At 48.9% G+C, this 144,179-nt stretch overlaps 1 protein-coding gene across 1 annotated transcript; it reads left to right on the forward strand.

The window, feature by feature from the left end:
- The first annotated feature begins 28,640 nt into the window (after positions 1–28,640).
- On the forward strand, positions 28,641–109,845 carry LOC116952066 (uncharacterized). The gene is made up of 7 exons (XM_032971093.2): positions 28,641–29,312; positions 35,831–35,890; positions 73,693–73,758; positions 75,463–75,603; positions 79,885–80,175; positions 83,748–83,889; positions 97,695–109,845. Exons 2-7 carry the CDS (start codon positions 35,863–35,865, stop codon positions 98,530–98,532), a joined length of 1,506 nt encoding a protein of 501 aa, XP_032826984.2. The 5' UTR covers positions 28,641–29,312; positions 35,831–35,862; the 3' UTR covers positions 98,533–109,845.
- The last annotated feature ends 34,334 nt before the right edge of the window (positions 109,846–144,179 follow it).

Below are 144,179 nucleotides of genomic sequence, written 5' to 3' on the forward strand. Positions count from 1 at the left end.
GGTGAGAGGTTGTGGTGATGGTGAGGATGAAGGCGGTAGTGGTGAGGATGAAGGCGGTGGTGAGAGTGGTTGGTTCAAGGGTGAGGGTGGTGTTACAACTTTGGCCAGGCTTAGGTTGAGTGAATTGCGGCTGAAGAACATTGAAGCCACCTTCTTACTGGACGTCGAGAAAAGGGACCACATCGATACAAAACACAATTACAAAGTCATGGGAAACTGATTTTGCCGTAATTGTCTTCTTGTGAAATTCATCATCGTATGGTGAGAATTATATATATATCGCGGCTACCCATCACAGATGCGTAACACTCATTAATATATCGTGCAACCGATCCCTCTCAAACTGGATTTTTTAATCAAGCCGCGAAAAAATTCTGCGTAAGATTTGTTATATTTTCTCATCTAAAATAAATCCGATTGTCTTGCTATATTTATATATTTTCCCGAGCATACAAATCGTAACTCTAAACCGCCGAGACACGGCTTATACCGGTTGCCAGAATGGGAAAGATTTACAGCGGCGTTTTATTGATGGGTTTATTTGACTATAATAAGAAACAATCAGATCGCAAATTGAGTTTATGGATTTTTAGCACAGAGCGGTGGGGGAGACGAATGGCAAAAATGGTATCAGTTTCAGAATGGTATCACTTTGAAAATGGTATCACTTTGAAAATGATTTCACTTTGAAAATCATATCACTTTAAAAATGGAATCGCTTTAAGAATTGTATCACTTTCAAAATGGTATCACTTTCAAAATGAGATCACTTCAAAACGATATCACTTTCAAAATGGTATCACTTTCAAAATTGTATCACTTAAAAAATTGGATCGCTTTAAAAATGGTATCGCTTAAAAAATGATATCGCTTTGAAAATTATATCACTTTGAAAATGGTATGACTTTAAAAACGGTATCACTTTGAAAATGGTATCACTTTCAAAATGGTAATACTTTCAAAATTATATCACATTAAAAATGATATCACTTTCAAAATGGCATCACTATGAAAATGGTATCACTTTCAAAATGATATCACTTTCAAACGCAGACGTGAAGGTCCGGATCGTACCCACGACCTCCTCCATACCTCCAAGGTGATAATCCTACCAACACGCACTGACCAGCGTGGTGAAGTATGGTCAAATATCCCCCCCCCCTCCCCATGACCGGCAGTGGATTAACAAAGGGATGGAAATTAGTCATTCATAACAATGTGGATTCCAAGCAGGTTGTTAAGCAATGTGGGCCTTTGTACTTACGGCATCCAAAATGTTTTTTTTACAAAGTTTCATCAATAAATTCCGCGCTAAGGCATGTCTTATGCCAGCATTTGAAAAAAAACACCAGATATTATTTACGTAAGAACGTCCCGAAATAAATATATGAAAACCTATTTTACACGGTAGATTTAGTTCATAATTTTACTTGGATTTGACCTTTCAAGTTGTGCCAAGGACATGAATGTGAACAGTTCTGCTGTGAAATTAGTTTTTTTAAACAGATATCAGTGACACCGCGCACCTGGTGCCAAATGTTTTTTTGTCCGTGTCTGTGTGGTCCGTCGGCGTGTTCGTCCGTATCCGTGTGTCCGTCTGTGTGTCCGTCTGTGTGTTCGTCTGTGTGTTCGTCTGTGTGTCCGTCTCTCCGTGTGTCCATTCGTGTGTGTCCGACCGTCTGAGGACACTTCAGCTGTTTCTACGAAAACTACAAACCCACAGAAACAATAATGTATGCACACGTACCACACAGCTCGCCAATACCAATGGGCATATGTGTCCATATTGTTTCGCCAAGATTGGATTCTTATTGAAACGCAGCGTTAAGGGAGGTGGCCGGGTGGCTCAGGGGGAAGAGCGGCGAGGTTTGGGTTTGAATTCAAGGAAGCCGCCCGAGATTAAACTGGGTTCTCGAGTGTAGGAAGGTGATGGACTCAATTGCTGCGTGAAAAGCCACCACATTCAATGTGGCTCTGCACTTAATTCTGATACAATTCCAGCTCTGAGAAAAACAACAAAGGTACGGGGTAGACTGTCTTGAGATGAACATGATGTACGTACGTTGAACTTGTGTCGCACCGTACGTAGCCGACCACACTCATCGGAGGTACGGGGGAAGGACAACAAACTAAACACAAAACGCAGCACAGTATTATTTTAATATGCGGAGCGGGGATGTCAGGGGTAGCTCTGTGATATCCACTTCTGCGGGGTGATCTTGTAATGGTTGCACTGCTATTCGAGAGGTCCGAACGGTCACTTGATGTCGTGACATTCCTCCTCCTCCATGGTGGTGTAGCCATGAACAACATCAGGGCATCAACAGGCCCGTGCTCACATCTCCGTCGTGAATGGAACAAACACGAAAGACACGAGCAATGGTAGTGCTACTTGGCCACGCGACCCAAACTATGGACCGCTTCGTAAACCGCTGGAGTCCAGAGCTCCTACAACGGAGGAGGAACAGCAAAACTCTCTCCCCTGAAGCCATCACCTGCTTAGCAGACCTCAACATTGCTCCTGAACATATTGCTGCTGACATACACAATTGTGGAATAGAGTAGAATCTCGGGACTTGACAGCCACGATGATAATTATTCGTGGGCCCATGCGATTAAGAGGAGAGTTAGATAAACATTTTTTTTTACATCAAATCCAGGTAGGCAGCATTATGGATAAAAAAAGAGAAACCTTTAGCTGTGAGTCCATTATCGGCTGTAAGTCCATAATCCCCGTCGTTGTCATTGTGAATCTTTACTTAAGTTCAATTAACTTTTGGGATTAAAATAATTGCCAAGAGGGTTCTAGGAACCGATCAGTGATTTATCAGTTCCACATTTAGTAGTAGTAGTATTAATAACAATGATGATTTCTTTTTTTGGCAGAGTGCCTGTTATGACTGTGAATCTCTAGAGCGCTTTACTCACAACATCGATGATTCCCAATTAGGTCCTCCGAGGTAAATTAAATAAACAACACTTTGTGGGAAGTGAACAGTTGGCTGGCTTGCGGAATCACTAGTACTCAACATAGGAATGTGTAATTTCCGCAAACGTCTCAAGGTCACTGGATGAGGGCAACCCCATGCCTTGCGGTTAATGGAAATCAATTGCCCATAGTACACCACGTTACGAGCACAGTGCAGCCATGGCAGCATAGAAGTACAGAACAACAATGGATATTGCTGCACCGCCCTCTACCGTCCACCAAACAGACATGCAGCTGCTTGGGTCAACCCGTGACGCGCAGTGATCGCCCATTCACTCACGATTCAGGACCAACGCGTGCGTAGCTTCCGAGATCTGATGAGAGCGGGCGGCGCATTACAGCCGATGTGGCCGTGGCCCAGCGCCAGGGGGTTCATTTCAGCAGGAGCTGTTTGGGGCTGAATTCCAGAATGTGTTTGTTTTTAGCCCTTGGCGCTATTTTTTTTTATTAATGCTGAAATTTTGTTAACTGTGGATGAGTCTGTTTTTTGTTGTTGTTGCAGAGGGAGGCTGGGTTGTCACATAAACGTCGCAAAATATTTGCCGGCAGGAAATAAAAAACTAATCCACGAGACGGTTTGACATCGAGCGGCATTACCGGGATGCGCCCCAAACGCTGCATCACACCCCATTCGATGCGATCGCGCGCGTCACGAACGCACTTTAAAAACGACAATTCAGAAGGTATCGATTTATGTCCCCCCCCCCTGCCACCCCTCCCTAGATATATCGTTTTTGCCAACCTAAATCGAACTACGCACGGCCAATATACTTCTACCAGAACCAGGAGAAAGCTTTCCCTGTGCCGTTAAAAAGGATGCCGGTGCCTTGGCACGTGAGCATTGTCCAGCCGCACGCACTGACAGTGACGGAATGACGACAGCACGTGCCGCTTTGTGACGTCACAGCGTGACGAGCCATCAACACTCGACGCGAAACGGGATTTGTAAAGCGTCTACATGTGGTGATCGCAGAACCAGGATAGAAGTTGCCCCGACGACGCCTGCAGAGCTACGGAGGTGCTGAAGGAGAACAGAGAGTGTGGTTTGGTGTTTTATATATATTAAAAAAACGTAACTACGGAACTTCCCTTACACCCAATACACTGCCAGTCAATTGTTTCGTCTCATCGTGTGAAGGCATCGTGTGAAGGGCATCGTGTGAAGGGCATCGTGTGAAGGGCATCGTGTGAAGGGCATCGTGTAAAGCCATCGTGTGAAGCCATCGTGTGAAGGCATCGTGTGAAGGCATCGTGTGAAGGGCATCGTGTGAAGGGCATCGTGTGAAGGCATTGTGTGAAGCCATTGTGTGAAGGCATCGTGTGAAGGCATCGTGTGAAGGGCATCGTGTGAAGGGCATCGTGTGAAGGCATTGTGTGAAGCCATTGTGTGAAGGCATCGTGTGAAGGGCATCGTGTGAAGGCATCGTGTGAAGCCATTGTGTGAAGGCATTGTGTGAAGGGCATCGTGTGAAGGGCATCGTGTGAAGGCATCGTGTGAAGGGCATCGTGTGAAGGCATCGTGTGAAGCCATTGTGTGAAGGCATTGTGTGAAGGGCATTGTGTGAAGGCATCATGTGAAGGCATTGTGTGAAGGCATCGTGTGAAGGGCATCGTGTGAAGGCATTGTGTGAAGGCATCGTGTGAAGGCATCGTGTGAAGGGCATCGTGTGAAGGCATTGTGTGAAGGCATTGTGTGAAGGGCATCGTGTGAAGGCATCGTGTGAAGGCATCGTGTGAAGGCATCGTGTGAAGGCATTGTGTGAAGGGCATCGTGTGAAGGCATTGTGTGAAGGCATCGTGTGAAGGACATCGTTTGAAGGCATCGTGTGAAGGGCATCGTGTGAAGGCATCGTGTGAAGGCATTGTGTGAAGCCATTGTGTGAAGGCATCGTGTGAAGGCATCGTGTGAAGGCATCGTGTGAAGGGCATCGTGTGAAGGACATCGTGTGAAGGCATCGTGTGAAGGGCATCGTGTGAAGGCATCGTGTGAAGGGCATCGTGTGAAGGGCATTGTGTGAAGCCATTGTGTGAAGGGCATCGTGTGAAGGGCATTGTGTGAAGCCATTGTGTGAAGGGCATCGTGTGAAGGGCATTGTGTGAAGCCATTGTGTGAAGGCATTGTGTGAAGGGCATCGTGTGAAGGGCATCGTGTGAAGCCATTGTGTGAAGGGCATCGTGTGAAGGCATTGTGTGAAGCCATTGTGTGAAGGCATTGTGTGAAGGCATCGTGTGAAGGGCATCGTGTGAAGGGCATCGTGTGAAGGGCATCGTGTGAAGGCATCGTGTGAAGGGCATCGTGTGAAGGGCATCGTGTGAAGGGCATCGTGTGAAGGGCATCGTGTGAAGGCATTGTGTGAAGCCATTGTGTGAAGGCATCGTGTGAAGGCATCGTGTGAAGGCATCGTGTGAAGGGCATCGTGTGAAGGGCATCGTGTGAAGGCATCGTGTGAAGGGCATCGTGTGCCGATCTGAGTCTGGAGTAGGAGTGAGATGAACGGCGCCGTCTTCTATGCCGTCCGTTGTGCCTCGACCTGAAGCGGCACCTTCCTGATTAAGAGTCTCGAGTCTCGGTATGAACACTCGATAACACCTGAATATACAGAGGACCACAGAGCTTGGAGGAGAGGTGGGGGGGGGGGATTGTCACCCCCGTTCACCACGTGACTGCTGCCGTCTTTCCCGCTCGTCTGTGCTTCCTCCTCCTCACAACTTAAAGTTGTTCAGTCTCAAGTTAAACTGCTTTGTTATTGCATTATTAACATGATTATTATTTCATAGCGCACGTGGCATATTAAGACAAGATCATCTTTTGATGTCTTCAAGAGTTATCATGCTCTACAATCTACAATCTTGCAGACAGCCTGGCTCCAACGGTAGAGCGGGCGGCCTGAAATCGGAAGGTCAAGTCCTGAGAGGGGATTGACTCAGCGCATCATCCCTCAAGGGTCAGTAAAATGGGTATCGGTTTGTGGGGGAAGTCAATGCCGGTTGTCACGTGGATAGACTCGCCGCCGCTTTCGGAACGGGGAATTTCCGCTGCTGGATGAGTTGGGCCTGTGTAGAGGCGACAACTACTGCCCGTTTGAGCAAGAATTCGCTTTGACTCTTGCTCGATCTATGACTGGACGTGGGCCTACTCGCGCCATACCGGACATAGTGATTGTTTCGCCATAGCTCACCACGCCGCTCAGTGACAAATCAACACCCTGCTTATATCGTACGAACAAAAAACACATTCTCCTGCGGAGGGAGCTGGTAGGAACGTCGGGTTGCTCGGTCAATGGGCCAGGGTCAACAACGGCGGCACCACCACGTGGTGTGTTCCGCACAATATTGCCCGACTGTGAGGGCGGGCACAAGCCGGCGTGAAGGGTGGGGACCGAGTGGGGACCTGGGATGGTGGAGAGAGAAAAAAATCTGTTCCTCAAAAAAAATAATACAATACCCACGAATTGTCGGCTTACAATGTAGAGATTGAGAACAGCCGCCATACTCCAAACGCATGTTGTTGATTCTCCACGTGGAGGGGGAAATGTCGTGAAGATGGCCGGCCGTGGTCGGTGGCCACCCAGCCCCTCGTGTGTGCCGTGACAGCCTTCACCACCCAGCCCCACCCTCCCCACCCAGCCCCTCCCCACCCTCCCCTCCCCACCCAGCCCCTCCCCACCCAGCCCCTCCCTCCCCACCCTCCCCACCCAGCCCCTCCATACCCAGCCCCTCCCCTCCCTCCCCACCCTCCCCACCCTCCCCTCCCCACCCAGCCTCTCCCCACCCTCCCCACCCTCCCCTCTCCACCCAGCCCCTCCCTCCCCACCCTCCCCTCTCCACCCAGCCCCTCCCCACCCTCCCCAACCTCCCCTCTCCACCCAGCCCCTCCCCACCCAGCCCCTCCCCACCCTCCCCACCCTCCCCTCCCCACCCAGCCCCTCCCCACCCTCCCCTCTCCACCCAGCCCCACCCCTCCCATTTTTGGATGCACGACGGACGGACGGACACAATAATCCCCTGTGGGCTGGTGGAACCAGGAGGTTCCTACCAGTACAATATCGTAGCATCTGTATATTGTGGCGAGCCCTGGTTTGAACGTGCGACGCCACTGCCGCAAGACTCGATGCAAACCTGTAGCTCTACAGTAAGGGAAAAAAGTATTTGATTCCCTGCTGATTTTGTACGTTTGCCCACTGACAAAGAAATGATCAGTCTCTAACTTTAATGGTAGGTTTATTTGAAAAGTGAGAGACAGAATAACAACAAAAAAAATCCAGAAAAACGCATGTCAAAAATGTTATAAATTGATTTGCATTTTAATGAGGGAAATAAGTATTTGACCCCCTGTCAATCAGAAAGATTTCTGGCTCCCTGGTGTCTTTTGTACAGGTAACGAGCTGAGATTAGGAGCACACTCTTAAAGGGAGTGCTCCTAATCTCAGCTTGTTACCTATATAAAAGACACCTGTCCACAGAAGCAATCAATCAATCAGACTCCACCATGGCCAAGACCAAGAGCTCTCCAAGAATGTCAGGGACAAGATTGTAGACCTACACAAGCCTGGAATGGGCTACAAAACCATTGCCAAGCAGCTTGGTGAGAAGGTGACAACAGTCAGCCCAGAACTACATGAGAGGATATTGTTAATGATCTCAAGGCAGCTGGGATCATAGTCACCAATAAAACAATTGGTAACACACTACGCCGTGAAGGACTGAAATCCTGCAGCGCCCGCAAGGTCCCCATGCTCAAGAAAGCACATTAACTTGCCGTCTGAAGTTTGCCAATGAACATCTGAATGATTCAGAGGACAACTGGGTGAAAGTGTTGCGGTCAGATGAGACCAAAATGGAGCTCTTTGGCATCAACTCAACTCGCCGTGTTTGGAGGAAGAGGAATGCTGCCTATGACCCAAAGAACATCCCCACCGTCAAACATGGAGGTGGAAACATTTTGCTTTGGGGGTGTTTTTCTGCCAAGGGGACAGGACAACTTCACCGCATAAAAGGGACGATGGACGGGGCCATGTACTGTCAAATCTTTGGTGAGAACCTCCTTCCCTCAGCCAGGGCATTGAAAATGGGTTGTGAATGGGTATTCCAGCATGACAATGACCCAAAACACACGGCCAAGGCAACAAAGGAGTGGCTCAAGAAGAAGCACATTAAGGTCCTGGAGTGGCCTAGCCAGTCTCCAGACCTTAATCCCATAGAAAATCTGTGGAGGGAGCTGAAGGTTCGAGTTGCCAAACGTCAGCCTCGAAACCTTAATGAATTGGAGAAGATCTGCAAATAAGAGTGGGACAAAATCCCTCCTGAGATGTGTGCAAACCTGGTGGCCAACTACAAGAAATGTCTGACCTCTGTGATTGCCAACAAGGGTTTTGCCACCAAGTACTAAGTCATGTTTTGCAGAGGGGTCAAATACTTATTTCTCTCATTAAAATGCAAATCAATTCATACAATTTTTGACATGCGTTTTTCTGGATTTTGTTGTTGTTATTCTGTCTCTCACTGTTCAAATAAACCTACCATTAAAATTATAGACTGATCATTTTTTTGTCAGTGGGCAAACGTACATAATCAGCAGGGGATCAAATACTTTTTTCCCTCACTGTATCTCCTGCGCTCCATCTCTGCCAGACGGTAATCCCGTTCGACTTTTCATTCGTAGTGACTGCCGCATGAATCAGCGGTGGCGCGCGCAGGGTTGAAACGGGTTTAAAAGTAATCTGAATCTATCAAAACGAAACCGTTTTTTGTATTGCGGCTCGCATTTATCACGGCAAATTAATAAATGGATGAGTGTTTGATAATCGTATTATATTTCTCTCCTCTTCCACCACCACGCCTCACACGGCAGAAATCACAGTCGCATGGCCTGCAACTTTCTGACATGACCCACGCACGCTCGCTGATTTGTTTATGCGCGAATCGCGGGCAAACGGAGTGCATTGTCAAAGCGTGCGTTCAGGCACCCTTCATCTGATCGGAATCCAAGTTTTTCATCTCTCTCATTCTCGCTCTTCTTTTGTTTTGTTTTGAGGTTTTAAACTCAAAGAGGTGAAGGAACGAGACCAACATCAAGTCCGTGGAAAGAGGTGGGAATATGATTTTGCGGGAGGTCTTGGGGAATACACGGGAGGCGAGGACTCCAGATGGAGGCAGAGAGCAGATGGGGAGAGCAAGAATCAGAGTACGGTATATTTATTTGCCCTGTAGGAGGAATCCGATGAGCTATGAAGCTCAAAAAACCGCCACTTTTTTCAAAACATTTCTTGCTGTGGTTTTCACACCTGATGATGATTGCTTGTGTTGCAATCGAAACGTCGTGAGAATTTTATTGTTTTATATTGTTATTATTTTATTATTTCCCTTCTACGTGACTTTACCGAAAGAACCAAGAATAGTAATACTAAATCATGATAAATAATAAAATAAAAATAAATTATTATATAATAAATAAGATATATAATAACGAAAAATAACATAATATTATAAATAGTAATAATACAATTATAAATAATAATAATGATAAATCTTGATAAATATAAAAGAATATAATAATGACAAATAACATAATATTATAAATAGTAATAATAAAAGTATAAATAGTAATAATAAATCATGATAAATAATAATATAAAATTAATTATAACATAATAAATAAAAAATATAATATCGACAAATAACATAATAACATAATATTATAAATAGTAATAATAAAAGTATAAATAGTAATAATAAATCATGGTAAATAATAATATAAAAATTATTTATCCAGTAGGGGTGGGTCAGCGAGTTACATCAACAAACGAGATATATAAATAAAAAAATGCAAGAAGAAGCTTGAGAAAGAGTAAGAAAGTCTTTACAAAATAAATATCAAGAAAATAAGTACAAATTGCACAAGTACACACGTACTTGCTGAGTTGTCAACACCATATGCAAGCGTGGAGCAAGGCAGCAACACAACAACAACAATAGCCCCAGACGACACCAAGACAACGCAGCCCCAGTGCCGAATTCAGCTGGTGCGGAGCCTATAGCAAATGTTCTAAAGGGGCCCTAAATAACATGGATATTAAAACGCAATACATTTTAAACTTGCATAGAAAATTTATTGTTTTTTTTTCATTTGCTATACAGCCGGATAATACGACAAATCGCTAACCTTAAACACCGAGTGGTTCATTAAATTTGAAGCCAGTATAGTACTATAGTAATAGAGCAAGTGCAGAGTCACTGAAGCGGAATTGATAGCTTGAAAGCGTTTAGCGCGGGGCCCTTGAAAGTGCGGGGCACTACATATGTAGTAGCTACTACATATGTAGTACATTTGTAGTAGCTACTATGTAGTACATATGTAGTAGCTACTATGTAGTAGCTACTATGTAGTACATATGTAGTAGCTACTATGTAGTACATATGTAGTAGCTACTACTACTACATATGTAGTAGCTACTACTACTACTACAGTGAGGGAAAAAAGTATTTGATCCCCTGCTGATTTTGTACGTTTGCCCACTGACAAAGAAATGATCAGTCTATATTATTTTATGGTAGGTTTATATGAACAGTGAGAGACAGAATAACAACAAAAAATCCAGAAAAACGCATGTTAAAAATGTTATATATTGATTTGCATTTTAATGAGGGAAATAAGTATTTGACCCCCTCTCAATCAGAAAGATTTCTGGCTCCCAGGTGTCTTTTATACAGGTAACGAGCTGAGATTAGGAGCACACTCTTAAAGGGAGTGCTCCTACTCTAAGCTTGTTACCTGTATAAAAGACACCTGTCCACAGAAGCAATCAATAAATCAGATTCCAAACTCTCCACCATGGCCAAAACCAAGGAGCTCTCCAACGATGTCAGGGACAAGATTGTAGACCTACACAAGGCTGGAATGGGCTACAAGACCATTGCCAATCAGCTTGGTGAGAAGGTGACCACAGTAGGTGCGATTATTCGCAAATGGAAGAAACACAAAAGAACTGTCAATCTCCCTCGGCCTGGGGCTCCATGCAAGATCTCACCTCGTGGAGTTGCAATGATCATGAGAACGGTGAGGAATCAGCCCATAACTACACGGGAGGATCTTGTCAATGCTCACAAGGCAGCTGGGACCATAGTTACCAAGAAAACAATTGGTAACACACTACGCCGTGAAAGACTGAAATTCTGCAGCACCCGCAAGGTCCCCCTGTTCAAGAAAGCACATCTACATGCCCGTCTGAAGTTTGCCAATGAACATCTGAATGATTCAGAGGACGACTGGGTGAAAGTGTTGTGGTCAGATGAGACCAAAATGGAGCTCTTTGGCATCAACTCAACTCGCCGTGTTTGGAGGAGGAGGAATGCTGCCTATGACCCCAAGAACACCATCCCCACCGTCAAACATGGAGGTGGAAACATTCTGCTTTGGGGGTGTTTTTCTGCTAAGGGGACAGGACAACTTCGCCGCATCAAAGGGACGATGGACGGGGCCATGTACCGTCAAATCTTGGGTGAGAACCTCCTTCCCTCAGCCAGGGCATTGAAAATGGGTCGTGGATGGGTATTCCGGCATGACAATGACCCAAAACACACGGCCAAGGCAACAAAGGAGTGGATCAAGAAGAAGCACATTAAGGTCCTGGAGTAGCCTAGTCAGTCTCCAGACCTTAATCCCATAGAAAATCTGTGGAGGGAGCTGAAGGTTCGAGTTGCCAGACGTCAGCCTCGAAACCTTAATGACTTGGAGAAGATCTGCAAAGGGGAATCAGAATCAGAATCAGAAAGGGTTTTATTCGCCATGTAAGTTCACACTGACACGGAATTTACTTTGGCAGGATGGTGCATACATTCAACATATAGGAATCTAAAATCTTAAATAAGTTTTAAACAAGTCTTACTATAATAAGGGTTTAAAGTCTAACACCAAGGGGCTGAAGTATATAAAATTAAATAAATATCGAATATAAAATAGCTTTAAGATATAATTAAAAAATAAAAAATACAAATAGGGTAACATAGTTAATATCGGCAAGGTGTCGTTATGTAGATCAAATGTTAAAAACAGTGTTAGCCCTTGGCCTTGTTTAACAGGCCAGCAGCAGATGGGAAGAAACTGTTTTTATGGCGTGAGGTTTTGGTCCTGATGGACCGAAGCCTTCTGCCGGAGGGGAGTAGCTGAAACAGAGAGTGTCCACGGTGGGAGAAATCGGCCATAATCTTCCTCGCTCGCCTCATGGACCTTGTCGTGTGCAGGTCCTCGAGGGTTGGTAGATTGCAGGCAATTACCTTCTCAGCAGTGTGGATGATACGCTGCAGTCTGCTCTTGTCCTTGGCAGTGGCAGCAGCGTACCAGACGGTTATGGAGGAGGTGAGGATGGATTCAATGATCGCTGTATAGAATTGCACCATCATTGTCTTTGGCAGGTTGAATTTCTTCAGCTGCCGTAGAAAGTACATCCTCTGTTGAGCTTTCTTGGTGAGGGAGCTGATGTTCAATTCCCACTTGAGGTCCCGGGAGAGAATAGTGCCCAGGAAGCGGAAGGACTCTACAATTTTGACTGGGGAGTCTAACAGGGTGATGGGGGTGAGTGGTGCTGTATTCTTCCTGAAGTCCACAACCATCTCAACTGTCTTTAGAGCATTTAGCTCTAAGTTGTTCTGGCTACACCAGGTCACCAGATTGTCAGCTTCCCACCTATAGTCAGACTCATCCCCACCAGAGATCAGCCCAATGAGGGTGGTGTCATCCGCAAACTTCAAGAGTTTGACGGACAGATGATTGGAGGTGCAGCTGTTGGTATACAGGGAGAAGAGCAGAGGGGAAAGGACGCAGCCCTGAGGAGGTCTGGTGCTGATGGACCTGGAGTCAGAGACTTGTGTTCCCAGCTTAACGCACTGCTTCCTGTCAGACAGGAAGTCTGTGATCCATTTACAGGTGGTGTATGGCACGTTCAGCTGGAAGAGCTTGTCCTGAAGCAGGGCAAGGATGATGGTGTTGAAGGCAGAGCTGAAGTCCACAAACAGGATCCTGGCGTAGGATGCTGGGGCGTCCAGATGCTGTAGGGTGAAGTGGAGGGCCATGTTAACTGCGTTGTCCACAGACCTGTTGGCTCTGTAGGCAAACTGAAGGGGGTCCAGGAGAGGGTCTGTGATGGCTTTGAGGTGTGCCAGGACCAGGCGCTCAAAAGACTTCATTACCACAGATGTAAGGACAAAATCCCTCCTGAGATGCGTGCAAACCTGGTGGCCAACTACAAGAAATCTCTGTGATTGCCAACAAGGGTTTTGCCACCAAGTACTAAGCCATGTTTTGCAGAGGGGTCAAATACTTATTTCCCTCATTAAAATGCCAATCAATTTATAACATTTTTGACATGTGTTTTTCTGGATTTTGTTGTTATTCTTTCTCTAACTGTTCAAATAAACCTACCATTAAAATTATAGACTGATAATTTCTTTGTCAGTGGGCAATTGTACAAAATCAGCAGGGGATCAAATACTTTTTTCCCTCACTGTACATATGTATAGTAGCTACTATATGTGTACTAGCTCCTATACATATGCAGTAGTAGTAGCTACTATACATATGCAGTAGTAGTAGCTACTACATATGTAGTAGCTACTACTACTACATATGTAGTAGCTACTACTACTACTACATATGTAGTAGCTACTTGTGCTACGAGAATAATCCGGCACTGCACAGCCCTTCAATGAAGGCGCACATTGTGATTGAAGCAAGGCGTGGAGTGATGGTGTTCCACAGGGGTGGAAGATGCCTGCGCTGCTTCCTGGACGAATTGATGAATGGGGGTCATTGACTGTCACAATTCGAAATAAACCGATCTGTTGTTTCTTCATGCAGCATACTGTGTATATATAAAACATTGCGGTAGCGCCTCTAGTGATCGCGGGGTTTACACTAACTCGTACAGCGGAGTAAGTTTAAATTTTGATTTAAACCTTTCGTGACTGCAGTAATTCATATTCTTAGCTCTTTCGGTAAAGTCACGTTGAAGGGAAACAATAAAATAATAAAATAATAAAACATATATAAAACAATGAAAATTCTCACGACGTTTCGACCATAACACAAACGGTCGTCATCAGGTGTGTAATGCAAACCGACACACCTGATGACGACCGTTTGTGTTATGGTCGAAACGTCGTGAGAATTTTTATTGTTTTACATATATTTTATTATTTTATTGTTTCCCTTCAACGTGACTTTACCGAAAGAGCTAAGAATATGGAGTAAGTTTAGTTGAACACGTAGACTTTCGCGACCAACATTTATCCACAACTCTGGCCGTCCGCCCGATGGTGCTCGTTGTAATTGCTGGCGAAACGTCGAATTGTCAATGTTCTGGGTTTTACTCTCCAACGCACAATCGGTGGTGCTAAACTAGTAACTAATTGGCACGTATTGTTCGCGTGACAAAGCTTACTAATTGACCGGGTCACCTGGTGGCGGGTTGAACGACACATTTGTGTATTTACGCGATCTAACCCAAACAACTCTGTTATGGACAGTAAGTTTATAGTACGTACACAGCACTAGCCGTACACCTCCTGATGCAGGCCTCTCTCTGCTCTGCTGGTCGTGGGTTTGCTTTGTATCCACACTTCGCCACGCCGGTGAAGCAGACTCGCTGAGCTGTTACTCACCATGGGCGGGAATCACTCTCGGGACGCTGGTGCTGCGCGAGCGACTGTTAATTGTCAATCATCGATTCTTACACACACGATTCACAGCAAGACTCACAAGCTTTAAGAATCAATAGGAATCAATGAATCAATGCATCACTTGACCCCCTGTGTTCTACCATCTTACACACTGCGTGGAGGTTGAAAGCGATGATGATGATGACGATGACGACGTGCTTGAGATGATTGATGATGGTCGCGCCTAGGTTCTGCTTCCTTCACCTAATATGGACTCACCCCCCTGACAGCTATCCGTGCTTTCACTATCTCATCTCTCGTGTGTATTTATATACCACACATGTTAATGAGCAAACGTCATTTTTTTACGCACTCGATTCAATGCAAGACTCACAAGCTTAACATCAATTCTTGCACGCGATTATATGTATTGTTTGTGTATATATTATTTATACGACACCCATATTTTTTTCATCTTGAGATGCATTTGAATGTATGTGCTCTGTGAATCTAATTCGTATTGTCTTGTTATGGTGAGTGGGTGTGTTTTGAATGATGATGATGATGATACCGCTTGAGATGTTCTAGATTGCAAATGAATTTCTTCAGAACTGATTTTTTTGTGTGTTTAGTTTGTTATCCTTTCCCCGCACCTCCGATTAGCACGGTTGGCTATGTACAGTGCGAAAGAAGTCCAACATGCATACACGATGATGATGATGATGTGAAGGTAATGTTTTAAACCGTGATGATGATAACGACAACAGCGACAATTTAACAATGCATTTGGCCAAGGCCACGGCCAGCGTGCACGTGACACTCCCAGAAGAAATCGCAATCCTGGAGCGAGGTCGCATGAAGAGAGAAACAAACAAACCGTGGCAAGAAAAAAAAACCCACGAGCGGCATTTACACCACGCCGAGCAGTGGCGCGGTCAGACGTGAGCAGCATGCAGTGCTCGAAGCAACGGGGCAGTAGGGGGAGGGGTGAGAGGGTCTGGCTCAGGGCAGTGGTTCAGACCAGGCCAGGGGAATATCAACCGCCAGAGGTCCCTTTCTCATCTCAATTATGAAGAGCGGCCAGACCCAATTTACAAAGGACTGGAAACGATCCACGCTGTGGCAGTTGGTGGTGGCACGCTGTGGCAGTTGGTGGTGTCACGCTGTGGCAGTTGGTGGTGTCACGCTGTGAGCAGTTGGTGGTGTCATGCTGTGGCAGTTGGTGGTGTCACGCCGTGAGCAGTTGGTGGTGTCACGCTGTGGCAGTTGGTTGTGTCACGCTATGGCAGTTGGTGGTGTCACGCTGTGGCAGTTGGTGGTGTCACGCTATGGCAGTTGGTGGTGTCACGTTGTGAGCAGTTGGTGGTGGCACGCTATGGCAGTTAGTGGTGTCACGCTGTGAGCAGTTGGTGGTGTCACGCTGTGAGCAGTTGGTGGTGGCACGCTATGGCAGTTGGTGGTGGCATGCTGTGGCAGTTGGTGGTGTCACGCTGTGAGCAGTTGGTGGTTTCATGCTGTGGCAGTTGGTGCTGTCATGGTGGGAAGTTGGTGGTGTCACGCTGTGGTTGTTAATGGGGTCACGGTGGGCAGTTAGTGGTGTCACAGTGGGCAGTTAGTAGCGTCATGGTGGGCAGTTAGTGGCGTAACGGTAGGCAGTTGGTGGTGTTACAGTGGGCAGTTGGTGGCGTCACGATGGGCAGTTAGTGGCGTAACGGTAGGCAGTTGGTAGCGTCATGGTGGGCAGTTGGTGGTGTCACGGTGGGTAGTTGGTGGTGTCACGGTGGGCAGTTGCTGGTGTCACAGTGGGCAGTTAGTAGCGTCATGGTGGGCAGTTAGTGGCGTCACGGTGGGCAGTTGGTGGTGTCAAGGTGGGCAGTTGGTGGCGTCACGGTGGGCAGTTAGTGGCGTCACGGTGGGGTGCCTTAAGCACAGTCAGCTGAGGCAGCCTCACTCGATTTCAACGAGGTAATTACCTAGTGGTGCTCAAGGCAGTTTGAGAGAAACGTCGCCGGAGGTTAGTGTTGAATTCCATCGTGAACATTTTTGAGGAGGAGGAGGAAGGGCTTTGGTGGTATGAATTTGATCGGTATATCAATATGTATAAATCATATTAATAATTTATTTGTAAAGGTGATAATCTCGTCGGGTGGTGGAGGGTTCATGACGAGAATTTTGGTATAAAACCCCTGCCACGTGGCCTAACCCCCAAAACAAACATGGATCAAAACAGAGATAGTCCTGGAATTCGCGCATGAGACCGTGAGACTGAATATGAATGCGGTTTTTGAGTGGGGAATAATGGGTGCAAGAAGCCGGGGATTATAATTAATTCAGTGAAACCACAAACAATTAAGTGTCTCATGCAACGTTCTTGAGTGAATGTGTCTTGTTATGAAAGGGAAGGCCATGATCGCTGACGCATTTGAGAAAGGACTCGACTCACAGAGAGAGAGAGAGCGTGATTGAGGGTCCTTGCATCCACGCTCGGGGCGATGCACTATCCCACAATGCTCTGCTCTGCTCCAGAGGCGTCCATTGCACGCAAGTCAACTCAACATCTGCACCTCATTAATTGTCAGAGTTGCACATTTCAATAAATAAATATACATGTCATCAAAATGTTCATCATCTGAATGGGAAATGTACCTTCCGTACTGCTCATCCAGATCGATGGCGTTCGAGTCTTGCTTTTAATTTGTAAAAAAAAATATTTCCTCTTGGAATTCAGTTGGTGGTCAGGGTGTTTTAAATTAAACAATTACAGCCTGGCTGGGCACTAGGACATGAGGGAGATTGATGAGCTTTTACATTTTTAAATATGTAATTTAAATTATTTTTAATAGTAAATATGTTGTTTGTTCCTTAACTGCGAACGTCAAATAAATTATTGATAGTTGTAATGTATGGTTAAAAACACTTAGTCTGTGCTGCTCTTTCAGTTGTCTGGGTGAAAAGGAGTGGGCTGTGTTATGCCCAATCCTGGCCAGCTGACTCAACAAACTTCATAAACTAAATGAAGATAGAGACTCATAGATATAGTGACTTTTAGATATACATATAGACTCATAGAGATACATAAATACTCATATCGATAGATAGATACTTTATAGAGATAAGTAAAGACTCAGACATATAAGTAGAGACTTATAGAGCCACATCGAGATTCAATGAGATACGTAAAGACTGGGTGAAAAGTGGGCTAAGATTTGCCCAATCCAGGCCAGCTGGTAAAACATTTAAGAAGAAAATATTTGGTGATCGGGCTGCACCTATCAACCCGCTACCCTTCAACCCCAGATTTAAACTCTGGATCTCAGTGGTGCCAGTTGAATAATAATAATGATAATTTACAATTGTAAGGGGCATTTCATCCGTAGATCCCGATACGAGCTAAAAGTCTCTGGTCCCTGAGACCCATCCACCTCGGGTTCACTTTTTACTTAAAATAGCAATTGCCCCGCTGAGTAATTTCCTGCATTTTTCACCTCCTTCCAATTCTGCAGGCTGGGGACAGAGAGAGATTATTTCTATTTAAATGTAATAATTACAATATTCTTCAGCAGACTACAAAACCAAAGTATGAATCTACACACGAACAAGCTATAATTACGCATTCGTTATTTGTAGTGGTTGATGAGGTGTTGTGGCGGTGCAGCGGTTAGCGTGGTGCATCATGAACACGAGTTCAATTCCCGGCCAAGGCTAACGTCAGTGGCTTAAGCGTGATAACCGAACCGCGTCTTGTGTCCCTACCCCCCCCCTCCCCCCCCCTGCGTCACCAACCGGCAAAGCCATTCGTGGTGAAGTATGACCAGACGACACTTGATTTATTTAAGGAAGGGCTGAAAGCGATCCATCACGGAATCATTGCATCGCAGGCCCCCGCATTTTAATTGTACGGCCAAGAGGTCTCACGACGGAGCCACTCGCCCCCCCCCCCCCCTAGCTGTCGTCCGCGAATCCCGTTCGTCTCGACCCTCCGTGACAAATCGGCGCCGTTGATCAATTGGCTGGGAGGGCTCGCGCGTAATTGCGCCGAGCTTAGGGGGCCCCATCCATGAAAGATGCTCCCCTTCCCGCACCTTTTGTTGTTGTTGTTGTTGTTGTAAAGATGCCGGTGTTTTTTTTTTCTGTAACAAAAACAATCCGTCTCGAGCCCCGGCCATCGTCGTTCGAGTCGGGTTTGACACCGCACTTACAAATTGGATGAGCGCCGCGTTTGACGCCTGTGCAGCAGCAGCAGCAGCAGCACTGTCCAAAATTAAGACGGCATTAGATTAGACGCGCGCGCGCGCACGCAACAAAGACAATGATTCCCCGGATAGTCTTTAACAAGAGTGTTGGGGCAAGTGCTGTTAGCGAGCAGCACCTATGATAGGCCGGTGGTGGGCGGCCAGCACTACGCCCGGCCGCCTTTGTCTCCCCAAGGGCGATGTTTACTAGACACCGCACCAGGTACTCATTCGATGCTGAGTCAACCTAGGGGAGGCCCAAGACCGGTTCAGATAATCGTCACCGGTGTTGGCCGTGAGAGGTTATCGAACGTGTACATACAAGTTTCAAGTTTTCAAGTTTCATTTATTAGGTATAGCCCTGTGAGCCATGCGGCTATTACAGAACATCTTAAAGCGACAACGCGTAACAGAAACATCCTGGAACAAACCAGCAAATATTCCACACAAAAAAAAACCGTATTAATACGCTGTGTGCAAAAATCACAATGTGGTGCAAGCCAACAACAACAACAACCATAAGACAATTTAGATTAACCATATGTTTTCGAATAACCAAAATAAAGCTATAAAAACAATGTAATAACAGTAATCATAGGAACTGTGATTTTAAATTTTACATTAAACGATATACATAACACGTACGACAAAAAAACTGCAGCCATAGCTGGCAGCACGACACTCCCAGTGTATGATGTGTGAGTGAGTCAGCAGCAGCGTGAGTGAGTGTATGATGTGCGAGTCAGTGCATGATGTGTGAGTGAGTGGTAGTAGCGTGAGTGAGTCAGTGGTAGTGTGAGTCAGTGTATGATGTGTGAGTGAGTCAGTGTATGATGTGTGAGAAAGTCAGTGTATGATGTGTGAGAAAGTCAGTGTATGATGTGTGAGTGAGTCAGTGCATGGTGTGAGTGAGTCAGTTTATGATGTGTGAGTGAGTAAGTGTATGATGTGTGAGTGAGTCAGTGTATGATGTGTGAGAAAGTCAGTGTATGATGTGTGAGTGAGTCAGTGTATGATGTGTGAGTCAGTGCATGATGTGTGAGTGAGTCAGTGCATGGTGTGTGAGTCAGTGCATGATGTGTGAGAAAGTCAGTGTATGATGTGTGAGTGAGTCAGTGCATGATGTGTGAGTGAGTCAGTGCATGATGTGTGAGTGAGTCAGTGCATGGTGTGAGTCAGTGCATGATGTGTGAGAAAGTCAGTGTATGATGTGTGAGTGAGTTAGTGCATGATGTGTGAGTGAGTCAGTGTATGATGTGTGAGTGAGCAAGTGTATGATGTGTGAGTGAGTCAGTGTATGATGTGTGAGTGAGTCAGTGCATGATGTGTGAGTGAGTCAGTGCATGGTGTGAGTCAGTCAGTTTATGATGTGTGAGTGAGTAAGTGTATGATGTGTGAGTGAGTCAGTGTATGATGTGTGAGAAAGTCAGTGTATGATGTGTGAGTGAGTCAGTGTATGATGTGTGAGTCAGTGCATGATGTGTGAGTGAGTCAGTGCATGGTGTGAGTGAGTCAGTGCATGATGTGTGAGAAAGTCAGTGTATGATGTGTGAGTGAGTCAGTGCATGATGTGTGAGTGAGTCAGTGCATGATGTGTGAGTGAGTCAGTGCATGGTGTGAGTCAGTGCATGATGTGTGAGAAAGTCAGTGTATGATGTGTGAGTGAGTCAGTGCATGATGTGTGAGTGAGTCAGTGTATGATGTGTGAGTGAGCAAGTGTATGATGTGTGAGTGAGTCAGTGTATGATGTGTGAGTGAGTCAGTGCATGATGTGTGAGTGAGTCAGTGTATGATGTGTGAGTGAGCAAGTGTATGATGTGTGAGTGAGTCAGTGTATGATGTGTGAGTGAGTCAGTGCATGATGTGTGAGTGAGTCAGTGTATGATGTGTGAGTGAGCAAGTGTATGATGTGTGAGTGAGTCAGTGTATGATGTGTGAGTGAGTCAGTGTATGATGTGTGAGTGAGTCAGTGTATGATGTGTGAGTGAGCAAGTGTATGATGTGTGAGTGAGTCAGTGTATGATGTGTGAGTGAGTCAGTGTATGATGTGTGAGTGAGTCAGTGTATGATGTGTGAGTGAGTCAGTGTATGATGTGTGAGTGAGCAAGTGTATGATGTGTGAGTGAGTCAGTGCATGATGTGTGAGTGAGTCAGTGTATGATGTGTGAGTGAGTCAGTGTATGATGTGTGAGTGAGCAAGTGTATGATGTGTGAGTGAGTCAGTGTATGATGTGTGAGTGAGTCAGTGTATGATGTGTGAGTGAGTCAGTGTATGATGTGTGAGTGAGTCAGTGTATGATGTGTGAGTGAGCAAGTGTATGATGTGTGAGTGAGTCAGTGTATGATGTGTGAGTCAGTGTATGATGTGTGAGTGAGTCAGTGTATGATGTGTGAGTGAGTCAGTGTATGATGTGTGAGTGAGTCAGTGTATGATGTGTGAGTGAGTCAGTGTATGATGTGTGAGTGAGTCAGTGTATGATGTGTGAGTGAGTCAGTGTATGATGTGTGAGTGAGTCAGTGTATGATGTGTGAGTGAGTCAGTGTATGATGTGTGAGTGAGCAAGTGTATGATGTGTGAGTGAGTCAGTGTATGATGTGTGAGTCAGTGTATGATGTGTGAGTGAGTCAGTGTATGATGTGTGAGTGAGTCAGTGTATGATGTGTGAGTGAGTCAGTGTATGATGTGTGAGTGAGTCAGTGTATGATGTGTGAGTGAGTCAGTGTATGATGTGTGAGTGAGTCAGTGTCGGCTCCCTCTGCTCGCGCCGTCGCCCCCCCCCCCAGCTCCGTCGCCCCCCCCCCGGCTCCGTCGCCCCCCCCCAGCTCCGTCGCCCCCTCCGCCCCAGCTCCGTCGCCCCCTCCCCGGCTCCGTCGCCCCCCCCCCCGCCAAAGATCCCCCATATAGCCTTCAACAGCCATTTGGGGCAAGTGCTGTTAGCGAGCACCTATGTAGGCCGACAAGGTTCACACCACGCCCGGCCGCCTTTGTCTCCCCAGAGCCGATGTTTACATACTTCAACAAGGCACTAATTTAAAGCCGAGTCGACCTAGGGGAGGCCCAGCACCGGTTAAGATATTCATCAACGACGATGGTCGTGAGCGGGATTGGAACTCGAGTGGCCGGGTTTGTAGAGCAGTGTGCCAACCGCTGCGCCTCCACTCCCCAAATTTGATTAGAAGCACACGCACTCTTGTGTGTATGTACACACACACGCCTACCCATCTATGTGCGTGCGTACAGATGCACCAAGATGCACATGTGTACACATAACATATAAATGCACACACTAATGACACACAATGCACACAGCCACACAAGTGTGCACATTTATACGCACACACTAATATACAAATACACATAGACTCACATACACAAATGAACAAAGATGAAGATCCCCCGTATACCCTTAACAAACTGTAGGGGCAAGTGCTGTTAGCGAGCACCTATGAAGGCCGGAACGGTACACGAGGGGGTGGGTGGCCAGCACCACGCCCGACCGCCTTTGTCTTCCTAGTGGCAATGTTTACACACTGCACCAGGTACTCATTTGAGGCTGAGTCGACCTAGGAGAGGCCCGGGACCAGGTTCAGATAATCGTCACTGGGTGTTGGCCGTGAGCTGGAATCGAACCCGTGTCGCCGGGTTCATAGCACAGCGCGCTAACCGCTACACTATCGCTCCCCAAAAATGAACACACACACATATATACAAAAACAAAGATCCCCATATAGCCTTGAAACGTTGGAGCAAGTGTTGCTAGCAAGCACTTATTAAGGCCTTCAGGTCAAATGTCCGCGTGTCTCTTGCTTAATTAGCGTGGTTCTCATATCAGCTCGCATAATTGAGACATTGGTGGAAAATCCACATTGTCATGGATGGGGGCCAGTGAGTCCACAAAACAGCCAGAGTGAACGTCACGGAGAGAAGCACTCAAATGGAAATCGAATCCAACAAAAGGCGAGAGACGCTCTGCGTTTAAAAGGCGGCGAACAGAATTATGAATGTGAAACTCTGGCATGACGTGAACTGTAACGAGCGGCTGACACCCAAGGGATATTCAAGCTAATTCAGCGAGAAAAGAAGCGAAATAATGAAAAGGTCTAAAAAATGTTCGTGAAAAATAAAAAAATAAAATCCGGCCCAACCCATTCTTCCCCTCTCCCTGCCCGTATCCAAAATCAGAATCTTTATTTATCCTGGAGAAATCCGATGAGCTATGAAGTTCTTCATCATCACCATCATCAGCCAAGGTCAATCCACGCTCACCATCTCATTTTGCATCAAAGACAAAGATCCCCTGTATAGCGAACAGCGCTTGCCCCAACCGCCTGGGTTGGGGCAAGTGCTGTTCGCGAGTAGCACCTATGAAGGCCGGCACGGCACACGAGGGCGTGGGTGGCCAGCACCAGCTGTTTTGTGCCACTCCGTTGCCTCGTTCCATTCCCTGGCTGCAACTCCGTAATTAGTCTCGACCGTCCACCATGGTCTCCTCGAAGCGATTTGTTCTTGCAAAATCCACTCGCTTCTCTCAACAATCTGAATGTTATTAACCTGTGTTATGTTCTCGAACAATACGTGTTCCTAAATCTGCCTCTCAATATAATATCCCAGCATGTATCCCTCCATGTATTTTTTGCACAGTTTTTTTTTAAATTCCATATTGTACATATATATAATTGTTTTTGCTAATGACCATATTTCTCTCCAGACGCCAGGAGGGTTTACCAAGTGTCCTGGGTTTCCCCAGCAGTTCTATTTATGCGGTAACCATCTTTGGAAAAATCTGCACATTTCCCCCGGGACATTTTAAATATATATAACAAAACCCCACCCCGGTTATTGTCAGTTGCATGATAATTGTAATAATAACAACAACAACAATAATACGTACGCCACTCAAGACAATGCATTGACACGCAGTCGTCTTAAATTTCGATTTAAAGCTTTCGTGACTGCAATGATTCATCTTCTTTGGTTCTTTCGGTAAAGTCACGTCCTACCAGACAGTCTCGTCCCTTCACCTGATGAAGGCCGCTTGTGTTGTGGCCGAAACGTCGTGAGAATATTATTGTGTTATTTTATTTTATCAATTTATGATTTTATTCTCATTCTACGTGACTTTACCGAAAGAACCAAAGAAGACGCAGTCGTCTCTTCTGCGGGCTTGCTTTGATCAGATCTTCTTCGTCTTCCCAGCAATTGTCCCTGCGGCTCAGAGGTGGAAACCGAAGCCACCGGCGATTCGCGAGCTGCCCGGGCTGTTGATTTCGCGAGGCCCCTTCGCACGCCGATTCGATTTCCCCAGCGAGCCACTCGACTCGGATTGGCCATGGGGGGGAGGGGGGGCGGAGGTCAGTCGGGGCGAAGGACGACAGATCCGTGACTTAGCAATCGCTGTTAAGTCCACTGCCGGACGACGGCCTCATCCAGCTGTGGATTGACGCGAACAATATTTCTCCACAGCTGGCACGTGGCTGTAAACCAATGCGGTACAATTCATGAATTAATTGTTGTACATCGGTGGAATACAGTGCGGCATTGGGCGAAGGCCTTCCGTAGGCAATGTGGGTCACATGGGGGTTGTTTGACCATACCGCACCATGCCGGTCTGCTTGTGAAGGCGGGGCGCAAATGTTTGACAGCATAGTACACAGCCACTGCCTTCGACACACAACTCAGCCCCGCAGCAGCCTATAGCACCTGTTATGCGCACGGTGGGAGCGCCCATCCAAGCACAGTCCGGGCTTAATCCGGCTTAGCTTCCGAGACCGGGCGTGATCGGACGCCACTCACGTGATGTTTTCTCACGGGCAATAAAGACACACACGTGGGATGTCAATTTTTGCTTCTGGGGGGGGGAGGGGAGGGAGGAAATTATCATATTGCGCATGGAATAAGGCAAGGGAAACATTTAAAATCCGGCCTTGCGATGCCACAATCCATTGTGATGCAATGAATTCATAACCATGTTCTGGCAGACGGCTTTTGCACAGCGGCACCGCATTCTCCAGATTTATAAAACACGGCGCCTTTTCCTTTAACGTCAGCCAGGATTCGCGGTGCGTCTAACTTTCCGAAGCATCTTACAGTCCGGAGAATGTGGTCGGCGCGCGTTTAAACATGACACGCACGGCATTCGGTGTCTTACACGGCTTTTCGTGTGTCAGGTTGTTGTCCATCCCCCGCGCAATTCGATTAGCACGGTGGGCTACGTACGATGCGAAACAAGTTCAACGTTGCGTACGTCCCTACTACCTCGCTGCCTTTCTGTGCATAAAGACGTAAAATCGCCGTCACCGCCCAGATGCTAATAAAAAGGCAACGTCAATTGCTCCGAGTACGTCCCAGACCCTTGGTGATTTTATTCACGATCATTTCTCCCTCATTACGTATCCGTCACAATTACAGCCCTAATTGGTTGGCGTAGCTTGGCCCAAACGAACAGCCAATTCATTCACACAACCAATGGTTACGCACTTATTTAATGTGACGGAAATGTTCAGCCAATTTTGTGGAAATTCCCGAATGCTGTTTTGTAACGAGTAATTTCAAATCCGATTACCAATTACTCTTCGGCAGGGGTAATGGCTTACGTAATCTGTTACACCAATTTCCCAGAGTGCTGTTTGCGTTACGATGTTGTTAACGATTTTTACATGTTCATGTTTTTTTACTGTGCATTGTTTAAAATCAAAACTAAGCATGCCATGCTTAAGCGAGTACATTGCATATCATACTTAAAGATGATGATGACTAAACGAGCGACGATTTATGTATTTTCTGTGAGATCGAGAAAGTGACAATTTGGCACAACTTTAATTGAGGCTATGCTTATAATGAGAACAATAAGAAGAGGCAAAATATAAGAATTTGAGCCCCACGAAAATGACATCCCAGAGGCTGATCGGCTTCACTCTGTAGGCAGAATCACCATAAAGTTATTCGGTGCTCTATGCCCCAATATACATCAACTCCGTGACCAGTGAACAAAGTAACTTGCCTCCAGTGGCACGTGAGTCTCTATTAATTATTTCTGTGCTAGCATCTTTACAGTCGCATCATCATTGCCGCAAGTCAATATCGATCCACTGCTGGATGAGAGTCTCCTCGCGCCAACGCACGTTCCGCAAGGCCCTGCGCTGCTGCGAACATTCTTGCTACGGCACGCCGCAGGGTAGCGAGATGATAACTACCTCGTTTCAGAGATGTTAACTAGAGATGATAACTACCTCGTTTCAGAGATGTTAACTACCTCGTTTCAGAGATGTTAACTAGAGATGTTAACTACCTCGTTTCAGAGATGTTAACTACCTCGTTTCAGGGATGTTAACTACCTCGTTTCAGAGATGTTAACTACCTCGTTTCAGAGATGTTAACTACCTCGTTTCAGAGATGTTAACTACCTCGTTTCAGAGATGTTAACTACCTCGTTTCCGAGATGTTAACTACCTCGTTTCCGACCCCTGACGATGCCTGGCATGTTTGGAGTTTGCGTGCCTCGCTCTCCGTGGTGGCGTGGATCTACCCTCCGGGTTCCTCCGGTTTCTTTCTCCTCCACATTCATAACGAACGTCACGCGCTCAGGGTATTTGGCTGCCTATAACTTGCCACACGCGATGAGCCACTTCGTTGCGCTATCGTACGTACGTTGGTCGGGTCGCTTCTGAAAACAAGCAATATACTGGGCCTTACCGGTAAAAACAACAACTTAGTCTAGTTTTAGTTTAGCTTTGCACGTGACCGCGGTGGCGGGCCACTATGGTGCGATCCGTCCTTTGGCTGACATTCCATCGCCAGGCTTGGCCATTCTGCTATCACCCCCTCCCAGAGATGCGTCCTTCTCAACAAGCCAACTCACGTCTCTTAACGCAGTGCGACGAGCCTCTGAGTTGGATGTGCTGCCTGATCCACGTGGTTTTGTCTCTCTCTGCCTCTAAATGCAATTCCAAGCGTGTCACCTCTTCACGCTTCTCTGCGCACTTTGCGGCTTATGTTAAATTTCAACGTCCCCATGTATGATCTGTGCGTCACGGTGGGCAATGCGCTGATTAGAAACCTTCCTTCGTCACACGGGGACGTTACTTTTCATAATAACATTCCATTATATTTTTTTGTGAAAGGCACTCCAATCTGCTCTTATTATATTTTTTTCTATATGAAAACAACACGAACAAGGGAAATTTAATTGCAACAGGGTAAAGGCGCAGCCCTGCAAATGCTCGCTCAAGCCACTGCTGGCGGAAGGTCCTCCACGAGAGGGAGCTCTCGAGATGCCGAAGGTATTTTTGTTTCTGCTCTTCCCGGCTGGCCAGACGCCTCGCAAGAGGTGACAGTACCCACACCTGACCCCACCACCGGTGAGCTACCGATGGGCTCGCTGGGTGGCGAGGGGTCGTGGTGGTGGCGGTAGAGTGTCGTCGGGGATTTAAAAATAAAAAAAAAACTTTGCGCCTTTGCTTCAACTTGCCACGCCGGGAGATCGAACCGGCGCTCCTCTGGATCACAAGTGCAGTGTGCCAACCCTTTCAGCATGACAGCATCGTGTTTTAAAAAAAAAAAAATAATGGTTATAATAAAGTCTGGGGGAAAAAAAAAGCCACCGAAAAAACAACAATCCGTAAAGCAAGTTTAAGGCTGGCATTTTCTACTTTTAAAGTTCCCAAAGGTAATTCGTATCGATTTGAACAAAAAAAACTTTGGCATGAAGGCCTTGCCTGTGGCGCTGGGCTTTGGGGGGCAAGGGGTTGGTTTCTCACACAGATTTGGGGAAGCCCCACAGCCACTGAACTACGGAGCGGCTACAGCAAGTGGATTGTGACACCCATCTGTACGGACCTTTTCACTGCGAGTCCCTCGTCTGCGCGGGGCTTTCTCCACGTACTCTTTCGGATGATCGCACAGGAAGCCAGACACTCATTCATTGGCCAAACATCTCAACGCAGGACTCTCATGGAAACGAATATTGAGACTCAGTGAGGCTTTCCTGGATAAATGAGAGATACGAGTAATATGAATGTCATGAAAAAAAAAACCCACTAACGATTAGAACAGCTAAATGCATGTTTGATGCTTTCAGACATTGATTTGTGTGTTGTCTAGCCGCTGATGCGTATGCAATTGAGAGCGTCTGTGTGTATTTGCGAGTGCGTGTACATATGGGAGAGTGAGTGTGTGTGTATTTGTGTGTGGTGTGGGAAGCGGTAGTCTACTAGTTAGCGTGCTGCCCAGATCGATTCCCGCTCACAGCCACCAACACCGGTGACGATTATCTGAACTCGGGTCTCCCCTAGGTCGACTCAGACTTAAATGTGTACCTAGTGCGGTGTCTATACATCGCCACTAGGGAGACAAAGGCGGCCAGGCGTGGATGTGCCGTGCCGGTCATCATAGGAGCTCGCGAACAGCACTTGCCCCAACAGTCCGTGCAAGGCTACACGGGGGACCTTTGCGTGCATGCGTGTGCGAGGGTAGTTGTGTGTACGCGAGCGTGCATGCGTCTGCGAGTATGCACGCGTTCGTGTCAATATGAGTGCGTGCAAGGGCGTTCCTCTACGTACGTGTGTGTGCGCGTGTGTGTGCGCGTGTGTGTGCGCGTGTGTGTGCGCGTGCGTGTGCGCGCGTGTGTGCGCGCGTGTGTGAGGATGGGCAGAAACCCAGCGGTTGCCATAGCTACAGGAGCTGGCAGCGAATGTGGGGGGGGGGGGGAGGAGGAGGGGGAGAGGACGAGAGGATGGAAGGGAGAGATTTACAGAAAAGCCACATTGAGAGAGAGAGAGAGACGCGCAGGGGACGCAGAGAGAGAGAGAGAGCTCGCCAGAGAGACAGGGGAGGAAGGGAGGGAGGGGAGAATCACCAGAGACGAGACAGAGGACATCGGAGGAGCCAGAGGGTAAACTGCAGGCAGGAAAGAGATCGCGAGGAGACGCGGGCGGAGCGAGCGAGCGGGCGAGCGGGCGGGCGGGCGAGCGGGCGGGCGGGCGCGGTTCTGTGAGCGAGGCCGATCGAGAGCAGCATGAATCTCCAACGCCCGCGGACATGCGCACAGGTCCGGTCCTGGCGGTGACTTCAGTTCCGCCCGCTTCGTGCGAACGCACGGCACGAGCGAGCGTGTGCACGAGTGAGTGACCGCGAGGGAGAAGAGGAAGGAAGGAGGTGAAGGAAGGAGGTGAAGGAAGGAAGGAAGGAGGAGGAAGGAAGGAAGGAAGGAGGAAGGAAGGAAGGAGGAGTACACGAAGAATATATTTTTAAGGGCATATCGATTCGTGCAGTTTTTGCTCGTTGTTTGTCATTCCTCGGGAAGAATCTGCGATGCCGCGCGTGTCAAAGGAGGGGAGAGGGTTGGAGGTGTCGTCTGGCGCGGCTCCCCTGCCCGCGCGCTCGTGAAGAGAGCTTCCTCGCCGGAGTTTGGGGAACCTGACGCTGGCATCTCACGCGACAGGTAACACGCCCGACGCGAACACAAAGACACAGATCGCCCCGTGAAGCCTTCAAACAGAGTGTTGGGGCAAGTGCCGTGAGCGAGCAGTACCGATGCAGGCACGGCACGGCACGCAAGGGGGTGGGTGGGTCAGCACCACGCCCGGTCGCCTTTGTCTCCCCAGTGGCGATGTTTTTTATCCACCGCAACAGGTACTCATTTGAGGCTGAGTCGACCTAGGGGAGGCCCAGGGCCGGTTCAAATAATCGTCACCGGTGTCGAACCCGGGTCGCCGGGTTCGACTCCCGCAGCGCGCTAACCGCTACACCAACGCTCCCCACATGCCCCTGCAGATGTATACACACATACGTACACACATACGCACACACAAAACACACACACGCTTGTACACAGATGAACACGGCGTACAGCAAGCATGTACTCGCGGATACTTGTTTGAACTATAAGCTCACGTGTACACACGACCGCACGTACATACACACGCGAACTCACGCATATACTTGCACGTACACAAATGCATATATGCACTCGTACATTCACACGAACAAAGACAAAGATCCCCCGTATAGCATTCAACAACAGACTGTTGGGGCAAGTGCTGTTAGTGAGCACCTATGAAGGCCGGGACTGCACACACATGGGTGGGTGGTCGGCACCACGCCCGGTCGCCTTTGTCTCTCCGGTGCTTATGTTTACACCGGGTACTAATTTAAGGCTAAGGCAACCTAGGGGAGGCAAAAGTCCGGTTCCAATATTCGCCACTGATTTTGGTCAGGAACGCAGTGGACCAACAACTCTCCTACCGCTCACCACATACTCACACACACAAACATATACAACAACAACATAGTCATCAATAACACTGCCTTAAAATGAAAAAAAATGGATATATAATAGGCTACGTTTCGGGAAGTGACCCCTTTTCATCCATGTGCTATGAAAGAAGGTCCATTGCCCGAATCGTTGCCTGAGACGCGAGTTTATGTATTTGAAGGCCACGGTGTTATTGACGAATGCCGTGAGTTGTTATTTGTGCACTACTGGCAACAGAGCAGCAGTATCACCAACTAGTGCGTTCACTGACACGTATACAAAGACAAAGAACCCCCGTATAGCCTTAACATACTGTTGGGGCAAGTGCTGTTAGGGAGCACCTATGAAGGCCGGCACGGCACACGAAAGGTCGTGTGGGTGACCAACACAGTTCCCAACCTTGCTTATCTCCTCAATGCTGCACCGATGTTTTAAACCCGTACTGAGTACTCATTTAAGGCTGAGTCGACCTAGGGGAGGCTCGGTACCGGCTCAGATATTTGTCCCCGACGTTGGCCAAGCGCAGTGCGCTAACCACTGTGCCACCGCTCCCCCCGCCCAACTAGAGAAAGACTAAATCCCCCCGTATAGCCTTAACATGCTGTAGGAGCAAGTGCTGTTAGCAAGCACCAATAATGGCCGGTAACACGCCCGGCCGCCTTTGTCTTCCGATTGGCGATGTTTTCGCACCCCGCCAGGTTCTCGCTTGAGGCTGAGTCGACCTAGGGGAGGCCCAGCACCCGTTTAAATAATCGACACACGCATATAGGGCCACACACACACACACAAACACGTGCACACACGGGCCCTGCAAGTGCGTTAACGCTGAAGCGTAGAGACGTTGTGATTACGCTGAGCGAATGTCTGCGCGTGTGTTTGTGTGCGCCTTGATGCGAGCAGCTATCGCGGTGTGTAAACATCAGCACCGGGGGAGACAAAGGCGGTCGGGCGTGGTGCTGGCCACCCACCCCCTCGTGTACCGTCGCGGCCTTTAAAAGGCGCTCGCTAACAGCACTTGCCCCAACAGTCCGTTAAGGCTACACGGGCGGATCTTTGTCTTTGTTGTGCACATGCGTGCGACGTAAGTCATTCCCGCTCACTCACGCCAGATGCACTGCTCCACCAATGGCACACCAACGAGACAATCACTATCACAGCCGCGCCGAGCCATCCATTCACGGCGCTGGTAATTGACTGCACACGCGGGCGAGCGCATGCATGCACACGCGGGCGCGCGCGTGCACACGCGGTCTTGGGAGATAATTGCTGATAGGCCATTGTGAGTCGTATTAGCTCATATCAATGCAGAATTGGCATTGACTTTGCGTGTGCTGTTGTGTTATGTACACGTACATTCATGGCATGCGCATGCATACCACTGATGTCTGGTGTGCTTTTGTACATTTATAGTTATACATAATGATACGTCGATGCAATTAAGATGATGATCATTAAGTTGATGTTAATGATGATGAGTATTACAATATTAATTATGATAACAATGATGGTGCCACGATGCCGCGGATGACGATGATGAGTATTATTCGTGTGATCGCGAATTCATAATTACGACGAAGATGACATCATGAAGACAACAATGACGATCAGGATTACGATGATGGCGGTGGCGCAAACGACGATGACCGTGAACAATTTTGATGCTGATGACGAGACAGCGATGGTGATGAATACGAGGATGCTCGTGATGATGCCAATGACGATACATGTAACGATATAAATGATGGCAACGATGAAGACAGCGAAGATTTATAGCGATGATGACGATGACGTTGACGATGACGTTGATGTAGCGGTACCGATTTGCTGATAAGAGATCCCCTTCAATCCAATGGACCATCATCTCAGTTTCAACCACGGGAGAAAAGAAAATCACGAAGCAAATTGGGCTTCTCTTTATAATCCATTCCCATTGTTAAAAACTGCACAAATATGCTCGACTGTGGCGTTTTCCAGTAAACGGAGCAACTGTGCTCTTAATAATTCAAGACTCTAAATGCATTCATTTTTTTTTTCTGACAAGGGGGAGATTGATTTGGGATTGCGGTGGTGGTGTGCGGCGGTGGTCGACTGCCTTTTGTAATTGGATTATCGAACACGGGTTTGGTGGCTGTTTTATTTCACGATGTATTGATGGACAGGGGGAAAGAAAAGTAAGCGGTGGTGGTGGGTCTTGGGCTGGACACTGCGCCCCCGCAGCAGGAGGTTACGACGAGGCGATGCGTTAAAATCGCGACGGGGAGGCGGGATGAGCCCCGTGGAGACGGAGCGATGAAATCGGCTCGCGTTGCATGCGCCAGGCGGAGCATTTGCAAGGCAGGATCGTGAGAAATGCTGGCAAAGGGGCTTTCGTGTAAACGCTCATCCAGCAGTGGATTAACCATGGCTGATGAATTTACCCAAGCACGCATGAGCACGTGGCCCTTGAATAAATGCCCTCTCGTTGTGTATGCAGCGCGATCAAAAATGCTGGCGAGCCACGGATACGAGACGGACCCGCAGTTACGTAGAGGCGGTGTTCACGTATAGTAGTGGTGGCGTTATTGTAATCATGTGCATTGGCGGAACGGTGGTGCAGTGGTTAGCGCACGGCGCTATGAACCAGGCAAAAACCTCAGTTCGATTCCCGACCACGAATGATGATAGTGAGCCTAATCCTAACCCAACCTTCACCAACCACCAAAGGCGAAGTATGGTAAAAAAAATCCCTTAATCAGGCTGTCAATTGGCAAATGAGAACTGCACATTACAAAGACAAAGACCCCTCCCCGTGTAGTCTTTAAGAGGATGTTGAAGTGCGGTTAGCAAGCACATACAAAGGTCACGCGGGGCTAACGGACGCCTTTCTCTCCAGTACTGATATTTACGCACTGCACGAGGTACACACTTGAGGCTGAGTCGACTTAGGGGAGGACCAGCACCGATTACAATATTATTCTGTTAATGGCAGTGGGCGGGGATTGAACTGAGGTCGTCAGGTTTGTAGTACAGTGCGCTAGACACTGCGCTGCCACTCCCCACTACACAATACCAAACATATTACATAGAGCGCACACGTGTGCAGTATGAGTATGCGTATTGTGTCGAGATGGATGTGTGTTGGTTGGTGCGCTACGAACCTGGCGACCCGAGTTCGATTCCCGCTCGCGGTCACCAACAGCAGCGACGACTATCTGAACCGGTCCTGGACCTCCCCTAGGTCGACTCAGCCTCAAATGAGTACCTGGTGCGGTGTGTAACCGTCGCCACTAGGGAGACAAAGGCGGCCGGGCGTGGTGCTGACCACCCACCCCCATCGTGTGCGTAACCGACCTCCATAGTTGCTCGCTAACAGCACTTGCCCCAAGTCTGTCAAAGCTACACGGGAGGTACTCTTTGGTTCTATTCGGTAAAGTCACGTAGGTACAAAATAAAACAACAAAAAATAAAAAAAATCACGACGTTTCGGCCACAACACAAGTGGCCTTCATCAGGTGAAGGGACAAACCTGTCCAGAGGACAGCGTTGGAGTGAAGAAAGCCAAGCTGTGAAGGGGTAAACAGGGGTAAACAGAAAACGCCTTAAACAGAAAACGCCTTAAAAGGAGGCGACCTGCGCTTGGCTTTCTTCACTCCAACGCTGTCCTCTGGACAGGTTGGTCCCTTCACCTGATGAAGGCCACTTGTGTTGTGGCCGAAACGCCGTGAATTTTTTGTATTTTTTGTTGCTTTATTTTTTTTACCTACGTGACTTTACCGAATAGAACCAAAGAGTATGGGTCCTTGCAGTCGCGAAAGCTTCAAATCTACAATGCACGTGAGATCTTTGCCTGTATTGTTTGTGTTCACTGCATGACGACACCGGGGGGGGGGGGGGGGGGAGGGGGGGAGCGCTCGTGTCGTGGTTTAGCGCACCGCCACCACGTACACAGCCACCCGAATTCGTCTCCTGGTGCGTTGTTGTAAACATCGCCACGAGGGAGACAAAGGCGGCCGGGCGTGGTTCTGGCCGTACCACCTTGCTCCCAAACATCCTTAGGCATCATGACTCTTGTCTTTCTAGCGGTGCCCAGCGAACCCCGTGCCGAGTTATATACTTTCATACAAAAAAAAAGCTCTACGCATATATCTAATTGGTTTCATTATGAAGGGCATGTATCACCTGAGTGCGTAATAATATCATTACTAATTGCTTACCTGACAGGAGAAAATGAAATGGTGAGCTCAGATTTGAGGTGAGTGCACACATCATCGTCGAACAAGACATGAACGTGATCACATTCCTATCATCGTAGCATTTAAACTATAATCATCATCGGTAGCAGGGGCCGTGTTCGATCCACTGCTGGATGAATGCTTCGGAACGTCGTCGTTTTGTCGCGATTCCACCGTCCGTCTCACTCCTGCGCGCTTACTGAGCGATTCATTCTGCCCCCCCACGTGTGCTAAAGTTGGGATGGCTCTCTCGTGTGGCTCACATTCCGTCATCGGCCTCGTCCCTCCTCTACGATAGCTGCTGCCCGAACCCCACGTCTCTTAAAATAACACACGAGAGGGTATTTAATTGATATTTGATTGCAGTTATAAGGGCGTACAACGGAAGAAAAAAATTGTGAGAGTATTAACCTTCTCGGATTGGCCGATGACAGTCATTATAACAATCAGTGGTAATGACATATCGATTAAAATATGTCTGCATAATATAATTATTCTCATCACCATAATTTAAAACGTATCATCGTCTCAGACTGAAAAATACCCTCGTAATATCGCTATGATATTGTACACTTAAATAAAAAGCATCATCCTCAACAAACACATCGTCATCATCATAGTTCAAACCACACCTCCACAATGTCATTATCATCTCAGTCTAAAACACATCTCTACCGATATCACCATCATAATCATGATCCGAAACACGCGCACACATCGTCAATTATTTTAAAACACATCATCATCATCTCCTAAAAACACCACCATTTCAAAGCACAAAGCCACATGTTCATTATCACCACGAATTCCACTTTTACAACACACATCCACACCGCTACTGCCAATTGAACAGCAAACGCTGCACAGAGCAGAGACAAAGATCCCCCCTATAGCATTCAGGCTATACGGGGAGGGGGCCTGCACAGAGGCCGATCTTTGGTCACCGCTGGCACCAGTCATCGGAAAGTCCACTCAGACCCATTATCCTCCTGTGCCATGTCAGTCCCCTGAGTCGCTCGCATAGGGGGGGGGGGGAGGGGGTGGGTTTGGGGGGGCGATGTTTCGGAGCGACCGTCGGTCAGCTCCGAGTCGGCAGAGTGAGCAGTGACCGCCGGTCAGCTCCCAGTCGGCAGAGTGAGCAGTGACCGTCGGTCAGCTCCCAGTCGGCAGAGTGAGCAGTGACCGTCGGTCAGCTCCGAGTCGGCAGAGTGAGCAGTGACCGTCGGTCAGCTCCCAGTCGGCAGAGTGAGCAGTGACCGTCGGTCAGCTCCCAGTCGGCAGAGTGAGCAGTGACCGTCGGTCAGCTCCCAGTCGGCAGAGTGAGCAGTGACCGTCGGTCAGCTCCCAGTCGGCAGAGTGAGCAGTGACCGACCGTCGGTCAGCGCGCGCGTGCCGTCGCGTCCTTAGACCCGTTGTTTGCTGATTTTGTCCCCTCGCTCCTAATCCCCCTGATGTGATTCTATCTCTCCCGCTCTCTCTCTCTCTCACCGTCAGCGAGGCCCTATGGGTTAAGCCATCGGAGGCGCATGGAGATTTCGGCTTGTTCATTCGCAGGTAAGGCTCGTCGCGTTTGGGCTGGACGGCGCTGAGACTGTAGTGTCTGTGTGTGTGTGTCTGTGTGTGTGTGTCTGTGTGTGTGTCTGTGTGTGTGCGTGTGTCTCTGGCGACCCGGGTTCAATTACCGCTCACGGCCAACACCCAGTGACGATTACCTGAACTGGTCCTGGGCCTCCCTTAGGTCGACTCAGTCTCAAATGAGTACCTGGTGCGGTGTGTAAATATCGCTACTAAAAAGACAAAGGCGGCCGGGCGTGATGTTAGCCACCCACCTCCTCGTCTGCTGTGCTGGTCTTCATAGGTGCTCGCTAACAGCACTTGCCCCAACAGTCTGTTAAGGCTACACGGGGGATCTTTGTCTTTGTGTGCGAGTGTCAGTCTGTTGAGGCTATACGGGCGCGTGTCTGTGCGCGTGTCTGTGTGTGTGTCTGTGCGCGTGTCTGTGTGTGTCTGTGCGCGTGTCTGTGTGTGTCTGTGCGCGTGTCTGTGTGTGTCTGTGCGCTTGTCTGTGTGTGTCTGTGCGCTTGTCTGTGTGTGTCTGTGCGCGTGTCTGTGTGTGTCTGTGTGTGTCTGTGCGCTTGTCTGTGTGTGTCTGTGCGCGTGTTTTGTTTGTGTGTCTGTCTGTGTGTGTCTGTGTATCTGTGCGCGTGCGACACTGTAGCTGCAGCAGGTTCGCACCGCACCGCACTGCGAGCCCGCTCACGACCAGGATCAGCGGCCAATATTTGTGCCTCCCCCTAGGTCGACTCAGCCTTAAATGAGTACAGTCGCCAGTAAGGTGACAAAGGCGGCCGGGGGTAGTGCTGGCCACCAAGCCCTCCCCGTCCCCATCGTGTGCCGTGCCGGCCTTCACCGGTGCTAGCCAACGGCCTGTTGGTGGCTATACGGGGGATCTTTGTCTTTGTGCGCGGCACTCACTGTAAATCACAGTCTGCTGTGCGTGCGGAACGCAAGTGGAGTACTATAGCAAGGGGTGTGTGTGTGTACGCCGTTCAGGATGTGGGTGGTGTCAGCGAGTATGATGTGTCTCCCTGTGACCGCTGTCTTTCCATGCCATCATCATCATTAACATCAGCAGACAAAGACCCCCCCCCCCCCGTATAGCCTTAACAGACTGTTGGGGCAAGTGCTGTTAGCGAGTAGTACCTATGCAGGCCGGCACGGCACACGAGGGGGTGGGTGGCCAGCACCACGCCCGACAGCCTTTGTCTTCTCAGTGGCGATGTTTTTACGCTCCGCACCAGGTACTCATTTGAGGCTGAGTCGACCTAGAGGAGGCCCCGGAACGGTTCAGATAATCGTCACTGGTGTTGGTTGTGAATGGGAATCGAACCACCACGACTACTACTACTAAAGTACAGCATTATTACCACACACCGCCAATGGTATATTACTGAGTCATTGATTTCATTAGACCTCCTTTGCCAGTACCAAAGTTTAATAAAAGGGTTTCCCTTTTATTCTGGCAACAAAACTGAAACCACGAGTATTCTTGTCTGCAAAAGCCGTCCCTTGGTGTGGACCAATCAGTTTCAAGGACAATGCATGTATTATCATAGTATGTTTTTTCGTTTGCATTTTGACTGCAGGTATTGTGGTTAATGCAGCAACATGAATCCTTGTAAAAAGGTTTAACTTGTGTTGCCAGAAAAAAGGGGGAAAACCCCCTATTATTACGAATAATATATTATTACAGTACCATATATATGTTTTTTTATAATAATAATGATTATTAAATGACAATGCTACATTACAGCACTTAATATGTATTATTGTTAAATCTCGTCTAGATTTGTAAAGCAAATCTATATATTCATTGGTAGTCTGAATGCCATAATCGGGGTGTTTTTTGGGGGGTTTGTGTGCGAGTGAGACTTGATGGTGTCCGTGTTGCCCTCGTCAAATAGACAATGTGCCTTGTGTCACGATGTTTGACCTGTTGGCTACTACTGCTCCTGACTATAACGGCTGTAACCATGATCGTAAGAAGAAGAATACGCGTTATTGTCACCATAATATATGACCACGACTCCTGGTGCCACACCACTGTTGCCATCACTACAATCGCTCGCGCAATGGTCGCGTTTGTCATGACTGCCAATAGCCTAGTAAACATGGGACGTTGGGCCAACAGTTCTAACCAGATGCCGACGTTGGGACAACGTTGGGCCAACAGTTCCAAGCAAATGCCGACGTTGGGCCAACGTTGGGCCAACAGTTCCAAGCCAATGCCAACGTTGGGCCAACGTTGGGCCAACAGTTTCAAGCAAATGCCAACGTTGGGCCAACAGTTCCAACTAAATCCAACGTTGGGACAACGTTGGGCCAACGTTGGGCCGATAGTTCCAACCAAATGCCAACGTTGGCCCAACGTTGCATGCTTCCTTGGAGCATACCACCAGTGTCATCACTGCCATGATCAATACGACGATTACCACCATCAGCGCATCACCTCCAACAACGTTGTCAGATTAAATACCATGCGTGTGTTCATCATGAGTACCCTGTAACAGGCTTCGTGCACATTTTATCGACAGTATCTTTACACTGCATGGGAGTCAAACTTCTCGGTTCACCGATGATGGAGGGGTCGTGCATTTGTAAGGGTTTGCCTTGAGAAGTCTCGATAAGTCAAGTGTCTTTGTTTTGACGGGTTTGAGATCCCAAGAGAGCCGAACAGGGGAATCTCATTTGCAACACTGAATACAGGGTCACCAAAATGACAAAAGCAAAGTCAGGCACCCGTGCAGTAACGAAGCAAATAGAATTAAAGCAATGTGGAACATGAGACAAACCATAATATCCTATGAAAAATAATAAATCGGCCTCTGGGACATATTGTTTGGGGGCTCAAACTAATAAAGTATATTTTCAGATGTTGCTACTTATACCCAATATCCAGAGACTCGACTATACGCGTACCAAAATGTCACAATTCTACGAGCCCGTCTGGAACATCATTACAATATACACCACTCCCTGCATCGGCAGTGTTCTATATGTACGGGATCCCATCTTGATGGCCATTGTAGCTATGGCAATATTAGCAATGACATATTGCTACTGCTGCTGCCGGCTATTTAAAGATATTGAGGGCCGACTGCAGACGGTACTGCAGACGGTACAACAAATGCCCAATCACCCAGCGTTTCCCCAATCTCATCAAAAGTTAAACACAATTTGGGCCTGGATGCAGTTCTTGGATGGGCAAAAAAAGGTTTTGCGTAACAGGCGCTGTAGGCCGTCTTGCAGCCGCACGCACAGCGTGTGCAGGAGAGCGCAGTGCAGCGAAATCCACTGTTGCAGTGTGCTATGCTCCCAAGCCTTTGCTCGCTGCGTTCACCAACACGAAGTGACCAGAGTGTCGGTGCAGTTTTGGTCAAACAAACCCCACCACCTGCGTGGCATGGAGGAGGCCTTGGTCCAGCAGGTGCTTTTACAAGGGGTTGAACGTTACGCACATTTATATCGATGTGACATATATAACAAAATATATTGGGGTATATAAAAACATATACAAACGAGTAGTTGCCGTGGGAGGGTACATTCCTTTTTTCACATTTTTTTTAGAGGTTGATGTGATTTTAAAATTAAATAATAATAATAATTAATGATCGTCTACAACCCATTATCAATGCAATGCTGTATGAAGGCCTCCTCATGCATTTCAATCCCTTGCCCATACTTCACTACTCTGGCCATAGTGGGTTGGTGAAAGCAGTGACGCCCAGGACTGGTCCAACTATTATTCGCCTCTGGTGCCAGCCGTGGCCCGGAATTATGTTTTACACGTTTACAGCAAGGCTCGCTAACCACTGCAACCATCGCTCCACCGCCTCACAAACCACTGTGCTTATTAATTAATCAGAGTAACGTGTTCACGTGCAGATTCATACTTTGGGTTTTGTAATCTGCCCACGATGAATATAATGATCACATTTAAATATTAATTCCTTCATATATATTGCTTTAATTCTGCAGAAATGGAAGGTTGAGAATTTTTTTATCTTAAGTTGCAAAGTACAGAGGTGGACTGCGTTCAGATATGTAGCCGTGAATTAATCTTAGGTCATCCGGATCATAGGCCAGGGCACTAACCAGTGCTACAAATTCCCCACTTAATATTCTAATTTGTATGTTGATGATTGTTTACCCAGCGGAGTGTCAAGATTCTTCCTAAGGAGGGTCCTGCCAAGTTTTCCCTGTTATCAGCCAGTGATTTTTCAGTATCGGGATGTGTTGTCCAACACCAGTTGCATTGTGTGTGTGGGGGGGGAGGGATTCTCGTAGTTATGGAAGGGAAACGGAGAACCCGGAGACAATCCATGCAGAACAGGCATGGGGAGAGAACACACAAACTCCACACACACATACACACACATACACACACACATACACACACACACATACACATACACACACATGCATACACACACATACACATAAACACACATACATACACACACATACACACACATACACACACACATACACACACATACACACACATACACACACACATACACACACACATACACACACACACATACACACACATACACACACATACATACACATACACACACATACACACACATACACACACATACACACATACACACAATGCACCCAAGTCGGGAATCGAACTGAGACCCTTCTCTCCGTTGAGGCACGCGCGTCATCACCGCGTGGCGCCTCCCTGCCACGTGTTTTGAGGCGGATGGGAACGAGGGAGGTGTCTAGGACCTCGTGCGCGTTACCAATCCATTACGCTGCGCCCTTCTGATAAGTCGCTTGAATCAAATTTAAACAGACATTGCCGATAATCTTCCTGCAGCGTACACTCATCCAAAAGAAACGTTTATTTCTCACGGTTGTAAATACTTCGGAAATAAAGAGGCAACATTAAAACGCGGTTCCTCGTCGTAATTAAAATTAGTTTCTTCTTCTTCTTCCCCACCGACAGGAGCATGTGATCAACTCACGTGATCAACTCACGATCGTTTGTTTGCTTAACACGTGATCAACTCATAGATCGTTTGTTTGTTTGACACGTGATCAACTCACGATCGTTTGTTTGTTTAACACGTGATCAACTCACGATCGTTTGTTTGTTTAACACGTGATCAACTCACGATCGTTTGTTTGTTTAACACGTGATCAACTCACGATCGTTTGTTTGACACGTGATCAACTCACGATCGTTTGTTTGTTTGACACGGGATCAACTCACGATCGTTTGTTTGTTTGACACGTGATCAACTCATAGATCGTTTGTTTGTTTAACACGTGATCAACTCACGATCGTTTGTTTGTTTAACACGTGATCAACTCATAGATCGTTTGTTTGTTTAACACGTGATCAACTCACGATCGTTTGTTTGTTTGACACGTGATCAACTCACGATCGTTTGTTTGTTTGACACGTGATCAACTCACAATCGTTTGTTTGTTTAACACGTGATCAACTCACGATCGTTTGTTTGTTTAACACGTGATCAACTCACGATCGTTTGTTTGTTTAACACGTGATCAAGGCACGATCGTTTGTTTGTTTGACACGTGATCAACTCACGATTGTTTGTTTGTTTAACACGTGATCAACTCACGATCGTCTGTTTGTTTAACACGTGATCAACTCACGATCGTTTGTTTGACACGTGATCAACTCACGATCGTTTGTTTGTTTAACACGTGATCAACTCACGATCGTTTGTTTGTTTGACACGTGATCAACTCACGATCGTTTGTTTGTTTGACACGTGATCAACTCACGGTCGTTTGTTTAACACGTGATCAACTCACGATCGTTTGTTTGTTTAACACGTGATCAACTCACGATCGTTTGTTTGTTTAACACGTGATCAACTCACGATCGCTTGTTTGTTTGACACGTGATCAACTCATAGATCGTTTGTTTGTTTGACACGTGATCAACTCACGATTGTTTGTTTGTTTAACACGTGATCAACTCACGATCGTCTGTTTGTTTAACACGTGATCAACTCACGATCGTTTGTTTGTTTGACACGTGATCAACTCACGATCGTTTGTTTAAAACGCAGTAGGAGGCTTTCGCGACCAATATCATCCATAATGCAGGTTTTTTTTTGGGTTAGATCGTGTAACTAGTGAGGTTTGTCACGTAAACAGAACACGCCAAGTCATTACGAGGACAGCTCACCGGTTGTGTGTTGGAGAGTAAACCCATGACAACAATAACAACCTCCATTATGGCTTATTATCGTTCACCGTCACTAATTGACATATTTGGGCAGCGTGTGCGTGCACGCGCGAGCCTGTTGTGTGTGCGACTGGCTGTCACATTAATGCGCTCAGAGCGATTGAACGTGCCGAGCTGAACCCATGCGGACATAAATACATTTCTAAAGACACAAATCGCCCAGAGGAGGCCGGCGATGAAAATTCCCCCCACCCCCAGAAATAACACAAGACGACACGATTAATACAGCCGCACGGAGTGGTCATCGGCGTCTTCGCAATCCCGGCGAGAAAGATTTTATTTCGATTTGAGCGGTACAAAAAATATTTTTTTTTACAAAAAAATTCCCGCTCCAGTAAATGAGATGCGCGTTTCGTGTGTAAGTCGAGTCCGATGAATGTCGCGAATGAATCTTCCAAGGGGAAAGGAGGCAGAGTTAAGAGGTTGTATATTTAGCCCGGTGGGTCACTAATGTATCTGAGAAGGTCAGGGAGGTCGACTTAGATGGTTTGGTCTTGTAGTGAGAAGGGACAAAGAGGAGGCAATTAGAAGGGCTGTGAAATTAGAGACCCACAGACACATACAGTGTTCCATAGACTCACGTGGAGACCCACAGACTCACACAGTGATCCATAGACTCACGTGGAGACCCACAGACTCACACAGTGATCCAGAGACTCACGTGGAGACCCACATACTCACACAGTGATCCATAGACTCACGTGAAGACCCACAGACTCACACAGTGATCCATAGACTCACGTAGAGACCCATAGACTCACACAGTGATCCATAGACTCACGTGGAGACCCACAGACTAACACAGTGATCTATAGACTCACGTAGAGACCCACAGACTCACACAGTGATCCATAGACTCACGTGGAGTCCCACAGACTCACACAATGATCCATAGACTCACGTGGAGACCCACAGACTCACACAGTGATCCATAGACTCACATGGAGACCCACAGACTCACACAGTGATCCATAGACTCACGTGGAGACCCACAGACTCACACAATGATCTATAGACTCACGTGGAGACCCACAGACTCACACAGTGATCCATAGACTCACGTGGAGATCCACAGACTCACACAGTGATCCATAGACTCACGTGGAGACACAAAGACTCACGCAGTGATCCACTCACACAGTGATCTACAGACTCCCACAGTGACCCACAGACTTACACAGTGATCCATAGACTCACATAGAGACCCATAGACTCACACAGTGATCCATAGACTCACGTGGAGACCCACAGACTCACACAGTGATCCATAGACTCACGTGGAGACCCATAGACTCACACAGTGATCCACTCACACAGTGATCCACAGACTCACACAGTGATCCATAGACTCACGTGGAGACCCATAGACTCGCACAGTGATCCAGAGACTCACGTGGAAACCCACAAACAAACAGTGATCCATAGACTCACGTAGAGACCCATAGACTCACACAGTGATCCAAAGACTCACATGGAGTCCCACAGACTCACAAAGTGATCCATAGACTCACGTGGAGACCAATAGACTCAGACTGATCCATAGACTCACGTGGAGACCCTTAGACTCACACAGTGATCCACTCACACAGTGATCTACAGACTCACACAGTGTTCCATAGACTCACATGGAGACCCATAGACTCACACAGTGTTCCATAGACTCAAGTGGAGACCCATAGACTAACACAGTGATCCAAAGACTCACGTGGAGACCCATAGACTAACACAGTGATCCAGAGACTCACGTGGAGACCCACAAACACACACAGTGATGCAGAGACTCACGTGGAGACCCACAGACTCACACAGTGATCCAGAGACTCACGTGGAGACTCATAGACTCACACACTGATCCATAGACTCACGTGGAGACCCATAGACTCACACAGTGATCCAGAGACTCACGTGGAGAGCCATAGACGCACACACTGATCCATAGACTCACGTGGAGAGCCATAGACTCGTACAGTGATCCACTCACACAGTGATCCACAGACTCACACAGTGATCCAGAGACTCACGTGGAGACCCATAGACTCACACAGTGACCCACAAACACACACAGACCCAGAGATGAGAAGGGCTATGGAGATGTTGTGAGTGCAGGGCTATGGAGATGTTGAGAGTGCAGGGGTATGGAGATGTTGAGAGTGCAGGGCTATGGAGATGTTGTGAGTGCAGGGCTATAGAGATGTTGAGAGTGCAGGGCTATGTAGATGTTGAGACTGCAGGGCTATGGAGATGTTGAGAGTGCAGGGCTATGGAGATGTTGATAGTGCAGGGCTATGGAGATGTTGAGAGTGCAGGGCTATGGAGATGTTGAGAGTGCAGGGCTGTGGAGATGTTGAGAGTGCAGGGCTATGTAGATGTTGAGAGTGCAGGGCTATGGAGATGTTGACAGTGCAGGGCTATAGAGATGTTGAGAGTGCAGGGTTATGGAGATGTTGTCAGTGCAGGGCTATAGAGATGTTGTGAGTGCAGGGCTATAGAGATGTTGAGAGTGCAGGGTTATGGAGATGTTGTCAGTGCAGGGCTATAGAGATGTTGTGAGTGCAGGGCTATGGAGATGTTGAGAGTGCAGGGCTATAGAGATGTTGACAGTGCAGGGCTGTGGAGATGTTGAGAGTGAATGGCTATGGAGATGTTGTGAGTGCAGGGCTATGGAGATGTTGTGACTGCAGGGCTATGGAGATGTTGACAGTGCAGGGCTGTAGAGATGTTGAGAGTGCAGGGCTATGGAGATGTTGAGAGTGCAGGGCTATGGAGATGTTGAGAGTGCAGGGCTATGGAGATGTTGAGAGTGCAGGGCTATGGAGATGTTGAGAGTGCAGGGCTATGGAGATGTTGAGAGTGCAGGGCTGTGGAGATGTTGAGAGTGCAGGGCTGTGGAGATGTTGAGAGTGCAGGGCTATGGAGATGTTGACAGTGCAGGGCTGTGGAGATGTTGAGACTGCAGGGCTATGGAGATGTTGACAGTGCAGGGCTATGGAGATGTTGTGATTGCAGGGCTATGGAGATGTTGAGAGTGCAGGGCTATGGAGATGTTGAGACTGCAGGGCTATGGAGATGTTGATAGTGCAGGGCTATGGAGATGTTGAGACTGCAGGGCTATAGAGATGTTGATACTGCAGGGCTATGGAGATGTTGAGACTGCAGGGCTATGTAGATGTTGAGACTGCAGGGCTATGGAGATGTTGAGAGTGCAGGGCTATGGAGACGTTGAGAGTGCAGGGCTATGGAGATGTTGTGATTGCAGGGCTGTGGAGATGTTGAGAGTGCAGGGCTATGGAGATGTTGAGAGTGCAGGGCTATAGAGATGTTGAGAGTGCAGGGCTATGGAGATGTTGAGAGTGCAGTGCTATAGAGATGTTGTGAGTGCAGGGCTATAGAGATGTTGAGAGTGCAGGGCTATGGAGATGTTGATAGTGCAGGGCTATGGAGATGTTGAGAGTGCAAGGCTATGGAGATGTTGTGAGTGCAGGCCTATGGAGATGTTGAGAGTGCAGGGCTGTGGAGATGTTGAGAGTGCAGGGCTATGGAGATGTTGAGAGTGCAGGGCTATGGAGATGTTGATACTGCAGGGCTATGGAGATGTTGAGAGTGCAAGGCTATGGAGATGTTGAGAGTGCAGGGCTATAGAGATGTTGAGAGTGCAGGGCTATGGAGATGTTGAGAGTGCAGGGCTAGGGAGATGTTGAGAGTGCAGGGCTATGGAGATGTTGAGAGTGCAGGGCTATGGAGATGTTGATACTGCAGGGCTATGGAGATGTTGAGAGTGCAAGGCTATGGAGATGTTGAGAGTGCAGGGCTATAGAGATGTTGAGAGTGCAGGGCTATGGAGATGTTGAGAGTGCAGGGCTAGGGAGATGTTGAGAGTGCAGGGCTATGGAGATGTTGAGAGTGCAGGGCTATGGAGATGTTGAGAGTGCAGGGCAGATGAGGTAGAGGGAGATTGGGGTGGCGAGATGGGAGGATGCGCTGGGGCGAGTAACGAGGACAGCCACCGAATGTGAGTAGAGAGCAGCTACGGAAAAGCAGCACAAGGAGAGAGAGAATCCGAGCCACCAACCCCATGCCATCGTGGGACTTGTGGCTGAGAAGAAGATGCATTGGCGAGTAGTATATATAAATTTTTCAAACAGTCTGCCTCGGCAGCAGACCATGCTTTCGCACCTGATGATGAACGCTTGTGTTGTGCCAAAAACGTCGTGATTTATTTTATTTTATACCTACGTGGACTTTACCGAAAGAACCAACGGGCATGAATAGTAATTTCTTTAATAAAGTATTTGTGTGTGTTTGTATGCACCATGCATACTGCAGAGATATACATACAATAAAAGTATATAAACAATTGAGGTGGCAATCCACTGCTAGATGGGAGATGTTTTTGCTCCGTACTTCACCGTACTTGTCAGGCAGGGCGGGGTGGGGGCGGGGTCTCCCCAAAACCGGTTCAGATTTCACTCGCCACAGACGATTGGCCCTGGCCAGGAATGACATTCGGGTAGCCACGTTCACAGCGCAGAGCATTAAGCCTCTGTGCGACGCCTCCCCTCTCACGATAGTGAAGGAGTAGTAGACACACAGCGGTCAGATCTTGGGAGGCCGAGCAGAGTTGAGCCTGCATGGTGCTTGCCTGCTTGGCCACCATGCTTAACGGGTGTTAAAGGCCGCGGGGTTACGTGGTGCGCAACAGAGGGACAGCGCAGCAAAAGCCACTGTTGTACTGTACTAGCCTCCGACGTCTATGCTCCCCGCTTTTTTTATTTTAACAACCAACCCACGCTGACCCAGCGTGTTGAAGTATGGCCAAAGAAACCAACACGAGCTGCAAGGGCGCTGGGAGGCCCTCAAACCAGCAGTGGACTGACGAAGGGGGCTTGCGCGTTCAATCGGAGAGCAGGCACCTGACCGGTAGCCACAGACAAAAGGCCAGGGGGGGGGGGGTATCCTGGACGTGGTGTGCCGGGGGTTGGGAAAAATGTGTTGTGGCTTGCCGCATGACGTGCGTTGCGATGCGGTAACGGCCACGTGAGTTCACACAGCCGTCTCGGAATGCACGCAGTGTTCTCAGGCCTCTAAGATTAATTTAGACTTGGTGGGATGCTGTATATATTTATACGTTGGCGTATAGGGTGGGCGGCGGCGGGGGGGAAGTCAATGACAAGAACAGTTTCGCGAACCCGTCCGGGAATTCGCAAGGGTGCTGCCGGGTCATTCAAAAATAATCTGAACGAACGGGAGACCTTTGCTCCGCCTTTTTCTGTCCCTCCCCCACCCCCTACCCCCCCCCCCCGAGCCTTTCTCTCTCTCTCTCTCCGTTCACGACCGAGCGTTTTGCAGAGTCCGCCTACGACCGACGGGCAGCGAGGTGCCCTCGCTTGAGACGCACCGTGTCAATCACGATGCGAGTAGTGTGGGGGCAAGGTACGACTGGCCACTGCGACCGCTGTCCTATCATCACCATTGTCATCGTCGTCGTCGGCATCGTCACCAGCTGTCAATGTCCAGCAGGGCTACCGCTGCCGGCAGCTGTCGTGGCGAACACTTGCAGCGGTACCGCGGTCGCCGCTTGCTGTTGCAAGAGGTGCACGGTTCGAATCGAAAGGCCACCCTGGTTGATAACGCGGTGTTGGTATTAACCGTAAAAAAAATATATATATACCAATTCGCCGTCTGTAACCATGGTGGACGTTAGAGATCGCGTGGCGTCATTCGCAAGAGTGGGCCATTGTCTAATGGGGTAGGAACATCCAGATCGCAACATCGCCCCCGACTGTGAAACCATTGCAGACAACTACACCCGTCTGTAAAACATGGTGACTATGAGAATGGCACGATTATCAAATATACGTGTGATTTGTTTCCATGAGAGTATAACCACTAAAGCCTGACCATCATCTCCGTATTCGCCACCGTAAATGCCACCGCCAGAAATGTACATATCATCACCACACTATCGCCACTATCGACCGTACCCAGCAAATTCCCCACACGGGACTTATACAACTATTTGGTTAAGACTTATTCTTCTCCTCCTCTAACTTGGGATTATTAAAAAATAACGTCCACGGACGAAAAGCCTCCGCCCTGTTCCCCGAGTCTCACTCCCCCCTATTCCCCGAGTCTCACTCCCCCCTGTTCCCAGAGTCTCTCCGCCATGTGCCCCGAGTCTCTCTCCGCCATGTGCCCCGAGTCTCCCTCCACCATGTGCCCCGAGTCTCTCTCCATCCTGTTCCCCGAGTCTCTCTCCGCCATGTGCCCCGAGTCTCCCTCTACCCTGTTCCCAGAGTCTCTCCGCCATGTGCCCCGAGTCTCCCTCCGCCATGTGCCCTGAGTCTCTCTCCATCCTGTTCCCCAGGTCTCTCTCCGTCTGTTCCCCGAGTCTCTCTCCATCCTGTTCCCCGAGTCTCCCTCCCCCCTGTTCCCAGAGTCTCTCCGCCATGTGCCCCGAGTCTCACTCCCCCCTGTCCCTCGAGTCTCCCTCCACCATGTGCCCCGAGTCTCTCTCCATCCTGTTCCCCGAGTCTCTCTCGATCCTGTTCCCCGAGTCTCTCTCCGCCATGTGCCCCGAGTCTCCCTCCGCCATGTGCCCCGAGTCTCTCTCCCCTCTGTTCCCCAGAGTCTCTCTCCCCCCTGTTCCCCGAGTCTCACTCCGCCCTGTTCCCAGAGTCTCTCCACCATGTGCCCCGAGTCTCACTCCCCCCTGTTCCCAGAGTCTCTCTCCCCCCTGTTCCCCGAGTCTCCCTCCCCCCTGTTCCCAGAGTCTCTCCGCCATGTGCCCCGAGTCTCACTCCCCCCTGTCCCTCGAGTCTCCCTCCACCATGTGCCCCGAGTCTCTCTCCATCCTGTTCCCCGAGTCTCTCTCCACCATGTGCCCCGAGTCTCCCTCCACCATGTGCCCCGAGTCTCTCTGCCCTTTTCCCCGAGTCTCTCTCCATCCTGTTCCCCGAGTCTCTCTCCATCCTGTTCCCCGAGTCTCACTCCCCCCTGTTCCCCAGGTCTCTCTCCATCCTGTTCCTCGAGTCTCTCTCCGCCATGTGCCCCGAGTCTCTCTCCATCCTGTTCCCCGAGTCTCTCTCCATCCTGTTCCCCGAGTCTCTCTCCATCCTGTTCCCCGAGTCTCCCTCCGCCATGTGCCCCGAGTCTCCCTCTACCATGTGCCCCGAGTCTCTCTCCATCCTGTTCCCCAAGTCTCCCTCCGCCCTTTTCACTGAGTCTCCCTCTACCCTGTCCCCAGAGTCTCTCCGCCATGTGCCCCGAGTCTCCCTCTACCATGTGCCCCGAGTCTCCCTCCACCATGTGCCCCGAGTCTCTCTCCATCCTGTTCCCCAGGTCTCCCTCCGCCATGTGCCCCGAGTCTCTCTCCATCCTGTTCCCCGAGCCTCTCTCCATCCTGTTCCCCAGGTCTCTCTCCATCCTGTTCCCCAGGTCTCTCTCCATCCTGTTCCCCAGGTCTCTCGCCGTCTGTTCACGGCTGAGCGCTTGGCACAGAGTGCCCCGCATGCATCCCAGAAAACACTCCGGACCGCATGATGTAGTACTGTATCTCACTCCGAGTTCACGTCACAACGTGTGCCATTTTCACCTGTCTCACCCGACTTTATACCCACGGCAGAGAGCTGGAAACTATTTTTAAGGCCACCGACACGTTTTGTTTCCCCTATTTAACACTCTTACCGGAGTATGAGAAACGTGACATATTACCGGAGTATGAGAAACGTGACATATTACCGGAGTACGAGAAACGTGACATATTACGGGGCCAGTGGAAAATGCATTTTAAGTTATTTTCAGCGCCGCTTGCATCGACGCGTCGTGGAAACAAATTTCGACCTCTGCGGCCCCGGAATTTGTGGAAAATTTAAATTGGCATCCGCGCACCAGCGCCAGGGCCATCCCATAGGTCAAATCAGCACCAAATTGAACAGCGGGAGCTGCCACGAGCTGGAGCGCCCTCGACGGCACAAGACCGCTGGGACATCCCTCAGCGCAGGCTCGGCCAGCTGGAAATGAAAGTACGTGCGTATGTTGAACTTCTTTCTCACCGTACGCAGCCAACTGCGCTAATCGAAGGTGCGCAGGGGGGGGGGGGGGGAGGAGGACAGCAAACGAAGCACAAAAAGCGGTTCTGAAGAAACGAGTTTTCAACCTAGATGTAAAAGTGCATAGCTCCAGTGGCTTCCTATAATCATACACCCGGCACACCACACCCAGCATACATCCCGCTATGGCTGTGGCTGCTCGACAGGTGCCCCACTTACCTTGGAACCTGGAGAATATTTAGGAGAATATTTAGGAGAATATTTAGGTAAGGAAATGAGGCCCCTTTCCGTGCAACAGCGCCGCTGTTTTCAGAGACGGGTAAGCTCTGTATTTGGTGCCATGTTTAACTTATTTCTCACCGTACATAGCCGATCTCCAAGAGGAAACGTCACCAGGTGCATGTGAGGGAGGGGGGTCCTTAGAGGCATAGGGGTCCTATCCTTTATCCTCTTTGTATAAAGCCTCTCGGGCGTTTTATTTCATATATATTTTTATTCTATTGCTTACGATTTTTTTTCTTATATTCGGCGGAACCGGATTAATATCACTCTGGCTTACATCACTCCGGGCTTATTGTAACAAGGAAATGTGACATTGAGGGTTCAAATGCTGCCACCAGCAATTTAAGGGGCCCGACATACTCGGCTCGCGGGGGGGGGGGGGGGGGGCGCCGCTCCTATGGGACAGGGAGGCGGGACACATCGGGGCTTGGTGATGGCAAGCTGGAGATTGACGCAGAGCAAACCAGAACGACAAAGGACCCCCCCGCCGCCGCCGCCGACACCGCCGCCACGCGCTTATTAAGATACACAGAGCGATGGAGCGTCGTGCTGTAAATGATTATGAATACGGATTCGCAGCCATCTGCCAATCCGCTGCTGTATGTAAAGCCCGACCCATCCCCGAATCCCACCCCGACCACCCGCACAATGCATGATTTCCTCTCGATGACAGAAACACAGGCCCTGTTGTTTATAGAGCTGTCAAAACGTCTGGCGGTGAAGACATTTATATATATAAAAAATATACATACAACCTTGAGTCAATAGTTAGGTTTTTTTTAAATCAATCCGTTGCTGGATGATGGCCTGACCGTGCCATTTCGGTCACGGGGGTTTGTTTGGCCATACTTCACCACGCTGGTCAGCGCGTATTGCTGATATTGACGTTTGCACCGATGTTGTTCGTAGCTGGGGATCGAACTAGGGTCCCCACGGGCTCTTAGCGCAGTGGGATACCCCCCCCCGCCACACACACACACACGTGCTTAGACACGTGACTTTATAACGCGAGTGCGTAGACACGTGGCTTTATAACGCGAGTGCGTAGACACGTGACTTTATAGCGCGAGCGCGCAGCCACGTGACTTAACGCGAGTGGGCACACGTGACTTAACGCGAGTGGGCACACGTGACTTAACGCGCGTGCGCAGCCACGTGACTTAACGCGAGGTCGCAGCCACGTGACTTAACGCGAGGTCGCAGCCACGTGACTTAACGCGCGTGCGTAGACACGTGACTTACCGCGAGCGCGCAGCCACGTGACTTCTTCACGCGAGTGCGCAGCCACATGACTTCTTCACGCGAGTGCGTAGACACGTGACCTCTTCACGCGAGTGCGGTAGACACGTGACCTCTTCACGCGAGTGCGGTAGACACGTGACCTCTTCACGCGAGTGCGTCGCACGCGCGTTACTCACGCGTGCGACGCCTTCACTCGACATCCCATCGGCGCTCTCCTGACTCCTGGGGCGCTCCCGCATCTCCCCTTTTAAAAATTGTGTTTTTTTTGTTATCAACAAAGCGCCTCTCACTTCCGTGCGCGTGGCGCTGCGCGCGCGACGCCCCTTTCACCGGCGCGCGACGGGCGTGCTCTGCTACAACAACAACACAGCAGCAGCAGCAGCGAGCGCAGAAACTCATCGGGATACAGCCAGTGGGTTGCAATGGCTTATGAACAAAAATAGATGCCCCCCCACTCCCCGTGTAGCCTGTAACAGACTGTTGGGGCAAGTACTGTTAGCGAGCACCTATGAAGGTCGGCACGGCACACGAGGGGGGTTTTGGTTTCGTTGCGCAGCGCGCTAACCGCTACACTACCGATCCCCACACACAGACGCACGTGCAGCCTCGAGCGAGAGTGTAAACATCGCCAATGGGGAGACAAAGGTGGCCGGGCGTGGTGCTGACCACCCCCCCCCCCCTTCCTCCCCCCTCATATGACCTTCATCGGTGCTACTCGCGAACAGCACTTGCCCCAACAGTCTGTCGAGGCTGTACGTGGGATATTTGTCTTTGTTCGTGTACAAAGGTAGTGCGGTGATTCGGGTACTTCCCAGTGGCCAGAGTTCTGTTCCCAACATCGGTGACGGATATCTGAACCCAAGGCCGTGGCCATGGAGTCAACATGGGGGGGGAGGGGGGAATCTTCCAGGGGGTCCCAACCCAGAAAAAAAATAAAAATTTGAAAACGAATTTCCTGCCTAAAATATCAAAAAAATTACTAACACATGGGATGGAATTTTTAGTTATTTTTACAATAATGTCTAATGGTGTTATTGTATTACATTGCTCTGTTCTTTTTTATTTTTACCTTTTCTTGTTTCATTGTATGTCATGGCAGAGATTAGGGATTCATAAAGTACAACCATAACCACAATCATATAAACAGAAATATAGTTTATAGCAATAAATTGGGGGGGACTTTTTGAGCATATTTGAATATATATAATTACGGCCTTGTCTGAACCGGTCCCGCGGCCTCCCCTAGGTCAACTCGGTATGAAACGCGTGTAGCTGCTGCGCTGTGTAAACACTGCCACCAGCGAGACAAGGGGAACGAGCTGCCATGTCCCTCTTTTCTACCCACGTGACTTTACCGAAACCGAAAGACCCGAAGAGTATGGAATCCTGCAGTCACGATGTGGGGGGGGGGAGGGGGGGCCCTGCAGGAATGATAATACAAAATATAATAATTCACATTTTGTAAAGTGGCGCATTTCACCCGTGGACCCAACCAGTGCGCCACCACCGCCATGTACGGAAGGCAGCGGGAAATAAACAAAACCTGCGGGGGGTAAACGGCCAGAACTCGCCAGGGAGGGGGTAAAGGCCACTTTAAAGGAGGTTAGTTTCAAAGATGTCATTTAAATAGGGATCTAACGACACCCCTGATCGTCGTATTAGCAAAGAATTCCAAGGCTTGGGAGCTGCAGCAACAGTGGCACAATCCCGATGGCCCCCAGGTACAGGAGGAGCCTTGGCTTCGGAGTAGTCAGACGGCGATCCGGAGGCCTCGTTAGAGAGCCAACGCAGACGGATCGGTCCCCGTGAATATTGCGGCGCTAGCCAATTGAGTGCTGATGGGGAAATGACTTCGGGTCAACACGCAAGCTCATCACAACGAGCGGGTTGCTCGGGGTTGATATACGGGGTCAAAGGTTCAATGGTACATATGTACGCATCTAGATATATAATGGAACATTTGTAAGCGACAAAAAACAATCCCGTTTCGCCTATTGAGGCTGTTGGGGCAAGTGGTGTGCTATTGAGCAGATGGGGTGGTGGGCACAGCGCGCCCGGCCGTCTTTGTCTCGGCAGAGCTCGCGCTGACACCGGGCCACGTACTCTTCTTAGGTCAAGTTGATCTCGGGAAAGCAGAGAGAAACGCAATGCCGTGGTTTGATGAGCAACGGGGGATCGGTTCATAATATCACTCGCCACTGATGTTAACCGTAGCTTAGGTTTGCCGAGTTGAAAGTGCAACGCGCCAACCTCTGTTCCACCGCTCTTCTGTCGGCCCGACTCTATGTGCAGAATACGACATTTGAAGTTAAATCAAATGACATCAGTGTGTGAATATAGGTCTACGTTTGTCATTTTAATTCCTACACACCGATTAGAGCAACGCCAATAGAGGAATAGGTTATTACAATGCCTCACGTGAAAATACATATTCAACATTTCACACAACCGATATTATTCATTCGGCACTCAGCGATCAATTATGTTGTTCAACTTGCCAAGAACTCGTACGTGGCGTAAGTGTGGAACATTCATTGCATGGGGAACAAACGCAGATGAGAGTCATGCCATTGGCGGTTAAAAACAAAGTACAGTAAAACCTTGGATTGCGAGTAACTTGGTCTGCGAGTGTTTTGCAAGACGAGCAATTTTTTTAAATAAATATTAATTTGATAAACGAGCGAGGTCTTGCAATACGAGTAGTACGTATACGCTTTGTCTGCCGAGCGTCACGTGATCGCTACTGATATACGAGTGCTTTGGATTACAAACACGTTTCCGGAACGAATTATGCTCGCAATCCAAGGTTTTACTGTACCAAGTCGGCTTGGGCAGGGCTCGCCTTGGTGATGGGCGGTGGCCCAGACCGGTGACAATCCCAGCCAGAGAGGACGTCAAGCGCAGAGACGGAGCGATGAAAATTATCTCACGTGCAGGAGCGGGAATTAGGGTCCGCCACCGCTTCCACCGTAGACCTAAACCCGCACACATTTCTGTGAGGCCTACCGAGGTCTTGGATAAAGACCGTGCCGTAGTGTCCTGTAAATAAAGTTCAACACCCATAGCAGTTATGCCAGATCTCTGTACAAATCAATTATCGCGACCTGAACACAGATGCAAGCTGCCACTCTCCCTTCACAGGCAGGGAATTTGGAAAACGTACAATGGGCAATTATCGAGTTCGGTTAAGGTCTCAAAATGTCAGTGGCAAATCTAAACACACGATTGCCGAGCCCATCGCCCCGATTCCATGAAGTCAGGTGCCACGATTGATCCACAAGCAACGTTGATTCAATGTTTAAGCACACATCGGTGAGTGCTTATCAAAGTAACATTTTTGTCTTTCTTCCCCAATTCATAAACCCGGTTGCGCCGTTGGTGTCATTCCAGTTAATGACGGACCTGTTGAGTATCTCGCAAAGCAGTGCAACGCTTCGTGTTAGACAGCGGCCCACGGAAGCAGATTTCACAGAGCTACTTCTCAGATTCCTTCAAATGACCTCTGGTCCACGTGGTGGGCAGGAATTTCCCTTCCGCTCAGCATATGGCAATCAGTGTCCGTCACGTGACAGTCAACCCTGCATTTAATTTGTATGGCTGGGATTTATCCAAATGAATCGCAGAAGCAAAATGTATTGGGATGTTTTTTTGTCTGTGCAGTCATTGGGGACTAGGCCGATACCATCCATTCGCTACAAATGTTGAACCCATTTTTAAAATCAGACGCGGCCTGGCCATAAATTATAGCTCAATGAAGGATTAAATCACGTGGAAATGTATAGCAGCCAAATACTCTCAAAAGGCACGTTTCTAGATGTAGGGAAAACCGGAAGACGAAGAAAAATCCCCTTGTCCATGGGGAGAGAGAGACACACACACACAAACTCAAAACAGTCAGTCAATTTGCCACCTTTTGCTTCTAGACTACGTCTCAAGGCTCAGCTTTATTACCGCCACTGACATTTTTTGGTCACCGAAATGACGCCCCGTGTGGATGGAATTGTGGGTCGAGTCTCGATTTAAGCGAGGGGTTGGTTCGTCTTAAATATTGTAGACAAGCTCCCCCTGCCTGCGTTCGCTCTACCACAGGACGACCCCTTGGTCCTCCACACTCACACCCGAGCCTACGTGTTCCCGAACACACGCACCCTTAAAGGGCACGTTCAGCCTCAGATGGCGTTAATGACCCACGTGTCGGGCCACATTCACAAGAAACCCCGACTTCCGGGTGCAGTTGGCGCCGCGCGTCGTGAGCGGCCACCCACCTGCCCGACACCGTCGCCCGAGGAGAGATCCCGGCGCTCGCTGGCTCCTCTCCACGATGGGGTGGTGGTGGCAGAATGCAGCCCTCCCCGCGCTCCTCTGCCCGGGTGGGGGTTGGTCCCTATTTATAGGAAGTCAGCCACACTATTATGGTGAGTAACACCTTGTTTTGCTGCAGGTGTTTCTAATTTTCAATCACCCGCTCTCCCGATTACCTGTGGACCATCCACCCTCCGTCGTGTTATCCCTTGTCACGTATTTGTGCCGCGTGACAGTCAGCGTCCGGAGGGGAAGCCCACGACTTCCTGCATACCAGGCGAGGTAGTTAACACGCCGTGGGTTCGATGCCAACCCTGACGTCCCGTGCCACCAATCGTCTCAGTTGTCTCAGGATATCGACTCGGGCGAGGCGGGGACGCGCACGGCCGTGCCACCCCAACCCCGTGCAGGACCGCTGGCTCAGGCAATCAAACCGCCCCACAGCACGCCCACGGGGCTGTGGTGCACTCGCTGGAGGGGCGCGCGACCCGCGGCTGACGGCAGAGACTTTGGCCGCTGCCTTGGCGAGGGCGGCGCGCGCGATGCCGTGGGCCCTCGGCGTGGGGAAAGAACGCCGGAGGCGGCAGACACAGACGCGGTTCGCGAAGATCGCATGTCGGAGCCGGGCCATCGGATGACTTCACCACAATTACTCTCCCGATTATCGGTCCGGTTACTCGACCCAATGGGACAACGCTAAGAAAATATCTTGCGGGGATGGGGAGGGCGGGATAGAAAAACCGGCTTCAAAGCTCAGTTTCCACATGTGCCGCTGGACGGGAGGTCGCGGACGGGGATTGGCGACGTCGTCGTCGGCGGCATCACCAGCGGCGTCGCGCTGGGTGTGGCCTGCAGGGAGGTTTCCTACCATCGAGGAACAGGATGTGGGGGGGGGGGGGCACGATTAATCGACCACGATTCCCATTTACTCGTCGATTAATCGTCCGAGCTGTTATTCCACGATGCTGATGTTACATCGAGTCTGGCGGGCTTGTGCTGTTAAGCGCTCACACCTATTAAGGCCAGCAAGGCGAGGTTGACATGGTGACTCGGGAGTGGCAGCGCTGAACCGGAACGGCTGAGATCATGGGCTCGAATCCGGTTAGCCGGTCCCTCTGCGACTGAACAAAACAACGCCACGTGGCTTTAAATGTGGCCACGCGTCGGCTCTGATGCGCCAAGCACTCCGCTGCGGCAGGGTGCGTGGCAGTGTGCAGCGTCTCTCGTACGCGGACGTAGTAAACAGCGCGTCACAAGGGGCCAGTTAGGGCTTCGCACCTCCGATGAGCATGCCGGGCAACTTACGGTACAAAATAAGTCAAACGCTATTCTCTTTCATGGACCAGCAGTCTTCCACGCGGGGTTGATGCATTGCTTCACGCAGTCATTCCAAATGGACACGTTGCCTCGTGATGACACTTTTGCAGAGCAGAGCGACCCTGTCTGTGAGAGAGTGGCCACCGAAAGTGGATATCGCAGAGCTACCTCTGAGGCCCCGTCAAGTGATCTCTGGTCTGTAACAGTAGCAGGCAACAGTTTACCACTCACCCTGCCGTGGCGAGTCATGTTCATCGCGTGGCAGTCAAACAGATGATTCATTTTCAGAGCTGGATTTAGACAAATTAAGTAATTCTATTTTCTGGAATGTTTTTGTTTATTGTGGTGGCATTTATTGGTGGCCATGCTGGGACCATCAACTCAATACCATTGAGAACCGGGAATAATCACAACTCAGTCTGTGAGTCTGTACGTCCCCTATGGAAGTCTATGGGTCTCTATGGACTATAGTTAAGTCATTGGTGACCAGGCTGTCTACACTTGAGAACCCATTTCTTGAAGACCTAATTTCTTTAAAACTGCTTTTTTGTGTTTAATTTGTCGTCCTTCCCCCGCACCTCCGATTAGCACGGGTGGCCACGTATAGTGCAAAAGAATCTCCACACGCATAACTGCAACCCAGTTTAATTACAGGCAGAGACTGAAACATGGATTCAAATCCTGCATCTCGCAAGTTGCGTCTCGCGCCCTGACCTCTGAGCCGCCCCGGGCAGCTTCAGAACATGTACAATATATAATTTTCTGAAGAATACAAGTCGAGTTGAATCTCCGGGGATGCCTTTGTTTGCTGTGAAAGAAGAAAAGTTAAAGGATTTTTTTTATTCATTATCAAGGTCAGCAAGGCACATTGAAGGGTTGCAGCGAGATGGTTTTTTGTCCCTGGACCCTTTGTATCCACAGTGCCACGCCGCGTTAGCTGCGTCGACCACAAAGTAGCAGCTACTCATTGTAGGCAGAGCTGAGCCGGAGAGGGGAAGACCACGTTCTTTCGAAACATGCGCTTAGAGCATTTAGCTGTTTTGTGTGTCCACGCGATAAGCCACTTCTTTGAGTTTTCATTTGTGGCCAGGTCGCTTCTGAAAGAAAGAGCTACGTAGCTCAGTGGGCCTTACCTGGTAAAATATAAATAGTTTTAGTTTAACTCCCGAGGGCTCCAAAATACCACCGCTCCCTATCAACGTTTACACACCACACGGGTACTAATTTGAGGTTGAGTCGACCTAGGGGAGGCCCAGGACCGGTTCAGATAACCGTCACCGGTGTTGGCCATGAGCGTGAATCGAACCCGGGTGGCCAGGTTTGTAGCGCAGTAGTTAGCCCACTGCAGCCATCACACACCCACACACATACAGGTATCGTGCATGTACACGCACAAAGACGAATTAATCAGCTGGGTCATGAATGCATCACAAATAAAATAACAATGATAAATGATGCATGCTGGGTGATGCTTCCGAGTTGATTAAAAGACGAAGATCACGGCGGAGCCTTCCGAAGCAAAGTGCTCTTAGCGAGCATCTCGGTGGCACAAAGGAGGAGATGGCACCACGCCCAGCCAGCTTGGCCTCCCCAGTTCTTTGTAAACAGACCACAGGGTACTCATTTAAGGCTTAGTCGAGCTAGAGGAGACCCAGGCCTGGTTAAGATATCACTCGCCACTGATGTTGGCCGTGGTCGGGAACTGAGCTCAGGTCTCAAGGTTCATAATGAAGTGCGCTAATCACCGCAGCGCCTCTCCCACATTATTAAAACACACACAATCTTCAAGAAAAAAAAAAGTTAGGTTACATGGTTTAGCGTCTTAGAAATTAAAGTTGTTCTAAAGACAACGATCCCCCATATAAACGACATCGACTACTTGGGCAGGTGCTGTTAGTGAGCAATTACGAGGGCGTGTGTGATGGGACCAATACTTGCTACTGGCCGCTTTTGTATCACCACTGCCAATGTTTGCACACCACATCAGTCACTCATTCGTGGCTGAGTTAACCTAGGGGAGGCACAGGCCAGGTTCTGATACGACTCAACGCTAATGCAGGCGCAGTGGACGAACCACTTCGCCAAACACACGTGACGATGAAATGCATGCAAGACAAAGATCCCCCGTATAGCATTCGAGATCATTTTTGAGGCGAGCGCAGTTAGCGAGCACCTATGCACGCCGGCACGCACGCACGATGCGGATGGGCGGCATAGCACCACGCCCGGCCGCCTTTGTCTCCCCAGTGGCGATGTTGGCACATCGCACCCAGGTACTCATTTGAGGCTGAGTTGCCCTCGGGGGATAATCGTCACCGGTGTTGGGGGTCGCGAGCGGGAATCGAACTCGGGTCGCCGGGTGCGCTGACCGCTACACTACGACTCCCACTGCGAACACAAAGACACACACACACACACTGGAGTACAGCATCATGCTTCAATCGCTCACTGTGCACTCACGCCACCTAAAAATCAACCGAGCGAAGGACCGATATCAATCACACGGCACGGCCCAGCTCGCGGAATCAATCCATCGATCGGCTTGATTGATACCTACGATAGAATCATGGGGAGTGCGAAAGAATGACGGAGGCAAGAGACGACGACGATGATGATGATGTTGAAGGCAGGCAGGAAAATGGCCCTGGCACTCGTTTGGTGACGTGCACCATGGATTTATTTTGATTTTTTTGGGTGCTAAAAATGTCCACGTCTTAAGCCATTTCGTTGGGCGATCATTTGTGGCCAGGTCACTTCTGAAAAAAAAAGAAGCTCATAGCTCAGTGGCCCTTACGTGATCAAATAATTTTATATCTTTTTGATTTGTATGTTTTAAGTAATTTGGTTACCTTTCCTATACTTTGCACTCGTATTGTGTGTGGTTTTTTATTGTTTATTGTTGAAACATTCTGACCCCGTGCCCCTGACTGGACAACTGCTTAAAAAGAGCTTCATAGCTCATCGGATTCCTCCACTATAAATACTTTGACTTCTGATTCTGAAACTGTGGATGAAGGCAAACAAACACACGAACAAAATCGCGATAAATTTGTCCGTTCGCACGCCTCATCACCGATGCTTCGGTTTAATTGGACGAACGCGCAGTGCTGAGTGAGTGTGTTGCTGGATTGACTTTGAAGGAGAAACCAAAGGGGTGAGATTTGAAAGTCTCTCCCAGAAAATGTGCAAAGTGACAGACGCACGCACGACCCTGGAAAAAAAAACTCTCCCCTGAGTTTCAGGGAGTGAATCTCGCAATTCAATTGGTGCTAAAGTGACAATGTTGTGCTTTAGGTGTGAATAATTATTTGTTTTAATCAATGAATTTATGTTAAAAATAGACATTTGACAAGACGAAAATAGATGTTGCATAGCACAGGTGTAAAGTGCATATACATAATTCAAGAAATGAGCGGGATGGGGAAGATTCTAAACGTAAAATTGTGATTTAAAGCTTCCGTAACTGCAGGTATTCATATTCTTGGTTCGTTCGGTAAAGTCACCACGTAGAAGGGAAACAATAAAAAAATAAAAATATAAACAATAACATTCTCACGACGTTTCGACTGCAACACATTCAAATTTTTCTTGCTGTGGTTTTCACACCTGATGATGATTGCTTATGTTGCAGTCGAAACGTCGTGAGAATTTTATTGTTTTATATTTTTGTTATTTTATTGTTCCCTTCTACGTGGTGACTTTACCGAAAGAACCAAGAAATATTCTAAACGTACTTAGAAATTCGAGCGTGGTTTTCGAAAGCGTTCAGAGAATAAATAAGTACATTGCAACAAATATGGGAGTGAAAAGAGATGTATTGCAGAAAGCTCGTGGCACATTGTAACGAAAATGAAATGTAAGTCTGTAGTTACTTCTTTCACTCGGGTGCAAACATTTTCCCTTGGCTGGGCCTATTAGGCGTTAGGAGAATAAAAACGTGAATTCATAAAGGACGACTGTGAACATTGAGTCGGTGAACGCTGAGTCGGTGAACGTTGAGTCGGTGAACGTTGAGTCGGTGAACGTTGAGTTGGTGAACGCTGAGTCGGTGAACATTGAGTCGGTGAACGTTGAGTCGGTGAACGTTGAGTCGTGAACATTGAGTCGGTGAACGTTGAGTCGGTGAACGTTGAGTCGGTGAACGTTGAGTAGTTGAACGTTGAGTCGGTGAACGCTGAGTCGGTGAATGCTGAGTCGGTGAACGTTGAGTCGGTGAACGCCGAGTCGGTGAACGTCGAGTCGGTGAACGTTGAGTCGTGAACATTGAGTCTGTGAATGTTGAGTCGGTGAACGCTGAGTCGGTGAACGTTGAGTCGGTGAACGTCGAGTCGGTGAACGTTGAGTCGGTGAACGTTGAGTTGGTGAACGCTGAGTCGGTGAACGTTGAGTCGGTGAACGCCGAGTCGGTGAACGTCGAGTCGTGTGTGTCCACGCGATAAGCCACTTCTCTGAGTTTTCACTTGGGGTGTGCGTCTTATGTTGAAGAGCGTCTTTGAATCCAGAGACTGCGGTAGATCAACGACCAGGAGGGCCCAGCTACAATGAGAATTCCGTCCCGCAATATCAATTACGAGCGCGCATGTCCTGCTAAGAATTTGTGCCCTCGTCTGATTAAATCCGATTTAATTCACTTTTGTTTTATTACTCCATTACAATTTATCGCACACTTTTTGCCAGAGTTCAGCAGCCTGTGTGGACATGTACCCTAACCCACACATTTGATTTGACTCGCACATTTTTTTTAAATTACAAACAACCCCATTTTATGTTTACATTTCTAGTATCCCGTATCTCTGTGCTGGTGGGACCGTCCAAATCACGAGGGAGCACGCCCGATTTCGAGTCAGGCTTCGTGATCTGAGCTAAGCAGTCTCCAGTCTGGATAGTGCTTGGAGGGGCGATTACCGTACCTGAAACAATTTAGTTATCGATTTTTTTTGGTTAGAAGCGGTCAGAAACGGCTTTGATATAACTCGCCACTTTGGTACGGAGTTTGAATAAGGTGTCCCGGTGGCGAGATGTTAACTACCTCGCCTGGTGTACTGGAGGTTGTAGGTTCGATCTAGACCGTGACACATATATATTTGGAGTTTGTATGTCTCGTTCCCTGTCTGGTTTCCCCCCCCCCCCCCCCCAACATTTAGAATCTACAGCACGCGTTTAGAGGATTTGGCTGCCATACATTTCCACGTGATAAGCCACTTCGTTGAGCTATCATTTGTGGCCAGGTCGCTTCTGAAAAAGAGATATATAGCTATGAGAATAAGTCTTTACCCTTTTATCTGGCAACAAAAGAGCTGTGTTAAGTTGTTAAAACACCAAACTGGAACCTCTTACAAGGAATCATGTCTGCCTTAACCACAATGCTTGTGGTCAAAATGCAAACAAAAAAACATACTCTGATAATATATGCATTGTCTTTGAAACTGATTGGTCCACACCAGAGACAGCGTTCTTTTCAAAGACAATGCCAATATATTATCAGAGTGTTTTGTGTTTGCATTTTGACCACAAGTATTGTGGTTAATGCAGGCATGAATCCTTGTAAAAGGTTTCAGTTTGGTGTTTTAACAACTTAACACAGCTGTTTTGTTGCCGGATAAAAGGGGAAAAACGTATTCTCATATTTTGGTACTGGCAAAGGAGGTCCCATTAACTGCATAGCTAAGTGAAAAATACAAAAAATATATAGTTTAGTTCATATTTGAATAGTAACTGGCCACTTGATGTCAGCAGTTGCTTGGGAGTTGAACCCAGAATTTTTCAGGTCACCGGATGTTGCAATGCAGTTCGCTAACCGCTGCGCCACCGCTCCTCCGCAGCGAGGCATGAAACGCGATGGTGAATGCGCCCGCATACCACATGGCCACACACACACACCCTTCACGCTACGAGAGACACATTATCATTTTTACAGCTATCTATGACACATTCGTTCGCTTTTGGGCCGTGAAATATGCAAGTCGGGTAGATAGCCGGCAAAATAACAGATAGAGCTTTTCTTTTTGATTGCGCGTGAAGCCAAAAGTGTTAATGCGTCCATGCGCGCACACACACACACACATTCATTCATTCAAACACACACATTCATTCATTCACACACACACATTCATTCACACCCACACATTCATTCACACACACACATTCATTCACACGCACACTCATGCACACACACACATTCATTCACACCCACACATTCATGCACACACACACTCATGCACACACACACATTCATGTACACACACACATTCATGTACACACACACATTCATGTACGCACACATTCATGTACACACACACATTCATTCACACACACACACTCATGCACACACACACATTCATTCACACACACACACACTCATGCACACACACACATTCATTCACACACACACATTCATGCACACACACACATTCATGTACACACACACACACATGCACACACACACATTCATGCACACACACATGCACACACACACATGCACACACACACATGCACACACACACACATTCACACACACACATTCATGCACACACACACATTCATGCACACACACACACATTCATGCACACACACTCATGCACACACACACACATGCACACACACACATTCATGTACACACGCACACACATACGCACACACACATATTCATGCACACACAAACATATTCATGCACACACACATTCATGCACACACACTCATGCACACACACACACTCATGCACACACATTCATGCACACACACACTCATGCACACACACACATTCATGCACGCACACACATTCATGCACACACACTCGCACACACATTCGCACACACACACACACGCTCATGCACACAAACACATTCATGCACATGCGCACACACACGTGTTCAAGAGCACGCGCACACTGTGCGTGCGTAACACAAAGACAAAGATCCCCCGTAGAGAATTTAACAGACTTTTGGGGCAAGTGCTGTTCGCGAGCACTTATGAAGGCGACACACGTGAGGGGTGGGTGGCCGGCACTATGCCCGACCGCCTTTGTCTCTCCAGCAGCGATGCTTATACACCGCATCGGATACTCATTTGAGGCTTAGTCTACCTAGGGGAGGCCCAGGACCGATTCAGATAATCGTCACTGGTGTTGGCCGTGAGCGAGAAGCGAACTCGTGTTGCTGGGTTCGTGGTGCAATGCGCTAACCGCTTTGCCACCGCTCCCCACACACGCGTTCACACACACACACGCGTTCACACACACACACGCGTTCACACACACACACACACACGTGCACTTGACACATGCACACACACATTGACGCAGACATACACACATAAACGTTCACACACACACGCGTGCACTTGACACATGCACACACACATTGACGCAGACATACACACATAAACGTTCACACACACACACACGTGCATTTACACACACGCGCATTTACACACACACATGCGTGCACTTGACACATGCACACACACATTGACGCAGACATACACACATAAACGTTCACACACACACACGTGCATTTACACACACGCGCATTTACACACACATGCGTGCACTTGACACATGCACACACACATTGACGCAGACATACACACATAAACGTTCACACACACACACGCGTGCACTTGACACATGCACACACACATTGACGCAGACATACACACATAAACGTTCACACACACACACGTGCATTTACACACACACATGCGTGCACTTGACACATGCACACACACATTGACGCAGACACACACATACGCGTTCACACACACACGTGTATTTACACACACACACATGCATTTACCCACACATGCATTTACACACACACGTGCATTCACACACAGGCATGCACACAAGTTGAAAAAACAAACACACATGATCATGAATACGCACACTCACAAAACCTTCACATTTATATCGCATTGCCTCCTTATCACTCGTGTAACGTTACTGCAATGGTGACAGTAACCATGGACGTTCCTTGTTAATCTCTCCATCCATGCTGAGGCCTCAATCGACTGCACCGCTGTACTTGTGAGTGTGGTGTTGTGCAGACCACAACACCACACTCACCACTCACTCACCACACTACAGACTACAGCACCACACTCACCACTCACTCCCCACACTACAGACCACAACACCACACTCACCACACTACAGACCACAACACCACACTCACCACTCACTCACCACACTACAGACCACAACACCACACTCACCACTCACCACACTACAGACCACAACACCACACTCACCACTCACTCACCACACTACAGACTACAACACCACACTCACCACTCACTCACCACACTACAGACTACAACACCACACTCACCACTCACCTACCACACTACACACCACAACATCACACCACTCACTCACCACACTACAGACTACAACACCACACTCACCACTCACTCACCACAACTACAGACTACAACACCACACTCACCACTCACTCACCACACTACAGACTACAACACCACACTCACCACTCACTCACCACACTACAGACCACAACACCACACTCACTCACCACACTACAGACTAAAACATCACACTCACCACTCACTCACCACACTACAGACCACAACATCGCACTCACCACTCACCACACTACAGACTACAACACCACACTCACCACTCACTCACCACACTACAGACTACAACACCACACTCACCGCTCACTCACCACACTACAGACCACAACACCACACTCACCACTCACTCACCACACTACAGACCACAACATCACACTCACCACTCACCACACTACAGACTACAACACCACACTAACCACTCACTCACCACACTACAGACTACAACACCACACTCACCGCTCACTCACCACACTACAGACCACAACACCACACTCACCACTCATTCACCACGCTACAGACCACAACATCACACTCACCACTCACTCACCACACTGCAGACGACAACACCACACTCACCACTGACTCACCACTCACTCACCACACTACAGACCACAACACCACACTCACCGCTCACTCACCACACTACAGACTACAACATCACACTCACCACTCACTCACCACACTGCAGACTACAACACCACACTCACCACTCACTCACCACTTACTCACCACACTACAGACCACAACACCACACTCACCACTCACTCACCACACTACAGACTACAACATCACACTCATCACTCACTCACCACACTACAGACTACAACACCACGCTCACCACTCACTCACCACTCACTCACCACACTACAGACTACAACACCACACTCACCACTCACTCACCACACTACAAACTACAACACCACACTCACCACTCACTCACCACACTACAGACTACAACACCACACTCACCACTCACCACACTACAGACTACAACACCACACTCACCACTCACTTACCACACTACACACCACAACATCACACTCACCACTCACTCACCACACTACAGACCACAACACCACACTCACCACTCACTCACCACACTACAGACTACAACACCACACTCACCACTCACTCACCACACTACAGACCACAACACCACACTCATCGCTCACTCACCACACTACAGACTACAACATCACACTCACCACACTAAAGATCCCGTTACGTATGTTTTATGCTTCTTCTCTCACGCTGCTACGCTTCGGAATTCACTCGCCTTGTCTCTCTGTTTTTTGAAAGTTCGTAGAACCTACACTCAATTCAGAAAACGCGTCCCACTCATATCTGTTGCACTTTCTAACGCGCTGTTTGTAGCTGGCCGCTTGGCGTGTTTGACCTTTTGGTTTCGACTGTGCTCAGGAGCTGTGAGAAGGGAAACGATGAACAAAAAAAACCCGATTGCACTCAAACTATCGATTGTCAGTTTCATTTCAACAACCGCCGATGTCAATCACGACAGGAGGTGGCCTCGGTCAGCTCCTGAATTCTCAGAATTGTCAATTCCTACGGCAGCATTGATCATGAACATTTGCTACATGTGTATAAAGTCAGGAGCAATCAAAACAGAAGTGGCCGAATGGAGTGCCCGTTGCTTCATCAACAATGAGCGGCGGCTTTGCTTGCCAGCGTTTGCCTCGCCCGGAATGTTAAACGATCAAGTGGCTTTAGTGCGAATTGTGTGCAATCAATGATCATTTTAAACGAATATGTGGACGTCTCAGTTATATTCTTGGTTCTTTCGGTAAAGTCACGTAGAAGGGAAACAATGAAATAATAAAAAAAATATATATTTATTGTTTCCCTTCTACGTGGTGACTTTAACGAAATAACCAAGAAGATGAATCCCTGCAGTCACGAAAGCTTTAAATCAAGACGTCACAATTGTTTAATTATTTTATTCCATTTCCGGTCCACATTTGAACATGCACCACGAAATATAAAGCCGCTCAATTTCATGCTCGCCCAGTAATTCCCAAGACAAACATCAACGCGACTAACGATGAACTCGTGAGTAATTCACAGGCCGCTGTCAGTCGACGAGTGGATGAAGGCCTCACCGTGCTGCCTCGGTCGTGGCGGTCACTTGACTATACTTCACCACGATAAATGCGGGTTGCTACAGGGAGGGGGGTAAGGGCAAGAGACCCATGGCCAGGAATCCAGCCGCAGTAACCGAGTTCAATGCGCAGTGAGCTAACCACAAGCACCACCGCTCCACGCAAAAAAAATATCAACCATGTAGAGACTGCGAGCACCTTTTATTGCTTAAAATTGTGCAAGAAATGGGTTGCGTGGACGGCATCATGTCCGGCCTTTGTGCTTATATTTCACACGTCATATTTAAGGCTGAGTCTACCTAGAGGAGGTCCACAACAACTTGCGATACGAATTGTCTTTGTCTCCGTAGTGGCGATGTTCACACACCGCACCGAGTACTCAATTTGAGGCTGAGTCGACCTCGGGGGAGACCCCGGGACCGGTTCAGACAATCGTCGCCGATGTTGGTGGCCGTGAGCGGGAATCGAACCCGGATGGGCGGGTTCGTAGCGCAGTGCGCTAACCGCTGCACCCTTACTCCGCACACAAATCATTTGCGGAGCACAGGAACCGTCAGTGTAGGCAACGCTCATTTAACTGCAAGTGGCTAAATGCATCTTGACTGGTAAGTAAAGGATTTGTCAATGAATTTCAATCGGCATTCATCCCAGCAAAATAAAAGTGCTTAATTGATTACACTCGGCGCCAGGTGACGCTCGGATTCGCTCACACGGCACGAGTTTCGCCTGTCTCTGAAGTCGTTTATTCACCACGTTAATTAATTATCACTTCAAATAATACCACGAGGATCATTGATGCGAGTCTGGTCCTCAACAGTTGGTTGACGTGTGCAGAGTTTCCACTTGAGTGAACTCATTCACTGAATACCAAATTTAATTGAAAATAATTAACAAGATATTTTGTTTTTGATGTAACAGAGAGCAGGTTGTGGTTCTTGTGCCAAGCCTTTCGATATCGAGGGATGCATCATCTCCACCGAACTACTTTGCACACTTTTCAGCTTACCATCCATTGTAATTACCAGACAAACTTATACAAAGGCCTACATCTTACACATACGTGACCATCGCACCACTAGTTAATACAAATCTATCACCGACCGTTGTTGATTTACTAACAAAAATATATAACAAAAATCTCGGCATTTGCTTCAAGGAGATCGCCGCTTTTGAAAGAGGGAAAATGTTGGAGCTAAATAAGCGCCACGCCATCTATTTGCGCGGTGGTTAAACTTACGACCCTCGATCCGAACAGGCAACTGGACATACGGACAGGTTTGTTCGTAAAGAATTAAAGCTTTCGTGACTGCATAAATTACTCATTGGTTTTTTTTTTCGGTAAAGTCACGTATGTAGAAATACCATAAAATTATATATTTTTTATTTTAATATAATTGATGGTATTATACCGTAAAATTATATTATTTTAATATAATTTTTATGGTATTTCTACATACGTGACTTTACCGAAAAAAAAAAACCAATGAGTAGGTTTGTTCGTATCTCTGAAAGTTCGTAAGTCGAGTGTTCGTATGTAGAGGAGTCCCTGTATTCCGAGTCTTACCTGCGGATGCAATTTATTGTATGTGATGTGTGTTGAACTTCTTTCGCACCGTGCTAATCGGAGGTGCTTGGGATGGGCAACAAACTAAGCAGAAAAAGCGGTTCTAAGGAAATTCGTTTACAACCGAGACGATTTAAACGGCGTGCGTTGCTCCAGTGGCTCCCTAACGTCGGAAGGGAAGAGCGTTCCAGACGGCCGCAGAAAGCACATCTGAAAAGCGCCGCGCGATGATGCGGTGACCGCCGCCTTTGTTCGACGGCCGAGCAAACCAAAACCCGCCGCTTGCCGCTGCTGTCACTGCTGCTGCGATGTTAACCGGAGTTGGTGGAGATGGCGGTGTATGCTGCTTGACGAGATCAGCAAGGCATCGTGGTTCATTTGTGCTGAGCACTTTGTGTGTGCGTAACGAGTGCGTCCGTCACAGCGCGGCTCGGCGAGCACTAGTGACGGACACGCGGTCGCGTCTTGCGGTAGCCGTCGCGACGCGTGGTGCCAGGGAATGTTGAACAACGCTGCCCGCTTGGTCATCCGTTTTTGCCGGACGCCTCGAAAGAGCAGTGAGTTGCGGCGAGGTTTTTTTTGAGCTGCAACAACTCACTGCTGTTGCACCCTGTGATGTTGCTTTTTAACGTGGGGGGGGGGGGTGGAGGATGATGGGGTGGGGGGTGGGGCTTATCGCAGACCCCTACTTTTCACACATTGCAGGCGCACGTGTCTCACACATGCAGGCGCACGTGTGTCACACGGTGGGGGAGACACTTTGGATTTTCATATTCGCATCAGCTAAGCGCGTTGCGCGCGAGGCTACCGCCCGCAGCCATAGGCGACCGTGGAGCGTCGTAAAATTGCCCGAAATTTATCAACTCGAAGCCGTCCCAAAAAATTGGTATCCCACGATTGAGCGTTGCAGTAATGAAGTGCCGTCGAGCGGAAGCACGGCTTTCATGCGTGCGCATTGCGGATCGTGTTTAAAGTTAGAGAATATATATGTGTGTGTTTCTGTTAAGCGTCAAACGCCTGTGGACAATGAGCACACGCAGACAAGGCTGCCATCCAGCGAAATCCACGCGAATCTTTATTTTGTTAATTGGCGTCGGGCCGCTGCGGTAAATAAACATCTTCCCATTAAGATGCGGCGACACTCTCGGAAATGCGATGTTTATTTCCGCTCATCTCCGCTGTGAGTAATCACTAAGTGGCGGGTTTAGACCCAGCTCGGCGTGAATGGAGGGGGGACAGGATGACTCAAATAATTTGCGGAATGCAAATCCACACGGTACAGTTTCGGGGTTTTCGGTGGTTAGCCTACATCAGAGTCATTATTTTACACTGGAGGAATCCAATGAGCTATTAAGAAGTGTCTCACAGATCGCCAGTAGAGGCCCGGTCAGAACGTTACAACAACAACAACAAACAACACAAAAACACGATAGGAGTGCAAAGTTTAGGAAAAGTTAACAAATAAAAAACTATTTTAATTTCACCAGGTAAAGCCCACTGAGCTATATGGCTTCTTTTTCAGAAGCCACAAATGATAGCTCACGGAAGTGGCTTATCACGTGGACATTTATAGCAGCCCAATAGCCCAAACGCACGTTGATCCTAAGTGTGGTGGGGAAAAATCTGGACGACCCGGAGACAAATCCACGCAACCACGGTGGAGAACATGCAAACAGACAACAGACAGACACCGCAAGCTACAAATATACAGCAGCAGCAGGCGTCAGGGTCGGGATCGAACCCACGACCTCCTGCACACCAGGAGAGGAAGACAACATTATGGCACTGTGGGGTCACTGAAACAATACAAAATGAAGTCCATAAGTACGAAATAAAATCAGCAATTGCATCTCCTTCCAAACTTTACTCAATATCAGGCAATTTAAAGCGGCCAGGTTGATATTTATACGATGCTCAAATATTTGATTTAGCCAGGTAAAGGCCCACTGAGCTATTTAGCTCTCTTGTCAGAGACAACCTGGCCACACATGATAGCCCATCAAAGCGGCTGATATCATCATCATCATCATCGTCGCAATCACACGTGGGGATTCATAGTGGCAGCCGAGTAATCGTAACGCAAGTCGTTTCTTAATGTGGAGGACAAAACGAAAGGGCCCGACAAAAAAATCCACGCGACCACGGCGACTACATGTTGTGCATGCATGTTGAACTTCTTTCGCACCGTACGTACTCCGTAACATTCCGAACACAAAAAAGCAGTTAGTGCAAACTCCAAATATACGGTACAGGCACCGGGGGTTGGGATCGAACACCACGACTTTCTGCGCACCGGGTGAGGGACGTAACATTCTTCAGCCTGCAATCATCGTTCTGTTGCGTTAAGGTTGCTCACCATTTACAGATTTGATTCAAGACCCGGTACCGATTCACCCCGAGTGTGCTGTCGAGGGAGTGTTGTGCTGTTTTTGTGTAGTAATAATAATCATAAATATAATCTATTTTTATATTCGATACAGAGCTAAAGCCTCCCACCGAATACCCCGATCTCATCAGATCTTGGATGCTAAGCAGGTTTGGGACTGCATGGACGTTAACGTTGTTGGGCGACGGCCCGGCTTAAAGCGGTTGCTATAGGCTGCTGCGGGTGGGGGTACATTGCCAGTGCATACAAATCCATCGTTGTGCTGTACTCGTGTGCTCCCTCGTGTGTGCTCCCCTACTGCCGTCAACCGACCAGCGAGGTGAAGTACGGTCAAAGAACGTCCACGGCGATCTGCGGGGCGGTGGGGAGGCCCTCATCCAGCGGTGGATTGAACAAAGGGACTGTGCGTGTAACATGAAGAGCAACGCAACGTGCCATAGCATTTTTGGGCAAAGGTTTGGGTAAAGCCCCGATAAACGTAGCGGAGGAGATGGGCCACCGGCCAAAACGTCGCCTATTGTGGACGTCTTCTGTTGCGGGGGGTGGGGGGGTGGTGTCACGGATAATCTTGTTGGCAGCCTTTGTGATGAGGGCACAGCGGTGACGAGATGCGAACTCCCTCGCCTGGTATGCAGGCATACGTGGGTTCAATGACGACCCCGACGCCTGCTGCTGCTGTATATTTGGAGTTTGCGGTGTCTCTCTCTCTCCACGTGGTCGCGCGGATTTTTCTCCGGGTCCTCCGGTTTTCCCCTCCACATTTAGAATCAACATCACGCGTCGAGAGTATTTGGCTGCTTAAGATGTCCACACCAGATGACACGCCGCTTCGTTGAGCTATAATGTGTGGCCAGGTCGCTTCTCAACAAGAAGCTATATAGCTCAGTGAGCCTTACCCGGCCAAATGAAATGGGAATATCATGGGACCTCCTTTGCCAGTACCAAAATATAATAAAAGGTTTTGTGTCTGTGTATGTCTGTGTATGTCTGTGTATGTCTGTGTATGTCTGTGTATGTCTGTGTATGTCTGTGGAGAGAGTGGAGAGTGTGCTCATGACTGGCTCCGTTTGATAGCAGAGGTCTCACTCAGAATCAGTCGAGCGGCATTATCTTTTCATCAGTTGCGTAACGCTGCGTGGAAGCTACCTGGTCTGTCGCTCCGCACTAAGCTTCAGGTCTTCTCGGCCACGGTCATTCCATCCCTTATTTACGCTTGCGAAACGTGAACCCCCCTAATGGAACATCTTCACCGGTTAGAAACATTTAGGCTGGCCTGCCTACGATCCATCCTGGGTTTAACCAGGCTGGATTGTGTGAGGAGCTCACAAATCCTAGAAAGATCTGGGCAAAGTCCCATCGGTGAGTTCCTCCGGCAGGCAAGGCTGCGTTGGCTGGGTCATGTCGCCCGCATGCCCAGCCACCGCATGCCTAAACAGCATTTGTTCGGCCGGATCGAGGGGGCTAAACAGGCGCGGCACGGGCTAGAGAAGAGATGGAGTGATGTGGTACAGGATGATGTGGAGCTGAGTGGACTTGCCGGTGACTGGTACCAGCGGTGTCAAGATCGGCCTCTTTGGAGGAGGCTCGTGAAGGACGCTATTGGGCAGTTGGAGGCAGTCGCCCTCCAACAACAACGGAGGGCGGAGGAGCGACGCTCACAACAACGAGCGGAGCGCCGGGTGGCTAAAGCACAGCAAGTTGGCACAGTAGGGGGCACAGGCGGTGCATCAGCCAGTCGTCTCAGTCAGTCGATTTGTGGCATCTGGATCTGCCCCGTGACTTCCTGCCAGCGGGCTTTCGACACTTCACGTGACCTCAAGGTAACACATAGCATGGCACAAGCGTCGTGGTGACGTCACCGCCACTTAGTGTCGAATGGCGGTTGTTGTTGTGTTGTTGTTGTGTGTCTGTGTGTGTCTCGCAGCCTTTCTCACATTCCTGTACCAAGAGGTTTACGTGGGATGGGCGTCCGGCCTTAACCAAACCATCGGTGAGTCCAGTCTCTCCTCCTGGGGGTATTTTTTTTTTTTTTAAACCGAACCTCTCATTAATTACTGCACGGTAATGCGTGACACCGTGTTCGGCAGCGGTGCGCACATTACGTCTCGTTACTGCATGCGGGCGCCGGTTAAAATGTTCTCCCATCTCCCCACTTCCACAGTCATCGCATTTCGACCACCGCTCCCTCCCGTACCCCCACCCCGGTCAGCCTCTGTTCCTTCGGCATCTCCGAAGCCCGCCTCAGCTATCGGTCTGCGTGTCAATTGCCGGGTCCCTCTCTCTCTATCTCTCTCTCTCCGTGAGTCTACGAGTCTCTGTGTGAATCGATGGGTTTCTGGGTCAATCTTCGGATCTTTGTTTTGAGTCTACGGGTCTCCAATCTCCGTAGCCCTCCTCACGGTCTCCTCTGTGTCTCTTCTCCCCACAGACCCATTTCTAAATTGAAAACTCATTTGTTTAGAGCTGATTTTCGGTGTTTAGGTTATTGTCCTTCCCCCCGCACCTCCGATTAGCACGATTGGCCTTCCTGAGCTACTTAGGTGCATTAGTGACCCCCCGTTAAGTTTCTAGCTTTGTTTTCCCTTTCATTCTGCCTCCTTTCCCTTAGAGATATTTCCAGCATCCACCTCAGGATTCCCATCGCCGCCCCTTCAAGCGCCGTTTCTCCTCCTCCTCCTCCTCCCCCTCGCTCGCTCGCTCGATCCCCGCGTGCCGGCACCACCACCACTACGTCAGAGCGTCCGGCCATGGGGAAACCAAAGCCCCCGCGAGGATGAGCAGGGGGGCTCTAGAGATTGGTGCAGGCGGTGCACCTGCACTGGGGCGCACGGTGGGGAGCAGGGGGGAGGGGGGCGGGGGTGAAGTGGGGGGCGGGGCGTGGCGGGGGGGGCCTACACGCCGGAATATTAAATTGTACAAGGCCCCCCACCATTCAGTTTCTTGCGCCTGGGCTCATGCCAGCCACACTCCATCACGCTGGGAGGGATTGGAGGTTCTGTACTTTGGTAAGTAAGTAAAAACAGAAAAGAAAATCGGCAGGCGTATGGAATGTGGATCAAGCTAAAGACGCCGGCGACGAAGACTCAAACATTAAAAAAACAAAAAACATATTTGACTCCATCGAAATGTTCGGCAAAGTTGTAATAAGGCAGAGAGGGGCCTTGGAGCAACGTGCTCTGTTGTACACGCACTTTGCCTGCTGGCCTTCGTCAACCCGCATTGACCATCGTCAAGCAACAAAAATCGATAAAAAAATAAAACGAAACAATTTATTTTATTTTATTTTTTACCAGGTAAGGCCCACTTAGCTATTGGCCGCCTTTTCAGAAGCGACCTTGCCACGAAATGACAGCTCAACGAAGTGGCTTATCGCGTGGACATTTAGAGCGGCGAAACACTCCAAACCGGCGTTCTTCATTGCAAGGCCCGCGGGCCACTATGTGGCCCCAGACGCACCCCATCGTTGTGCTGCTGTCAACCCCCAATGGTTTCAAATGTGTGGAGGCCCTCACACCGATGATGTCTTTGCGGCGAAAGTAGCCCACCGCCCCCCCCCCTCCCCCTGTGAAATTTAGTGAACAACACTGCTCCAAACTCATGTTTCTATCATCTCCACCCCCCTCCCTGCACCGCCGCTCCCTGCACACCCCCCCCCACAACCCACGTGCCCCCCTCCCCACTGTGTGAACGTCAGACTCGCGGGACGAGGAGGAGGAGGAGGAGGCGTCGTGTGGCCAGGATGAGCTGCGTTGTCGCGACGGACACTGCATCATTGAGGAGCTGCAGTGTCTGCTCGCGCGCGAGTGCGGCTGGGACCTGCCCCTCGTCTGCTCGCGTGAGTGTGGATCACATCACGGTGGCTAGGAGATGTTAACTACCTCGCCTGGTATGCAGGAGGTCGTGGGTTCGATCCCGACCCTGACGCCTGCTGTATATTTGGAGTTTGCGGTGTCTCTCTCTCTCATCATAACCACGGTGGCTCGGAGATGTTAACTACCTCGCCTGGTATGCAAGAGGTCGTGGGTTCGATCCCGACCCTGACGCCTGCTGTATATTTGGAGTTTGCGGTGTCTCTCTCTCTCATCATAACCACGGTGGCTCGGAGATGTTAACTACCTCGCCTGGTATGCAGGAGGGTCGTGGGTTCGATCCCGACCCTGACGCCTGCTGCTGTATATTTGGAGTTTGCGGTGTCTCTCTCCCCGTGGTCGCGTGGTTCCTCCGCATTTAGAATCAACATCACGCGTTTTTAGTGTTTGGCTGCCATACGTTTCCACGCAATAAGCACGCTTCGCCTGGTTATCATTTATGATGGCCAGGTCGCTTTCGAAAAAGAGCTACGGAGCTCAGTGAGCCGATACCTTGTAAAAGAAATACATAAATAAAAAAGTAAAGTTTTAGTTTCGTCAAACTCCCTTTCCATGGCCGCACCCCGTGGCTCACAAGGAGAACGGCGACCCAGCGAAGTGAGCACCAATCTCCATCTGTCCCATCGGGATGGGGTGGAGGGGGGGGGGGGGAGAGAGTTGCTTCCTCGCACGCGTGCGTATTTTGCCCGCGTGCTACCGGTTTCCTCCGGCGCGCTTGCGAACAGGTCCGTGAATTGGCCGAAAGCATCGCGATCTAGACACGCGCGCGTCCGCGTGCAAGGCACGCGTGCAAGCGCTGTGAGGCGCCGTCTGCGTGAATGGCGGTGTACGGTCAACGAAATTGTTTGGCGATGCTGCCGCTGCCCCGTTGGCAATGTTGCACAATCAACAGAAACAAACGCAACTCTTCTTGGGTTCTTTCGGTAAAGTCACGTAGAATGAGAATAAAATAATAAATTGATAAAATAAAATAACACGATAATATTCTCACGACGTTTCGGCCACAACACAAGGTGAAGGGACGAGACTGTCTGGTAGGACAGCGCTGGAGTGTCCTACCAGACAGTCTCGTCCCTTCACCTGATGAAGGCCGCTTGTGTTGTGGCCGAAACGTCGTGAGAATATTATTGCGTTATTTTATTTTATCAATTTATTATTTTATTCTCATTCTACGTGACTTTACCGAAAGAACCAAAGAAGATGAATCATTGCAGTCACGAAAGCTTTAAATCGAAATTCAAACGCAACTCGTTCGTCGATAAGAACCCCGCGTGGCCTTAGGGGCCGTCCATAAATGACGTCACGCACCTAGGGGGGGAGGGGGGGAGGGGGGGAAGGTCAGACATTTGTGACGATGTGTGACGAGGGGGGGAGGGGGGGGGGTTGAGAAATGTGACGTCACATCAAAATGCGCAACTTTAAATAAATATAGACAACACGTTCTACTTAATTAAATTTACTTCTTCATAAATGTTTTCTCCTACAACATCAGAGTGCGGCGCCACATTAAATACGCATTACAATGACACAACAGTTTAAAGTGATTTGAAGCACGTTTTATTTTCAAAATGGAAATATGGTTTTGGGGAGGGGGGTGGGGGGGTAGAGCTTTGTGACGTCATATTTAAGGGGGGGTCTGACTTTTTGTGACGCCGTGTGACGAGGGGGGGGGGGTCAAAATCGTCCAAAATCGCGTGACGTCATTTATGGACGTTCCCCTTACAAGGAAACACATAAAATAGGGAATGTTTTGGGTATCACCACCACCATCACCACCATCACCACCATCATCACCACCACCATCACCACCACCATCACCACCATCACCACCATCACCACCACCATCACCACCATCACCACCACCACCATCACCACCATCACCATCACCACCATCACCACCACCACCACCACCATCACCACCACCATCAGCACCATCACCACCATCACCACCATCACCATCACCACCATCACCATCACCACCATCACCACCACCACCACCACCACCACCATCACACCATCACCATCACCACCATCACCACCACCACCATCACCACCATCACCACCACCACCATCACACCACCACCATCACCACCACCACCATCACCACCATCACCACCACCATCACCACCATCACCACCACCACCATCACCACCATCACCATCACCCCCACCATCACCACCATCACTACCACCACCACCATCACCACCACCACCATCACCACCATCACCACCACCATCACCACCACCACCATCACCACCACCACCACCATCACCACCATCACCACCATCACCACCATCACCATCACCACCATCACCACCACCATCAACCCACCATCACCACCACCACCATCACCACCATCACCATCACCACCCCCACCATCACCACCATCACCACCACCACCACCATCACCACCATCACCATCACCACCATCACCACCACCATCACCACCACCACCATCACCACCATCACCACCACCATCATCACCACCATCACCATCACCACCATCACCACCACCATCACCATCACCACCCCCACCATCACCACCATCACCACCACCACCATCACCATCACCACCCCCACCATCACCACCATCACCACCACCACCATCACCACCACCACCATCACAACCATCACCACCACCATCACCACCATCAACATCATCACCACCATCACCACCACCATCACCACCTTCACCATCACCACCACCATCACCACCACCATCACCACCATCACCATCACCACCATCACCACCATCACCATCACCACCATCACCACCATCACCACCATCACCACCACCATCACCACCATCACCACCACCACCATCACCACCATCACCATCACCCCCACCATCACCACCATCACTACCACCACCACCATCACCACCACCACCATCACCACCATCACCACCACCATCACCACCACCACCATCACCACCACCACCACCATCACCACCATCACCACCATCACCACCATCACCATCACCACCATCACCACCACCATCAACCCACCATCACCACCACCACCATCACCACCATCACCATCACCACCCCCACCATCACCACCATCACCACCACCACCACCATCACCACCATCACCATCACCACCATCACCACCACCATCACCACCACCACCATCACCACCATCACCACCACCATCATCACCACCATCACCATCACCACCATCACCACCACCATCACCATCACCACCCCCACCATCACCACCATCACCACCACCACCATCACCATCACCACCCCCACCATCACCACCATCACCACCACCACCACCATCACCACCACCACCATCACAACCATCACCACCACCATCACCACCATCAACATCATCACCACCATCACCACCACCATCACCACCTTCACCATCACCACCACCATCACCACCACCATCACCACCATCACCATCACCACCATCACCACCATCACCATCACCACCATCACCATCACCACCCCCACCATCACCACCATCACCACCACCACCACCATCACCACCACCACCATCACAACCATCACCACCACCATCACCACCATCAACATCATCACCACCATCACCACCACCATCACCACCTTCACCATCACCACCACCATCACCATCACCACCCCTACCACCATCACCACCACCATCACCCACCCCCACCACCATCACCACCCCCACCACCATCACCACCACCCCCACCACCACCCCCACCACCACCACCATCACCACCACCACCATCACCACCATCACCATCATCACCACCACCATCAACCCACCATCACCACCACCACCATCACCACCATCACCACCACCACCATCACCACCACCACCATCACCACCACCACCATCACCACCATCACCACCACCACCATCACCACCATCACCATCATCACCACCACCATCAACCCACCATCACCACCATCACCATCACCACCACCATCACCACCATCACCATCATCATCACCATCACCACCACCACCATCACCACCATCACCACCATCACCACCACCATCATCACCACCACCATCAACCCACCATCACCACCATCACCATCACCATCACCACCACCACCATCACCACCATCACCACCATCACCACCACCATCACCACCATCACCACCACCACCACCACCATCACAACCATCACCACCACCATCACCACCACCACCACCATCACCACCACCATCACCCCCACCACCACCACCCCCTACCCCTTGTATAAGCACGCCGATGACCGCGCCTTGTCGGACGCTCACCCAGAGGTGGCGGCGGCGTCCAACCACAGCGAGTCGGCGGCGCCGGGGTTCAGCGCCGGGGGGTTCGGCGCCGGGGGGATGAGCGCGGGAGCCGCCGCTGTGGCGGTGGACGGCATCGGGGTCGGGGGCGGTGCGGGCGAGGGCGCCAGCCTGCTCGTGTCGCCCCTCGTCGTGGCCGGCATGGTCATCGGCCTCGTGCTGCTACTGTCGTGCGTCACCATCGTCGCCGGCAGCCTCAAGAAGGACGGCCGCTCCACGGCACGGGGCTCGCAGCTCGGCTCGCTGCCCACCGCAGGTGACCCCCTCCCCCCCATCCCAGTACCCCCCCCACCTCCTCCCCCCCCATCCCCCCACCCCCTCCCCATCCCCCCACCCCGCTACCCCGCCGCTTTTGTCCCCTCGTTGCGCTCCGGAGGATTTTAACTTTGGGCCGAAAGGTCGGACCGCGTTCGACTCTCCCTGGCTAGGAGATGTTAACTCCCTCGCCTGGTACACAGGAGGTCGTGGGTTCGAACATCATCACCACGGTGGCTAGGAGATGTTAACTCCCTCGCCTGGTACACAGGAGGTCGTGGGTTCGAACATCATCACCACGGTGGCTAGGAGATGTTAACTCCCTCGCCTGGTACACAGGAGGTCGTGGGTTAGAACATCATCACCACGGTGACTAGGAGATGTTAACTCCCTCGCCTGGTACACAGGAGGTCGTGGGTTCGAACATCATCACCACGGTGGCTAGGAGATGTTAACTCCCTCGACTGGTACACAGGAGGTCGTGGGTTCGAACATCATCACCACGGTGACTAGGATATGTTAACTCCCTCGCCTGGTACACAGGAGGTCGTGGGTTCGAACATCATCACCACGGTGGCTAGGAGATGTTAACTCCCTCGCCTGGTACACAGGAGGTCGTGGGTTCGAACATCATCACCACGGTGACTAGGAGATGTTAACTCCCTCGCCTGGTACACATGAGGTCGTGGGTTCGAACATCATCACCACGGTGACTAGGAGATGTTAACTCCCTCGCCTGGTACACAGGAGGTCGTGGGTTCGAACATCATCACCACGGTGACTAGGAGATGTTAACTCCCTCGCCTGGTACACATGAGGTCGTGAGTTCGAACATCATCACCACGGTGACTAGGAGATGTTAACTCCCTCGCCTGGTGCACAGGAGGTCGTGGGTTCGAACATCATCACCACGGTGGCTAGGAGATGTTAACTCCCTCGCCTGGTACACAGGAGGTCGTGGGTTCGAACATCATCACCACGGTGGCTAGGAGATGTTAACTCCCTCGCCTGTTACACAGGAGGTCGTGGGTTCGAACATCATCACCATGGTGACTAGGAGATGTTAACTCCCTCGCCTGGTACACAGGAGGTCGTGGGTTCGAACATCATCACCACGGTGACTAGGAGATGTCAACTCCCTCGCCTGGTACACAGGAGGTCGTGGGTTCGAACATCATCACCACGGTGGCTAGGAGATGTTAACTCCCTCGCCTGGTACACAGGAGGTCGTGGGTTCCAACATCATCACCACGGTGACTAGGAGATGTTAACTCCCTCGCCTGGTACACAGGAGGTCGTGGGTTCGATCCGGACCCTGACGCCTGCTGTATATTTGGAATGTGCATGTACCTCTCTCCATGGTCACGTGGATTTTTCTTCAGGTCCTCCGTGTTTTTCCTCCACATTTAGAATCAACATCACGCGTTTGTAGTATTTGGGTGCCATACATTTCCACGTGATAAGCCAGTTCCTTGAGCCGTCATATGTTACCAGGTGGCTTCTGAAAAAATAAAAACCCCAGCTGTATAGCTCAAAGGGTCTTACCTGGTAAAATAAAAAAATAAAATAAAACATTGTTTCGTATAGTTTCATCCCGATCCTGCCGCACGTCCTGCCGGCTATAGCGGAGGGAACGCAACTCGTTCCAGATGCGAGCGGCGTGCAGCGCTCGAAGCAATGAGTGGGCACGATCTGGCTCAGGGTTGGTGGTTCAGATCTCAGGAGAATGTCAACAGCTCGAGGTACATAATGCAGGTTCCTCTGGGTTAGATCGCGTAAAGCCACGACATTTACGATCCACACAAATCTCCCCAATTCTGGCTGTCGCCTGATAAAGCTGGTTGTAATTACTGGCGAAACGCCGTAATCACATTGTAAATGTTGTGGCTTTGCTCTCCACCTGCCAAGACCACGTGATCACACGCACGCAGAGAGAGCCGGGATCGGCACGGCAAGCTGACGAATCGTCATCGCGGCCAATCGATCGATCAATCGGTGGCCTTTACAATCTAAGTGTAGTAGCTTACATATGTAGCCACTTGTGCAACTGGCATAAGTAACTACATATGTAATAGCTACATATGTAGTAGCTACGTGTGTAGCAGCTACTACGTGTGTAGCAGCTACTACGTGTGAAACAGCTACTACGTGTGTAGCAGCTACTGCGTGTGTAGCAGCTACTGCGTGTGTAGCAGCTAATACGTGTGTAGCAGCTACTACGTGTGTAGCTGCGACTATGTGTGTAGCAGCTACTACGTGTGTAGCAGCTACTACGTGTGTAGCAGCTACTCCATGTGTAGCAGCTACTACATGTGTAGCAGCTACTCCATGTGTAGCAGCTACCACGTGTAGCAGCTACTACATCTGTAGCAGCTACTACATGTGTAGCAGCTACTACATGTGTAGCAGCGACTACGTGTGTATTGCAGCTACTACGTGTGTAGCAGCTACTGCGTGTGTAGCAGCTAATACGTGTGTAGCAGCTACTACGTGTGTAGCAGCTACTACGTGTGTAGCAGCTAATACGTGTGTAGCAGCTACTACGTGTGTAGCAGCTACTCCGTGTGTAGCAGCTACTCCGTGTGTAGCAGCTACTACATGTGTAGCAGCTACTACGTGTGTAGCAGCTACTCCGTGTGTAGCAGCTACTACGTGTGTAGCAGCTACTACGTGTGTAGCTGCGACTATGTGTGTAGCAGCTACTCCGTGTGTAGCAGATACTACGTGTGTAGCAGCTACTACATGTGTAGCAGCTACGGGCCCCGCACTTTCAAGGGCCCCACGCTAAATGCGTTCAAGCTACCAATTCCGGTTCAGTGATTCTGCACTTGCTCCATCGCTATAGTCCTATACCGCATTCAACTTTTACGAACGACTGGGTGTTTAAGGTTATCTGGCTGTATAGCAACTGAAAAAATACAATTACTTTATTGTGCAAGTTAAAAATGTGTTTTAATATGAATGAATATTTATTTACGTAGGGCCCCTTTATCTTCTTGCTCCCGTGGAATTTTGTGGATTTTTTTTTATCACCAGGAGAGATGACAGCCCATGTCCAACAGCGAGTCGACTGACGCAAGGGCTTTACACATATACGTCTCGTGCAATTACTGTGAGCCATTCCTTAAGGGTCCCTTATAAATCTAAATTAATATTATCAATGCAACACCATCGCGCGTCACCTGCAATCCAGGGGCGGCTGTCTCCGATCCGGCTTGCCCACGTGGATCATCGCAACGCAAGACCCCGAGAGACGGCATCGGCTTGCCGAACCCTTCATCCAGCAGCGGATTGAACGTGGCCGCGGCCGGCGATTAAGCGGACGCCCGCGCGTGACCGATTGACCTCGCGTGGCCGAGTGACCCTGCGTGACCGTGTGTACCTGAGTGACCGTGAGCGTGGCCTCGCGTGACCGAGTGGCCGAGTGACCATGTGTGTGTGTGACCGAGAGTGGCCTCGCGTGACCCCGCGCGACCGAGAGTGACCTCGCGTGACCCCGCGCGACCGAGAGTGACCTCGCGTGACCCCGCGCGACCGCCGCACGGGACGCTGTCGCCGTGTCTGGCGGAGCAGGGCAGGACGGCTTCTCGTACAGCGGCTCTCACGGCGACCTGAGCCTGTCGCGCATGGAGAGGTACTCAACGGCGATGGCGTACGAGATGTGCGACGAGACCGTGTCGCGGCTCAACCTAACCTTCCTGGACGCTCCGCCACGGTACGCGCAACGCTGCAAAGGCAAAGGTTCCACCGCCACCACCGCCCCAACACGTGCCACCCCACTGGATAGCCTTAACAAGCTGGTGGAGCAAGTGCCGCTTGGCGAGAGTCACCTATGAAGGGCGGTCACGGCGGCACGGGTCAGAGGGGTAGCCATCGGCTTGGCGAGCTGGAAATGGGAGGGTGACCACCGCACGCATCATGCGCGGCCGGAGAGGAGAGCGTCCGCAGGAAAACACCACGCACCGCTAAACGGAGCGATAATGTAGAGCGGCGGAAAATCTGGGGGATTATTTGCGGGTAGATTTCAATGAGCTGCTGGATGAAGGTCGCCTCTGCACCCTGTGTTGTCTGTCACGACCGAGCGTTGTTGTTGTTGTTGTTTTTGTTGTTGTTGTTTTTGTGTTGTTGTTTTTGTGTTGTTGTTGTTGTTGTGACCATACTTAACCGTGTTGGTCAAGGCACGCTGGTCAAGGTGAAACACCTGGCTAGCGTCACATTGCTAACATGCAGGGGGAGGGGGGGTTATATAACACCTCGGGGGGAGGGGGGCACGGCACAGTCAATGCTTCGCTCACTCCATCCTTGATGAAGGTGGCGGAGGGGAGGGGGGGATGAGCCTGGAGCAGGCGGGGGGGGGACTCAGCCCCCCTCCCCCCACTCCCTCCCCCCACTCCCTCCCTATCTCCCACCACTCCCTCCTCCCACACCCTCCCCCCACTCCCTCCCTCCCCCCACTCACTCCCTCCCCCCAATCCCACTCCCTATCTCCCACCACTCCCTCCCTCCTCCCACTCTCTCCCACACTCCCTCCCCCCCACTCCCTCCCCCCACTCCCCCCTCCCTCCCCCCACTCCCTCCCTATCTCCCACAACTCCCTCCCTTCATCCCTGCCTCTCTCCCCCCACTCTCTCCCCCACTCCCTCCCCCCACTCCCTTCATCCCTCCCTCCCCCCACTCTCTCTCCCCACTCTCTCCCCCACTCCCTCCCCCCACTCCCTCCCCCCACTCCCCCCACTCCCTCCCGCCCACGCTCTAAGACGCCGCTGATTCTATGGGGCGTGACGGTCACAGCGAGCGCAGTCGACGCGCGAAACAAGAAAAAAACTCCCAGATTTGGGTGAGAGGTGGGTGGGAGATGGGTGAGAGGTGGGTGGGAGGTGGGTGAGAGGTGGGTGGGAGGTGGGTGGGAGATGGGTGGAGGTGGGTGGGAGATGGGTGAGAGGTGGGTGGGAGGTGGGTGAGAAGTGGGTGGGAGGTGGGATGAGAGGTAGGTGGGAGGTGGGTGGGAGATGGGTGAGAGGTGGGTGGGAGGTGGGTGGGAGATGGGTGAGAGGTGGGTGGGAGATGGGTGAGAGGTGGGATGAGAGGTGGGTGGAGGTGGGTGAGAGGTGGGATGAGAGGTGGGTGAGAGGTGGGATGAGAGGTGGGTGAGAGGTGGGATGAGAGGTGGGTGAGAGGTGGGATGAGAGGTGGGTGAGAGGTGGGTGGGAGATGGGTGAGAGGTGGGTGGAGGTCGGGGAGGGGCCTGACGTGACAACGAGGCAGAGAGAGGAGGTGGAGGAGGAGGTCACCAATCCGACATCGTTCGTCTGCGGCGCTCTCTCGCTGTGGCTCTCTGGCGGCGTGCGAGCTGCATGCTAATGCGGCTCGCACGCCTCCCACCGCTCACGAGCCACGTTGCCGTGACCCTCGCCACCGCCGGCGTCGTCGCCGCATCTGCATGAAGGGCGCAGCGGAGAAACGGCAGCGGGATGGTGGTGGGTGGGTGGTTGGGGGAGGGGTGACAGTGATGGTGGGTGGGTGTGTGGGGTGAGCTTATTCGCAGAGTCCAAGCATCGCTGTTTTCGTTGAGAGCGACGTTCGTCCAAATTTCGTACATCAGCATCAGCCGCACAATGAAGAAGAAGAAGATTAGTATTATTTTGTTTACACGAGACGCAGATCGCAGACGATTGGCTCGTCGCAACGCCAGGCGGCGAGAGATGATGGGAGCGCGGAGAGACAACATAGACAGGGGAGGACTTGCACAGGAGCTGTCGCAACGTGTCCACGCTTTGTGAACAATCCGGGCACACCTGAGAGCTCGTAGCAAGTAGAGGACACATTGTGACGGGGGGGGAGGCCTAGTCCATGGTGGCATGGGGGGAGGGGGTGAAGGAAAGAGGGGGGTGGGCTACAGAAAGCGACTCTGAGTGGCCCTTCAAGTTCCTCCAGTCTATTAACTAACTAACTTTGTATTTTTACCAGGCAAGACTCACTCAGCTATAGAGCTCTTTTTCAGAAAGCGACCTGGCCACAAATCATCGCCGGACGAGGTGGTTTATTATCCAGATTTGAAGCTTTCGTGACTGCAAGGATCCATACTCTTTGGTTCTATTCGGTAAAGTCACGTAGGTAAAAATAAAATAACAGAAAATCACGACGTTTCGGCCACAACACAAGCGGCCTTCTTCAGGTGAAGGTGACTGAACTGTCCATTCCAACGCTGTCCTCTGGACAGTCCAGTCCCTTCACCCGATGAAGGCCGCTTGTGTTGTGGCCGAAACGTCGTGATTTGTATTTATTTTTTTACCTACGTGACTTTACCGAATAGAACCAAAGAGTATGGTTTATTATCATCACGTGGAAATGCACAGCAGTCAAACAGCTCTAAGACGCCCGTTGATTCTCAATGTGGAGGGGATAACCGGGAGGACCCGGAATGAAATCGTCACGACCACGGGGAAAACATTCAGTGCAGAACCGAACTTAAGGTGTTGGGGGGTTTTTTGTTGTTGTTGTGTTGGTGGTGTCTGGGCTGAGACGAGAAATCTCACTGCGTCTGAGATGCCGCATTCAGTAAAAGGCGGCTGCCTGGATTTCATTTTGGGGCCTCGGAGCAGCCTCTGAGCAAACCCCTCCACCTCCCCTGTATCCCACCGCTCAACTCCCGAGTGATCAAAAAGTGACGCCAAGGCGTAAGAGTGTTGGGCACATCTGGAAGCGCATTACTAAGCGTTGTATGCTCACAATGCGCGCGTGGAATTGTATGCGTGAGAATAATTATTGTTGAATGTATGCAAAGTATATGCAAATGGCACGAAAGCATGTGTTCTTCTTTCCGTGTCTCTGTGTAATTCCAAGCATTGCATCTCTCCATGAAGCATGGCAGCATGGAGAGATGTCAAGCATGGAATCGCGTTGTGAGAAAGAACGAGGAACGCGCGGATAAGAGAGCGTACGTGGGTTCATGACCGATCCACCGTTTTACTTGCAGCTGATGTTAGCCGTGCGTAGAAAGCGGACTCGAGTCACTGCGTCGCTGCTCTAAATGTTCAAAATCACCAACACACGCGTCAAAGAAGAGGTGGAAAATTTGTAAAACGCCACTAATTTTCATTCAACGTGGATTAACATTTTTTTTTATTTTGGGTAAAATTTCCGTTCCGTGTCACAGCAGGGAAGAGATTAATATAATTTTCACTATGGAATAGGGCAGCCAAGCAGTTCGCGTGGCCTCCCCTTGACGGGCATTCGTGCTCGGTGTTAATTCCGAATTAACCGTCCAAAGTGCCGTTTAAAAACAGAAGCACATACATTCGCGTGCGACGGAGCGTTTGAAAATTGTGAATTAAATTGCCCGCGAGTGCTAATAGATGTTTATTCACTCAAAAGTATTCATGCGTTTTGAATCAGTCAACAACAATTCAACAAATGTGGCTACAGTCACTTAAATGCCCAGCCCGCCTGTGCCGACTGGGGAAAGTGCGATTAGTGAGCCTGAACACAAGTGACAGAGAAAGCCTGGACAGATGAACGCCCGAACGGGTAAGAGCTTGAACAGGAGAACACCTGGACAGGTGAGAGCCTTGACCTTCTTACTTTAAGGTGCAGGGTAATTGGCTGCTGCTGCTGTTGCTTGTGTGCAATGGGGGAGAGTTCCGGATCATCGGTGCAGTTACGCAGAAGCTAGAGCCCAGCCAAACGTCTCGGGTGTGGGCCTAAAAACAGAACGGAGCGTTGTGGCTAGACAAAAAAAACATTAATACAAATCTGTTTTCCCAAGCTTATTATTACAGTTGTGCCATCGGCACAATCAGTTGTGCCATCGGCACAACTGATGCAGTGCCCATTCGGGGCTCTCGCGGACCAATACATCACCCCGTGACAGAGGAGGGCATGTGGAAGGTGACATCACAGAACTATTTCTGAGATCCCTTCAACTGAAAGTTTGTATCGGCACTACGTAGACTGTACTTTCTTTACATGTCCTGGTATAGAGAAATGTTCATCACGTGGCAGTCAAACCGATATATTGAACTCTCAGTGCTGAAATGTTGCCAAATCTAAGTGGACGGAAACACATTCCATGTGACGGGCTTCATTTTTGTCGTTGTAACGTGCTTTAAGTGACCGGGCTGACACCATCAACTCGCCACGCATGGCAACCCGCTTTACTGACGGGCGGCTGAATCCTGGCCTCAAAAACCGAGAATTCTTAATTTAGCCAAGTAAAGTTTCCGAGCCGACTTTGAATTATGTTTCGGTGCACTCAGTGGTGACCGGGGCTGACATCCATCAACTCGCTGCGCTTTGGCAAGCCGCTATTACTCACGGTCGGCTGAATCCTGGACTCGAACCCGGCCTCTCGGCGGTGCCGGCTCAGCGCTCCGACCTCCTTAAGCCACCAGGGTCACCTCCCAAAAATAGCGAGCTCGATTTTGTTTGTAATCACTTTTTTTGTTGTGTGTGTGTTCGTGCTCGTGCCCGCCGCCCGCATTCATAGCGGCGTCGCCGTGTTTCCCCTTACATAACCATCGCACCGAGGCAAACACCACCACCACCACCACCCCCCCACCGACTTAACTCCGCACGACATTTATAGGCCAATTCCATGACGCTGTCGACATGTGCTTAAATATCGCGCTCCCCAAGGCAACGCTGGGGGTGGGGGGGGTGGAGAGAGGGTGGGTGCGGGGAGAGGGGGGTGGGGGGAGACGGGGTGAGGGGAGAGGGGGGAGAGGGGGGTGGGGGGAGAGGGGGATGGAGAGAGGGGGGTGGGGGGAGAAGGGGTGGGGGGAGAGGGGGATGGAGAGAGGGGGGTGGGGGGAGGGGGGGGTGGGGGGAGAGGGGGATGGAGAGAGGGGGGTGGGGGGAGAGGGGGTGGGGGGAGAGGGGGGTGGAGAGAGGGGGGTGGGGGGAGAGGGGGTGGGGGGAGAGGGGGGTGGGAGAGGGGGGTGGGGGGAGAGGGGTGTGGGGGAGAGGGCGGTGGGGAGAGGGGGGAGGGGTCTCGATTCCAGCAGCACTCCGGCAGACAGTCCCCGGAAGTGACCGCATTGCTTGATCGACGACCTCAGTTGACCCCCCCGAAGGTCGTGGCGATCAAAAAGTACCGACGAGGGATTCTTAAAAGCGATCGATGAAGCCCTTCCCTCTGTCTCTCTGTGTGTGTCTCTCTCTGTGTCTCTCTGTCTCTGTTGCTCTCTGTGTCTCTCTCTGTCTCCTCTTTCTCTGTCTCTCCGTCTCTCTGTCTCTCTGTGTCTCTCCGTCTCCCTCACTCTCCGTGTCTCTCTCTGTGTCTCTTTCTCTGTCTCTCTGTCTCCCTCTCTCTCTGTCTCTCTGTGTCTGTGTCTCTCTCTGTCTCTCTGTGTCTGTCTCTCTCTCTGTCTCTCTGTGTCTCTCCGTCTCCCTCACTCTCCGTGTCTCTCTCTGTGTCTCTTTCTCTGTCTCTCTGTCTCCCTCTCTCTCTGTCTCTCTGTGTCTGTGTCTCTCTCTGTCTCTCTGTGTCTGTCTCTCTCTCTGTCTCTCTGTGTCTGTGTGTGTCTCTGTCTCTCTGTCTCTCTGTGTCTGTGTGTGTCTCTGTCTCTCTGTCTCCGTCTCTCTCGGTGTCTCTATGTCTCCCTCACTCTCGGTGTCTCTCTCTGTGTCTCCTTCTCTTTCTCTGTCTCCCTCTCTCTCTGTATCTCTGTGTCTGTGTGTCTGTGTGTGTCTCTCTCTGTCTCTCTGTCTCCGTCTCTCTCTGTGTCTCTCACTCTCGGTGTCTCTCTCTGTGTCTCTTTCTCTGTCTCTCCGTATCTGTCTCCCTCTCTCTGTCTCTCTGCGTCTGTGTCCGAGATGAAACGTCACGTTCGGACAGACAGACAGACAGACGCGTCTCTCAGTGCGCTGACAGCATCGCAACCCACGTCGCGTGCTTTGCGAGCCGAATGCCGAACGGGATCTGTTGCCTAACCCACGCTGGTTCCCGTTGGAGCCGCCACCGCTGAGATGCGAGATTTAGGTCTCAGTGCGTGTCGGATTTTTGATGGTTTCATGATGAAGCTGGTTGTAATTACTGGCGAAACGTCGTACTCAGTTTGTAAATGTTGTGGCTTGGCTCTCCAACACAACGGTGTGCTGTACTAGTACACTACACTATACACTACACTACTATACACTACACTATACACTACACTACTATACACTATACTATACACTACACTATACACTACACTATACACTACACTATACACTACACTATACACTACACTACTCTACACTACACTACTATACACTACACTACTATACACTACACTATACACTACACTACTATACACTACACTATACACTATACACGAGTGCTGTACTAGTGACGAATTGGCCACGTTCTGTTTACGTGACAAGCCTGACTAGTTGGCTGTGTCGGGTGGTGGCGGGTTTTAACGACACATTTATATATTTACGCGATCTAACTAAAAAAAAAACCTCTATTATGGATCAATTTCAGTTTGTACCTAATTTGTAAATGAACGATACAAATTCTATTTGGTTCCCATGTTACAAATAATTTTTGCAGGATGTACATGCAGTACATTTCACCCGTACTCCAACGTGGAGAAATAGTTTGGAATGTCAAATTAAATATGTTGCGTGAGCCCACTATTTTACAGTGAACAGTGTCACCTACCGTGTGTCTGACAACGGCACGGGAAGATAATGTCACGTGTGACAATGTCTCGACTTCTAGGGTTGTCACGTCATTTCAGAATCCCTGCCACCACAAGGTGGCAGGGCTTCCAATAGTTTTTTGTTTTCATTCTCTAAACCCTGAATTAAATTGATGCACAACATTTTTTTTAAAAAAAGCAAAACTAGCGTTATATATGTGTTTTTTTTCTTTGGTGCAGTCATTGTTGGCTATCCTGAAAAAATCGCTTATATCAACACCCGTAAAGCAAGTTTAAGCACGACAATACCGCGTTGTACAATACACCCTTGCCGGTTGAACCATACCACATAGGTTCAATCATCCATGAATTCGCTCAATCACGCATTCAGTTTCCATTCACCCTGGGTTTTTAAGAGATTGCCAATCGACGTTCGGTCAGCCAAGCAGGACTGACGTCAAACACGGAGCACACTCATATCACACAGCCGTGAACGGGAATTTATAGCAGCACTATCTATCACGAATAAAACACAGGGCGCACTTGAACCACTTTGGGAGCAATGCGTAGGAGGGCTACATTTGTGATACCAGCGCAGAGGAGGAGGATAAATACAAACAGTTGCCAAGCTTCACACATATCGACAATTGGGTGGCAATTTCTCTTTACAAATCGGATTTTCGTCAACATTTGAATAAAAGCCCCCCACTCCTCCCCCAACATTTTTTCCATCGTTTTTTTGATACCCACGGAATGGGGACAGCGGGGGATGGGTGAGAGATTTGGCTGCCGTGCCCGCGTGCTACGTTTTTCCTTCGCGATAAAGCGAAGTTCAACTCCGCGCCATTAGTCAGCTTCCCTCGCATGCCCCCCCCCTCACCCCTCTCCGCTCCCCCCCCCAAGCGAAGTCGGCTCTTGATAGGGGTTGGGGTGGTGATAGGGGTTGGGGTAGTGATAGGGGTTGGGGTAGTGATAGTGGTTGGGGTAGTGATAGGGGTTGGGGTAGTGATAGGGGCTGGGGTAGTGATAGCGGTAGGGGTGGTGATAGGGGTTGGGGTAGTGATAGGGGTTGGGGTAGTGATAGGGGTGGGGGTAGTGATAGGGGTTGGAGTAGTGATAGGGGTTGTGGTAGTGATAGGGGTTGGGGTAGTGATAGGGGTTGGGGTGGTGATAGGGGTTGGGGTAGTGATAGGGGTTGGGGTAGTGATAGTGGTTGGGGTAGTGATAGGGGTTGGGGTAGTGACAGGGGCTGGGGTAGTGATAGCGGTAGGGGTGGTGATAGGGGTTGGGGTAGTGATAGGGGTTGGGGTAGTGATAGGGGTGGGGGTAGTGATAGGGGTTGGAGTAGTGATAGGGGTTGTGGTAGTGATAGGGGTTGGGGTAGTGATAGGGGTTGTGGTAGTGATAGGGGTTGGGGTAGTGATAGGGGTTGGGGTAGTGTTAGGGGTTGGAGTAGTAATACGGGTTGGGGTAGTGATAGGGGTTGGGGTAGTGATAGTGGTTGGGGTAGTGATAGGGGTTGGGGTAGTGATAGTGGTTGGGGTAGTGATAGGGGTTGGGGTAGTGATAGGGGTTGGAGTAGTGATAGGGGTTGGGGTAGTGATAGGGGTTTGGGTAGTGATAGTGGTTGGGGTAGTGATAGGGGTTGGGGTAGTGATAGGGGTTGGGGTAGTGATAGGGGTTGGGGTAGTGATAGGGGTTGGGGTAGTGATAGGGGTTGGGGTAGTGATAGGGGTTGGGGTAGTGATAGGGGTTGGGGTAGTGATAGTGGTTGGGGTAGTGATAGGGGTTGGGGTAGTGATAGTGGTTGGAGTAGTGATAGGGGTTGGGGTAGTGATAGTGGTTGGGGTAGTGATAGGGGTTGGGGTAGTGATAGGGGTGGGGGTAGTGATAGGGGTGGGGGTAGTGTTAGGGGTTGGGGTAGTGATAGGGGTAGTGATAGGGGTTGGAGTAGTGATAGGGGTTGGGGTAGTGATAGGGGTTGGGGTAGGGGTTGGGGTAGTGTTAGGGGTTGGGGTAGTGATAGGGGTTGGGGGAGTGTTAGGGGTTGCTCCCAGCCGTGATCAATCCGCCGTTGGACGAAGGCCTCCACCAAACCGCTGCCATGCATCAACAATCTTCCCACGCATTCAAATGCCAGCGACCCAGTTCGCCCGCTGGCTCAGGGCTCCGAGCGCTCAGCTGGCATGGCACCGATTGCTGGGTTTGAAACGGGATTTCAGCCGCCCGTGATTGACACCAGGTTCACAATGGCAGGGAATTTACGGTCTCAGCCTGGTCACCAATTGACTGTGCGAAGAAAACCCCTCAAAGAAAAACCCCCCATACACTTGAAGTGGTATACGTTTCAGCTCTCGGAATTTTAATTATCGGTTGTGACTGTCCCGTGACGAATATTCCTACCCTCGTGGTCGAGTGGATTGCGCTGTGAGGCCTCCCTACCGTGTGGATCAGGGGTCACGTGAAGGGATCTCACAGGTGGCTCTGTGAGATCCACTTCAGCGGGCCGTTCTCCAGCAAGAAGGGTCGCGCTGCTCCGAGAGAGTTCCAAATGGGTTCTTCATCTCACGACGCGACGCTGATATATGTTGAATCGGGCTAACGCTGGGGGGATAATTCCAACAAATGATCACCACGGTACTTTAGGAAAGAGTATGATGAAGAGACCAGTACGACCATCCTGCAATGTGTCAGATTCACATCAGACGTCGGATGTTTGTCCGTGTCCACATAAAGACATGTTAGTGGTTCTATTACACGGACAGACATCCATGCAGTGCAAAGACAAAGATCCCCCGTATAGACTGTAGGAGGCAAGTGCTGTTCGCGAGCACCTAGGAAGGCCGGCACGGCACACGATGGAGTGGGTGACCAGCACCACGCCCGAGTGGCGGTGTTTACGGACAGCACCGGGGGTACTCATTTGAGGCTGAGTCGACCTTAGGGGGTGGCACAGGTACCGGTTGAGATAATCGTCACCGGCACACGCACGCAGCCCGACAGACAGACAGACAGACGTGGAGCACGGTGACATTGCGCGTCCATTGAAACGCTCGGCGGCCAACAAAAACAAAACAAAAATAAAAGCCGCGTCACATTCCGCTAAAGCCGCATCAACCCGTGGAAGAGAATTGTCCACGATTCTCCGCTGCAGTTCGCGGGTTCCGGGGTCATTCCTCGGCCTCCTTCCAAGACGTCGGGCCGCTCGGCGCCACGGCGGCCGCCGCCCTAGGGCTCTAAACGGGCGGCTTCAACAAATGCGTCGGGGCGTGGCAGTCCAAGCGACGCGGCCCACTTGAGGGGGCCCTTTCCGTTTGCCACTCGGGGTCAGAGAAGACGCGGGCCTGACGATCGTTGCCGCTTAGAATTTGGCGGCTGAGCGTTTTTGCCATCGTCTATATATTTTTGTTTATTTTAAATAGCTTCTCTTTTTCGATTTAAAGCTTTCGTGACTGCAAGGATTCATCTTCTTTGGTTCTTTCGGCAAAGTCACGTAGAATGAGAATAAAATAATAAATTGATAAAATAAAATGACACAAGAAAATTCTCACGATGTTTCGGCCACAACGCAAGTGGCCTTCTTCAGGTGAAAGGAACAGAACTGTCGGGACGGCTGGATGTCGGGACGACAGGTCTGTTCCTTTCACCTGAAGAAGGCCACTTGTGTTGTGGCCGAAACGTCGTGAGAATTTTATTGTGTTATTTTATTTTATTAATTTATTATTTTATTCTCATTCTACGTGACTTTACCGAAAGAACCAAAGAAGATAGCTTCTTTTTGTGGGAGCAAAAACAAACAAACCTTGATTCAATGTTTTTTTTGTTCGTTTGTCACGGTGTTTGATTTATTTATTTTAATGCTTTAATACGGAGTGGGGTGGGTAGAGGTGGGGGGGGGGAAGGTTCGCGTTTAAATTTTAATGAGGACCATCGGGGTTGTTCTGACCGAAGTTAACGATCAATTGCTATGTCTGAAAGCCCAAAGTAGACTTGTTTATTCGCAAGTCTATGTTTTATGGTTATTCAGTGTTCACGATTTCACATGATTCGCCGGCTGCATGGCGCACACAAGCTACCACCATTTATCGTTGCGAACCTTCATCGCATATTGTCAGCTATGACGTGTGGTCAACCAAGCCTCGGGGTGGAGAGGCGTTCGGTCGTGGATTGAGAAAGAGCAGTAAATTATGTTATTAGTGCATTTGAAAACATCGCTTCGACTTTACATATGTAATGTCTACGTCGCATTATACATTGAATGGAACGAGGTCCAGACAACGAGATGGAGCGATCAGATCGGTTCGACGCGCAGGACCGCGAAAAATGTTAATGAGGCCTTCATCCAGCAGTGTATCGACCATAGCTTATGATAATAATGATGATGGGGCCCATTCACTCCTTGGGCCACGGTGATTTGCATAAGGAACGATGCAAGGCACGAGAAACCGGAGTTATTCTGTCGACCGTTGTGTCCCGACTGCAAAGCCTCTCGGCTGCATTTAAATCTGAATTGTAAACAACAGCCCCGTCAAGGTCCAGCCAGCATTCGACGTGGGAGAATGTCGCGTTCAATGTCTCCACCATTGCACAGCTTGCTTGCACCACCACCACCATCATCACCGACAATCTTAACGGTGGTAACGTGAAACTGTGGAGGATCACGGTTCCACAACGGTGGAGCAAACACTCTCCCTTTGGTTTGTTGGTCTCAGGTTACAAAAACAAAGACCACCCGTATAGCCTTGGCATACTTTTGGGCAAGTGGTGTTAGCGAGCACCTATGAAGGCCGGCACGGCACACGAGTGGGGGGGGGGAGGCAGCACCACGCCGGGCCGCCTTTGTCTCCATACTGGCGATCATTACACAAACGCACCAGGTCCTCATTTGAGGCTGAGTCGACCTCGGGGAGGCCCAGAACCGGTTCCAATAATCGTCACCGGTGTTGGTGTCCGTGGGCGGTAATCAAACTCGAGTCGCCGAGGTTCAGGCGCGCAACGCGCCGACCGCTACACCGCCGCTCTTCCTCGGTTGCCCTGGTGTCTAGTAATGAAACCAAGGCAGGTGATGTCACTGAACGAGTTGAATGCGATGGCTGTGGCTTCAACGGTGGCTGTGGCCGTCTGGTGCAAGGCTGCCTTGCACCAGACGGCAACTTGACATGCGGCTTACACAGCACCCTCCTCCATGGAGAGCCACTTCCGGACCTGCGATCCAGAGGTCGCGCCGGCTCGATTGGATCTAAGGGCGCGGCAGTCGAAACGACGCTGCGGGTTTCTTAAATTCCACGCCCCACCACCACGGCGTTCCACCCAGCACCACCGCAGCAAGTCGATCGGCAGGACAGGCACGGAGGGGTAAAGTGTGGGTACATCTTGATTTAAAGCTCTCGTGACTGCAGGGACTCATATTCTTGGTTCATTCGGTAAAGTCACCACCACGTCGAAGGGAAACAATAAAAAAAATAAAAATACAAAACAATACAATTCTCAACAACGTTTTCGACTGCAACACAAGCAATCATCATCAGGTGTGAAAACCACAGCAAGAAATTTTGAAAAAAGTGGCGGTGACTTTACCGAAAGAACCAAGAATATGTGGGTACATCCACCAACTTATTTGAACACACGTGGCCGGCGTGGAAGAGTAGATAGCACCCCCCCCCCGCCACCCCTCTCGCGGAGGCCCTTCCGCCGGCAGTGGCGTAAGAAAGCCGTTGCAGGGCTGAGCCTTTACCTTTTACACGAGCCCACCTTAGTCTTCACCCACTCTGGGTCGTCTCCGCTAGTTCCGAAACGGGCATTGGTGGAATTGGTGAATTTCTTTGTCCGGAGTCGTCCGCACGCGGCAATTGAAACTTATAGAACGTCAACAATAGCGGCTGTCATCCCACCAAAACCAAATGGAGGAATGTTAGCCAACATTTATCATCAGAATCTTTATTTCGCCTGGAGGAATCGGATGAGCTATGAAGCTCTTTTTTGCACAGATGTCCAGGATACGTTTGGTCCCTGGAGTGCAATCGGATGATGTGCAGTAAATTGCGTAAATATTTTCGTGGGGGTAAGAAAAATCAGCATGAGAGAAAAACAATCTTCCAGAGAGGAATTGTCCACTGAAAGTGTGAATGTGTGATGATTATGGTTAAAAAGTACGACATTGACTTATAATGACAATGATGATGACGAAGTCGTGGTGCTGGTGGTCGATGGATGGCATTGGTGATGAACAGGTGAATGATTACAGGCAGTTACAATGATGAAGATTGATACCGATGACTCTAATTACTATCAAAACAAATAACACCCGGCGACTAAAAATCCGATTCATAATTGATGATCATATGACCCAAACATCGATAATGAATCGCTTGCGTATTATTCCCGCCATCAATCAATTGAACACCTGTGCCCACGTCAACTTGCAATGTGACACCCCCGCCACCAAGCGAGGGAGAATAGAACTCCCTCACCTGGTTCGCAGGAGGTACAATGGGTTCGATCCCGACTCCGATGCCTGTATATTTGGAGTTTGCGTGTCTCTCTCTCTCTCTCCCTGTGGTTTGCGTGGATTTCTCTCCGGGTCCTTCGGTTTTTCCCTCCACATTTAGAATCAACGTCGCGCGTTCGGAGTATTTGACCGCTCTACATTCCCATGCGATAAGCCGCTCCGTTTGTGCTGCTGTCAATTGTGGCCCAGGTCGCTTCTGGAAAAAGAGCGACATGGCTCGTTGGGCCTTTAACCTGGTTAAACAAAAACGAGTTTCGTAAGTTAACAACCATGAAACACCGCGACCCGAACAAAGTTCGAGGCGTCTCGAGGTCTCGAGGTCCCGGCGCAAATCGCGTCGAACCAAAGGCGCCTCCAACCTGCACATCGCACAACTTCTCCCCGCAGGTACGAGGACTGCATCAGACCCAGCACGCTCATCCTGCCCATCCCCTCCGATGCGCCGCCGCCTTACTCGCTCACCGACCCCTGCTGGGACAGCGGCCTCAACGTCGGCCTCTACCCCGGCTCGGCGGGAGGACCCCGCGGCTCCGGCCACGACCTCGCCTCGACCCCGCCGGCCTCGGAACAATCGGCGGCGGTGGCTCCGGCCGCGGCCGCCGCGGCCCAGCTCCCGATCCGCGTGTTCGCCGCCGACGCCGGCCCCTTCGGCGGCGAGGCCCTGCCCGTGTTCGTGTCGCGCTTGGGCGAGCGGCTGTGGCCCCTGCGCGTGGTGGACGAGCGCGGAGTCGTCCGCATGAGCGTCTCGTTCGTCGCCGCGCTGCCTCCGCCTGCCCCTGCTCCTCCTGCTCCTACTCCGGTCGCCGCCGCCGCCGCCGCCGCCGCAGCCGCCGCCGCCGCCCCTGCGGCGTCCGCTCAACTTCCTCTTCTGCAGCCACCGCCCGCGTCGCCCACGGTGTCCTCGGCGACGCTGTCGCTCGCGTCGGTGGAGCGGCGCCACGAGGAGGCCACGGTGGCCGGCACGAGTCCGAGCCAACAGCGCGGCACTCTGTGCGACCACGACGGTGGTGGTGGTGGTGGCGGTGGTGCTGGACAACAAGAACAGGCGCAGTCGACGTCCGATAGCCGCGCGGAACCGTCGCCGTCCCGCTCGCTGGCGCTGGACCAGCTGGTGCCGCCCGCGTACGTGGACGCGCCGACCTACGCCAGCATGCCGCGGGGCACCTTCTGCATCCTCAAGGACACGGAGAACGAGTACGAGACCATCCCGCAGGTCATCAGCTGAGCCGACCTCTGTGCCCTCGTCCTCCCCCGCCTCCTCCTATGCCCAAGAGACGCCTTTCTTCTCATCCGTTTCTTGGAAACGCGCAGCGTCGAGAGTTTCCGTCCCGGAAGCAAAGTGGAGCCGAATTGAGCGTCTCACGGTTTGCATTGTAACTCAATTGATCGATGAATGGCAGGCGGCTGCGACTGCGGCTGCTGCTGCTGCAGCTGCTTGCCCTGAGTGTAGCGACGTCGCCTATTGCGGGAATGCGTTTTCAATTAACATCGCGCAATGGATCAGAAGATGCGCGTGCTCCACGCTCGATGACTTTCAAGGTGACGCAAGGCCGCGGCTCCACTCTGCTTATTGACCAGGCCGGAGAGACAGGACGGCTTCGTGGAAAGGCGTGCTGCGATGTGCTCAATCGAACCAGTGGCGGAGATCTTACAGGACACGTGACTTTGCGCGCGTGCGCGTGTGTGTGAAACCAACAATTGTTATCGCGGCGCGGTTTTTGCCAGTCTTTTGTGGGCTTTAGCGAAGATTTTCGTTCGCTCACGCCAAGACCCAAGATGGGAAGCCAACGCCAACGTGTTCATTGCCGCTGTCTATTTTCTGGACACGCTCTGGGCAGTGAATCCATTTCCGTTGGCAAAATGTCCCCCGGTAATGTCAGAGCTTCGCTGAAGTCGCTCGTGGCTTTACGTTGGCGGGGTAGGTGGGCGAGGAATAAATTGTTGGCCGATGAACGCGAACCGAGTCTGCCCAAGCGCGGCAGAATGGACCCTGCGGAGTTCCGTTGCTTTGTTTGTTGTTGCAGAGAACGTTGAGAGCACACGGAGGGCAGGAGCCCCACTGAACGTCCGGTCGCGAGAAAACTTTCGCGCGCGCGTGCGCGTGCGCCCGTGTCACGCGCATCATACGGCCCTGTGCGGGATCGTCCACGCGGACACCCCTTGTCCACCCGCCGCGGTTTTGAGTTGTAATTGAAGCCTGTCAACTTTTTTTAACGGCCCCGTAGCAACCAATTACCATTTTTCGTTTGCTTCCGAGCAAGCGAGATGCTATACGGATCCTGCTCACTGTGCAAATTCTTATCGGTTTATTTTTTTTTGAGACAATATCGTATCGCTTTTTTTTCTTTCAATTTACAGTTCAATGCAGTTGCTCGTTAACGGGAACTGTTTAGCGTTTCAGCGATGTGCCGTACTCCGTGCGTGTCTTCTATCTTGTTTGTCATCGTCGTCATCGTTATATTTTAGCCATCGATATTGGTACCCTTACACTCACTCACGTCGTCGGGGCTTAATTTTTTTCAAGGAATATTTTCCAAGGTCACTCACAGCCACCCCCACTCCCAGCCAGGCCCACTTTCCACAAACCCGTCCGTGAAACGCAGCGGTCTCGCGGTAGCCTTCGGCTATACAGGTAGCGCGACCACCAAACGCACACATCGTGTACGGCTGAAATACGACGATTGGTAGCGAAAAAGCGACGAGTTATGCGGCTGACGTCTGGGGGCACGTTGGTGGGTTGCGGTGGGGAGGGGACGGGAGAGTGCTTTCAGGAGCTCAGCCTCGGACAGCTCCGGCTGTGGTGGCGAGATGTTAACTGCCTCGCTCGGTATACAGGAGGTCGTGGGTTCGACCCCGACCCTGACGCCTGCTGTATATTTGGAGTTTGCGGTGTCTCTCTCCCCGTGGTCGCGTGGATTTTTCTCCAAGTCCTCCGGTTTATTCCCTCCACATGTCGAATCAACATCACGCGTTTTAGAGTATTCGGCTGCTATAAATTTCCGCACTAGATGATACGCTATTATTTGTGGCCATGGTCGCTTCTGAAAAAAGCTACATAGCTCAGTGGGTCCTACCTTGAAAAAAATATATATATAGTTTCGTGAAATCAAGCCCCGAGTAAAATTCGAACGTGTTGAAAGATCAGAGGCTTGCCGAAAGAGAAGCGCTGCCGTCGATGTTTAGAGTCTTCTGCGGTCTTCTGGGACGAGTCTTAGTCGGAAGGTGTGAGTCTATCTCAGGTTTTACCTCCAGCCTTTACCCAAGTCAACGCTTTGCCGGCAGATTAACCCCGGGGCTTGGGTTTCAACCATGTCACCCGCTTCCTGTCCGCATCAGTCTATCAACAACATTCAGAGAGAGAGAGAGAGCACACACGAATCGCAAAGCTTTCTCGCTGCGCAACCCAATGCCGTGGATTCTTAGAAACGTGCATTGGCTCAGCAAACGGAAGATAGATTTTAAATAATATAAAAATGTCGTCGTTTTTTCGCTGGAACGGCGTATCGAGTGCAAGGCTGAAACTTCACCGCTGGGCGAAACGAAACCCAGTTTGCTTAGATTTTTGTTGTAACTTATATGTACGGAGGGCGGCGTGCATGTGCGTACATCTGGGGTACAGCGGAGTTCATTCAGAACTTTAACTTCTCCACGACGGTGATCTCATCTCCTCGCTCATGTCCGTTTGGCGACGACGATGAGCCAGTCGGGGCTAAAATAAATGAGAGATTCCACATTCCTATGGTCGAGACCAGCCTATCACCAGCCCACCCCACTGTATAGCGGAGAGGTCCGTATTTGTGTCGCGTCACGTTGAATAGCAACGGCGGGTTATGCACGAATGAGCAACGTTTCGAGAGGCATGGCAATAGCAGGCGTTTGGCAAATTCACAAGTAGACACTAGCGTCCCTTGAACCTTTGAGCAGTCGTTGTTGTTGTTGCACCACACGCACAGTCACCACCCCCCCCCCTGTCGATCCCCTGCTGGGCATGAGGGCCTCACCCACGCCTTGTGGGTTCTCGGTTGACCATTGACCCGTGAGCGGTGGAGACGGGGGCTGTAGCAGCCGCCTCGGCCCAAGAGAGTTGAAGAGAAAAAAAATGGGATTAACAAAAAACAATATCGGTAGCAGCAGCGAAACGAATCCCATCAAGCGGACGAGCAGCGACTCTTGCCCAGAGTGCCCCTCTGGCCGATGCTTTCCACTCAAGGGCCGGGCATCTCATCCCACCGACGCGCAGGGAAACAACGCTGCTGTTGCTGCTGTTGCTGCTATCTTGATTTGAAGCTTTCGTGACTGCAGGAATCCATACTCTTTGGTTCTTTCGGTAAAGTCACGTGGGTATGGAATAAAATCAATCACGTCCGTTTCGGGCGCAACAACACAAGCGTCCGTCATCAGGTGGGAAAGTTGCTTAGCTGCTGTCCGCGTTCGCCATGGACAGCCGAAGGGTAAAGTAGACGATATATTTACTCATACTTCGCCACGGTGGTCGACAGGGATTAGTGAAGGCGGGGAGCAAAATCCAACGATTCTGGACTTTGCCGCACGGCCTTCTGCAGCCCCACAGCAGCCTATGGCACCTGTTATGCACGGCAGGCGCCCAAGCGAACGTGAGCCAGGACCAACGCCTGCTGAGCCTCCCGTGATGTGACGAGAGCGAGGGCATCGCACGTGGCTTGGCGAGACGGCGCCGTTTGTTCTCGTGGCACGGGGGATGTGTGTGGAACCTCGTGAAATAAATCAATCCTATCCCATAATAATAGGGGTTTTCCCCTTTTTTTCTGGCAACAACACCGAAACCTTTTTTTTAACGAGGATTCATGTCTGCATTAACCACAATACCTGCAGTCAAAATGCAAACAAAAAAAAACATACTATGATAATATATGATGCATTGTCCTTGAAACTGATTGGTCCACACCAAGGGACGGCTTTCTTTTGAGCCTCGACCCAATTGGTGCTCGACCAGATGACGCCAAAAGGCGTCACACAGCTCAAAGACAATGCCACTATTAAAGTAATGAGGGCTCGGGGTGAGCATCTACATCATTAGACCTCCTTTGCCAGTACCAAAATGTAATAATAGGGTTTTTCCCCTTTTTTCTGGCAACACTTATTTAACATTTAAAATTCCACGTGTGTGTGTGTGTAAAGTTATACAGGTAATGTTTACGTGCATATACAGTGAGGGAAAAAAGTATTTGATCCCCTGCTGATTGTGTACGTTTGCCCACTGACAAAGAAATGATCAGTCTATAATTTTAATGGTAGGTTTATTTGAACAGTGATAGTCAGAATAACAACATAAAATCCAGAAAAACGCATGTCAAAATGTTATAAATTGATTTGCATTTTAATGAGGGAAATAAGTATTTGACCCCTCTGCAAAACATGACTTAGTACTTGGTGGCAATACTCTTGTTGGCAATCACAGAGGTCAGACGTTTCTTGTAGTTGGCCACCAGGTTTGCACACATCTCAGGAGGGATTTTGTCCCACTCCTCTTTGCAGATCTTCTCCAAGTAATTAAGGTTTCGAGGCTGACGTTTGGCAACTCGAACCTTCAGCTCCCTTCACAGATTTTCTATGGGATTAAGGTCTGGAGACTGGCTAGGCCACTCCAGGACCTTAATGTGCTTCTTCTTGAGCCACTCCTCTGTTGCCTTGGCCGTGTGTTTTGGGTCATTGTCATGCTGGAATACCCATCCACGACCCATTTTCAATGCCCTGGCTGAGGGAAGGAGGTTCTCATCCAAGATTTGACGGTACATGGCCCCGTCCATCGTCCCTTTTATGCGGTGAAGTTGTCCTGTCCCCTTAGCAGAAAAACACCCCCAAAGCATAATGTTTCCACGTCCATGTTTGACGGTGGGGATGGTGTTCTTGGGGTCATAGGCAGCATTCCTCCTCCTCCAAATACGGCAAATTGAGTTGATGCCAAAGAGCTCAATTTTGGTCTCATCTGACCACAACACTGTCACCCAGTTGTCCTCTGAATCATTCAGATGTGCATTGGCAAACTTCAGACGGGCATGTATATGTGCTTTCTTGAGCAGGAGAACCTTGCGGGCGCTGCAGGATTTCAGTCCTTCACGGCATAGTGTGTTACCAATTGTTTTCTTGGTGACTATGGTCCCAGCTGCCTTGAGATCATTGACAAGATCATCCCGTGTAGTTCTGGGATGATTCCTCACCGTTCTCATGATCATTGCAAATCCACGAGGTGAGATCTTGCATGGTGTCCCAGGCCGAGGGAGATTGACAGTTCTTTTGTGTTTCTTCCATTTGCGAATAATCGCACCAACTCTTGTCACCTTCTCACCAAGCTGCTTGGCAATGGTCTTGTAGCCCATTCCAGCCTTGTGTAGGTCTACAATCTTGTCCCTGACATCCTTGGAGAGCTCTTTGGTCTTGGCCATGGTGGATAGTTTGGAATCTGATTGATTGAATGGACAGGTGTCTTTTATACAGGTAACAAGCTGAGATTAGGAGCACTCCCTTTAAGAGTGTGCTCCTAATCTCAGCTCGTTACCTGTATGAAAGACACATGGGAGCCAGAAATCTTTCTGATTGAGAGGGAGTAAAATACTTATTTCCCTCATTAAAATGCAAATCAATTTATAACATTTTTGACATGCGTTTTTCTGGATTTCTTTGTTGTTATTCTGTCTCTCACTGTTCAAATAAACCTACCATTAAAATTATAGACTGATAATTTCTTTGTCAGTGGGCAAACGTACAAAATCAGCAGGGGATCAAATACGTTTTTTTCCCTCACTGTATATCTGTACAATCGATACGGCTCTCGCCAGCGTCAATGGAAGGAGAACTTTGCACCTTCAAAGAGGCAACCTCTGAGTTGGTGCCACGGTGGCGAGATGTTAACTCCATCGCCTGGTATGCAGGAGGTCGTGGGTACGATCCCGACCCAAACGCCTGCATATTTGGAGTTTGCAGTGTCTCCCCGTGGTGGCGTGGATTTTCTCCGGGGTCCTCCGGTTTTTCCCCTCCACATTAAGGATCAACATCGCGCGTTTAGATAATTTGGCTGCTATAAATGCCCACACGATGACGAGCCGCTTCCGTGAGCTATCATTTGTGGCCAGGTCACTTCTGAAAAAGAGCTACATCGCTCAGTAGGTACAATAATAATAGTTGATTTAACTGTCACGTAATTAAAGCGGCCGCATCCCACATTATTTTCGCATCTCTGATTAGCACGGTTGGCTACGTAAGGTGCGAAACAAGTTCAACATACACATGGGCATTATTATTATCACAAAGCAGAGGTTCAGTGCTGACAACATTCAGATTCTAAATGCGTGGGGTGATCAGCGCTTCGACCCTGTGACGGCGTCATTTGCTGTTGAGTCAGCCTTTCCTGGGTGAAGGGGCTCGGAGAAGGTCCTGATTGGCCAGGACCGTGTATAAATTGAGGCTGGCGAAACAGGAAGCGGTTTCGGTCCGAGAAGAGTTCTCCACGAGAAGAGGTGAAAGCACCAACTCAGTCGTGCCCAACCTTGCTGGGATGACGCCCGGATCACCTCCCCCGCCCCTACCACCTCCAGTACACTAATGCACAACGATCCCGTGCCCACGCCTATAGCCAACACTGTGTTAGCAAGGCATTTGCTAGTACGTCGTTTGCTCGTAAGTCGTTTGTTATTAAGGCGTCGTGCGTTGCCGCATTGTAGACGCTGACTTTCCCCCTCCGCACCCATTCAGAATTCCCACTGCACCGCAGCGGGAGAGGGTTGCTAACCATTGCTTTATACCTGGATCTCAATACCGATCTGCATTAGGAAGCTCTCCGTCCCTTGGTGAGGCTGGTAGTAAGTTCCTTACTGCTTAAACACGGCAACAATGTCATCGCGCCTCTTGCGTGTGTGTGTGTGTGTGCACGTACATACACACACACACTCACGTATATACACACACGTACACAGAGACAAATATTCCCCGTGTAGCCTTAATAGACTGTTGGGGTAAGTGCTGTTAGCTAGCGCCTATGAACCCCGGCACGGCACACGAGGGGATGGGTGGCCAGCACCACGCCCGGCCGCCTTTGTCTCCCCAGTGGCGATGTTTACTACACACCGCACCAGCGACTCATTTGAGGCTGAGTCGACCAGGGGAGGCCCATGACCGGTTCAGATAATCGTCACCGGTGTTTGTGATGAACGGGAATCGATCTCGGGTCGCCGGGTTCATAGCGCAGCGCGCTAACCACTACGCCACCGCTCCACAAACGCACACAGACGTACATACACACATATACACACAGACGTACATACACACACATACACACAGACGTACATACACACATATACATACAGACGTACATACACACACATACACACAGACGTACATACACACACATACACACAGACGTACATACACACACATACACACAGACGTACATACACACACATATACACAGACGTACATACACACACATACACACAGACGTACATACACACACATACACACAGACGTACATACACACATACACACAGACGTACATACACACACATACACACAGACGTACATACACACAGACGTACATACACACAGACGTACATACACACACATACACACAGACGTACATACACACACATACACACAGACGTACATACACACACATACACACAGACGTACATACACACAGACGTACCTACACACACATACACACAGACGTACATATACACACATACACACAGACGTACATACACACACATACACACAGACGTACATACACACATACACACAGACGTACATACACACACATACACACAGACGTACATACATACACACGCACACAGACGTACATACACACACAGACGTACATACACACACATACACACAGACGTACATACACACACATACACACAGACATACATACACACACACGCACACAGACGTACATACACACACAGACGTACATACACACATACACACAGACGTACATACACACACATACACACACAGACGTACATACACACACATACACACAGACGTACATACACACACACAGACGTACATACACAGACATACACACAGACGTACATACACACACAGACGTACATACACACACATACACACAGACGTACATACACACACATACACACAGACGTACATACACACACATACACACAGACGTACATACACACACATATACACAGACGTACATACACACACATACACACAGACGTACATACACACACATACACACAGACGTACATACACACACATACACACAGACGTACATACACACACATACACACAGACGTACATACACACACATACACACAGACGTACATACACACACGCGCACACACGAAGGGGCGATCAAAATGTTTCGGGTGACAAGCACACAAGTTGGGTACATTTTTGTTTCCAACTTGGTCAGCGCAGACACCAAAGCAACTTACTTCTCTGAAAATAACTCACGAGGCCCCGGTGGGCCGTCAAGAGCATTCGGGGAGTGGAAGTGTCAAGGTGGCTGCTTCGGCAAATTCGCGATGGTGACGCCCCGAGACGCTCGGTTCGAATCTGGCCAGCGACCGGGATCAAACCCGGGAGGGGGTGGGGTTTGGGTGACCGCTGCTGCTGCTTCTGCTGCTGCTGTCAACGTGTCCTGTGTGCAGCCGAACACAACGGAAGCACATCGGACGGTGGGGTAGGGTGGGGTTGGTGGGTCTCAGTGGTGGTGAGAGAGTCAATATTCTGGGCTCGATCACCGATTACTTAGATTGGCTTATTTCATTGTTCGTCATAAGGGGCCGTCCATAAATGACGTCACGCACCTTTGGGGGGGGGGGGGTCAGACATTTGTGACGATGTGTGACGAGGTGGGGGGGGGGTTGAGAAATGTGACGTCACATCAAAATGCGAAACTTTAAATAAATATAGGCAACACGTTCTACTTGATTAAATAGACTTTTTGATAAATGTTTTTTTTCCCTACAACATCAGAGTGCAGCGCCACATTAAATACGCACTACAATGACACAATAGTTTAAAGAGATTTGAAGCATGGTTTATATTTTTTGGGGCGGGGGGAGCAGAGCTTTGTGACGTCATATTTGATGGGGGAGGGGTCTGACTTTTTGTGACGACGAGGGGCTGGGGGGGGTTGGTAATAAATCGTCCAAAATCGCGTGACGTCATTTATGGACGGCCCCTAACATAAGACAAACGTGTTTCGGTTTGCCTCGTGACGAAGGCCTCAACTGCAGGTCACGCGGTAAGTTGCGAGCTCCACCTGAGTGGTGGATGAGAGGCAATCGAGTGTAAGGGGCCTCAGAAGTAGTTCTGCGTTGACATCTTCCCCGGGCTCTTATCTCACACGGGTCGTGGTGGTCGTGGTGGTCGTGGTGATGTTTCGCTGCTGTCTGAGATCGTTTCCGAAAGTAAAGTTTTGATTTAAAGCTTTTCGTGACCGTCAGGGGTTCATATTCTTGGTTCTTTCGGAAAAAGTCACCACCACCACCACCACCACGTAGAAAGAATCAAGAATATAAAAGTCAAGTGTTTTCGCTCTTGACGTCGCGATGGCGAGCGCGGCGACGTGCAGAAGTTAGCGCTTGGTGCCCGGCGGCTGCCCTGGTTAATACTGTGCGAATTTTAAATATGTAAAAAAAAAACATGACGCGCCATCTGCGTTACAGCGGACGTTACAAAAAAAATCCGTGACAGTGTAAGCAAAAAAACAAACTGGTAGGCCGTGTCTGCTGGTGGTGTCATGGTCCACATTTGACAGATTAGCCATAAAATACCAAATTTGATCATCGTAAGGAAAAAAAAACCTACAAATCAACGCCGCCCCCTTCTGGCATACTATACCCGCCTGTGAAAGGGAGCGACTTCGCGATAACCGTGCGCTACGAGCGTGTCGCCAATACCAAATGTGCCCATGGCACATAACCGGAACGCAATTAGCAGAACGGGCAAAGGGCAGACGTCGTTCCGTGGCTGGCAACTCCGAGCCTCTCCTCCCCTCCCCTCCTCCTCCTCGCTCTGCATTACTTTGAGCACCTCTGCTCCGCAGTGCGGGCGCACGCGAGGCGGCGGCGGCGCGCTCGCGTGCGCGTGCACGGGCGCGCGTGCACGGGCGCGCGTGCACAGGCGCGCGTGATACCCGCGCTGCGTGCGACTGTTGCCCATCCGATGGACAATCCGGCACGCGACCGTCACAGCTGTTTCCCTCCGGGGGGACATTACGGATTCATGAGCTGCTGCTGCTGCTGCTGCAGTGAGCGTCGGGCTCGCTTGCAATGCCACGACCCAGCCAATTTTATTTTTTTGGGGGAACGTGCAACGTGCACTTTATCTAGAAATGTTTGTGTGGCTCACTTTGGACGATTCGGGTTAAATTGTTTATATTCTCATCGGATTTGTCTGCACACAAACACCCCCCCCCCCCCCCCGCGTTTGAGATGCGGCGAGAAACGGTAAAATTCGTGTGCATGTGTACAGAACAAAAATAATATTACACACGAAAGACGGACGGAGGATCTCGTCCCCGACAAATCAATCCGTGCAGCTCCCTCTGGGCACGAGTGCTGTTAGCAAGCACTCATTAAACGTCTGGCACGGCACGATAGGATTGTATCGGCCGGCATAGCACCGCGATTGATAATGACGCAGCTCACCAACAACTATGATTCTTAAAGCTGAGTCAAGTTAGAGGAGACCCGGTCGAGGTTACTTACCAGTTGCCAAATGACGCCCGCAGGCGATGTCAAACCATGGAAAGCGGCTTCCTTGGGAGACCACAATCGCGTGCGCTCGCGTGAAATGTTGCATCGATGTAAAGATTACTCGTTAAACAAAAAAATCGCGAAACAAATTGACATGATTCCCATTTTAAATAATCGGTGAAGGCGGTCAGAAGCGCACGCGACTGTAGACACGGGGAAATGCATTCACGTCCAATGGGCCGTTATATCGCATCAGCACCTCCGATTATTACGGCTGGCGACGTACGGTGCGAAGGGAGTTCATCGTGCATGCATACAGCAGCAGCTTTTGTTTCGGTGGAGAGAGAATGAAAGAAAACAACAACAACAACAACACAAGCAAAATGCAAGGAACCTTGAAATGTTGCAGAATTGTATTGGTGGAGCCGTCCGCAGTGTTGGAGGTCGTGGTGTGTGCGCGTCCGTGTTTAGTCCGTGTGCTCGTTTTTAATCGGATACGGCCGCTGCCTCGTCATGTTTATAGTCGTAGAAGAATGATCGTTTGGATGTCCCGTGCTCGTCGTTTTATCCTCCCGACCGTCCACATCCTCCACACCGCCGCGCTCGCACATCCCCCTTTTCCATCACCCACCCACCCCTACTGCTCCACACTCCTCCTACCCAGCCCAGCCGCCACTAACCACAAAGCCCGCTCCCCTACCTCGCCCGACCCCGCCACCCTCCCATCTCATCCCGTCCCACCCCCCCCAATCTCCGGAGAGAAAAAAAAATCAAACGATGGTTCTCATTCCTTCTCCCCACTGTTTGGATATTAAAAAAAACCACTGTGATGACCCTCGTGCCACGCGTCTGCTGCTATAAGTAGCCTCGGTTAATGTTAACGATCCCCGCGCGCGGTATTAATGGTCCATACGCTTCGACCCTATTTGACTTTGAGCGCAATTACCCCCCCCACCCCACCCCGGCTCCCGCCTACCGGTTTCGTAGATGTTGTGTGTGATGGATTCACGCGACCCTTCCAGCCACCGGGGGCCGCTGCACTCACCGCTCTCTGTCGAGACGATGGCAATTGAATGACTGAAACGAATTGCGACCGTGAATCGCGAAGATTCCGCCAAGCGTCACGCCAACGTTGAGTTTGGAGCAGACGAATGTGAATGATAAGGCGGTCGGTGAAAGGTAAAGGCGCGGCCCTGCAACTGCTCAGGTCACTGCTGGCGGGATGACCTCCACTGGCCCTGGAAGGGGAGCTTCAGACTGCCTCCCCTCGGACAAGGAATGTTTGGCACTTCGCGTTCCACGCCGGTCCAGACGTCTCGACAGAGGCGAAAGTAACCCGCACCTCCGATGAGCACGGTTGGCTACGTACGGTACTGGAGAAGTTTAACGTACATGCATACCCACAATTTATTCCACAGCCAAACACTACCTGCCCATGGACTATTTTAAATCTCGATTGAAGGCTCATTTCTCTCGAACTGCCCTTTGCGTTTCGTTTGTAGTCCTTCCCCACCCCCCAACCCCCACCTCCGATTTGCACAGTTGCCTAGGTACGGTGAGAAAGAAGTTCAACATGTGCCATCATCTATACCGCTCGGGTGGGGCTTGTGGGGGCGCTGCGTGATTTAAGGAACCTGCCCCATTCTAGATTTGAAGCTTTCGTGACTGCAAGGATCCATACTCTTTGGTTCTATTCGGTAAAGTCACATAGGTAAAAAAATAAAACGACAAAAATCACGACGTTTCGGCCACAACACAAGCGGCCTTCATCAGGTGAAGGGACCAGGCTGTCTCGAAGACTGCGCTGGAGTGAAACACAGCCAAGCTCAGACTTAAAGGTCGTAGCCAAGCTCAGACTTAAAGGTCGTAGCCAAGCTCAGACTTAAAGGTCGTAGTCTGAGCTTGGCTGTGTTTCGCTCCAGCGCAGTCTTCGAGACAGCCTGGTCCCTTCACCTGATGAAGGCCGCTTGTGTTGTGGCCGAAACGTCGTGATTTTTCTTGTTTTATTTTTTTACCTACGTGACTTAACCTGCCCCATTGTTTCAGCTGCCGGCGCGGCGAGCTGGAATCGATCCGGCGAACTTCGGATCGCAATTCGCAACGCGCTAAACCGCTGCGCCAATTGCAGCGTTCCTACACGAGACAAACGACGGGAAACGACGCGCAAGTATCCACACGTCAACAACAAGAAAAACAAGACGAAGATCCCCCGTGTACCCTTGACAGACTGTTGGGGCAAGTGCTGCTAGCGAGTAGCACCTATGAAGGTGGACACGGCACACGAGGGGGTTGGGTGGCCAGCATCACGCCTGACCGCCTTTGCCTCCCTAGTGGCGATGTTTACACACGGAACCAGGTAACCCATTTGAGGCCGAGTCGACCTAGGGGAGGTCCGGGACCGGTTCAGATAATCGCCACTGGATTTGGTTGGCCGTGAGCGGGAATCGAACCCGTGTGGCTGGCCTCGTAAGCGCAGCGCGCTAACCGCTACACCACCGCTCCCTCGACACACACACACCGACACAAAGATAAAGATCCCCCATATTGCCTGAACAGACTGTAGGAGCAAGTGCTGTTAGCGAGCACCTATGAAGGCCGGAACGGTACACGAGGGGGTGGGTGGCCAAGACCGCACCCGACCGCCTTTGTCTCCCCAGTGGCGATGTTTACACACCGCACCAGGTACTCATTTTAGGCTAAGTCAACCTAGGGCAGGCCCGGGACCGGTTCAGATGATCGTCACTGGTGTTGGCCGTGAGCAGGAATTGAACTTGGGTCGCCGGGTTCATAGCGCAGCGCGCTAACCGCTACACTACCGCTCCCCAAACACAGACACGCACACAGACACACACACACACTGACACATACAGACACACAGACACACACAGACACACAGACACGCACACAGACACGCACACAGACACGCACACACAGACACGCACACAGACACCCACACAGACACACACACAGACACCCACACAGACACCCACACAGACACACACACAGACACCCACACAGACACGCACACAGACACACCCACACAGACACACACACAGACACCCACACAGACACCCACACAGACACACACACAGACACCCACACAGACACGCACACAGACACGCACACACAGACACGCACACAGACACAGACACACTGACACACACACACAGATACACACAGACACACACACAGACACGCACACAGACACGCACACACAGACACACACACAGACACGCACACAGACACACACACACACACAGACAGACAGACACACAGACACACACACAGACACGCACACAGACACGCACACAGACAATAGTAATCACAACGCAATGGCACCACGCGGTGTTGAATGTGAATCCGCAACGCTCGATGGAGAGAGAGAGAGAGAGAAGGTCGCGCGGCGTGCACCAACATTCGCCTAAGCCGTGCAGCGCATTCTAATGATCACTCACGCTCAACCGAGGGCCATCGCGAGATGCATTGTTATATTATTATTATTAATTATCTTCCGGTCACGGATTGTGGCGACATGGGGACGAGGAAGGATGGGGGGGGGATGAAACGCGCACAATTTGCTTTTGCTGCTTTATCGAGTTTATGGAACACACTGACTGGGTCGGGAGAGCAAACTGATCGATCCATTCGTGGATTGATTGCCTTTAATTGAACGCAGTGGTTGGCGCACTGCGCCATGAACCCTGGCGAGTGAAACCCGAACCGTTCCTGGGCCTCCACTCCCCCCGCCACCACCCCTCCCCCTCTCCACCAATTCTCTGAGCAACACGCGCGAACCGGCGTGGTGAAGTATGGTCAAACAAGTCCCCATTACCGACGCGACGTTGGAGAGGCCTCAAGTCCAGCAGCGAATTGACAAAGGACGCCAAGACAATAGCCGGCACACAACGGGTAACTTAGACCACGACGAGAGAGTGAGAATTGATAGCGGCATGAGTGAGGCCTTTATCCAGCAGTGGAGAGGTAATAGCTGATGATGATGATGCTAATGATACGCTCGTTACATTGCCACACATGTTTACCTACGACTCTTTTTCAAGAGGGCCCTACCGAATGTGTGCTCGCAGTCGGGGGCAATGTTTTCTGGTGCTGTGGTTTGCAATCCCAAGTTTGAAATATAACAAAGTTAATTACTAAATTGTGTTTTTTTTCACTTTGTAAATTACTTCATTTACTTTGTAATATTTCGAATTTTGCAATTTTAAAACCATGGACACCGGCACACGATGCCAATGGCGTCTCTAAGCGGAGGGCACGTAGGGTATTTATTAGGGTCAATAAGACCCGCAGCATTAACCAGCGCGGGTCCGCAGGATTCCAACCGTGGACCTCTGCAAGGAGCGGCGAGCGCGCTACGGCTGGGGCGTGTCGCGGCATCTCCAGTGGACCGCTGGGTGAAATATAAACACAGGCATGGAGAGTGAAATAAACACAGATTCATACACGTGCAAAAAAAACGCACATTCGCAGGAATTAATCGGATAACAGGTGCAACGTTTGACAGCAGAAACCAGAATATATATATTTTTTAGATAATTTGAAGATGAGATGATGCAGGGCACACCGTGCATTCACAATTCAAGCTGTCTCAAGCGGAGAAACTCCACAGCTGGCCACGGCGAGGAACGTCGGCGGTGGCGCGCGACGCGGCTCCGTCGCGAAGCGGTGACAGAGAAATAAACAACGCGACATTTGGTCTCCACCGCCCCCCAGACTCTCACCCCCCCCCCCCCCCCGCGGAGTGAAAACGCTTAACTCGCGATGTCTCATCTCGGCGAAGGAGGGACACGGACCCAGTGGAGCGATTGGATTTAAAGGGGGGGGGGCGATAGCAGAGCGGTGAGCGCTCAGCGCTGCACTACCGCCCTGCTCTCGAAGCGGTTAGCGCTACGCTGCACTACCAACCTGGCCGTGCCCTGCTGTCGAAGCGGTTAGCGCTACGCTGCACTACCAACCTGGTCGTGCTCTGCTCTCGAAGCGGTTAGCGCTACGCTGCACTACCAACCTGGCCGTGCCCTGCTCTCGAAGCGGTTAGCGCTACGCTGCACTACCAACCTGGCCGTGCCCTGCTCTCGAAGCGGTTAGCGCTACGCTGCACTACCAACCTGGTCGTGCCCTGCTCTCGAAGCGGTTAGCGCTACGCTGCACTACCAACCTGGCCTCCCGGGTTCGATTCCCGCTCGCGGCCACCAACAACAGCAGTGACGCTTATCTGAACCGTTGCTCAGCCTCGAACGGATTTACCTGCTGGTGCGGTGTTTTAAACATCGCCGCTAGGGGAGACAAAGGCGGCCGCGTGTGTGGTGCTGGCCACCCACATCCTGGTGCGCCCTGCCGGCCTTAAATCGGTGCTCGCTAACGGCACTTGCCCCAATAGTCTGTTAAAGCTGCACGGGGGGGGGGGGTCTTTGTCTTTGGTGCTGGTGGATGGCGAAAGGGCGCGTCACTGAAGCCGCGTTCCCTCCCACGCGCTCGTCTCGACGCCTCCTCCAAACCCCGCCGACCGGCCACACCACCCCGACACCCACCACCCCCCCTCCCCAACTATGACAAAGTAGAAGAGGTGGTGGTGGTGGGGGGCATCTCGTTAGCCTGGCGGGCCGCGCGGCGCCTTCACGTCGAGCGCTGCCCTTTGTGGAGCACCTTTTAGAAGGAGGAGGTGGGGTACGTGGGGGAGGGGAGGAGGAGGACGAATGGGGACTAAATATCGCTGGCATTAATAAAAAAAACGGCTTGCGAGGTGCGCTTCCTGCGGCAGCCTGGCAACGCATCTGCCGACATTGGGTCCAATTAAACTCGGTGGCCCTGACGCACTCGGCCATCAGTCACGGCGCCCAAACAAGACAGCGCCACCGCCTCTCTCTCTCTCTCTCCACCCTCCCTCCCTTCCTCCTCCAGCACCACCAGCACCAGCAGCAGCACCACGCCCTACCCCCCTGCCTGATCCTGCCCCCACTCACCCCCACGGTGTTCCCTCGTCCGAATGTGGGAGGAGAGGAAAAAAAACAGACAAACGCGGACGCGAACACAGTGAGAGACGAATGGGCCGCTCTGTGTCGGCACAGCACGATGCTCGGGAGCGAGTAGGTGTGTGTGTGTGCGCGTGTGTGTCTGTGTGTGTGTCAGTGTGTCTGTGTGCGTGTCTGTGTGTGTGTCTGTATGTGTGTCTCTGGGGAGCGATAGTGTAGCGGTTAGCGCGCTGCGCTATGAACCTGGCAACCCGGGTTCGAATCCCGCTCACGGCCAACAACAGCGACGATTGTCTGAACCGGTCTCGGGCCTCCCCTAGGTCGACTCAGCCTCAAATGAGTACCTGGTGCGGTGTGTAAACATCGCCACGGGGGAGACAAAGGCGGTCGGGCGTGGTGTTGGCCACCCACCCCCTCGTGTACCGTTCCGGCCTTCATAGGTGCTCGCTAACAGCACTTGCCCCTACAGTCTGTTAAGGCTACACGGGGGATCGTTGTCTTTGTGTGCACCTACGATCCATCCTGGGTTTAACCTGCAGGCTGGATTGTGTGAGGAGCTCACAAATCCTTGAAATATCTGGATAAAGTCCCATCGGTGAGCTCCTCCGGCAGGCAAGGCTGCGTTGGCTGGGTCATGTAGCCCGCATGCCCAGCCACCGCATGCCTAAACAGCTTCTGTTTGGCCGCATACAGGGGGCTAAACGGGCGCGACACGGACTAGAGAAAACATTTAGCTGATTCAATTTTCATTGAATCAGTTTCATTTGTTAGGTATAACCCTGTGAGCCATGCGGCTCTTGACTCGGGTGCAACCGTAACAAAACAAAAACATGAACAAGAAACATCTTAAAGTGACAACAGAAAAATCCTGGAAAAAACAGCAAAGTCTTCTAGAAAAAAAAACCCACCGGATTTCAACGCTGTGTACAAAAATCCCAGTGGGATGCAAGTCAAACAATAACAACCATAAGACAATGTAGATGCGGTACGGGATGATTTGGAGCTGAGTGGACTTGCCAATGACTGGTACCAGCGGTGTCAAGATCGGCCTCTGTGGAGGAGGCTCGTGAAGGACGCTACTGGGCAGTTGGAGGCAGTCTCCCTCCAACAACAACAGAGGGCGGAGGAGCGACGCTCACAACAACGAGCGGAGCGCCGGGTGGCTAAAGCACAGCAAGTTGGCATAGTAGGGGGCACAGGTGGTGCATCAGCCAGTCATCTCGGTCATCTCAGTCAGTCTGCCCGTGGCACCTGGGTCTGCCCCGTGACCTCCTGCCAGCGGGCGTTCGACACTTCACGTGGCCTCAAGGTGCACATGGCCTGGCACAAGCGTGACGTCACCGCCACTTAGTGGCGAATGGCGGTTGTTGTTGTTGTTGTTGTGTGCGCGTGTCCCCCGAGGAGCGGTAGTGTAGCGGTTAGCGCACTGTGCTATGAATCGTGAGTGAATGCTCCGCATGAATGTCCGCGGCTCATTATTAATGGCGACGGAGCCGGTGGTAGCGGTGGTTCGCTATGAACCTGGTGGCCCGAGTTAGAATCCCAGCCACAGCTAACATCAGTGGCGAGCCATATCAGCAATTGTCCACACTGATGTGCATGATAAACTAAACTAATCAATATTTTTGTTTGTTTTACCAGGTAGAGGCCCACTGAGCTATGTAGAGATTTAGAGCAACTAATAACTGTAAAAGCGTATTTATCAATGTAGAGAGAAACCCCGTTAAAGTATAGCAACCCTCCACCCCCATAACTAGCATGGAGTGGGGAGGTTCTTTATTCATTAGTGGATTGGGAATGGCGATGCAAGGCGTTTTGTAATTAAAAAAAAAGTAATTGTGACCATCCGCTGTTGGATAAAGGCGGTTGTAATCCGCTTTTTATTTCCCTTTGAAATGTCGACCGGATGGATTAGCAGCACCATTAAAGTTGAGTGTTGTTTATTGGTGTTATTGGTGGCGTCAAGAAGCTCATTACGCAAGCGTCCGTGCGTCACCCGCGAGTTGGAAACGCAGCATCATTTATATCGACCTCGTAATTGATGAGAGTACGGAACGAAACTACGGACGCCGCTGCTCAAATTATAACGGGATGCAGTAGATCTGCTACTGATACCTTCAAATACTGATACTGGTGGCGGACGCAAATAGATTCAACACAGAGCAACACAATGTTGTCTAATTCCAATAATCTCACCTTTCTGCTCCCCCTTTTTTCATGTCATAACAAAAACATAAAATGTTTACCTCTCGATTTAAAGCGTTCGTGACTGCAATGATTCATCTTCTTTGGTTCTTTCGGTAAAGTCACGTATAATGAGAATAAAATAATAAAATAAAACAATAAAATGTATTATTTTATTCTCATTCTACGTGACTTTACCGAAAGAACCAAAGATGATGCGTTACCTCTCTTTTGGCAATAATTAAGCAGGCGTTAAGATGTTCGAACACCAAATCGACACCCCGTGTCACAAGGCGTCAAGTCTGCGCATTCGCCACACACACGCTTGCCGTGAAACGTGCAGGCAAAATATGCGTCGACAATGTGCGAGTTTGTCCTTGAAACTCAGTGGCCCACGCCAGAGAAAGCTGCCTTCGTGGCTCTGGTCTCTCTCCCCGTGCTAGAGACCAAAGCACGACCAAAGGCGAGCGAGTACAAGGGCAATGCAAACGCCCAGGCATGGATAGTTCAATGTTAACGTTGCCATTGTACTGAGGGACTTTTGGTGTGTGTTGCCTTCTTGGTCTGGTCTGGGCAGGGGGCGGAGCCTCAGGGGGGGCTGGGGGGGGGGGCTTAGCCCCCCCCTGAAATTTTGGGAAAGTCGGTAATCGGGATAACCGGATATCCGGCTGCTGCAAAATGCTGCAGGCTGCCACCTTGTGCTGCCCTGCAGGCTGCCACCTTGTGTGCTGCCCTGCAGGCTGCCACCTTGTGTGCTGCCCTGCAGGCTGCCACCTTGTGTGCTGCCCTGCAGGCTGCCACCTTGTGTGCTGCCCTGCAGGCTGCCACCTTGTGTGCTGCCCTGCAGGCTGCCACCTTGTGTGCTGCCCTGCAGGCTGCCACCTTTTGTGCTGCCCTGCAGGCTGTCACCTTGTGTGCTGCCCTGCAGGCTGCTTGAGCGGCAGCCTTTCGAACTTATCGAACTTATTAGCCACATCAGCGGCTCCGACCTATTAATAAACTCCGCGTTCAAATCGAATAAAATTTGTTTTATACGTTTGTGGCGCCCATTGGAAAACATAAACACTGGATATCTCAGAATATTGAAGTCAGCCCCCCCAAAGTCAAAATTCTGGCTCCGCCCCTGGGTCTGGGAATTGCTTTTTGTTGTTGTTTTTGCTGCCTTGCCTAAGCGTGATGAATGGGACTTGAATAATTATGAATCTATTTATCATCGCTTTATGTTTAGCGACTTGACCATTTTCTCTGTGCTGCACTCCGATCGGGTTTGTTGTATTGTTTGTTGTTGCAACTTGCTGGACCGCCCCATACCGGACATCTGTGAAAAAGAGCTTCATAGCTCATCGGATTCCTCCCCGCGGTCTGATTATTCGGATTCCGATAAGCGGATTGAAAATCTTAACACGGCTATGTTTGCCAGAATGGGTAAAGACGTTTCTAAATTTCATATTTTATATCATCCTAAAACTGACAAAACAAAAGGGTCCCGTAGATCATCCATTGTACTGCTCGGCATCAGGGCTCGCGTAAAACGCAAAGTGAGTAACCAACCATAACCCCAACAACAACAACAACGACGAGAAGAGGAGGAGGAAGCACGACTTTGGTGACGTCCTGCCAGTGGCTCACTCACGCCACCCCCAGCCCCTCGACCAGAGAGCTAGCCGCTTGACACGGGAGCCGCCCAAACTTTACCCCACCACCACCACCACCACACGCGACCCTGCCGATAGACTTCCGAATATTTTATTTTTACCAGGGTAAGGCCCCCGCTGAGCTAGGTAGCTCTTTTTCAGAAGCGACCGGGCCGCAAATGATCCCTCTTACGAAGTGGCCTATCACGTGGCAATGTATAGCAGCCAAATCCTCTAAACGCGTGATGTTGATTCTCAATGCGGAAGGGGAAAATCCACGCGACCACGGGGGAGAGAGACACGCAAACTCCAAATATACAACAGGCGTCAGGGCCGGGATCGAACCCACGACCTCCTGCACATCAGGCGAGGGAGTTAACATCTCGCGACAGTGGTGGTCGGACGGAGGGAAAGCGAGGTTCAGGGATTTCTGTTTGCTGATAGTTTCCAACTGCCGCGCCTGGAGATCGGAGCGAACACGCGAGGCGACCGCTGAATTGTAACCCCCTGCGTGAACGAATTGGAACACCATCGGCAGGGTCGCGTGTGGTGGGGCAAAGTGTTGGGTAATTCCCACCTCTTCCAAGACATCTGTCCGAGTGCGTACGAGTGGGCCAATCACTGTCATCAAGAGGGCTCCCCTATGAGCTGTGGCATGAGCAAGCATCTGCAGCAGGGCTGCACTGTGACCTTCACTGCAGGATTTTGTGGGGAAGCGTGCTTGTCATGGGCGGTAGGAGGAGGGATGAATTAGCCTGACACGTACAATTCGGTTTTGACCGTTCATTACCGTTCCATCTCAGGCACGTATCCAATTAATGGCCATCATTTCCTTTGTGCAGCTCCGCTATGTCGCCTCTTCTGACGGAGGATCACCGTCGCAGCTGAAACAGGCAAGGAGCGAAACGCAATTAGCACGCAGATCTCCAGGTTGCGGGTTTTATTTATTTTTGTTTTAACCAATTGACTGGCATGTTTGTTAATGCGTGACAGCGTGCCCCACCCCCCACCCCCTGCAGTTAGAGTGAATGGGATGTCGACAGCTTCGACTCACGATAGGGACACAAACGAGAGCCGCCCGTCGAAACACAAAGTGGCGACGACACAACGCCCCTCCTGTTGGTCAGAGAGACACCTTTGACGGTGTGGGATTACCCGCACTTTACCTCTCACCACGCGCCACCTGCACACCGAATCACTGCCACGACAGGATGCACAGAAGCGATGAGCAGAGGGCGTCCCTAGGGTAGACGGCGATGCGGGGTGACCGCCCCAGGCCCCGCGCTTTCGAGAGGGAGGGGAGGGGGTGGGGTGCGCGATTCGACGTCATGGTGTCAGATGTAATATTTCGGGTTTGGTTTGAAGGCATCGGAGGGCCCACGCCGTGGGATGTCCTCTCTGGGCCCCTCGCACACACCCGCCTATGGACAGCCGTGGCGGTACGTGTGACTTGTGGGTGGCTTGGGGTGGTTTAAAAAAAAATTCCCCGTTGTTTCAAACGCCGCGCCGGGAGATAGAATCCAACTGGCGACTCCTCTGGACCGCAAGTCCAGTGCGTTGGCCGTTACGCCACGGCAGCAATTCTATTGTTTCGACAGGTATTTATGGGTTTGTGTGTGCAGTGACCAACAATTCTATTGTTTCGACAGGTATTTATGGGTTTTTGTGTGTGCAGTGACCAACAATTCTATTGTTTCGACAGGTATTTATGGGTTTTTGTGTGTGCAGTGACCAACAATTCTATTGTTTCGACAGGTATTTATGGGTTTTTGTGTATGCAGTGACCAACAATTCTATTGTTTCGACAGGTATTTATGGGTTTGTGTGTGCAGTGACCAACAATTCTATTGTTACGACAGGTATTTATGGGTTTTTGTGTGCAGTGACCAACAATTCTATTGTTTCGACAGGTATTTATGGGTTTTTGTGTGCAGTGACCAACAATTCTATTGTTTCGACAGGTATTTATGGGTTTTTGAGTGTGCAGTGACCAATAATTCTATTGTTTCGACAGGTATTTATGGGTTTTTGTGTGTGCAGTGACCAACAATTCTATTGTTTCGACAGGTATTTATGGATTTTTGTGTGCAGTGACCAACAATTCTATTGTTTCGACAGGTATTTATGGGTTTTTGTGTACAGTGACCAACAATTCTATTGTTTCGACAGGTATTTATGGGTTTTTGTGTGTGCAGTGACCAACAATTCCATTGTTTCGACAGGTATTTATGGGTTTTTGTGTGTGCAGTGACCAACAATTCTATTGTTTCGACAGGTATTTATGGGTTTTTGTGTGCAGTGACCAACAATTCTATTGTTTCGACAGGTATTTATTGGTTTTTGTGTGCAGTGACCAACAATTCTATTGTTTCGACAGGTATTTATGGGTTTTTGTGTGTGCAGTGACCAACAATTCCATTGTTTCGACAGGTATTTATGGGTTTTGTGTGTGCAGTGACCAACAATTCTATTGTTTCGACAGGTATTTATGGGTTTTTGTGTGCAGTGACCAACAATTATATTGTTTCGACAGGTATTTATGGGTTTTTGTGTGCAGTGACCAACAATTCTATTGTTTCGACAGGTATTTATGGGTTTTTGTGTGTGCAGTGACCAACAATTCCATTGTTTCGACAGGTATTTATGGGTTTTTGTGTGCAGTGACCAACAATTCTATTGTTTCGACAGGTATTTATGGGTTTTTGTGTGCAGTGACCAACAATTCTATTGTTTCGACAGGTATTTATGGGTTTTTGTGTGCAGTGACCAACAATTCTATTGTTTCGACAGGTATTTATGGGTTTTAGTATGCAGTGACCAACAATTCTATTGTTTCGACAGGTATTTATGGGTTTTTGTGTGCAGTGACCAACAATTCTATTGTTTCGACAGGTATTTATGGGTTTTTGTGTGCAGTGACCAACAATTCTATTGTTTCGACAGGTATTTATGGGTTTTTGTGTGCAGTGACCAACAATTCTATTGTTTCGACAGGTATTTATGGGTTTTTGTGTGCAGTGACCAACAATTCTATTGTTTCGACAGGTATTTATGGGTTTTTGTGTGCAGTGACCAACAATTCTATTGTTTCGACAGGTATTTATGGGTTTTTGTGTGCAGTGACCAACAATTCTATTGTTTCGACAGGTATTTATGGGTTTTTGTGTGTGCAGTGACCAACAATTCTATTGTTTTGACAGGTATTTATGGGTTTTTGTGTGCAGTGACCAACAATTCTATTGTTTCGACAGGTATTTATGGGTTTTTGTGTGTGCAGTGACCAATAATTCTATTGTTTTGACAGGTATTTATGGGTTTTTGTGTGTGCAGTGACCAACAATTCTATTGTTTCGACAGGTATTTATGGGTTTTTGTGTGCAGTGACCAACAATTCTATTGTTTCGACAGGTATTTATGGGTTTTTGTGTGCAGTGACCAACAATTCTATTGTTTCGACAGGTATTTATGGGTTTTTGTGTACAGTGACCAACAATTCCATTGTTTCGACAGGTATTTATGGGTTTTTGTGTGTGCAGTGACCAACAATTCTATTGTTTCGACAGGTATTTATGGGTTTTTGTGTGCAGTGACCAACAATTCTATTGTTTCGACAGGTATTTATTGGTTTTTGTGTGCAGTGACCAACAATTCTATTGTTTCGACAGGTATTTATGGGTTTTTGTGTGTGCAGTGACCAACAATTCCATTGTTTCGACAGGTATTTATGGGTTTTTGTGTGTGCAGTGACCAACAATTCTATTGTTTCGACAGGTATTTATGGGTTTTTGTGTGCAGTGACCAACAATTCTATTGTTTCGACAGGTATTTATGGGTTTTTGTATGCAGTGACCAACAATTCTATTGTTTCAACAGGTATTTATGGGTTTTTGTGTGCAGTGACCAACAATTATATTTTTTCGACAGGTATTTATGGGTTTTTGAGTGCAGTGACCAACAATTCTATTGTTTCGACAGGTATTTATGGGTTTTTGTGTGTGCAGTGACCAACAATTCTATTGTTTCGACAGGTATTTATGGGTTTTTGTGTGCAGTGACCAACAATTCTATTGTTTCGACAGGTATTTATGGGTTTTTGTGTGCAGTGACCAACAATTCTATTGTTTCGACAGGTATTTATGGGTTTTTGTGTGCAGTGACCAACAATTCTATTGTTTCGACAGGTATTTATGGGTTTTTGTGTGCAGTGACCAACAATTCTATTGTTTCGACAGGTATTTATGGGTTTTTGTGTGTGCAGTGACCAACAATTCTATTGTTTCGACAGGTATTTATGGGTTTTTGTGTGCAGTGACCAACAATTCTATTGTTTCGACAGGTATTTATGGGTTTTTGTGTGCAGTGACCAACAATTCTATTGTTTTGACAGGTATTTATGGGTTTTTGTGTGCAGTGACCAACAATTCTATTGTTTCGACAGGTATTTATGGGTTTTTGTGTGCAGTGACCAACAATTCTATTGTTTCGACAGGTATTTATGGGTTTTTGTGTGCAGTGACCAACAATTCTATTGTTTCGACAGGTATTTATGGGTTTTTGTGTGCAGTGACCAACAATTCTATTGTTTCGACAGGTATTTATGGGTTTTTGGGTGCAGTGACCAGCAATTCTATTGTTTCGACAGGTATTTATGGGTTTTTGTGTGCAGGACCAACAATTCTATTGTTTCGACAGGTATTTATGAGTTTTTGTATGCAGTGACCAACAATTCTATTGTTTCAACAGGTATTTATGGGTTTTTGTGTGTGCAGTGACCAACAATTCTATTGTTTCGACAGGTATTTATGGGTTTTTGTGTGTGCAGTGACCAACAATTCTATTGTTTCGACAGGTATTTATGGGTTTTTGTGTGCAGTGACCAACAATTCTATTGTTTCGACAGGTATTTATGGTTTTTTGCGTGCAGTGACCAACAATTCTATTGTTTCGACAGGTATTTATGGGTTTTTGTGTGCAGTGACCAACAATTCTATTGTTTCGACAGGTATTTATGGGTTTTTGTATGCAGTGACCAACAATTCTATTGTTTCAACAGGTATTTATGGGTTTTTGTGTGCCGTGACCAACAATTATATTTTTTCGACAGGTATTTATGGGTTTTTGAGTGCAGTGACCAACAATTCTATTGTTTCGACAGGTATTTATGGGTTTTTGTGTGTGCAGTGACCAACAATTCTATTGTTTCGACAGGTATTTATGGGTTTTTGTGTGCAGTGACCAACAATTCTATTGTTTCGACAGGTTTTTATGGGTTTTTGTGTGCAGTGACCAACAATTCTATTGTTTCGACAGGTATTTATGGGTTTTTGTGTGTGCAGTGACCAACAATTCTATTGTTTCGACAGGTATTTATGGGTTTTTGTGTGCAGTGACCAACAATTCTATTGTTTCGACAGGTATTTATGGGTTTTTGTGTGCAGTGACCAACAATTCTATTGTTTCGACAGGTATTTATGGGTTTTTGTGTGTGCAGTGACCAACAATTCTATTGTTTCGACAGGTATTTATGGGTTTTTGTGTGCAGTGACCAACAATTCTATTGTTTCGACAGGTATTTATGGGTTTTTGTGTGCAGTGACCAACAATTCTATTGTTTCGACAGGTATTTATGGGTTTTTGTGTGCAGTGACCAACAATTCTATTGTTTCGACAGGTATTTATGGGTTTTTGTGTGTGCAGTGACCAACAATTCCATTGTTTCGACAGGTATTTATGGGTTTTTGTGTGCAGTGACCAACAATTCTATTGTTTCGACAGGTATTTATGGGTTTTTGTGTCTGCAGTGACCAACAATTCTATTGTTTCGACAGGTATTTATGGGTTTTTGTGTGCAGTGACCAACAATTCTATTGTTTCGACAGGTATTTATGGCTTTTTGTGTGTGCAGTGACCAACAATTCTATTGTTTCGACAGGGATTTATGGGTTTTTGTGTGTGCAGTGACCAACAATTCTATTGTTTCGACAGGTATTTATGGGTTTTTGTGTGTGCAGTGACCAACAATTCTATTGTTTCGACAGGTATTTACGGGCTTTTGTGTGCAGTGACCAACAATTCTATTGTTTCAACAGGTATTTATGGGTTTTTGTGTGTGCAGTGACCAACAATTCTATTGTTTCGACAGGTATTTATAGGTTTGTGTGTGCAGTGACCAACAATTCTATTGTTTCGACAGGTATTTATAGGTTTTTTTGTGCAGTGACCAACAATTCTATTGTTTCGACAGGTATTTATGGGTTTTTGTGTGCAGTGACCAACAATTCTATTGTTTCGACACGTATTTATAGGTTTGTGTGTGCAGTGACCAAGCTGAGACCATCGGATCGCTTCACTTGAGAACCCAGTTCAATCACGGCTGGATGAAACGATAATTCGCGAACTCAGGCCCTCGGTATTGGCTGGATGAGTGCGTGCGTTCTCAATCGTAATGGCCACAAGGTTTATAGCGGTCACATGACAAAAGTGCAATAATGACAACATTAAAAATAAGAGAGTGGAAATGAAAACCGATGGCTTGTCAAGAATCCGGATATCTCCTCTCCGACTCCAGCATTGTGCCATTATTTAAAGCGAAGAGCTGGTTCTGCGGAGTGCTATATTTCATGCCTCATTTTCTACCCAATTGTTTTATCTGTATAAATAAACCATTAGTAAAAGAAAAATCACCGCATCCACAACTGAAGTCATTCCAAGCCATTATTTTGTTGTCAGTCGACGATAATAAACAGAAGCAACACGTTCAAAAGTAAAACGTTAATGGAACATTTATAATAGACTTTTGCGCCGACCATACATTTCCTAAAGTGCTACGGTAATTATTTGCGATTTGTATCCCACAATGTTGGGAAAACGCGTATTAATATTCTTGGTTCTTTCGGTAAAATCACGTAGATAGGTTCAAAGGAAATAATAAAAAAATAACATATTATTTTATTTGAACCTATCTACGTGACTTTACCGAAAGACCCAAGAATATGAATTCCTGCAGTCACGAAAGCTTTAAGTCAAGATTTAACGTGTATTAATATTTATTTTAGTGTTCTCTCCGAGATGTCAGCATTTGTATTTCAGTTTGAATTAAGAGGCGTTTGAGATGCCTGCTGGGTAGGCCACATTTTATAATAATGATGGGAAAAACGTTCAGCTGTGGTCTAGGCAAGGCTGACAGTCCTGCACACGCAATGTGGTGGTCACGTGACAGGCATGCAGGGGATGATGGAACTCGTACCTTCCTGCTGTTTGTGGAGAGATGTTAACTACCTCGCCTATTATACAGGAGGTTGTGGGTTCGATCCCGACCCCGACAATGCCTGCATATTTGGAGTTTGCGTGTCTCTCTCTTTCTCTCTCTCTCTGCCCGTTGTCGTGTGGATTTTCTCCAGGTCCTCCGGTTTTTCCCTTCACATTTAGAATTAACATCACGCGTTTAGAGTATTTGGCTGCTATAAATGTCCACGTGATGAGCCACTTCGTTGAGCTGTCATTTGTGGCGAGGTCGCTTTTGAAAAAGAAGCAAATAGCTCAGCAAGCCTTAGCTGGTAAAATAAAAACTAGTTTAGTCTTATTTGTATTTTTTTGTGATTTGTTTACCTTCTCTATACTGTGCACTCCTAACGTGTTTTCGTATTGCTTGTTGTTGTAACGTTCTGACACCGCCCCTATTGGACATCTCTGAAAAAGAGCTTAATAGCTCATCGGATTCCTCCAGGATGAACAAAGATTCTGATGATTTCGATGGCAGCGCTGAAACGTGGAAGACGGCGACAGCTTGGGAGAGGGCATTCATCCAGCAGTGGATTTATCTTGACCCGATGATGATATTTTGAACCACTAAAAACGGCATGAATGCAATTTAGAGCGGATTTAAATGTCTGTTAAAAATAGATAAGCACGCACGCATCTCGATTTATTTATTTACCTGCTAAAGCCTCTGTTAAAGGCTGCAAGGCAGAATAATAATAATTATTATTACATGGCATCAACAAAGCTACAAATAGGCAAAGACAATGGTGCCCCGTATAGCTCCAACAGGCTGTTGGGGCAAAGTGCTGCCAGCGATAAGGCACACATTGTGTCAGATGTTTTACCTCAATACCTCTCTTGTTGAGTGTCAGACCAAAGGCTTCACTTCCAGGTCTATATTGCCAGATCAGAGGTTTAACTTTAGATATAAACCTCTCATGTCAGACCAGAGGTTTCACTTCCAGGTCTATATTGCCAGACCAGAGGTTTAACTTTAGATATAAACCTCTCATGTCAGACCAGAGGCTTCACTGCCAGGTCTATATTGCCAGACCAGAGGTTTAACTTTAGATCTAAACCACTCATGTCAGACCAGAGGTTTCACTTCCAGGTCTATATTGCCAGACCAGAGGTTTAACCTTAGATCTAAACCTCTCATGTCAGACCAGAGGCTTCACTTCCAGGTCTATATTGCCAGATCAGAAGTTTAACTTTAGATATAAACCTCTCATGTCAGAGGCCAGAGGTTTCACTTCCAGGTCTATATTGCCATACCAGAGGTTTAACTTTAGATCTAAGCCTCTCATGTCAGACCAGGGGTTTCACTGCCAGGTCTATATTGCCAGACCAGAGGTTAAAACTTTAGATCTTAAAAAAATGCCACAGCAGAGGTTTTCTCACTAAACCTCTCATGCCATACCAGAGGTTTACACGCGAGTTATCTATTGCCAGACCAGAGGTTTTACCTCTAGATTTAAAACGCCAGAACAGATGTTTTCCCTCTGGATCTCTAATACCATACCAGAGTGTTTTATTTTTATTTTATTTTAACCTATCTACGTGACTTTACCGAAAGACCCAAAGAATGTGAATTCCTGAAGTCACGAAATCTTGAAGTCAAGATTTTACCATACCAGAGGGTTTTTACCTCTAGATCTTTAATGCCAGACCAGAGGCTTTACCTCTAAACGTCTCACGCGAGATCGCAGGTTGTACCACGATATCGCTCGGAACAGCCAATCACGGTCCGCAAACGTTCGCGAGATGAGACGCGTCACTGCGTGTCTCTGAGCGCAGCGATTGCTGGGAGCGTTGCGTTTGGCTGTCTACTGCATGAGAACAGAGGTTTTACCTCTAGTTTTACCTCTGCAACCGGTTGCGCAACCGGTTGCAGAGGTAAGCGATCCGGTTGCATGCGACCACGTTGAAAGTCGAGCCTTGCGTGCGAGCACGTAGCGAGGCAGTGGCGATGGGGAGGGGGGGAAGGTCTCTGAACCTTCCCGTCGACGGCGCGTAGCCTCTCGCTGCAAGAGATGTCACTTTAACCCGACTCTCGTCACGTGGGCCTTTAATTGCGTTGTTGTCGCCGATAGTTTTGTTGTTGTTGTTGTGTTGCTCGTCTCGCTTATTACATCCGTCTCCAATGTCGTTCATTCTCTGCTCTCTCCTCCTCGTTCCCCCACCCCGTCCCCCAGCTTGGTTTCGGTCAGGGTTAAAGAGATTCGTCGCAAATTACAAATCCAATCGGGGCGCGTGTCCATTAGAAATGCGTAAACGCAGCAGGGTGCTTGAGTCCTATAACACGAGGTTTTTTTTGTTGTTGTTTCATTTATTTTGGTATAGCCAAATAAATTTTGGTATAGCCAAATAAATTTTGGTATAGCCAAATAAATGTTGGTAAGGCCAAATAAATGTTGGTATAGCCAAATGAATTTTGGTATAGCCAAATAAATGTTGGTATAGCCAAATACATTTTGGTATAGCCAAATAAATGTTGGTATAGCCAAATAAATTTTGGTATAGCCAAATGAATTTTGGTATAGCCAAATAAATGTTGGTATAGCCGCATAAATGTTGGTATAGCCGAATAAATGTTGGTATAGCCAAATAAATGTTGGTATAGCAAAATAAATGTTGGTATAGCCAAATAAATTTTGGTATAGCCAAATGAATTTTGGTATAGCCAAATTAATGTTGGTATAGCCGAATAAATGTTGGTATAGCCAAATACATTTTGGTATAGCCAAATAAATGTTGGTATAGCCAAATAAATTTTGGTATGGCCAAATAAATTTTGGTATAGCCAAATAAATGTTGGTATAGCCAAATAAATGTTGGTATAGCCAAATGAATTTTGGTATAGCCAAATAAATGTTGGTATAGCCAAATGAATTTTGGAATAGCCAAATAAATGTTGGTATAGCCAAATAAATTTTGGTATAGCCAAATTAATTTTGGTATAGCCAAATAAATGTTGGTATAGCCGCATAAATGTTGGTATAGCCGAATAAATGTTGGTATAGCCAAATAAATGTTGGTATAGCAAAATATATGTTGGTATAGCCAAATAAATTTTGGTATAGCCAAATGAATTTTGGTATAGCCAAATAAATGTTGGTATAGCCAAATGAATTTTGGAATAGCCAAATAAATGTTGGTATAGCCAAATAAATTTTGGTATAGCCAAATGAATTTTGGTATAGCCAAATAAATGTTGGTATAGCCGCATAAATGTTGGTATAGCCGAATAAATGTTGGTATAGCCAAATAAATGTTGGTATAGCAAAATAAATGTTGGTATAGCCAAATAAATTTTGGTATAGCCAAATGAATTTTGGTATAGCCAAATAAATGTTGGTATAGCCGAATAAATGTTGGTATAGCCAAATAAATGTTGGTATAGCCAAATAAATGTTGGTATAGCCAAATAAATGTTGGTATAGCCAAATAAATGAAACTACGCGACAGGGATGCGAAGCTTCGAGCCGAGATTCACGACACACTCACAGACCGAACGCGCCTCCACGCACAACGCAATAAACCGACTCGACAATTGCTCTAACATGAACATTCAAACTTGCTTTAAGGGGCCGTACATAAATGACGTCACGCACCTGGGGGGGTGGGGGGGAGGGTCAGACATTTGTGACGATGTGTGACGAGTGGGGGGGGGTGGGTGTTGAGAAATGTGACGTCACATCAAAATTCGCAACTTTAAATAAATATAGACAACACGTTCTACTTTATTAAATAGACTTTTTAATAAATGTTTTCTCCTACAACATCAGAGTGCAGCGGCACATTAAATACGCACTACAATGACACAATAGTTTAAAGCGATTTGAAGCATGTTTTATTTTTTGGGGGGAGGGGGGGGAGGCAGAGCTTTGTGACGTCATGTTTGAGGGGGGGGGGCTGACTTTTTTGTGACGCCGTGTGACGATGGGGGGGGGGAGGGGTCAAAAATCGTCCAAAATCGCGTGACGTCATTTATGGACGGCCCCTAATTGACGGAGCAGTGGATTGTCCCAGGATTTGGGTGGCGTGGTCCTGCAAAGAAAGGCTGGCTTGTTTGCGTTGAGCTTGTTTGGCCGATTTGGAGGCAGACACTGAACAGACGAATCGTCTGAAATGTGTAATTACTCACCCCAGCGCATGGCGCTAATCAGCATACGCATTTGTATTTCCATGATAGATATTTATTTTGGGGTTAGATAGCGTAAATGTAAATGTGCCGTTAAGCTCCGCCACTACCCGACACAGCCAATTAGTAAGGTTTGTCACGTAAATAAAACTTACTATTTCAGCACACTAATCGGCTGTTTCGGGTGGTGGCGGGTTTAATGACGCATTTATAAATTTACGCGATCTAACCCCCCCCAAAAAAAAAAACCTCAACTATGGATAAGATTGGTCGCGAGAGCGTACCACGTGCTCAGCTTTAAGTGGTGCGGGATCGTGCACCATTGTTTCACCTGCCGCACCTGGAGATCGCAACTGACTGGCGCCCCGTGGAAATCCACTGCGCCATCACAATGACGGCCATCATCCGGCGATGATGAATAACCCCTTTCTCTAAAGCACGCATTTGTATATATATATAAAAAAAAAACCTTTAAAAAAAATACCAGATACAATACCAAATTTATTCTCGCGATGCATTTATTTTGGCAGCGTCCACGCGATCTCCTGACCTTTGCAACGAAAGCAGAGAGACGTGCGCTCAGTGTTCGCTTTGGCGTGCGTCTCTGCTTGAGAATTTCCGTCGAAAGGAAAGCGCTGTGTGACTGCTCCATCATCGTCTTTAACGTTATTGGCGCCGCCTGCTTGTGGCGAGCGGAACGGAGCCGTGATTTGTAACCCCCCAGCGGGAGAGGCGGGCGCGACACGTCTCGTGGCACGCTCTGTCCTGAACAAAAAAAGGCCACCGATGGGTTTTTACGCGAACCGGGGTTTGAGTCACCAGTGGCGGTGGAGATGCGAGTGGGTGTGTTGCTGTTGTGTGCGTGTGTTGTTGTTGTTGTGCGCGTGTGTGGGCGATAGTGTAAGCGGTTTAGCGCGCTGCGCTACGAAACCCGGCCACCCGAGATCGATTGCCGCTCACGGCCAACACCGTTGCCGATTGTCTGAACCGGTCCCGAGCCTCCCCTAGGTCGACTCAGCCTCAAATAAGTACCTGGCGCGGCGTAAAAAGCATTGCCACGAGGGAGACAAAGGCGACTGGGCGTGGCGCTGGCCAGTGGATTGACAACAGGCTGTACACGTGCAGTACATCTGTGCACTTGTTTGTACAGGCCAAGCCTCGCCGAGTCTGCAAGTGTGATGACGGAGTCTATTTGACAGGGGGCATGTCACTCCCGTCCAATGTGGGAGGACACCCGGGCAGCCGGAGAAGGCGCACACGGGCGAGGGGATAGCTCGTTGACAATCGCAATTGTGGCTCGCACGAACACGACCGCTGACCGCCACACGGCCTTCGTGAAGTCCATGGGCTGCCGTTTTGTATTTACAAGAGGTGGTCCTATTTTGAGCTGCCGTTTTGTCTGTGTAAGATGTTGCGTGTTTGAGCTGCCGCTCTCGCTCTGGCCCCTCCCCCCACCTCCAACTTTATTTTCTATTTAAGCTTCTGTTCATCCCCCCCCCTCTCTCTCTGCCTCCCTGTCCGTCTTTCCTCCCTCCTTACCTCTTGGTGGACTTGTATATGTATTTCTACTGACCGTGTACCTCGTATTTTTCATTCTATCTATGCTGGTATGTGCAATCCAAAGGTTGAACACGAAATTTAACACTCTTCTGAAATTCGTGGTCCGCCAGGATGTGTCTAACTGTGTTGTTTGCCTGACTGGATGTGCTTCACATAATGTTTTTTCAGGTTTGTTGAATTCTCGTCTCTCATCTTTTTGTTGTATTTACCTCCGTGATTTGTTCTTGACACCTGATGAAGATCGCTTGCGTTGTGATCGAAACGTCGTGATTGTGTTTTTTGTTTTAATATAATTCTATTGTATTTCTACAGAACGTGACTTGACCGAAAAAAAACCAATGAGTAATTTTATGCAGTCACGAAAGCTTTAATACTTTATTAAGAAAATATTATTTTTTTTGTTTGTTTACGAATTCGTAAAAAAAGAAATACAAACCACTCACTATTTCACGAGCCGCGATGCACCGCGTGGTGCACAGGAGACGGCGCTTGTCCTCAATGAAGAACGGCGTCACGAAGCGGCGATTAAAGAGCCGCACGCGGCGATTAAAGAGCTGCACGCGGCTCTTTAACCGCCGCGGGTTTGCCGAGCCCTGCTCTCGAACATTATTAAACAATGCAAAAGACTGTTGACAAATTAATTCAGTAATGTTGGAAAGTAGGCTGTGGAGTGGTGGCGCTGCCTTTGGTACACTGCAACTCTGCCCCAAGGATATTTAAGCTAAACTATATATATATTTTTATTTTACCAGGCAAAGCCCACTGAGCTATGTTGCCCTTTTCAGGAGCGACCTGGTCAAGAATGATAGCCCACACAAGTGCCTTGTGTGGAAATGTACAGCAGCCAAATACACTAAGCACATGTTGATGCTAAATGTGGAGAGGCATCCGGAGGATCCGGAGAAAAATCCACGCCACCACGGGGAGAACATGCAGACTCCAAATATACAGCAGCAAGCGTCAGGGCCGGGATCGAACCCACGACCTCCCGTATACCAGGCGAGGTAGTTAACATCTCCTAGCCACCACGGCGCCTATTGAGCTTGGCCCACGGCTAACATCAGTGGCGAGTCATTTCTGAATCGTTCCCGGCTTCCTGTGCATCCTCCACCAATCCACACTGACTAGCATGGTGAAGTATGGTCTAACAACCCACCCCAACGACTGATATGTATGTTGAACTTCTTTAGCACCGTACACAGCCAACCGTGCTAATCGGAGGCGAGGGAGATATGAATCAAGGAGATGGAGCAATTAATCCGCCTGGTTTTTTGCAGGTGCTGAAGTGGATTATTACATCGTGAGCTAGGCGGCTTGGGGGGAAGTCTTCATCCAGCAGTGGATTGACCATGTCAGCCGCTGCCTCAGCGGCAGGCTATGGTGAAATAATACCAATGCATTACCGTTAATGTGAGCGATGGCATGGTTATCTTATAAGTGCTTATATAGATAGAAAGAGGACGAATCCCCGACAGCCTTGACAAACTGTCGGGGCGAGTGCTGTTAGCGAGCGCCTATGAAGACCGGCACGGCACACGAGGGGGTGGTGGGTGGCCAGCACCACGCCCGGCCACCTTTGTCTCTCTTGTGGCGATGTTTACACTCGTATTAAAGCCGAGTCGTCCTTAGGGAGGCCCTGGACCGGTTCAGATAATCGTCACTGGTGTTGGTGACCGTGAGCGGGAATCGAACTCGGATCGCCGGTTTTATAGCACGGCGCGCTAACCGCTGCGCCTCCGATCCCCGCGATACACACGCAGCACGCACACACACACACGAGAAGGCGACTGTCCGTGGAAACACGCGAGGCATACTGATGAGATGAATGGTAATTGGTGACCCATTGCGTTGTTGCGTTGTGCGTGTGAAGAATCATCGTGTGTGTGTGCGTGTGTGAAGAATCAACGTGTGTGTGTGTGTGAAGAAGCATCGTGTGTGTGTGTGTGAAGAATCATCGTGTGTGTGTGAAGAATCATCGTGTGTGTGTGTGTGAAGAATCATCGTGTGTGTGTGAAGAATCGTGTGTGTGTGAAGAACCATCGTGTGTGTGTGTGAAACATCGTGTGTGTGTGAAACATCGTGTGTGTGAAGAATCATCGTGTGTGTGTGTGAAGAACCATCGTGTGTGTGTGAAGAATCATCGTGTGTGTGTGTGAAGAACCATCCTGTGTGTGTGTGCGGCTGACCGACCCGTGGGCGAAGCAGCGCTTGCCCGGCCCGGTGTGAACATTGACCCAGTGCGAGGGCGCATCGCCAGGTCACGGAACGACTGCTGCTATCGACAACCTCAAATCGAGCAACCGCATCAATGACGACGCCGCCCCACTCCCATCAGCCGCCCGAGAGCGTTTCGCATACTCACCGCGCTTTCGCGGGTCTGTGAGTCTCTCTGTGTGAGTCTATGGGTCTCTATAGGACTCTATGGGTCTCTCTGTGTGAGTCTATGGGTCACTATAGGACTCTATGGGACTCTCTGTGTGAGTCTATGGGTCTCTGCACGACTCTATGAGTCTCTCTGTGTGAGTCTATGGGTCTCTCTGTGTGAGTCTATGGGTCTCTCTGTGTGAGTCTATGGGTCTCTCTGTGTGAGTCTATGGGTCTCTCTGTGTGAGTCTATGGGTCTCTCTGTGTGAGTCTATGGGTCTCTACACGACTCTATGGGTCTCTCTGTGTGAGTCTATGGGTCTCTACAGGACTCTATGGGCCTCTCTGTGTGAGTCTATGGGTCTCTACACGACTCTATGGGTCTCTCTGTGTGAGTCTATGGGTCTCTCTGTGTGAGTCTATGGGTCTCTCTGTGTGAGTCTATGGGTCTCTACACGACTCTATGGGTCTCTCTGTGCGAGTTTATGGGTTTCTCTGTGCGGCTATTGCGGGTCTGTGCGAGTCAGTGGCTCGGTCTGTGCGGGTCCGTGAGTCTCTCTGTATGAGTCTTTGGGTCTGTCTGTGCGAGTCTGATGGACCTAACTGTGCGTGAGTCTGTGGGTCTCTGTGTGCGCGTCAATTCACAGACACATTACTCCTGTAACCGCCACTACCTGGCTCACCAAACTTCCACGTGAGCGTCAGAATCGTCGCTGATCAAAGTCCACGCGGGGAAGAAACAACGAGGAGGTGTTAGGGCGGGAGTGGGGTAATGTGCAGTGTGGGGGGCCTTTATGGGGTGCCTCGGCCCTCCCCTGGTGGCCAAAGCTACGAGATGCTCCCCCCCCCCCGACAACCACGTTGTTAATAGGACGCATTTAAAACGCGTTTAAAATTCATTTTCGATTTTAAAAAAATGCATTTACGTTCCACGTTTTATTTTAAGTTAATTCGAGCAGTAGCGTTTGGCTTCCGCAAAATTGCGCAGGTCAAAGATTGATAATTTAATTGTGTTATTTTATTATTTTATTCTCATTCTACGTGACTTTACCGAAAGAACCAAAGAAGAAAGATTGGGGCCCCCAACTGGCCGATTTTCGCACCCCCTGGGCTGATAATGTAGTCACTACACCACTGATAATGTAGTTACTACACCACTGATAATGTAGTCACTACACCACTGATAATGTAGTCACTACACCACTGATAATATAGTTACTACACCACTGATAATGTAGTTACTACACCACTGATAATGTAGTTACTACACCACTGATAATGTAGTTACTACACCACTGATAATGTAGTCACTACACCACTGATAATGTAGTCACTACACCGCTGATAATGTAGTTACTACACCACTGATAATGTCGTCACTACACCACTGATAATGTAGTTACTACACCACTGATAATGTAGTCACTACACCACTGATAATGTAGTTACTACGCCACTGATAATGTAGTTACTAGGTCACTGATAATGTAGTCACTACGCCACTGATAATGTCGTCACTACGCCACTGATAATGTAGTTACTACACCACTGATAATGTAGTTACTACACCACTGATAATGTAGTTACTACACCACTGATAATGTAGTTACTACACCACTGATAATGTAGTCACTACACCACTGATAATGTAGTCACTACACCACTGATAATGTAGTTACTACGCCGCTGATAATGTAGTTACTACACCACTGATAATGTAGTCATTACGCCACTGATTATGTAGCTACTACGCCACTGAGAATGTAGTTACTACGTCACTGATAATGTAGTTACTACGCAACTGATAATGTCGTCACTACACTACTGATAGTGTTTTCACTACGCAACTGATAATGTAGTTACTACGTCACTGATAATGTAGTTACTACACCACTGATAATGTAGTCAATACGTCACTGATAATGTCGTCACTACGCCACTGATAGTGTCGGCACTACGCTACTTATAATGTCGTCACCACGCCACTTATAATGTCGTCACTACGCCACTTATAATGTCGTCACTACGCCACTGAAAATGTAGTCACTACGCCACTGATAATGTCGTCACTACGCCACTGATAATGTAGTTACTACGCCACTGATAATGTCGTCACTACGCCACTGATGATGTAGTCACTACGCCACTGATAATGTCGTCACTACGCCACTGATAATGTAATTACTACGTCACTGATAATGTCGTCACTACACCACTGATAATGTAGTTACTACACCACTGATAGTGTAGTTACTACGCCACTGATAATGTCGTCACTACGCCACTATAATGTCGTCACTACGCCACTGATAATGTAGTCACTACCTCACTGATAATGTAGTTACTACGCCACTGATAATGTCGTCACTACGCCACTGATAATGTAGTCACTACGTCACTGATAATGTAGTTACAACACCACTGATAATGTAGTCACTACACCACTGATAATGTAGTCACTACGCCACTGATAATGTCGTCACTACGCCAATGATAATGTAGTTACTACGTCACTGACAATGTCGTCACTACACCACTGATAATGTAGTTACTACACCACTGATAATGTAGTCACTACACCACTGATAATGTAGTCACTACGCCACGGATAATGTAGTTACTACGCCACTGATAATGTAGTTACTACACCACTGATAATGTAGTTACTACGCCACTGATAATGTAGTCACTACACCACTGATAATGTAGTCACTACACCACTGATAATGTAGATTACTACACCACTGATGATGTAGTTACTACGCCACTGATAATGTAGTTACTACACCATTGATAATGTAGTTACTACACCACTGATAATGTAGTCACTACACCACTGATAATGTAGTCACTACACCACTGATAATGTAGATTACTACACCACTGATGATGTAGTTACTACGCCACTGATAATGTAGTTACTACGCCACTGATAATGTAGTCACTACACCACTGATAATGTAGTCACTACACCACTGATAATGTAGATTACTACACCACTGATGATGTAGTTACTACACCACTGATAATGTAGTTACTACACCACTGATAATGTAGTTACTACACCAATGATAATGTAGTTACTACACCACTGATAATGTAGTCACTATATCACTTATAGTGTCGTCACTACGCCACTGATAATGTAGTTACTACACCACTGATAATGTAGTTACTACGTCACTGATAATGTAGTACTACGTCACTGATAATGTAGTTACTACGCCACTGATAATGTAGTTACTATACCACTGATAATGTAGTTACTACACCACTGATAATGTAGTTACTACGCCACTGATAATGTAGTTACTACACCACTGATAATGTAGTTACTACGCCACTGATAATGTCGTTACTACGCCACTGATAATGTAGTCACTACACCACTGATAGTGTAGTTACTACGCCACTGATAATGTAGTTACTACACCACTGATAATGTAGTCACAACGCCACTGATAATGTAGTTACTACGCCACTGATAATGTAGTTACTACACCACTGATAATGTAGTTACTACACCACTGATAATGTAGTCACAACGCCACTGATAATGTAGTTACTACGCCACTGATAATGTAGTTACTACACTACTGATAATGTAGTTACTACACCACTGATAATGTAGTTTACTAAACCACTGATAATGTAGTCACTACACCACTAATAATATAGTTACTACACCACTGATAATGTAGTTACTACACCACTGATAATGTAGTTACCACACCACTGATAATGTAGTTACCACACCACTGATAATGTAGTCACTACACCACTGATAATATAGTTACTACACCACTGACAATGTAGTTACTACACCACTGATAATGTAGTTACTACGTCACTGATAATGTAGTTACTACACCACTGATAATGTAGATACTACGTCACTGATAATGTAGTTACTACACCACTGATAATGTAGTTACTACACCACTGATAATGTAGATACTACGTCACTGATAATGTAGTTACTACACCACTGATAATGTAGTTACTACACCACTGATAATGTAGTTACTACACCACTGATTATGTAGCTACTACGCCACTGAGAATGTAGTTACTACGTCACTGATAATGTAGTCAATACGCCACTGATAATGTCGTCACTACGCCACTGATAGTGTCGTCACTACGCTACTTATAATGTCGTCACTACGCCACTTATAATGTCGTCACTACGCCACTTATAAAGTCGTCACTACGCCACTGAAAATGTACTCACTACGCCACTGATAATGTCGTCACTACGCCACTGATAATGTAGTTACTACGCCACTGATAATGTCGTCACTACGCCACTGATGATGTAGTCACTACGCCACTGATAATGTAGTCACTACGCCACTGATAATGTCGTCACTACGCCACTGATAATGTAGTTACTACGTCACTGATAATGTCGTCACTACACCACTGATAATGTAGTTACTACACCATTGATAGTGTAGTTACTACGCCACTGATGATGTCGTCACTACGCCACTGATTATGTCGTCACTACGCCACTGATAATGTAGTCACTACCTCACTAATAATGTAGTTACTACGCCACTGATAATGTCGTCACTACGCCACTGATAATGTAGTCACTACGTCACTGATAATGTAGTTACTACACCACTGATAATATAGTCACTACACCAATGATAATGTAGTTACTACACCACTAATAATGTAGTTACTACACCACTGATAATGTAGCTACTACACCACTGATAATGTAGTCACTACACCACTGATTATGTAGTTACTACACTACTGATAATGTAGTCACTACACCACTGATAATGTAGTCACTACGCCACTGATAATGTAGTCACTACGCCACTGATAATGTAGTTACTACACCACTGATAATGTAGTTACTACACCACTGATAATGTAGTCACTACGCCACTGATAATGTAGTCACTACGCCACTGATAATGTAGTTACTACGCCACTGATAATGTAGTTACTACGTCACTCATAATGTAGTTACTACGCCACTGATAATGTAGTTACTACACCACTGATAATGTAGTTACTACACCACTGATAATGTATTCACTACACCACTGATAATGTAGTTACTAGGTCACTGATAATGTAGTCACTACACCACTAATAATGTAGTTACTTCACCACTGATAATGTAGTTACTACACTACTGATAATGTAGTTACTACACCACTGATAATGTAGTCACTACACCACTGATAATGTAGTCACTACACCACTGATAATGTAGTCACTACACCACTGATAATGTAGTCACTACACCACTGATAATGTAGTTACTTCACCACTGATAATGTAGTCACTACACCACTGATAATGTAGTTACTACTCCACTGATAATGTAGTCACTACACCACTGATAATGTAGTTACTACACCACTGATAATGTAGTTACTACACCACTGATAATGTAGTTATTACGCCACTGATAATGTAGTTACTACTCCACTGATAATGTAGTTACTACGCCACTTATATTGTCGTCACTACGCCACTGATAATGTAGTAACTACACCTCTGATAATGTAGTTACTACACCACTGATAATGTAGTTACTACACCACTGTTAATGTAGTTACTCCACCACTGATAATGTAGTTACTACACCACTGATAAGGTAGTTACTACACCACTGATAATGTAGTTACTACAGCACTGATAATGTAGTCAATACACCACTGATAATGTAGTTACCACACCATTGATAATGTAGTCAATACACCACTGATAATGTAGTCACTACACCACTGATAATGTAGTTACTACGCCACTGATAATGTAGTTACTACACTACTGATAATGTAGTCACTACACCACTGATAATGTACTTAGTACACCACTGATAATGTAGTTACTACACCACTGATAATGTCGTCACTACACCAATGATAATGTCGTTACTACGTCACGGATAATGCAGTTACTACGCCACTGATAATGTAGTTACTACACCACTGATAATGTAGTTACTGCACCACTGATAATGTAGTAACTACACCTCTGATAATGTAGTTACTACACCACTGATAATGTACTTACTACACTACTGATAAGGTAGTTACTACACCACTGATAATGTAGTTACTACGCCACTGATAATGTAGTCACTACACCACTGATAATGTAGTTACCACACCACTGATAATGTAGTCACTACACCACTGATAATGTAGTTACTACACCAATGACAATGTAGTCACTACACCACTGATAATGTAGTCACTACACCACTGATAATGTATTTACTACGCCACTGATAATGTAGTTACTACACGACTGATAATGTAGTCACTACACCACTGATAATGTAGTTACTACACCACTGATAATGTAGTTACTACACCGCTGTTAATGCAGTTACTGATAATGTAGTTACTACACCCCTGTTAATGTAGTTACTACACCACTGATAATGTAGTTATTACACTACTGAAAATGTACTTAGTACACCACTGATAATGTAGTTACTACACCACTGATAATGTCGTCACTACACCACTGATAATGTCGTTACTACGTCACTGATAATGTAGTTACAATGCCACAGATAATGTAGTTACTACACCACTGATAATGTAGTTACTACAACACTAATAATGTAGTTACTACACCACTGATAATGTAGTAACTACACCACTGATAATGTAGTTACTACGCCACTGATAATGTAGTTACTACACCACTGATAAGGTAGTTACTACACCACTGATAATGTAGTTACTATGCCACTGATAATGTAGTCACTACACCACTGATAATGTAGTCACTACACCACTGATAATGTAGTTACTACACCACTGATAATGTAGTAACTACACCACTGATAATGTAGTTACTACTCCACTGATAATGTAGTTACTACACCACTGATAATGTAGTTACTACACCACTGATAATGTAGTAACTACACCACTGATAATGTAGTTACTACACCACTGATAATGTAGTTACTACACCACTGATAAGGTAGTTACTACACCACTGATAATGTAGTTACTACGCCACTGATAATGTAGTCACTACACCACTGATAATGTAGTTACCACACCACTGATAATGTAGTCACTACACCACTGATAATGTAGTTACTACACCACTGATAATGTAGTCACTACACCACTGATAATGTAGTTACCACACCACTGATAATGTAGTTACCACACCACTGAGAATGTAGTTACTACACCACTGATAATGTAGTCACTAAACCACTGATAATGTAGTTACTACGCCACTGATAATGTAGTTACTACACGACTGATAATGTGGTCACTACACCACTGATAATGTAGTTACTACACCACTGATAATGTAGTTACTACGCCACTGATAATGTAGTTACTACACGACTGATAATGTGGTCACTACACCACTGATAATGTAGTTACTACACCACTGATAATGTAGTTACTACACTACTGTTAATGTAGTTACTACACCACTGTTAATGTAGTTACTACACCACTGATAATGTAGTTACTACACTACTGATAATGTAGTTAGTACACCACTGATAATGTAGTTTCTACGCCACTGATAATGTAGTTACTACACCACTGACAATGTAGTCACTACGCCACGGATAATGTAGTCACTACGCCACTGATAATGTAGTTACTACACCACTGATAATGTTGTTACTACACCACTGATAATGCGTCACTACGGCACTGATAGTGTCGTCACTACGCCACTGATAATGTCGTCACTACGCCACTGATAATTTCGCCACTACTCCACTGGTAATGTTGTCACTACACCACTGATAATGTAGTTACTACACCACTGATAATGTAGTTACTACACCACTGATAATGTAGTTACTACACCACTGATAATGTAGTTACTACACCACTGATAATGTAGTTACTACACCACTGATGATGTAGTTACTACCCCACTGATAATGTAGTCACTACACCACTGATAATGTAGTTACTACACCACTGATAATGTAGTTACTACGCCACTGATAATGTAGTTACTACACCACTGATAATGTAGTTACTATACCACTGATAATGTAGTTACTACACCACTGATAATGAAGTTACTACACCACTGATAATGTAGTCACTACACCACTGATAATGTAGTTACTTCACCACTAATAATGTAGTTTCTACACCACTGATAATGTAATTACTACGCCACTAATAATGTAGTAACTACGTCACTGATAATGTAGTAACTACACCACTGATAATGTCGTCACTACGTCACTGATAATGTAGTAACTACACCACTGATAATGTCGTCACTACGCCACTGAGAATGTAGTTACTACACCACTGATAATGTCGTCACTACGTCACTGATAATGTAGTCACTACACCACTGATAATGTAGATACTACGTCACTGATAATGTAGTCACTACAGCAATGATAATGTAGTTACTACACAACTGATAATGTAGTTACTACCCCACTGATAATGAAGTTACTACATCACTGATAATGTAGTTACTTCACCACTGATAATGTAGATACTACGTCACTGATAATGTAGTCACTACACACTGATAATGTAGTTACTACACCACCTATAATGTAGTTACTACACCACTGGTAGTGTCGTCACTACGCCACTGGTAGTGTCGTCACTACGCCACTGATAATGTCGTCACTACGCCACTGGTAGTGTCGTCACTACGCCACTGGTAGTGTCGTCACTACGCCACTGGTAGTGTCGTCACTACGCCACTGGTAGTGTCGTCACTACGCCACTGGTAGTGTTGTCACTACGCCACTGGTAGTGTCGTCACTACGCCACTGGTAGTGTCGTCACTACGCCACTGGTAGTGTCGTCACTACACCACTGGTAGTGTCGTCACTACACCACTGGTAGTGTCGTCACTACACCACTGGTAGTGTCGTCACTACACCACTGGTAGTGTTGTCACTACGGCACTGGTAGTGTCGTCATTACACCACTGGTAGTGTCGTCACTACACCACTGGTAGTGTCGTCACTACGCCACTGGTAGTGTCGTCACTACGGCACTGGTAGTGTTGCCACTATACCACTGGTAGTGTCGTCACTATACCACTCTGTCAGTGTGTCTCCCCCCTGCTCAAAACGAGCAATGGGGGCCCTTGCAGCTCTCTTCGCAGCTCCGCACCAGTTTAGGAAAATTCCACTTTCCCACGACGAGAGCCAGTCTGTCAATAATAAGACAATTGATTGTGAAGTTTCCGCATTATTTAAATCGAAATTTAGCTACGAACAAATTTCGCAGTGTGCGCAGAGCACCTGACATCTCGGACGCTAAACGCCGATGACCCTAGACCAGGAGTCGACAACCAAAATACAAAGAAGAGACATTTTTTTCGACTTCGGTAAAATAAAATAATAATAAAAACCTCAATAGCCGCGATGCACGTGGTGAATAGGAGCCGTCCGTTCGTTTCTCAGTCGGCTTGACCTGGTGAGGGTCGCGGCGGTGGCAGCATGTTGAGTAGGGTGGTCCACACCTCCCCTTCCGTGGCAACAGAATCGAGCTCTTTCCCGGGGAATTCCCAGGCATTCCCAGGCAAGCTGAGCGTCATAGTCCCGCCAGCGTGGCCTGGGACGGCCCCGGGCTCGTCGCCCAATGGGACGTTGCTGCTGCTGCCCGGTAGAATTCCAGGCGGAGTCTACCGGGGGGCATCCTTTACCAGGTGCCTGAACCACCTAAAACTGGCTCCTCTCGATCCGGAGGAGCAGCGGCTGGACTCTGAGGCTCTCCCGGTTTACCGAGCTCCTCACCCGATCACGGAGAGGGAGCCCAGAAATCCCTGCGGAGAAACCGCATTTCGGCCACTTGTACCCGCGATCTCATCCTTTTGGTCATTACCCAAAGCTCGTGACCATAGGAGAGGGTGGGAAGGTAGATAAGCCTGCAAACCGAGGGATTAGTTTGAGAACTCAGCTCTCGCTTCACTACCACGGAACGGTGCAGCGCCCGCAACACTGTGGACACTATACTCTTTGGTTCTTTTTTTCATTTTTTGTTGTTTTATACTTTTACGTGACTTTACCG

The sequence above is a fragment of the Petromyzon marinus genome, chromosome 45 (genome assembly GCF_048934315.1).
Source record: "Petromyzon marinus isolate PM22_M1 ecotype Great Lakes invasive population chromosome 45, UKy_Petmar_22M1.pri1.0, whole genome shotgun sequence".
Lineage (NCBI taxonomy): Eukaryota > Metazoa > Chordata > Hyperoartia > Petromyzontiformes > Petromyzontidae > Petromyzon > Petromyzon marinus.

Bases quoted from the DNA above. Each gene is read 5' to 3' on its own strand.
- LOC116952066 (XM_032971093.2), top strand. From the start codon at position 35,863: ATGGAGATTTCGGCTTGTTCATTCGCAG. The intron at 73,759-75,462 runs GTGAGTCCAGTC...TGTGAACGTCAG, and splicing joins CGGCCTTAACCAAACCATCG to ACTCGCGGGACGAGGAGGAG. The intron at 75,604-79,884 runs GTGAGTGTGGAT...ACGCTCACCCAG, and splicing joins CCTGCCCCTCGTCTGCTCGC to AGGTGGCGGCGGCGTCCAAC.